Genomic DNA, 141669 nt, shown 5'->3' with positions numbered 1-141669 from the left:
GATTGGTCCGCTGTCTCAAATACTGTCCCACCCTGAAGGGGCACTCAGTGTAGGCTGTTACACTAATAACCAATAGTGTTTTTTTATTTATAGCCTAATGAAATAAGCTACAAACCCAAGTCAGCATTGTTTTAACAAAACAATCTTAATCTCGTGGTCTCAGAACTGCCATCTTTCAGTTAAAGCGCCTTTGCTGAGGGAGCTTGTGTACGAGCTTGGGAAGAACAAACTGAGTGAGTTCAGGGTTGGCGCAGCTCCAGTGTTTGTATCGTCTCTGCATCTTGGCTAGTTTAACGGTGTCTTTGTCTGATTGGCGCTAGCGGCGCTGGTCTGTGTCTGCGTCCAGGCTGAGCGGGTCTGCTGAGCTCTGGCTGTGCTGCTGCGTGTGTTTCAGGCTGAGAGGAGCGCGTTCTTCGTGGCGGACCTCGGGGTCCTGATGCGGCAGCACGCGCTGTGGCAGACCCACGTGCCCCGGGTGCGGCCCTTCTACACGCTCAAGTGCAACAGCAGCCCCGCGGTGGTCCAGGTCCTGGCTGCCCTCGGCACCGGCTTCGTCTGTGCCAACAAGGTAACACACACGCACACACGCACACACGCACACACGCACACACGCACACACGCACACACGCACACACACGCACACACGCACACGTACACACACACACACACGCACACATGCACACATACACACATGCACGCATGCACACACACACACACACACACACACACGCACACGTACACACATGCACACATGCACGCATGCACACACACACACATGCACGCATGCACACACACGCACACACACATGCACACGTACACACATGCACGCATGCACACACACACACACACACACACAGACATTCCTACACTCTTTTACACATACACACACTCTGCAGCGCATACACCGCATAGAGAAGTGCTTCCATATCAAGAGAAATAAAATGAGAGTTTTTGACAACTGTGCTGTACAGACAGACCTATTTTTGAAAATATGGTACATGACTAATATGCAGAATGTCAATGTCTTGTGACCTCTGCAAAGCACTTCCCCTTTGAGAAATGTAAGCAATGCCATCTGCTGGAGAAGGGCATAATTGCTTCTGACCTGAAGTCAAAAGCAGTGCCACACAGTTTATAAACAGACTTTATTTTGATGGAAAGTGCTGTTGATAGGATTCATATGAGCATTCCCACAGTCCTAAAAAAATCATTGGAAGTACTTAACTTTTGAAAAAATTAATCAAAGTTTTGAAAGGTCTTTAAAATAGCACTAAAATGTTATTTTTTGGGTTGAGATAGTATACTGCCATCTACTGCATCTTCCAGTTAGGTAGCTTGTAATATATTTTCACTTGTAGCCATTAAGGTTACAGGCAAGATTAATTTGTCCTTAATGTGACATGAATAGGATAAATGCCAAAAGTCACAATATCTTTCAGAAATCGGAATTTTCAGTCTGACATTATTAAGTTATTTATTAATAAGTCAGACATGTTAATCTGTTCAGTCTGTTAAGTTTATCATGTGGAATAAATTAAAGCAGACAACAGTCTTTACTTTGACATCTTTGAATGAGCCATCTCAAAGCTGTCACACATTTTCATTGTATTTCATGATGGCACAACAAATGCCATGTTTACAGAATGTAATTGTTAGCAGTCAGTAAATGCTTGTGTGGCTCTAATGTTTGTCTTGTGTGCCCCCGTGTCAGAGCGAGGTAGCCCTGGTGCAGAGCTTTGGGGTTGACCCCGAGAACGTGATCTACGCCGGTGCCTACAAGCAGCTCTCCCACATCAAGCACGCCGCCAAGGCCGGCGTCCACCTGCTGGCGTGCGACAGCGAGATGGAGCTGCGCAAGATCGCCCGCTGCCACCCTGGCGCCAGGTGAGCGCCCGCGTTAGCGCCTTTCCGGAATACTCCGCAGCGGCGCATTCAGCCAAAGCGCTGGTCTCTGGCGCAGGGAATCGCTGCCTTATCCCACGCCTGTCATCCCCTCGCTCTGTGGGATGGCCGCAGCCTGCTTGTGATGTATCAGCCTGGTGGTCCTCCAGTACGGCACCTGTACAGCTCAGCTAGTAGACTGTCGAATGAAAAGAAAATAATCAACTGGAGGAGTTTTGCTAATATTGTTAGTTGTTTGAGACTCACACACTTTTATATTGACAGAGTATGACTCAACAAAGCCACACTTATGGGGGTTTCCCAACTGGGGGATAAAAGAAAATGGGGGATTGAAGTCGTTTTTTTATATAAAAGGGAGGTGTTGGTGTGTATTCCTTCCTTATACTAGTGCTGTTTGGCGATATCAGTAATGGATTCATCCAGAAAGTCTGACACAGGCTCTTGCCCTTTCTGCCGCTCCATTGGCTAAGGAGGCCTGTGTCTCTCGTCTGCAGGCTGCTGCTGCAGGTGGCCACAGCCGGCTGCCAGGAGGAGATGAGCATGAGCTTCGGCTGCTCGCTCAAGAGCTGCAGACACCTGCTACAGTGCGCCAAGCTGCTGGGCCTGCAGGTGGTGGGAGCCAAGTGAGTCCTGCGTCCTCCTCCAGGGGGTGGTGAAGAGCACCCGGAGCGCTTTCTCTGAAAAACTGTTAGGGGTCCCACCGGTTCTTCAAATCTTAATATAAAAAAACCATATGGTCTCTCTGACCATTAAGATAGTTGGATTTTCAAACATTGCATTTTTACTAAGGTTTAGTGAACGTTGTAATGTACACTAGAAAGTACATTACTTGACTTGAAGTTCTTTACAGACCCTGTACAGTCAATTTTTTTTCATTTAAAATGTCCATTCAGCCATATTACAGTTAAGCTTGATAAAGGGATCCCTTTTAAAGAGATATTTCACTTTCGTATAACCTTTTGACATTAGTTTTTACAAGGTCATGAAAATAAATGGGAGTGAATTGAGAGCTGACAATTGGGAGGAACAACAGTGCTGTTAACGATCAGCTGATGTTGCTAGCATTTACGCTATGCAAATACAATGGGGTAAGCTCCTCAAAACTACTTGTGCTATACCAAAGTGAAATAAACTCTTCTGGAAGGTAATCCATACCTGTGGAATCACAGATATAATAAGTGGGCCAGATGGTCTAGATGGTCTAGGTGTATAAATGTTCTGTGAGAACAACCTTGGGTTTCACTTTCTTTGGGTTTCATTTTCTCCGTGAGAACTTGTTTATTGTTTGTTCCCGTGGCTTCCTTCACCTGTTGCTCTTTTGTTTCTCCAACCAGGTTTCACGTCCCCGTTGCCTGTAGCAACCCGCTAGCCTACTGTCACGCAGTGTCTGATGCCCGCTGCGTATTTGATATGGGGGTAAGTGGATGTTCAAGGCTACTCTGCCAGCTAAACTGACTAGATTTTATATATACGTTTATATTACAATGTAAGGATTTTGGTAGTTATACATAAAGTATATTTGTTTTTTAAACAGCTTTTCTTGAAATGGCACCTTGGTTTAACAACAAATAGGTTTAACGCCAATAAGCGGTGTGTCCTACCTCTGGAAATGTAATTATTTGTCTGTTCGGTCCTACAGGAGGAGCTGGGCTTTAACATGACGGTCCTGGACATCAGCATTGGGTTGAATGGCTCAGAGGCTCAGCTGGAACAGGTGCTATGGGCTTTTTCAACTTTTAACTTTTTAACCATGGCTTAGAAAGGATTTATGGCGAGAGTACTGTTCACCAGTTGATTGGTCCACAGTACAGATATTGGTTGAGTTAACCTGCCATAATTAAATCAATGTTGCCATATATGATGAATATCATTTCTATCCAATAAGGCCACCCTCCTCACATTCATTCTCCAGTTACATTGTGAGAGGATGTGGCCCATCTAGTCATGATTTGATTTCTACTCGTCTGATTCATATTTATCTGTTTAACCTGTTCCGTTTCTTTACTTCCTTTCCCGCAGGTTGTAGCTGCCGTCCAGCCGCTTTTGGACGTCTACTTCCCCCCCCTGTCTGGAGTGGACGTCGTGGCCGAGCTCGGGAGCTACTACGTCTCCTCCTCCTTCACCCTGGCGGTCAACATCATTGGCAAGGAAGTGCTGCACCAGCATCCAGGTCAGTCTCTCTTCTTTTCAGAGGTGGAACCTGTAGTTTTTCTGTGAAAATGTCTTATTTTAATTCTGACATGACATACTACATTTCCCAGGTGAACTGTCTCCAAACAGCGAGCCCGAGTTCCTCTACTACATGAATGACGGGGTGTACGGGTCTTTTGCCAGCAAGCTGTTGGAAGACACAATCCCAGAGCCTTTGGTGCACAAGGTGAGCGACGCAGGAGAGAAGAGAGTGGCCAATCAGACAGCAGCAGAATAGGTTTGGACAGGGTGACAGCATGATGAGGTCAGCAGGTGAAAACTAACTAGGTTGTATGCAGCCAAAACGGTCTGGGTTGTGAAGCGGCGTGTTTGGGTCTCTCTTTCCCAGAAGTCTTTGAGGTCGGAGGAGGCGGTGTTTCCCAGCAGCCTCTGGGGCCCGTCGTGTGACGGTCTGGACCAGGTGGTGGAGCACTGCTTGCTGCCAGAGCTGAGCACGGGAGACTGGGTCATCTTCAGCAACATGGGAGCCAACAGCCTGGGAGAGGCGTGCACTGCTGCACAGAGAGCTCTCGTCTACTATGTCATAAGTCCCGATGACTGGTAAGGGCTCTGTGCCTGTGTGTGTGTGTGTGTGTGTGTGTGTGCACGTGTGTGTGTCTTGTGTGTGCCGTTTGTGTGTGTGTGTGTGTGTGTCTGTGTCTATGCATGTGTCTGTGCATGTGTGGGTGAAATTGTGCCTCTGCAGTTCTATTTTTACATCCTTGTGGAGGGGAGATGGATCTTATGTTACACCTTAGTCATAGTCCTATTAGTCCTTGAACCAAAGTATTCATAAAAATAAAAAAAGGTTCAGAGCCTTATTGGGTTAATAAAACTATCCCTGTGTTTCACAGTTTACCGAATAATGCAGTCATAAGTAATAGTGTACTTTGTAAGTGTGCTAGGGGGCAGTCCCTAAAGCATGTTAGAAGAAACTAGTTTCCTTTTTACAGAAAGCACGAGGTAACATGGAGGACTGTGCAGGAAATAGGTAGTGTCACTTTGTGCTTCTTTCTCAGGCATGCGGTTGGCATTTCATGGCTGAGGTCCCATGTTTGTGTTGTGCTGCAGGTACGAGATGCAGGAGGCTGGAATCTCTCTGGACACCAACATGAAGGACCTGTTATTGGTCCCATATTACCACTAGCTGGCCCCGTAGGGCAGTCACTCCACCCCACAGCCCCGTCCGAAATCCCGTTCCCTCGTCCTCGATGTCCACGGAACCGCTGGCTCAGTGCTCCAGTGCTCCACAACGGAATTACCTCGAGCGAAGCCTTTTCCGGCTTTTCAACCTTCCTGAAGATCTGAGGCATGTTTCTGGTGAGAACAGACATCGCCATCGACACCGGACTTGACGTCGCTGGATTTCAGCCAGAAAATTCCCGCCCATATTTCCATGATTTTAAAAAATGAGGAAAAAATGGTTTCTTCTGAATTAGTTTGCACACGTGCCGTATATATTCATCATGAACCACACACATTACCATTTAACAGCCTTTTAAAGTCATTTGTCCATTCCAACACATACCGTCATCTAGACATTGTTGTGATTTCAGCACATAATTATTATTAAAATTAAAATTAATTTTTTGCTTTGAACTTGCATAGTAAGTAAATTCAAACTGATTATTTGTCATTCTATGACAGCCCAACCTATTCACAATTATGACTAACAGTTGATTCAGATTGGTTATCTGAAGTTAAAAAGCTAGATTATACAAAATCATAAATTCAATTTGTACTCCCCCCCCCACCCCCCACTAAGATATTGTATCAGTAGTACCAATTGTTTCTCCACTCAGTATTACGGAAGGTATTGATGTCTGTTATGAATGGTGCTCTTTAACCAGTTTTTGTCATAAACTCGTAAAGTACAGAATGGCAGTACATTACCGTGACCTATTAATTTAAAGAAAAAGTGGATGTCAGGCTGTCATGACCATGGAGTTGATGGGAAATGGAGTTTAGGAAAGTACAGAGGGCTGTTTTTTCCTGTTCATGTTGCACTGAGGGCACTTATGAAAGCTGGTTCGGAGATCCAGAAGGTAGAGTTATTCCACGACTATTGTTTCCGGAACGTGTTCCAAGTTGGCACAGGGTAAGTGTTGCGGGCAACATCCTGGCGGTCAGCGTCATCCAGTGAGATTGCATTATCTGCAAGAAGGGAATCTGTGAGAGGGTGGCCTGTGAGCGATGATGAGTTCCTCGATTCAGGTGCACAGACTGCTGTGAACTTCTGCCCCTTTAAGTCATGTACAGTTGAAGGTTTAATATGATGAGATAATTTAATTGTCTGCTGCAGTTTTTTTTTGCAAACAAAAATCCATCCTTGAGGGGATAAAAAGGCAAGCTGTAATTTAAATCAGACATTTTGTCTATTGCACTAATGGACCACAGCATTTCTTTGTAAAAATTGTACTTGTTAAATAATTAAAGTGATTAATTTAATACACCTCCTTGACTGAATTGGTGTGCTGAATTTTTATTTTTTATTTTTTGGGTGGGGTGGGGGGAGGGGGTGGCAGGGTTTTCACCAAAAAAAAGCCTAGAACTATTCTTTAATGGTACACAATACACAACCGAGTGCTAACAAACAGGTGGATCTTAGGTTTGGATCTACTAAAAGTACAGCGAGATGCATTTGATAGGTGTAATTTCAGGATTCTGCTGATGTGGAATTCTCCAAAACTACCAAGTCATCTGTCCCAGGTTAGATATACATTCCAATATCAAAACATCAAGAGCCTTGTATGATTACTGTAATAATTCAATCATTTCAGCGTTGCTCTGGAGCACTGTGTTTTTGGATGACGTGTGTGGACACTTATTTGAACTCCACCATCTGACAAGGTAGCTGATTATATGATTGATATCACTTCATCAGTCTTGCCAACAAAAACCACTGCTCATTTTGCAAAACTGCTTTATTAATATATTAAAGGTTAAATCCTAAGCATTATGAACGGAGAGTCAATGCTGGCTAAGATTTTTGTCAATGTGATGATGCAGCATACATATGCTAGAGCCAATACATTTGATGTCCCACTGATTCTGTAAATTAAGTAATGCTAATTAATCAAGTCATGCTCAAAAAGTCACCTTACCATAGTCAATTTATTATTATTTTTATTTATTTATATATATATATTTATTATTACTTCATTTATTTATTATTTTATTATTATTTCATAAGAATTATTTATTTGTAATTCCTAATTCCTACCAGCCAAACTCACAAGCAAAGTGACAGAGCTTTCTAGACTTAAATAATAAAGTAAAAATAAACCATGTTAGTTTTCCCTAACATGTAATCTACATCCAAACATTTGGTCACTTGGTTTCAGTTTGCATTTGTGCTAAAATACCTCAGACCTCAGAATTTCCATATTGTACATCTATACCTATAACCCAATGTTTGTTTCGTCACATCACGGAAACTGAGACATGCCTTCAAAAGCATTTTCAAAATCAATTTTTGAGCAAAATAAAACACCAATGAGTCTTACCCCGGAGATTAAGAATGTTAAGAAAGCAGTAATGGCTTTGAAAAATTTGTACCCTCTCAGGCATATGACACAATGGAATTATCGGATTTGGTCATAGTTTATCTACAGAATGCAAAAAGACTTTCCATTGGAAACACAGTACATCAATGTAACAACAGAAACACAAATCCTTAATGGAAAACGGAAACTGCATCACAAAACCATATGCATTTGTGGTGCATCCCAGAATGTGACGTTAAAATCTATAGGCTGCACTGATTGCTTTTGCTTCTGGGCTTTTAACTTCACTGACATTTCTGTTGCCTCTTTATTCATTAGCAAGTACACGACCTCTAGTTTCAGATTTGAACACTTTTGTATAAACTGTTCTCCCAACTACAAAACTGCAACATCTGTTGATCGGACAGGCTGAGATACTGCAATGCACCAGTGCTGCAGAAAAACATACCTAATCACCGTTACCATGGGAGACTTCTGCAGGAGAGCGTGATGAGGTCATCGTAACCAGGACTTCTGCAGCCCCTACCCTTGAGCTAGTATGAAATAAAATGGTCAGACCACCTCTGTAGTACTTTCGATAGTAGTGCCAACAGTCAAGGCAACTTTGGCATAAAACAAAGCCAGTCTAGCAACAGGCAATAGTATTTATGAGGTAGGCAGTTTTTTGGGAAACAGTTGAAATTTTGGTAATTGGGCACAAAAAAAACAAAAAGTCTGAGTGCGATTTGCATGGATTTAAATTTGATTTGTCATTTGAGCTCTTTTTTTACAAGGTAAAAGAGTTCTGCAGCCTTCCAGGCCAAACGTACAGGCGCAGGACAAGTGGCGCCAGCATGTGGCCGGTCACTGTGGCGGCTGGCCGCTGTACCCGCCAGCTGGACGGCTTTCTGGTGGACAGGTGGCGACGGACGCGCTTGGCCAGGCGGTCGCCGCACACGATGCGTCCGCGGCACGCGGGGCAGGTGAAGCACTTCTCGCCCGTGCGCCCCTGGCGGGACAGCTCGTGGGAGCGGGCGAATCGTCTCTTGCACCCCTCCCAACCGCAGACAAACAGCTTCTCACCTGCAGGGGAATTATGTATGTCCCCACACATGGGGGTCGTGGGTTGTTCCAGAAGGACTTTGGTTGTACATTGGCAGTTAATTAACATGAGCGCCTCCACCACCTCAAAGTCCCTGTCCTCAGTGTGGCAGCTCCATGGACCTTTGTTGCATTTTACCCTGTTCTTAGCACAAACTGTTCCTACCCAAAGAGGAAACGTGCTTAATAGCTGTTGACACTTGACTGTTCAGGTGAACACCCCCATCCAAGATCCACCTTCATCCAATACACATGAATACCACAAGCTATCCACAGGATTCTATCTTGTACTTACTTATTCCAAGCAGCTGATTACATGGAAACTTGAATCGCGTGGACTGGGCATGAATCAACTGTGGCTTGCAATTAATCTCTCAGTCCTTCAGGACTGTCGGTCTCCTGGCCCTGGAGTTAATTTAATTAGCACTGTCGAAGGAAGAACATTGCTCTTTCTTCAGTGTGTTAGCGTACGTGCTCACTAAATAAAATGGTCTTGACTACCAGGAAACACTTAATTATTTACTTGGTTCAGAGATATATTAGGCATTCACCTGTAACTCGATTAATTAAAAATCTATTGATGCAGAATACTGAAAAATTAAGGCACATAATGACATTTATTTACCTTTATATATACAGGGTAGGTTGACTGAGTATGCATGGTCTTTTACAACAACGTCATGTCAGCACCCCTCCCAATTAGTGTAACCTGCAGGCCTTTCAGTTGGGGAAACCGGAGTACTTGGAGAAAACCCGCATGGAGATGGGGAGAACATTCAAACTCCACACAGAAAGGCCTTGGCTTCAAATCCAGGACATATGTTGCTGTGAGGCAAAAGTGCTACCCACAGCACTATTGCCCCAGCCCCAAAATACACGACTCACACAAATATACATTTCAGATGCGTTCGTGTAGCTTTTTTAATCATGTTTCTTCTTTTTCAGGATACCCAGCACTTTAGTCACTGCAAATACTCTGGACCACTGGCGAATAACCCAATAAAGGAACACGCCCCTTGAAACAAAAATAACCACTTGGCCAGGGTGTCCCCTTGGGTCATTGCATTACTGAAAAGTGTCTATCAATGGATACCATCCAGCATTTTCAGGTCCCAGAAGCTAAATGACATGCCTGTACCAGCCTTTCAAATTAACACTTGGTAAATTGGTGGTAATCCAACAGATGCATGTCCAGCTGTTGTTTTTCAGCGCAAGGAGAATATAAACCCAAGGGCCCTACATTTTGTTACCTCTACTGTATTTATATCATTTTGTACATGTTCTTCAAAATGCAGCCTTAGACACATTCTAACCTGAGTACAAAAACTGCCACATGTGTGAAATTCAATTAGACAAGTAGTCTGGATGTATTATTGGACATTGATGAACTGGTTATCGTAATATACAACAACTTTCAACCCTCGATTACATCCAGACATAATTTGAAGAAAATTGTTACAATTATCAATTAGTCAGATATACTTTCATTTCTGATGTGAAAAAAATGTGAATTGTTAACTCAAGGTTTATACTGTAAATATGTCATGCGAGTGAGAAGCAGGGGAGGACAGCCTCTTTGGTACCAATATATAAAACTGTATCAGACAGTATAAACATTTGTCAGGGACTGTAGCAGCAGTGCTGTAGCAAAATGTGACCAAGTAAAATCTCAGACTCTATTCAAACCATCTGTCAGCAATGTTGATTGGAAAGAAGCAGGGTTAAAGTCCAAACCAATGCAAAGTGAGGGTGTGGGAAGCATTAGCCAATAAGAAAGTACACGTGATCGGGGTTTGAGCAGAGGCGTGGAATCTCCAAAAAATCCGGAGCGGTACACATCTGTTTTCATCCAGTCCTGGTATGCCTCATGCCTCTCATGTGTCCCTAAGTTACTGTAATGCAGACCAGTGAACAATATATTTAACATCTTTAGTGCTTTGGATTCAGAAAAAAGTAATAGGTACATTTTTACATATTTGTGGTGTTTTAAATTGGTATATAAATATCATCACTCTATTAAATTTATCCAACTAGCCAGAGTAATGGCTTTAATGGAAATAAGGATTCGCTATCATAATGTTTCAGATTCCTCACCATAATCTTCAAATTAAATTAAGTTGTTCTGATTTGTATCAGTGTCATTAACCAATGATATGGGTAGAATATTGCATGGTGCTTTTTGCAGTGTGATGTGTCAATTATATACAGTATACTCAAAATGCATTTACCGATAAGGTACATAGAAAACCTTGCATAACAAAACAAAAAATGTTAAATATTTAATTAAAAAAAAAACATTTGCAACATTAAATGTGCAATTGGAGCCAAAGAAATGAACCAACAATCATATACTTTCACTTAAATGTTTTTGTTTTTGTTGCAGTTGTCATGGGCTTTCATATTTGACCTTGCGTCATTAAATCGGGCTTGAAGCTGTGGCTGTGAGCAGGACCTGAATGCAAATGTATCGTTGCTCTGTGTCTTTGGCAGAGCCAGGCTGAGGCCTCCTAGGAGACAGAGCTGTTTGCCAGTCCACTTCAGCATGCCAACCATTACTCTGGACATGAATTATGTAAGTATCATTTGGCAAGACACCTCACAGTTTTCTGGAGTTTGGGACTAATGTGTATTTACAAAAGAATGGCAAAATAAATCAAGAACTGGGCAGAATGTTGGTTAAATTAATGCGGCATGAGTATTAGACATGGTGTCTGATACTTTCATAGATGTACAGTGAGCTATTTTGAAGCTTACTTACTGACACATTCATCTATTTCTGTGTCACTGAGGCTCTTTATGAAACCCAGACTACAGCAGATCGTCCATATAAACTGGGTCAAAGGTAAGGAGGGCATGATGTCACTGGAATCGCAGCACTGCAGAGAACCGCAGGGACCTTTTTGTTAAGCCAAAGTCGAGGTTCAGCTGAGGTGCCCACACAGTTAAGGACACGTGATGCTTGACATCACATGAAACAGATGCATTTGGGGCAATGCTAAAAACTCTTAAGGCTTCTCATTTGATGTGGAGAACTGTTCATATACATAGTTTCTGTGGCAATGACCAAGCAGACAGCAATGATAAGTGAGAGTCAGAAAATATAGATGAGTATCTGTAATTTCTGCAAACAGCCACTTACTGTGGATTTCATGATTACATAGTTTCACATAGGTTACATAGATTTATTTTTAATTTACAATTGAATAATTATTATGTTTATATGTCCCATGACACACATGAAAACCTGATTTTTCAAAATAAGAGAGATATGTGCACATTTCTTAGTTGTAGTTAGTCCCCTGGCTCTAGCTGCAGTTTATTATTTGGCTTGTCAGGAAGGCCAGTGAATAAAGCATCGCAATAATCCAGACAACTTGATACAAATGCATGATCTTGATCGTAACACCAGTTACCGTGACCTCTGTTTTATCTTTGTTCAATTGTATAAGCTTATGAGCCATCCACAAATGTATTTCTGAGATTCAATTTAAAAGAATGTTAGTAGTATGAAGAAACAGCAAGCATCACAATTTACAGAATTGAACGGAAAAGGCTAATCTGTGAATTTCAACATTCTATCAAATCTTTTCTTTGGAAAAAAGCAGGAAATTCATCACATTTGGCTGCGGAGAGTAATTCAGTATTTTAGGAGACCAATTTAATATTCTGTCAACTGTTGAAAATAAAATATTGGGCTTGTCTTTGTTATTAGAGACCAGATTGGAAAAATATGCTTGCCTGCAATTTTGATTAATTGGTTGTTAAGATTTTCCTTTAAAATATTAAAATGAATTTGTAGTTTTGTTTTCTGCCATTTATGTTCTGCCCTTCAAAACATTGTTTTAAGAATGGCTGTCTTCACATTTTTCCAGGAGGACCAGAGATTTTTTTTTAAGTTGGAGAAGTTTGATAAGTTTAAATTTTTTTTAAGTTTAACATTTAAAAGTTTGAGAGCAAGAAGGAAGCCAGCTACCCAAGACCATCAAATTCTGGCAGCCAGGTGATTGCTATGGTAACATTTAGTAATTAGTTGGTAAGGAGCAGAATGTTCCAGTCAGGGGAATGCAGTATAGCACATTCTGGAGTTTAAGGTTGCTAATAGAGATTAGTGTGTTGCACGTCAAATACAGAAAAAAACCGTTTATGCTTGCTAACACAAACAATCCTATAGACCGTTTTCTTAAATTCATTTTAGATATAGACTTCTTCTTTTTTTAAACCCTGACATGCATGTTGGTATCTCTCAGTCCTCTTCTTTGTAGCTGGATGTGAACAAACCAAACTTCCAATTTAGCAAGATTAACACGTTGGATATGTGCTGACCTATATTTCAAACAGCAAAGGGGTACAGTATTACGGTTAACACCAGTATGTAGGTTAATACCAGTATGTAGGTTAATACCACAGTCTTATTAGCTGTTTGTCTCCTTTAATACAAAGTTTTATCACATCAGCGTAGTGCCAGTTAGAGGCCAGTTTAACTCAATAATTTCCACATACCAAAGGTCATTAACAAACACAGGGACTAAAAGGCTAGTAGTTGTGGGCTAGATATAGCTAGATATAGTGACTACATTTGACTTAACCCTCCTGTTCTGTTCATTTGTCAGGTACAGCAAAAATGTTTCCGGGTCAATGTGACCCGGTGCATGTTTAAACATCCAAAAGTCGTCAGAAACCAAAAAATCCTAATGAACATTGTTTGGGTACCTCATTACTAACAATCCAATCAAAATGTAGTGCAATAGTGTTATTCACCTCTCACAGATCATGGTTTCATTAGGATAATTCACTTGTTTTTCATAAAAAATACATGTTAATACTCTTTTTTCTGTATATTGGAAAAACCTAGATATAAAATACACTAGTTTTACATAACATTTAATTTTTTAAAATTTGTTTTACTTTTTAAACTTTTTTTTTCATGGGGTGATGTTGATAAATAGAGATGAGACACCTCTTCTGTTCAGGGTCAAATTGACCCGTTCACTTAAATCAAGCCAAATGAGTCATAAGGATTTTTATTGAAAGTAAACTTTATTTAGGCAATGTTTAGAATGTTTAGAACCAGAAATGAACAAAAATGAACAAGAGATGAGCAATATGAACGAGGCGTGTGTGTATGTGTGTGTGTGTGTGTGTGTGTGTGTATCTGTGTGTCTACACAGCACACAAGTGACATGTCGTCACGGTGTGCTTTGTGCAAATGAATTGTGCACGTCGCACATGTCGTGCTCATCTTGACGTCATGCAGACCTGGCACCTCTTCCACTTCCTTCTTCCCTCAGCAGCAACCTGGAAAGATGAGGAAGATGATTACTTTACTATGTCTTTTTGCTGATCCCGATCCCGACACGCACGCATGCGCGCGCGCACACACACGCACACACACACACACACACACTTACTTACCTCAGGTACTGGTGTACTAGGTGCAGCCCTCTCCTGGATCTCCCTCACTGTGGCTGCAGCGGCTGGGGTTCTTGGCATGTGCTGCCTCCGTTGTATATGCGGTACCACGAGTGCCTTCCCCAGCTCCTCGTGGAAGATGCGCCTCTTGTACAGCTTTGACTAGTTCCACTCAGGAAAAATCTCCGTCCAGATGATGAATGCATCGTAGGTCGATATATCAATTATGTTATAAAAGATGACTGAAGGCCAGCGCGCAGTCATTCGCTTGGTGCTGTAGGACCCCGTTACTTTGTCCAAGTTGTTCCACCCCCCCTTTGGTGGGATTGTAATCTAGGATCATGCTTGGTTTCTGGTCCTCTCTGGTGCTGATTTCGGCATTTTTATGGAGAGTGCTCATGAGACACTAGGGCTGTGGTATCTGTGAAGACGAACTTGGACAATTGACGGGCCCTATACTTGATCACCAACAGTTCGGCATATCTGCACTCTCGCACTTCACAGGTGAGGTAGGGATAATAAGGAGAAAGAGTGTTTGTATGTATGTGTGTATGTGTGTGTGTTAGATTGGGGTGAAATACGGTGGGCATGTTTTACTATCTTTGTGAGAACCAAATGTCCCCACAAGGATAGAAAGATGGGGAAAACTACACAAGGTGGTCCCCACAAGTTCAAGAGGCTGTTTTTGTCATGGTTCTGTGTTCCGGTCTGTGTTTCCCTTGTTGGGCCGCCAGAAATATGGTGAAATATGGTGGGAGGGAATAGAAAATACCTCATGTCTCACATTTGCAAAGAAAGAAATGGTCTAAATTTGACACTTCTAACTCCTTTTATCCTCCACTTTCACTGCCGGGTCAAATGGACCCGAATAGTGATATAAACATGCGGGGGGGGGGGGGGGGGTTGCAAATACATGAAATTAACCATTTTCATTTAAAATGTTGATTACACTAATTAAGGCCAGTAGAAGACGTTTCATACTGAAAAAATACTATTAATATTTTTCCTAAATTTTTAAACTTTTAAAAGGGTTCATTTGACCCGCAACATAACAGGAGGGTTAAGTGTGACAATAGAGCTTGGAAGAAGTATTTATATATAACATTGATCCAGACCAAAGAAAAGATTTTGAAAGAAAAAGCTAATCGTAAATTCACAGATTATCTTTTTCCTTTCAATCAATCAATCAATCAATCAATCAATTTTTATTTGTATAGCACTTTTAACAAAGGAGTTTTGTCACAAAGCAGCTTTACAGAGAACTGGCCCCCAAAGAGTAAGCCTAGGGCAACAGTGGCAAGGAAGAACTCTCTGACTGATAGCAGGAAGAAACCTTGAGCAGAACCGGACTCAGAGGGGGAACCTATCTGCTGCAGGCAGGCACCGGTTTGTCATGGAAAATCAACAGTGGCAGGAGGCGGGGGTGCCCAGCAAACTTGGGCTAGAGTTCCGGGCAGGTGCCCAGAGCCGAGGAAGACCAGAAAAAAAACATTGTTAGGGGGTTCAAATTGTATATTAGCAAGCAGAGCAGAAGAGACAGAGGTGCCTGTGTGCGATAAGGAAAACCCCGGCAGAATAAGGCTATGGCAGCATAGCTAAGGGAAACAGAGGCAGGGGCCAACGCAGCCATGAGGGCAGGCTTGAAACAGTCATCACCAGACCATGACTGGTTCAGCTTAACACAGCACTACCAATGATGATCCAGTGACAGCACTAACCGCTCAGTCCACCAGAGGCCCTATGCCCGCCACCCACTCCTGCCCCTCAAATATAGGAGAGACTAAAAAGATATGTTCTGAGCCTAGCTTTAAATAAGGTGAGTGTCTGTGCCCCGAACATGGGCAGGCTACTTGTTCCACTTTCAATTCTTTACATTTTGATGCCTGCTGTACCTTTTCTCATTCCTCTGACCAGTTAGAATAAAACATTTCAACAATTATTTTCTTTCCTTCTGACATGAAATACCCTGCTGCCCCTCACTGGCCTCACTGATCTGTAATACAATGTTTGCTAGATATGTCATAGGTCTTTAGCTTATGGGCAGAATTATTGCACATTTTGCAGATATTAGTTAGGTTAGGTAGTGAAGATGCCACAGCAGTGATTTAAGCCTATTCCACCACTAGTATGAGAAAAAAAAAAATTTTCTTCATCAGTAAGTTATATGACATAATGGAAGCTTAAACCTGTGGTGTCAAGGCTATTACCCATGAGCTCAGCCTGTACTCATAGGTAGCATTTTAATGTACAGAGCTAGTGGGGCCGGGTTTGTTATATTTCTTTCTTTATAATGGTGGATGAAATAAAAATATAATAGCGGGAAGAATTATGTCACACATAAAACAACCTTTAAAGATTGATTATACAACCTAAAAAGATAGAGAGTTAATATTGCTGTTGGCCTCAGTAAAATGGTGAATTGTGGGGTGAATACTAGCGGCAAACCCTTGATCCGGCAAAGATAAATGACTGGCATTTTAAGCAACGTCAGGCAGTAGATGGTGTCCGATTCCGGAACAGAGCTAAATAAAAGATAAATCTGCCTTGTTTTGATGAGAGCAGTATGTGTTTACATTGCAGTATCTCCAAAGCCTGTGTTCTGTGAATCAGATTAAAGTATTTTCCCTCCTGTGGTATTTCCTGAATGTTGGCAGGGACAGCGCTTCCTTATCCTCCATCCCGTTTTCCGCTTGAGCCGTCCGGTGTTTCCCGCCTCCGCTCTGGCGGACACAAATGCGCTAGCTTTACCGTCCCCAGACCTTCTCTGTAACCTGATGCTTGTGAAATCAAATATGACTATCTCCCTCTTGAGGCCTTTGCTTATTGTTTTCTTCAGGCATGAGAAAAGTATTCTTGAAAAGGGCTTTGTTACAGTGGAGGGGGGAGGCAGAGGCATACTAACACAGCACTGTGGGACTTCCAAATCAGTAAGCCTATTAACTGCGAGAATGTTTGATCTTGGCTGATTTTGTTCGGCTTTGCATCGAAGGTACTTTCATAACAATGACAGGATTCTAGAAATGAAATTCAAGACTGCCACCTGCTGGCAATAGAGTGTAACAGGTACGTTTTTGGATTGACGTTTTTTGAGGCTTTTGTTTAAATCCCACCACCCAAGCATTGTATATCAGGGCTTCACAATTAATAGTTCTTTGTTACAGTAGGAACTCCTTTCAAATATAAATGGAATTTCACATATTACCGTATGTTTCTTTTCAATGTTTTATTAAGTGCCCTTGTGAGATGAGTACTTGTTAATCGGTATACAAAGGCAACTGTGGCCATTTTCCAGCCTGATCAATCTGGAGAACATTGATTTATTAACAGTAGTGTTTATATCATAGAACAGAAGACACGGTTGAAAACCCAAAGCCTCAGCGGAGCTCACTGTGCCCCCTGTTATTACATTTAACACCAGTGATCTCAAAGGCACTGAGGAGATGTCGATAATTAAACTGGGAAATGTAGTCAATAGCCCCTGTGTTAAAAAGCACTGCAGCACCACGGGCGCTTGTGAAACCATGAGAATTAATTGGCCTGAGTCTGACAAATGGCCTATTATCTTTTGCAATGCTACTGACCAGGAGGCTAATTATATTGCATTGGAAGGAGGCCTATCCACCCACATATAATCACTGGGCCAGAGATGTCATGCACTTGCACTTAGAAATGAATAAACACTCCAAAGGCAGTTCAGTCTCAAAGCTCTACTCCATATGCCACCCACCCACAGGTTTGGATGATACTACAATGTCTGTCGTCTAGCTGTTAGGTTTCTTTTGGATTATTTCTCTTCTTGTGTTTTTTGTGATTTTTTAAAGTTTTATTTCCACCTTTACTATGTCTACCTAATATAAATGTTTAATATGCAACTCTGCTGGTGTGGAGGGAAAGGTATAAGGACAGTTCTGTTGGAGCCGTGGGGTGGGGGTGACTGTTATTCAAGTAATCAAGGGGTGGGGGATCAAATACTGCACCATTATCCCAATAATGCATAACTATGTAAAATAGCTAGTAAAAAAGTAAAAACTAAAAATAAAATGCCTCCATCCTGTACTACCAGGTTCAGCACCATCTCCAGACTGGGAAAGAGATCACCCACATTTGAAAGAGGACCTTTTCAAGCACAATGTTTATCATACGGGGGCAATTTCTACACAAGGGCCCCTCACATAATAAAACAACCTCTGTTTTTATCTTTCCATTATTTATGTCTGAATCAAATGACATAAAAGGTACAACCGCTGCCATTCTTCAAAAGCCGTCATGTTGCAGACATTGTAATTGCCTGCACACAGATCCCATGTGTCTGAGGAAGGTGTCCTTGTTCCAGATGAAGACAGCAGGGGGTTGTTTATGCAGATGGCGCAGAATGTGGTCTTTTTAAAAGACTGTGAGATCAGCTACTCCAAGGCTTCAAGAAGGAATTTTCAAAAGGAAACATTTCTGAAGAACAACAAAATACATTCTAAACTGGCACATAACTGACATAAAAATCTGTATATCAGTACTTTATCTGATGTTAAAATGTGGGCTTAACTTGGAGAAAGCTCCCTCAAAGAGCAGCAAACGTCAGATTGTATTTACGAGGGAAACCCATGTTATAAACCAGTTCTTTGGACATATTTAAAGATTTTATGTTTGTGTCTCAACATATTTTATGAACACGTCTCAACATATATACATGAAAAGTTGACTCCAATACTTTTGCCGTCGAATAATAAACTGCCTCCTTTGAAAATAGCAAACAAAAGCAAAGACTGCTTTCAGCTCCACTGACCTAGATTTGGTGCTGTCAGAACTGTCGGTTGTCAGAGATAAATCCCTATAGAATTTGGCGCTTATGGCAGCTCATCTCTCAGATCACCTGGGACTCGTTGACAGACAGAGCTCTTTCATGCGTCTGCGTTTTGCACCTAAAAGCATGTTTCACTTCTCACCGAACTGCATGAACTAACATTCCTTTTGTGCTGAGAAATCAAATATGAATAAGTGTGAGCGATGAGCTGTAGTTTCTCTTCCAGTGCCTAATTTTGTTGAATGCGTTTGCCTAAATTCAACACAAAGCAGTACGATAAGGACCCCAAATACGATTCAGGTATATCTGACGGTAAAATGAAAGACTCCAACCACTAAACTAAATCATTTTCCTCCAAGGACACATGAACACATAGCAGCGCACATTTTTGAAAATGATTCATCCTGGGCGTATTCAATGAATAAAAATGATTCTTCCGAAATAGCTAGCCTTTCAGCGAGTTGTCCTGTCATGTTTATAAATGGTAGCGGTGAATTGTTGGGGCAGAGCATATATTGTATTTCGATTTCTGATCAGAGGAACGGTGGGCCATGGGAACATGGAATATCGGTGCGTTCAGTGGAATATCTATGCGTTCAGAAAAGGCCAATTCCTTTTTGCAAAGGCACCAAGACCAGATACAGTGCCTTGACATTATCTTAAAAGGCCTGTCGAATTGAAATTGACAGTCTTTGTTCCTGTGAAACGTGGGGCGCCTTCACCCTTCCCCCTGCTCAAAGACTGAAGCTAAACAACAAGCCATTTCCAATAAGCCTCATTACCATATTCTCCAGCTGCGATGCCTTCCACGACCCACAGGTACTCACACACACCAAAGATGTTCCAGCAGGAGAAAGCCATTATGTGCACAAATCAGGAATCTAGCCCACATAAACACTATCATGAGCAGGTGTTTGCTCCTGTAATTCAATCATTGCTGAAAGGTTGCCATCATTGACAAAAAGGAAACCATCAAACTTCAGTGTTGCCACAAGGCGAGCAAGAAGTGCATTTTTAAAGAAAGGGTGACTTAAGCACATACCAGCAATTTTTCACAAAGAAAATTATGACAGGTCATTATAAGAGCTTGTGAAAACTTAGTAGCGTTCAAATTTAGGTCTGAATGACAGAGAGGTCAAGTACACTGTTAAATGAATATATACAATTACAGACCTGGTAGCAGGAATCATTTGATCATAAACTATTAAATGGAAAAGTCTACCTGATATCTTTTTGTTGGTGATGTTATGGGAGAGCTGTTAGTGATGCAATGAAAACTGACACACTTTATCTAGTGATATAATAAGCAAAAATGAAATGCAGGTTTACTCATTTTCCAGGGATGCCCCTTGTGATATTTAGCTCAAAATAATTGCACAAAATAATGACTAAATTAAATTCCTGGCCTTTCAAAGGTGTATGAGCTTTGAATTATTCAAAATAACTGTGAAATCGTCAATGTTTTGGGCCTGTCGTGGGACGTCTTTCACCAAGGACAGCTGGGTTCTGACTTCGCTCAAATAAACTGTGCCAGCATGCACAGAACGACAGAAGCATACAAATCTAAAGGCCATTATTTTTAATGAGGCTCAGTGCAACTCTTCTGCAGCTCCCAGGTCAAGTATGGGTGAACCCAAGCATGACACAGGCATCCCAGGGACACACAAAAATGCGATTTCATTCCATTATGAAGGAGCAGCAGAACTAATGTGATTGCCACGAAACAAATTATGGGCTGGGAAGACTGAAATGTTAAACTTAATGTTCCATGTATGGCTGGGATGACTTGAAACCAACATTATACTATCCACTTTGGGCGTGATTTCAATAACATTTCTGGTAGAAAGCTGACTAACGATGAGTCTATTCATTTTTGAAATCACCACAGTGGGTCAGGGTTTTGATTACATACCGCCTCATCTGAGAAACAGCGCCATCTAGTGTCTCCTCACTACACTGTGGCATTTGGATTCAACTTGGGCCAGAGGGCATAGTGCCCTCTACTGGCCCACCAACGCCACTTTCAACAGCTAGCTGGTTTTCTCTTGAGATCTCCCATCCAAGAGCTAATAAAAATCTATTATAATTTACAGATAAAAAGCTACGGTGGTAAGGTAATTGCTAGTGATATCACTAACTATATACCAACTATGTGTATTAAATATATAACGTTAAATTATGTTTATCCCTTAAGCTCTCGTTAAAGTAGCGAGTTAGTCCTCAGAAACTAACCGGCTATTTCAAATACTGAGGAAAGTATCATTTAGGCCTACAACAACAGGTTTAGGTCTGAATGCCATTCATACAATGCAACAAGCGATACAAAATGTCCACAAATTAGCGGTAGCGTCATGATAGCAAAGCTTTAAAAGAACAAAAGAGATCACAAAATGCCACGTATAGGCCACCTCAAATAAACCACATAAATGCTACATTACTTAACAAACCATGATACAATCTTCCGAAGCCAAGGTATGAGCACATTGCATATGGTGGCACATGGTCTCGAAAAGCCACCCCCGAGATTATTTTTCCTTTGATTGCCTTAATTTTATGATCCAATCAAATTAGCGATTGCATCTTTTCCTGTAACATTTTCCTGACCAACCAACATCGAGCTTGTATCGGCGCAAATGAACACAGCGAAGAAACTGGTAGAACTAAGATGGCGGAGTGTGGGTGAGGAGGTAGCAGATCATTGCTCTGGTGTTCTTCGTTTCAGTGAAAATATATGTAATCACGCCATTACAGTGCACACGAAAATATTAATTTCCCAATAATTCATACATATTCGTGTTATTTGGGATTGAACTTATGACGTCCATCCACTTCGTGGTACATCCATTGCCTGGGACCGAAGACCAGCTCAATGACAGGTAATGTTAGCTGGCTAGCTAGCTTGTTAGCTGTTTTGTTGAGGGCAAGGGTAGCTAGCCAGCCAGCTATCTAGCTAGCTAACTTGCGAATATGGGTAACATCGGTAAGAAGAATGAGGTGCAATACAGTTTGTTTATGGTTTTACGCGTGGGTTTGGGTTTAAGTAGATAAATATCGAAGCAAGTATTTTCGGCGAAAGATTGCTTGCTAATGCGGCCCAATGTAGAATGATTGGTGGAGGTATCCATTAGTCAAAGTTGAACTGAGACGGACAATGCGGGTTGGGGGATGGGGGAAAAGAGAGGGAACCTAAATGAAAACAGGATTGCTTGCGATTTAGTTTTGTTCACTTGTGAACGTCCAGCAATTCTGAACGTTATTATAGCTACTTGTTTAATGTTGGCATTTTTAACGCAATTTTTTGGTTCAATTCTAAAGAACGTGAGCGACCAGAAAAGCCGACAGTAGCTGAGATAAGGCTAACACGCAGCTAGCGTTAGCGACACAGCTAAAAAAAAAAAAAAGTAGCTAACGCTAGGAGCTAGATAGCTGGTTGGGGGCAGGCTCTTCTCTAACATGAGAATTTCTGCGATGGCTGTAAAGAAGCAACGAATACATTCTGTGGCCACTCATTGAAATATTATCGCTTACTAACGATTGTGAAAGCACTTGGGTTGAATTGGATGTCTGCATGTGCTATTATTAACTGACGTTAACTGTTGTTAGACCAGTTCCTCATAACGTTAAACGTTATGCCTGTTTAATTCCTACTGTAGTGTCGGGTACCCCAGCAATGTTGCTAGCTAATGAGTTGCCTGAACTGCATGGTCTTGCAATTTGTCGTAGACAATGTTAACGTTAGTTCGTCTCAAGTAACGACGTTGTTAGTTATATTTCGCAAATTACAATTGTTTTTAAGTCTATTTTGTCATATTTTGGTTTTATCCAATTGCACAGCGAGAGAGTTCATTTCTTATTTGTAATAAATATTGCATGTTAGCTTGTTTGGCAGCTAGCTCGATCTAAATAACGTTAGCTAGCTATTTTCTAGAGGTTGCTGTGAACAATGGTAGATTGTTGAAGCCTATTTTGCCGACATTAGGTAGCTGTTGGGCCATGATGACATCAGCCTTGTAGCTAATGACTTGTATGTAGATATTTAATAAGCTATCTTTTCTAACATGGATAGTCAACTAACTCAGTTTTAGAAGTTTTTTTTTTCAGCGTCAGCTTGTTGACCTGAAATTAACCTGGCGTGTTAATTCAACATTTTTCAGAAAGCCATTGCGTCTTCACTGAAGGGACAACATTTTATTTGTAGGAAATATTTTAAATTAGTAAGCTGTTCAATAATAAGATAAGCCGTTCCAAGACAGCTTAGAAAGGGCACAATTTCATGTGTCTCATTTAAGGTTTACGTTTAAGTAATACAGGAAGAGGAATTGTTTCATTTTTGCTGTTCTTTAAAAAGTCTCTATTGCACAACGTACTCCGATTTTAAAATGCATCTGCAGCGTTACTTGAATAGTACTGTTGCGGGACCAGAATGCAGGTCTGCCTATATTTTAAATGCAGAGAATAGCCTACTCAGTTGTGTGATTTGTATTGATTATGTTGCAGAATCATGGACAGCTGCGAAGTCGCCACAACAGAGGCTGTTCATCACTACTTTAAGCCATTTTGGATTTATAGTTATCAGCTAAGTAGTTACGGTACGCTCAAAGGGATAGCAGTTGCTGTCAGCAAAGGGGAAATACTCTTACAATGCGGAAAAATGCAGGCAAGATTAGTGGTTACTTGGAGCAGCCCTCAAATATAGCCCCATAATGCTGTTGCTGAAGGCTAGAGCCCTTCATCTTTTGGTCTCAGGAATTTGACCACGGTTATTACAGCGCCAGAAAAGATGACAAAGTACTAGCGCAGAGAAAGAGTCAGTAGATTTCGCAGAGGATGCACAGGACTGAAACAAAGGCGAAAGTTGTCGATAGGAACTTCCCATGTCCCGACACCTTCACTGCCTTTTACCCCACTGGCTGTTGGGCTGGTGAGGCAATTGGCTTCGTTCCTTCGTTTTTCCAGAGACCGTAATTGAACCTGGGAGTGTTCCAGTCTGAGGAGGTTAAGCTTCAGTAAACTTGGTTTCTGTCAGCAAATGTCAAATTTCATGAGTAATGAAGAAATTCGCATTTTTGTCCTACTGTGCCAATACTGGTAGTCATGTTACCTACTTGCTAGTCTTCCACTCCCAACAGTTTTGCGTTTCTTTTTTTTTCCCCCTCTGTCGACCAATAGCCAACTTTTTTTGCTGGCTGAAAATGGCTCTCTCTTACACAGTAAAGTTTATTTGCCTGCCAGGTGACTAGGTAACAGTGTTGGTTTGTTGCATTTTTCACTTTATGCGCTTCATACTCCTTAAAGAAGGGGTATTGCCTGAAGTGGCATGAGGTGTCGGTGCACTTTTTTGTAGCAGAGATGGCGCTCCCGTGTATTTGTCGTCTGATAGTATCCGGAGGACAAACACTGTTGCAGTCCTCAGTGGCGGTTTGTGATATTAGCACGCGGGCCATCACTCCTGGCTCAGTGCCGCTTTGTCTGGGGGTGAGCGGGGGCAGGGACCAGCCGGCATGTGTAATATTCCCCGAGATCTCGCCGGCGTCTTCAGGAAATGAGAAATTCGGACCGTATCCTGCTCTGTGCGGAGCGGCTGTCGGGACAGGCCCCTCCCCTCGCCGGAGCCGCGCCTGGGAGCCGCAGTCTGAGGCTGTGCAGATGGTTGATGTGGGGTGAGACGGGGTGGTTCCGGGCATTGCGCCGGGGCGGGCATACAGCTGCTGGCAAAGGGAAGGCCGGCTCCCTCTGTGCCCGTTGCCCACCTTCAGGGTCGGATTCGGCCTCTCCTCAGTACAGACAGAGGACTGGCTTTGCAGGCGTATGATTTCATATAGACATTCAGCTTATAGTCACTCATCTATCTCTCCACAACAAACTGTCTATAATGCTTCATTTCCTCAGTACGCAGCAGAATTACTGTACCATCAGAGAAATGGAATATATTTGAGAATAAATTGGAAATAAATATAGCATACATATATTGTAAATACACAAATCATTGCTGCCTTATGGTATTGCAATATATTACACTGCTGTGAAGTATATTAATCATTGTGTTTTCCAAAAAGTCCACATATTTACAATATATTGCACATTTGTACAGTGTGTTGCAGCATATTCAGTTATTTCCTATAGGGAAAATGCACATTTAGACTCTAGCTGGCCCAAAGGCTTTGTTCGCTCGGCAGGCCTTGGTAGCCTGTGTTTTACTGCCAGGTCCGCCGTTAGTTTCCGTTTGCTGTGTGCTCGTTCTCATTACCGCCACAGCTGCTCTCGGTAATGTCCTCCCTCAGAGCGCCCGGTGAGCCCGAGCCCCTCGGGGCCGCCGTCTTCGCTTTTCCGCGAGCGCTTTCCCCCCCCGATGACGTGTCGACGGGAGCCCTTTTACGGCTCGTCCTGCGCCTCCGGTGCCTCCCTTTATTGCTTCCTGTGGAAGCCGAGTGGACCAGGAGCAGAAGTCAGAATGCAGATGAGCGTAGCGTCGCTGTGTGCTTTAGGCGGACTCCAGCGGAATGCTAACACATCACATTGGTTGGTTAAGCCCGTGTCACTGCTGAAGTTTGTTTGTCCATTGGCTCCTTGATTGGCTAATTACCAGATTGGCTTCTTTGTCTTGAAATGGCACTTTTTTTTCAACATCTGGAAAGCACTGTCGAAGGTCATACGTGACTGACACGTCTGCTTACTATCTTTTTGTTTTTTTTGGCTTGCACCGGTGCTCCTGAGCATGATGTCCGCAAAATAAATGTGTGCATATGTCTTGCCATTTGTTTCTTTTTTGCAGGGCGTTCCCCTTTTGCATCTAGTCTTGTGCGAGTCCCTTTAGCCTTGCATTAAATTTTCGTTTCTTGGGGTGATTATGCACCCATGATTGCCACATTTTAGAGTTGGGACTTGTCCACAAGGCAGAGTTTCAGTGTTCTCTTTCCCTGCTCCTGCAATGAGATACTGCTTTGTGGGGAAAAATAGACCAGCTCCTTTCTTGTTCTCTGAACAATAGCATGTGTGAACTGGGTACCAGGTACTGTGTTTTAATAATGACTGGAGTTAAGTATAATGATTACATGACATATGAAACATTGAATGTATTCCCGCAGTGGCACCAGAAAAGGAAGAGTCGCCATTAATGGTGCTGCTCTTAAGTGCTGTGTTCGTACTGTTCTGAGATGCTAACGGGGCTTTCAGGCCACATGAACATTTTGTGGTGTTTAAACAAAAAAGGAAAAAAAGTGAAAGTGGCATCTCATTATAGTCGGCCGTGGTTTTCCTGTTGGCGCCCTGCTGCGTGATCTCTCCTCGCCCGCTGGCTGGCACATTCTGCCCTGCCAGTACCCAAGGGCCAATTCTCCGGCCCGCCCCGAAATAGCTTTTCAGTTACACGATGCTGGTACGGGCGCGCAGTCTGGAAGCTGAGGATATCTAAACGAATCTTATGCTTTGGATTGGGGGCCATGTAATTGCTGTTGATGTCTTGGAGTGGGTTGTCTTTGCGCCTTGTTTCCATGACTCTGTTGCCATGAGAATAACACCCCTTCCCCAGTACAAAAAAAAAAAGAAAACGGGAATAATGCATTAGGTGGATGTCACATGCAGTGCTAAGTACTAGCTGTTAATGTTACTGTCGAGTGAGTCGACTGTGCCGACATTAACAGCACTTAATATATTTGTCGTTTACTGACATCAAGCTGGAATTTTCACAAACGCACAGGTGCACCAATTACCGTTCCACTAACAGTGCTTTAGAAGTGAGAGTCGATAAGTGTGTCAAGGCCGCCAGTACAATGGGAGACTCCACTCAGAGTATTTACTCAGTCTCCCGAGAGCGAATTCTCCTCAGGGGCGAGTCCCCTGTGCAAACTGCGGCAGTATTTCGGGCGATTATCTTCCGTTCTTGGAAGACCAGCGGCCGCGCGACCTTGAGAATTTCTCTCAATACGCCGTGAAAGAATGCGAGGTGGCCTTTGCGCGGACGGCGTGAGGAACGCGGGGGGCGGCGGACCTGTCAGTGCGTATCTGTCATGAGGGGCGGCCGCGGGGCTGGGGGGGGGGGGGGACCGTGCGAAGGCCTGCCGCTTCTGCGGTGCAAGCGAAACCGGACATATTTGGGTGGCGTCGTTTGCTCATGAGCTTTCAGAGAGAGGACAGTTGGCCACATGAAAATAGAAGTAATTTATGGGGCTCAATAAGACCTGAGTTGTGTCAGCAGAGGCCTCCATTTTGTGAAAGCAAATACTGAGGTATAGGCAGGGCTGGAAATGAAATTTTGTAGTACTATGTAGCAATGGAGGTATGAATTAAACAGCCACTGACAGTATTTTTCCTGTGGTTATTTTGTTTTATTAGTTTTTCTGAAAACAAACGCCTGGTTCATCAGCAGGTGTTTGCAAAGGGTGATAATGCAGTGAAATTAAAAGAAACCTCTACACTGTGTTTCTTGTAAAATTCTATATTTTTGAGGTCATGAACAGGTAATAATCAGGATGCGTGGTTTTATTTTTAAAAAATTGTCCTCCTGTTTTCGGGAAGCAAACCGTAATTTGATAAATGAACATAATCATTGAGATTACCTAATAATAATGAACATAAAGTAATCATATGTAGTACTTGGTTGCTGATCCTTTGCATTTCCTTTCAATGACTGCCTGAAGTCTACGACCCGTAGACATCAGGGTAGGTTGTGACGCTTTGCCTGGCCTGTACTGCAGCTGTCTTCAGTTCCTGTTTGTTTTGGGGGCGTTTTTGCCTTCAGCCTTGTCCTTAAACACATGAAACACATGTTCAGTTGGGTTCAGGTCGGGTTATTGACTTGGCCAGTCAAGGAAAAATTCCTTGGTCGCTTTAGCAGTATGTTTGTGGTCATTGTCCTGCTGCGAGGTGAAGTGCCGTCCAATGAGTTTTGAGGCATTTGGTTGAATCTGTGCCAATAGGGTGTTGCTGTACAACATAATTCATCCTGCTGCTGGCGTCAGCAGTCACATCATCAGTGAAGACGAGTGAGCCAGTCCCAGTGGCACTCATACATGCCTAAGCCATAACACTACCCCTACCATTTCACAGATGAGGGGGGTGCTTTGGATCATGAGCAGTTCTTTTCTTTCTCATCACTTTTCTCTTTCCATCACTTTGATACAGGTTCTTACTTGTGTCATCTGTCCATTAGTCTTCGTTCTCGGATTCTGCAGTTTTTTAAAAATACTTTTTTGCACATTAACCAAGATGGTTGCATCTTGCGGTGAACCCTCTGAGGATATGCTGACGTAGTCTTATTTAGGGTAGTCTTTGACACATCAATGCCTACATCCTGGAGATTATTCTTGATCTGTTCAACAGCTGAAAAGGGGGTTTTCTTCACTATTCTTTGATCGTCCAGTACGCTTATCTCCCGTGGTCTACCAGTCTACCAGGTTTTGTATTGCTGAACTCACCAATGGATTCCTGCTTCCTAACAGTGTATCAAACAGTTGATTTTGACACACTTAATGTTTTGGCTATTTGGCTCACGATGGCCTGATTTGCTGCCATTGACATTTATTAGGTCCTGTTGAGAGATGCTAGCAACAGAGTCCAAATGCAAATTCCACACCTAGAATCAACTGTAGACCTTTTTTGGCTTTTTTTGACTGTACTGGCCAAGAAACAGATGGGTAGCCAATTGTCCAGTTACTTTTGCTTCCCTAAAACCGAGGACTATGTATAAAAATTGTTGTATTTCCTAAATTAATCCTCCAAAAGGGATGCAAATTCCCTCAAATGAAGGGTGACGGTCTGCACATTGACCTCACCTTGTTTGTTTCATTTAAAATCCAGTGTTTTGGAGTACAAAGCCAAAACAACAGAAATTGTGTCACTGTCCCAATACTTTTGCAGTTAGCTATATTTCTTTCTATTAAATGTGAACTTGACCACTAAATTTGTTGGTATATCATTTCTAGTAACAGTATGAAAATAATGTTAAATCTCAAAAGTCGTAGTACACTACATACTTAGATTTTCACTTTAAATCCACACATCCAGTCGTGTTAATGTCTGTTTGTTCACGCTGTAGCTTCAACAGTGTGTGGTAATGTTTGTTATTTTCTCAGATTTTAGCAGTTATGCAGCTGATGAATTATAATCTGCTGATGCCATGGTTACAGAATGAACAGAATATTTCAGCATGATGAAATCCGGGCTAACAAGCAGGCTGGCCCAGAAATACTTCAGCGCTGCCAGTCAGCTAACAGCCACATCCCTAGAATTAGCTTATTTAAATGTGTCCTTGTGTTAAATATGACCGTATTATGCCAAAGCAGCCTGCTTGTGGTATTGAGGGAATTGTATGTTCTGGCATTGGTTATTACAAAGTATTGCAGAGTATTTGGAAATCTGCAGTTTTGACTAAATGCTTGCAGGAGTCAGTTTTAAGGCATGAAAAATGTATTAAGATTTGTGTGAGGCCAGGGCTTTAAAATATATGATAATGACGATAACTATTTTGATTTTGATTCTTTATTTTGGTAAATTGATGTTTAATTATAGTCAGTAGTGTGTTCTACACCAGCTCTGATGATGCCACACAGCTGTCTGCCTTCTGCATAAGTGGCCATCTTGGCTTGAGTTCCAACTTCCTGTGGAGTCTTTTTCGAGCTATTAGAGGCCGGCCCTCCCCAATTGGGTACTGTAGGATCCCCTTGTGTCAGGAAACGAGTCAGTTTGAGAAGCGGCAGATGGAGCATCTTGACATTGGGCTGCCGTTCCGCATCGGCACACTGCCGATGGCGGGTCAAGCGTCTGCACCGCGGATTGACAGGAGCGCAACTTTTAGCCGGTCGAGACTGCGTGCGGCCCGCTCACAAACACCCCCGAGTCTGTGTGGCTGAGACTGACCGTTAGCCTGGGCCCCAGCTGGGAGAAAGCCACACCTGCTGGGCCAGGGAAACGCACCACTCAGCTGGCTCTACTTTTTGACCTTGTCACTACCCCCTAACTGCACGTCCTTCCCTGTGTGAATATAGACCTGTAGGGGAGGGGCTACCCTAGGGTGGCTGTGACCCCTTTCAGCGTGCTAACTTTAGCTCTGTTCAGGTTTATGGTGTGTTGCATAACTAAGCTGCATGGAAATATGTATATGTGTTGATTGCACCGACATTTTACTCTTCTCTCCTGGGAGAACTGTGTCTCCGCCCTCCAACGCTGATTGGCTCCTTCCATTGGAGTCAGTGGAGGACTATTGCTAAACTGTAAATAGCGTTCATGTTTGAGTAATTGCATTTGTGCACCGATGTTAATGAGCCCCATTAAAGAGGGGCTGTTTTCCAGGCTGAGTTCTGGCCTCGGCCGTGCCAGCCAGCAGAATGCAGACGAGCCGCTGCCTCTCTCTCTCCCGTATCTAGGCCACGAGCCTCCAGTTTCACAAGCTGCGCTAGCACTGCGCTGTTGGGTCAGCGGTCTGCAGGCCCAACTGCCGAAAGGCGCGTTTAAGACGGCCCCTCTCCCCGGCGCAGTCTCACACTCTCCCTGCGCTTTCTTCCCACAGGTTACGGGAGGTCTCGGAAAAACTCAACAAATACAACTACAACAGGTGAGACACGCCGATCGGTCCTCTCCCCCCTGGATATTACTGCAACACTTTATTTTCTTTATCAGTGTACTCCATTTTTCAATCAGGTCCAATTTATGAGTGAGACTCCTTTCTTACCGGGGGTCCTCCACATGAGGTTATGTTTCATAATGCCATGCCATATAACATAAAAAGGTTCACGTAGGCAGATCATACCCCTACAGCCCGATTCTCAGGCCCACGTCTTGTGGAAATGTATTTGGCATCAAGTCTTATAGACACACATAACACCATACTGTCCCCGGTTCACAAGACTTACTGTTTGTACATGTAAGATGGTCTCTAATAGCCTGTATTTGCAGGCTATCTTGTGTCATTAGCTATAGAAGGCAAGCAGACAGTGTATGAGATATGCGGAGGTGAATGACACTAATTATGACTGAAAATAATTTGCGGAAAGTGGAATCCTCTGTTGAGTAAACCCAAGTATGTGACTTGTGACGGTGGAATAAATTGCTTCATGAACTGCACCCGTGAGAGAATAAAACAAAAGCTAGATGTTTTTTTTTCCTGCTGTTACATTTGATGATGATTTAATTATGCACATTTTTTGTTTAACCAAGAATGTTTGCAGTTTAGCGGACTGCTATTATCCAACGCAACATGTCAAATGTCACACATTCTTTGATAATACCACTATTTCCTCAAGTCTGGTAAATCATTGGAAGGGATCAAATGAATTGCATTTTTTTTTTAAATATTTTTTTTAGAAATGCATTTTTCAAAAGCAGATTCTTGATTTGGCAAGGGCTATTTTTTGTAGGATGTAGCCAACACTGAGTTTTTGAACTTGCTTTGGAATCTGAAGAATTATTTTGCCACCTTGATGCTGCCTGTAAATGGCTGAGAAATAATGAAGCCGCTAATGAGCTGTCATCCAGTAATTATCCAAGCCCTCATATAGCCCGCGTGTCTGTCTGTGTGTGTGTGTGTGTGTGCGCCATTCAGAGCAAATTGCACATAGAGACCCCACACAGTTCAGTTACAAGCGAATGTAATGGGCAAAATGCAAGTTAGTATGCATTTGTGTCTTGGGGCATTCATTTTCATCAATGACTTTGTTTACATGCACAGTATTCCGGATAATTCTCTTTATTCTGCTTACAGTTATATACTGAATGGGCCGTTTGCATGCACCATGAAATATGATTGCTGTTGGTATTCCTGTATAAATGGTCTTAAGAGTATACCAAATGAGCCCTGCAAAGGACATGCATTACATTTTCTGTTTACTCTGTTGTTTGGGAGAGATGCTTACTCTTAGATTTTACACACACACACACACACACACTTATTACTTCAACAAACTAGTTTATTGTGAACAATCATTCACGTTATTATCAGAAACTTTGTTTCAAGATGTTGCTGTGGCAGAGATTTAGTCTCTCCAGGAAACCCATTATATAAATTACTTGCATAACCAATGGACAAAAATGGGTCTCTCTTTTTGGTTCACGACAGCAACAAGCAATCATGACCCAGGACATAATTACAGCATACAGAAGTATGCTCTGTATAACTATATTTATATTATCTATTTATGGGATGTATGTATATTCCAGATAAGTTGTTGGCAGGCTATTGGAATAAGGTAATGAGGTGTTTTCATGATGCATGTCATTGGTGGAACACTTGGAATATTCAGATATAACATTGGAATGTTAGTGTGCATAGTCATCGTGGTCATGATAATATAAAAATGTTAAGATGTTCTTTTTTCCCCTCCAGTCACCCCCCACTCAACGTGTTGGAACAGGCCACTATTAAACAATGTGTGGTGGGACCAAACCATGCTGCTTTTCTCCTGGAGGTAATCTCAATGTTTTAATTACTCTGGAGTCATCCTTAACCCAAGATTCATTACAGCTTTGAAATCTATGAAAAGAGTAAGCCGCACCAGAGGGTTCTGCTTTTGATTTCCAAGTTTCAAATTTCAAGAGTTTTTTTTCCCAAGAGTGTAAAAATGTGCAAGTTATAATAGAGAGAGGCTCCAGATTGGAAAAAAAAAAACTCTTTAAAGGAGAGAATTAGGTTCTGTTTTCAAACTAAATCGCACGGCACATTCGCTGATCCATCTCAGTCTATCCTTACCCTAGTGAAATGCATGCAGTCCCTACTAGGGACTAAAGGCTGTGGCAGAATTGCTTTTTCGACTCCTGTTTTCTGCTCTGTAGGATAAAGGGCCTTCTGCGTTGAGGCGGTACTGAGAGACTGTTCTTTTGTTTCAGGACGGTCGCGCCTGCAGGATCGGGTTTGCCGTGCAGCCCGACAGGCTGGAGCTGGGCAAACCAGATGGCGGTGACGGGTGAGAGACGGACTTTTTACGCTTAAGCACATATTGCGGGCGCGCGATGGCACGCAGCGTACCCGCCGGTCTCTGTGGTCCCGCCGTTCGCACGCAGCTTGGCCTCGCTCCATGTGTGGATTCACACACAGTCTGCTCGCGTGGTGTTGCGTCTGTGGAGGTTTCTGAGGTCATTTTTGCACGCTGACACACAGGGTGTTTAAGCTCGAGAAATTCACACTTTCGGGGAGTTTTGATAAGACCTGCTGGATTTGCTCACTTCATCCATATCCCGTAACAACATTTTTTTTTTTTTTTTTTACCCTGGAATTTTTGCTAGAATAGGAAGGAATTTACATGGAGAATTGATTAATTCTTCTGAATGCCATGATCCTCTTGCCAAGATTATGCCATGTATTATGGTTTCAGCCTGTATTTGACACATCTGAATTTCGTTCAAGTGGAAGAATTGTGTCCTTGATTTTTTTCCTTGTTAAATGGGTGCGCATAGAACTATCCACCTCCCATGCCATGTATTTGAGTTTCATTCAGATTTGCCCATCACAGCATCCATACAGATATATTTCCAAATACTGAAAAATTCTGGCCTTATCAGCAGGCACCTATAGAAGACCTTTAACTCTGGCACTGAAGCTAACCTCATCATATGCATCGTTCTGCTGATTTTCCTGTACAGTGTCATTACAGCATATTTAATATGAGTGTATGCCAAACAATGTAGCATTAAAGGGTGTTTAATTTTCCTAAATGGGGGACAGTTCTGTGTTTAAGTCACAGTCATGTAGAAATGGAGGTAGATTTTATGAATCCTTTAAAGGTGTTTCATGAGGCTTCATTTAAAATATATCTCACTAGGCAAAGGGATGTTCTCTGTATTATTGAAAATAGTTTGTTTTCATTTGACATTGTTAGTGAAAATGTGTCTTTTGTTTATTATACGGCAGACGGATAAAGTAATGGAACATTATTGGTTTAATTTGCTTTGTGTATTCGTGTTACTACAGCAGATGATTTATACAGTCTATAGATCTTAGCACTGTCTTTGACACAACCATTTCAGGAAACAGCAAAACTAGCCTACTGTATTGTGCAGTGCTGTGAAAAATTATTTTCCCCCTTCCTGATTTCCTCTATTGCATATTTGTCTCTCTTAATGATTTCAGATCTTTAGACAAAATGTTGTATCAGACAAAGGGAACCTGTGTAAACACAAAACACATGTTTAAATTATTATTTAATGGAAAAAGTTATGAAACACCCATATCACCCATGTGAAAAAGTAATTGCCTCCTTAGTTACTTAATCAACCAATTAAGCTATTTTAATTGCTTATTAGATTCAGCTGACTGAACGCAGAACTGCACCCAACCAGTTGTTCCAAGTGCAACAACTGCAACATCTCGTCCAGGACGTTACAAAAGATCCCAGAAGTACATCCAAAGAACCGCAGGCCTCTCTAGCCTGGGAAAGAGACCGGGAAAAAATGGGATTTGTGGGAGAGTTGCAGGAAGGAAACCACTGTTAACCCAGATAAACCTCAAAGCTTGTCTCACATTTGGAAAAAAACAATGATGATCATTTGGATGATCTCCAAGCCTTTTGGGATAGTGTTCTATGTGCAAATGAGTCAAAAGTATAACTTATTGGATGAAACAGGTCCTATTAGGTCTGATATAAAGCAATTTGACAGTAAGAACATCATACCAGCAGTCAAACATGGTGGTGGTAGTGTGATGGTGTGGGGATGCTTTGCTGCCTCGAAACTTCGGCGAATTGCCATTATTGAAGGAGCCATGAATCTCTGTACCAGAAGATTCTTAAGGAGAAGGTCTGGTTATCTGTCCATGAGTTGCAGCTGAAGCATAATTGGGTTATGCAGCAAGACAATGATCCAAAACGCAAGTCCACATTTGACTTGCTGAAAAGAAATACATTTTATGTTTTGGAGTGGCCTAGTCAAAGTCCTGACTTGAACCCAATAAAAATGCTGGGGCAGGACCAGAAACAAGCAGTTCATGCTCAAAAACCTACCAGTTTGTCTGAATTAGTCAGTTAATTTTCCTCCACAGTGATGTGAAAGACTGATCGAATTATAGGAAGTGTTTGGTTGCAGTTATTGCTGCTGCAGACGGTGAAACCTGTTATTAAGTTTAAGGGGGCAATTACCTTTTCAGATGGGTTGTGTGGGTGATTTAATAACTTTGTTCATTAAATAAATTAAATAATCATTTTAAAATGTGTTTTGTGATTACTTTGGTTCCCTTTATCTAATATTGCATTTTGTCCATAGACCTGCAACAATTCAGGAAAACAGGAAGGGGGCAAATAATTTTTTGTGGCACTATGTCACAAGCTGTCCCTGCGTTTATTAACATTGATCACTACTGATATAGGCATATTCATATTGATCACAGTGCCCTTTATTGTGCAGCTGACTGGCACTGAACTAGGCTTGACGTTAGCATAGCAGCACGTTCAGAGCTTCTGAATGTTGTACACATCGCAAGAGGATGATACATTTGCACACATCTCATTACCTCGTCACCCAGGAAAGACGTGCTCGCGCCGTCTGAAAACTGACAACCGTGTTTCGTTTCCTAACATAACGGCAACTGGTTTTCGTCTTTGTCGTCAACCCTGATGAAAGGCACTACGGCTTCTTCGGAGAGTAAATGGCGGTTTTAGATAGTGAAAGCTCTGAAGAATCAGCGGCATTGCGCGGAGATCGGTAGCCTCGAGTAGCTTTAGATTGCTGCGGCTTCTCAAATGCCACCCGCATAGTCGACTGAAGCAGTCAGAACGCGCGCTAAATTTTTAATGACTTCGTTCTGTGCGCACGCGTGTGTAATAAAAGTACCGGTAAACTACAGAAAGTTGTAGAGAGCCCTGTCTAGTCTCTAGCTTGTACTGATTGAATGTGCCTTTCAGAGTGACTAACAGCTTGGGTCATTTTGAACCATGCAGAGCAGTGCTGTGCCATTTTAATTTAATGGCCAGAGAGGTCCAAACAGCCAGGAAGTTGGCTAGCCCCGTAGAAAGAGGTCAAGCTGACCTGCAAATATGTGAATTTTACCGTTTTTCCGTGTATTGAAAAACCAGCAGTTGTTTTAACGGTTAAAAGCCAACAGTGATTAAAAATCACTTCTGTTTATGGAGCTGAATAGATGACTGAATATATTAAATGGAAATATTTATCCTAGAGACTTCAAGCTTTACCTTGATATATAAATCTCACTGTATGTTTTTGAAACTGACACCTTTCACTTTGTTGTGTTCACTAGGAGCAGAACATTATTTTGCCTATTTAACTTATGATTTTTTAATATAACGAGTCTGAGCGATCAGCTGCTATGTGAACATAGTTTTCTTGTGTATTACTGTGGTACTGTGAATGGGGGAAATCAGCGGTGGCATTTTATCACATCACGTCATTTGCATGCATGTGTTTAATTAGTAAAAAAGCAGTTTTACTGTTTAGTGAATCACGTATTAGATGTTTATATATTAGATATTCATTTGGTTTGCGGGGCGGTTAAATGGGATTCCATGTGTCCAACTTTTAGTTTTGGTCATCAATTTGGTCATTATTTTTTTTGTCAACCCTCACATTATATTTGGACGAAAGATGTAGTCTTCAGTCACATTTTGGCATAATAAACTGCATTCTCAGGCGTTTCCTCAAGTACTCACTCGTTTTCCTTGGCTGGTGGCTTTTAACAGAATAATTTTTTGTGTGATGTGCTTTTCAATGCATTTTTGTGTTCAGCTTTTGAGCTTAAATGGATTTTAAAAATTCACTGTCGCAGCATTAACAGAACCTTCACATTTGCATTAAGTAGAGTGTGTATAAAATGTCTGCTTTGGAAAGACTGGAATTGTGCCTCAAGTTGCTGCTTACCTCAATCCCAAGGGTGTTGCCTAAAGCTAGTCTCCACCCCCCACTCCTCCCCCCCAGTGACTGAGAAGCCCAAGGGCTTTAAGACCTGGGAACCTCCAGGTTGTTCTCAATCATCTAATTGGGACACTGTAGGTTTGTAACTGATTTCCCATCTTTTTGTTTCCAGTTCAAAGTTGAGCAGTGGTTCAGGGACAGGAAGGACCCCCAGGCCAGGCAGGACTAATGATCCGCCCTGGTTCCTGTCTGGTTCTGACACACTGGGCAGACTGGCAGGCAACACCCTTGGGTAAGTTTTGGCAGGGTCATGTCTGCGGATGCAGACAATCAAGGTGAAGGTCACAGCCTAAAGTATCACCTATCCAGGTTTTACCACAAAGCTCCTTTTTGCCCAGGGGGGGATGTTGACTCTTATTTTGAAATTATTCTCTAGGATGACATGACTAAGATGGAGCTTGTAGTTTGACTCTGAGCCGAACAGGAGAGTCCTCTGGCATTGATTTATGAGGCTGGTTGCTCCAATGTGTGATGGGATCAGTGAAGCTGGGATATTGAATAAATTGTACATTCACTGTTAAAATATGATTTCTTTTTCGGTTCGGATAAAACAACCTTTCATCATGTCCAGCTTTTGTTGTATTCATTCGTTTTGTTGTTACGAGAAAATCATATCCTGTAACCAAGGTACCTCTGAGACCACGCAGCTGGCTAAAATTGTATTTGTTGCAGCTATCTTGAAATGTTGAAAACATTTTGTGAACATCTTATAAATGAATATGAAAATATTGTAAGGGGTTTGAAATGTTTGACTTGTTAATACAGGTATTTATGTACATCTGCCAGGTTATATTTTCCTCTAAAACACCAAAAGGTCAAGGGACATACTTACGTAAAGGAAGTGATGGAGTTTTTTTTTCTGTCCTGCTGGTGCATTCTTTCTTCTACTCTGTGGCAGATTAATTACCGTTAGCTTCCTCCTTCAGAACTCCTGCCTTAGGGAATTTCTTCAAAAGAGTTTAACATTTCCAGGGGTCAGGATATTAACCTTAGGCTGGCCAGACCTAGCTTCAGAGTTAATGAACATGTCTGAAGCTGTGTCTCTGTCGATGGTTTGGAGACCCACTGAACCTCGGGAACAAAGGCTGTCCCAGACCAGGGTCGACTACGCCCTCAGCAGCCCTCAGAAAATGGCTGCCTTTGGAGCGCCCGGCCAGCCCTCCTGACCCCGGGCCTCGTTCTGTTCCAGGAGCCGCTGGAGCTCGGCGGTGAACGGCGGAGCGGCGGGGGGCGGCGGGGGCGGGGGCAGCGGCGGAGGGGGCGGAGGAGGAGGAGGCGGGGGAGGAGGTGGAGGAGGCGGGAGCGGGGGCGGCGGCTCCTCCGGCAGGTCGTCGGCGGCGGCGCGGGACTCCAGGAGGCAGACGCGGGTGATCCGCACGGGGAGGGAGCGCGGCTCGGGGCTCCTGGGGAGCCAGCCCCAGCCCGTCATCCCCGCCTCCGTCATCCCCGAGGAGCTCATCTCTCAGGTCAGCCTCGCCCAGGCAGCTTCCTCTCAGTGCTCCGGAACCTCACCACAACGTCTCTGCACAGCCCCCACATGCATCATCCCAGTAGTATAACCTGCACACAACCTCCATGGAACCATTACATAACCATCCCACTCAACCCACGTCCAACCTCCACTCAGAACTCAAGCTCCTTACGGCTGTGTTCTGTTCCTAGCGCTTAGCACTCGTACATTATTTTGGGCTCCACATTCTCCGAAGATCAGCAAGGCCCTTCATGTGGTCGGAGTGGGTGAAGAGTGGCCACGGGTTTGCCGTGATTGTTGACTTGGCTTTGGCTCTCTCCCCAGGCCCAGGTGGTTCTTCAGGGCAAATCCAGGAGCGTCATCATTCGCGAGCTCCAGCGCACAAACCTGGACGTGAACTTGGCCGTCAACAACCTGCTGAGCAGGGACGACGAGGACGGCGACGACGGAGACGACACAGCCAGCGAGTCTTACTTACCCGGAGGTAAACGCAGGCTCGGGCGCCTAGGTCTCTTACCCATTACTCACACTGGCAGGTCTGAGTAATGCATTATTCCGGTTTTGCTGCTTGATTTCCTTTTTAACCCTTTGAAGAGTAGGTTTTCTGGAATGTTTTTTCAAAATTCTGTGTTCTAGAGCTCCCATTGCTTTCCCTTACAAGTGGTGACTGTTACATCCGCATTAGCATGTTCCACTAAGAACATTCTAATCGCATATTTGTGATCCCATGCCTTAACCTTTTGAAAAGTAGGTTTTTTGGGGGAAAAAATTGTCCTCTGTTTTAGAACTTCATTGTGTTACCAGTAGTGTTACATCAACATTAGGATGTTATAATCACATATTCGTGATCTCACATTTTTAAGGTTTAACAGTGTTGTCAACCTCAACCCCCAGCTACTGTTTTACTCACTAGGTTTTACTCACTTATTGGAATAACTTTTTAAAAGACTTATGGGCCATTTTTGGGGTCTGTGCTCTAAAGTCCTGGCTGGTTCTGCTGTATGTGTGTGGTGGCCCACCCCCGTGACCAGTGTTGGGTTTCCGTTTACCCCGTTCAGAGGACCTGATGTCCCTGCTGGACGCCGACATCCACTCGGCCCACCCCAGCGTCATCATCGACGCGGACGCCATGTTCTCCGAAGACATCAGCTACTTCGGATACCCCTCGTTCCGACGCTCCTCGCTGTCCCGGCTCGGATCCTCACGAGGTGACTCCCCGCACCTGCAGCACTGTGGCGGGGCGGCTGTGTCATTTACAGCATCTTTGACTGCAGTGTTAAAATAATGCTGTGCCCCTTGTGTTGTTACTGTGTGTGAAACAGTGAAGAATGACTAAGCATTTTTAATACATTACTTTAAGGCTGTAATGTAAAAAGGCATGCTAGGTATCCTCTTAGTCCTCCTTGATGCACTAAATGCTGCAGTCCACCTTTCTGTACATTCAAACAGAACTGTGCGTAGCTGCATGGTAGGTGCTGGTTTTATTAACAAATGGTTTAGCTTGTGTGAAAATGCATGGGCAGGGAACACAGCAGTGAGCCCTCTGAGAAAGCCCCACCCCTCCCTCCCACGCCCCACCCCCTCCTCCCTGCCACACCCACTCCCAGATTCTGCATGCCATAGCCCTTCTCATCCGTATCCTCGCCGTTTATTTGTGGTTCACATGGACAACACAGACTTATTTGAATTTGAATTCCTCTGCTGCCATTATATATATATATATATATATTTATACTTACTTTTTTTCTATTCTGCAAAGGGTCTTTCCCAGAGAGTGGCTTACTTTTATCCCACTGGTGTGACCCCATTGCATACCAGTTCTCCTTCTTCCCCTAGAGCGTGACTCGGAGCTGTTGCGTGAGCGTGAGTCTGTGTTGAGGTTGCGCGAGCGGCGCTGGCTCGACGGGGCCTCTTTTGACACGGAGCGCGGCTCCACCAGCAGGGACGGCGAGCCCGGCCTGGACCGGAAGAGCCCCCCCACGCAGAGCCCCGTCTCCCTGGCCGAGGACCTCCAGTGGTGGCCCGATAAGGTTTGCCCCCCCCCGCTCCCATTCGTCTCCTTCACGCGCCGCTGCAAAATGCCCCCCCTCGGTTTTAACGGGCTGAAGGACAATAGAGGGCTGTCCCTGAAAGTTTACATATGCCATAATCCATCTTAAGTTTAGTATTTTAACATTGAACATGAATATATGACTGGGCTTGGCTCCTGATAAGCAAATTCAGGGGAAGTGTTTGGTTGGCCACCCTGAAGCACACCCGTTATAATGAGAAAGGTGTTTTGATAAGTGCTTGGAATGTCCTACCGGGTGTTTTACCTGAGTTCTTATGAGAGAATCGTTCAGGCAGTTTCTTGTCGGCCTGTTTTGAAAGAACGCCTTTTCAGCTGAATGCCCACACAGGCAATGTGCCAGGCTGCACATTATACGGCATCGCTCAGCGTGTGTGCAAACCTCAGTATTCACTCACTCCCTGCTGCAGCTGCAAGAGCCTGCAGTTATTAATAAGGCCCTCCAGCCTCCCCTCCTGTTAGCAATCATTTCTGAAGGCTTTCCGGATGTGATGCATATGAGCTCTGTTCAAAGAACAGGGAATCGGGAGAAAGAAAGGAATATGGAGAGAGAGGGACCAGGAGGTACAGAGAGAGAGACATTCAGACAGATAGGCAGACAGAGAGAGACAGAGACAGACATTCAGAGAGACAGACACAGAGAGAGAGACATTCAAACAGACAGAGAGACGATGAGGGACAGAGAGAGAGACAGACAAACAGACACACAGAGAGAGATATTCAGACAGACAGACAGAGAGAGAGAGAGATACAGAGAGAGAGAGAGGTAAAGCCATTGCTCAGAGTTGTGTTTGCAGGGCTGCGGGTGACAGCTGCCCAGCCTGGCTGCCAGGGCCGGGGCGGTTCCCCCTCCAGAGAACCCCTCCTCTATTTCCGTACGGGCCGGCACAAGGCCGCCTTGTCCTGCTGAATCACCGCGGCCAGCCGCAGCGATCCAGTCACCAGGGACGCGCCGATTCTGTTACACATGCCCCGCGTGCTGGCTGCGCTTCAGAGCGCCCGCAGGTGTCCAAATTCAGCGCCCTGTCCGCGGGCCAGGGTCGCCTGAGGACAAGCCTGTTTCTGGACGTGTGTGAGCGTAGCCGTTTCCATGTCCCCTGTGTCTAATGCAAACTGTAATTAAACGGAGGAAAAGTATCGTACATATATTGTTAAATGACTGGCTTCCCCTCTTTAGATTCATTGGGTTTTTGTACTGTTTTCATGAAGTTTTCGTATTTAATTGCCCTCTGCTGTTGTTCTGTAGGATGGCACTAAGTTTGTGAGCATTGGGGCGCTGTACTCTGAGCTGGTGGCTGTCAGTACCAAAGGAGAGCTTTACCAATGGAAATGGAGCGAACCAGAACCCTACAGGAACACGCAGGTAACGGTCTTCTCTGAGTGCTGCCAGCTTGGACACACTGGTTTAATACTGCCCATGTTGACTGACTGTAATTGACTGGATAGTTAAGTTTAGCACATCTTGATGCACTGGCCAAATAATATTTAGAGTCCTTTTCTGTAATCAGTCCTATTCTTATAAACCTATGGAAAACACCAAGTCTTGTAAATGAAACATATTGTAAAACATATTGGCAGGTCCTGTAGCTTGACCAGTGGTGTTTTTAACATGAGACCTCTCCACCGTCTTCACCCTGCAGAACCCTTCTGTTCACCACCCACGGGCCTCCTTCCTGGGCCTCACCAATGAGAAGATCACCCTCCTTTCAGCCAACTGCATCAGAGCCACTGTCGCCACGGAGAGCAACAAGGTTAGAGCGTGGCTCCACCCCCCGTCCGGCCCTAAGGGTTAAAGCTATCTGTAGAAAAGGCTTCTTTATGCATTATTATTTGAGCTACTTATCTAATGGAGCTCTGTCCTCTTAATAACCTTTTCAGAGAAATTACCATCTATTCGTATTTGTATTATCATAAAATCGTTTAACATGATAATTGAGTAATGATGATTGACCAGAGATCAGAGGTGGGACTGGGCATGCATACTTTTTACAGAAATACAAGATGTCTGCACTGCTAAGTGACTAGTTGGCCTTTCCTTTGGATTTCTAATCTCATTCCGGTGCTAGATCCATGGCAAATGGTATTGGGGAAAATGACAGAGGGATTGGATTTAGATTCAGTGCACATGATCATGAATAATATGAATATTAAGTATTTTAATGTAGAAATGTAAGTGGTAGGTCTAGGTGTCTACGCCCTGTGCAAGGCCCGGTGGACGACCGCTAGCACGTGGCTCCATCTTGGGCACCGGCGCAGGCCTTCAGCGAGCTGCAGGGCGAGCGCATCGTCTCGCTGCACTGCTGCGCGCTCTACACCTGCGCCCAGCTGGAGAGCTGCCTCTGCTGGTGGTGAGTGAGGCGCTCGGCGGGCTCCGGAAGCTTCCGCTCTCACTCGGGCTCCGGAAGCTTCCGCTCTCACTCCGGCTCCGGAAGCTTGCCTCTCTCGGCTCGGAAGCTGTCGCCTCATCCGGCTCCGGAAGCTTCCGCTCTCACTCGGCTCCGGAAGCTTCCGCTCTCACTCGGCTCCGGAAGCTTCCGCTCTCACTCAGGCTCCGGAAGCTTCCGCTCTCACTCAGGCTCGGAACTTCCGCTCTCACATCGGCTCCGGAAGCTTCCGCTCTCACTCGGGCTCCGGAAGCTTCCGCTCTCACTCCGGCTCCGGAAGCTTCCGCTCTCACTCCGGCTCCGGAAGCTTCCGCTCTCACTCCGGCTCCGGAAGCTTCCGCTCTCACTCCGGCTCCGGAAGCTTCCGCTCTCACTCGAGCTTCCGCTCTCACTCCGGCTCCGGAAGCTTCCCCTCTCACTCGGGCTCCGGAAGCTTCCGCTCTCACTCGGGCTCCGGAAGCTTCCGCTCTCACTCGGGCTCCGGAAGCTTCCGCTCTCACTCGGCTCCGAAGCTTCCGCTCTCACTCTGGCTCTGGAAGCTTCCGCTCTCACTCGGCTCCGGAAGCTTCCGCTATCACTCCGGCTCCGGAAGCTTCCGCTCTCACTCAGGCTCCGGAAGCTTCCGCTCTCACTCAGACTCCGGAAGCTTCCGCTCTCACTCAGACTCCGGAAGCTTCCACTCTCACTCAGGCTCCGGAAGCTTCCGCTATCACTCCGGCTCCGAGTTTCTCTCATCAGCTCGGAGCTTCTGCCTCACCCCGTCTCTTTTTCTACTGGTTTTGTTAATTTTATTATTTTTGGGAGAGGTTTGGTGTTAAATTGTACCCTCTTCTTTTTTCTTCAGGGGCGTTGTGCCTTTCAGCCAACGTAAGAAGATGCTGGAGAAGGCCAGAGCCAAGAACAAGAAGCCAAAGTCCAGCGCTGGCATCTCCTCCATCCCTAACATTACTGTGGGAACACAGGTGAGACAAATTTTTAAAAAACATTTTTTTTTTGAACTTATATTTAATGATTTTTTTGCAACTTAACAAAACTGGTCAACACACTGGTCAAAATTCCCATTGAGGACAATAAAGACAACATTAATGGGTGTACATTTGATGTGGGGGTTACAGGATGGAAAGCCTGTACAAATTGAGTACCTGTCCTGGTTTTGGGCCTGTGATAGTTTGGGTTGCTCCCAAAGTAACACGTGTCTGTGAACCCCCAGGTGTGCCTGAGAAACAACCCGCTGTACCACGCGGGCGCGGTGGCCTTCTCCGTCAGCACGGGCGTGCCCAAGGTGGGCGTGCTGCTGGAGTCGGTGTGGAACATGAACGACAGCTGCCGCTTCCAGCTGCGCTCGCCAGAGAGCCTCAAGAACCTGGAGAAGACCAGCAAAACCCAGGAGGCCAAGTAAGGGCAGGACAGCGACACGCAGTACCAGCGGCCTCACATGGTCCAAAGGGCGCCCCAGACTGACCGACCCCTCTGTCTGTCCGCAGGACGGAGAGCAAACCGGAGGCGGTGAAGACGGAGATGGGCCCTCCGCCCTCGCCGGCGTCCACCTGCAGTGACACCTCGTCCATCGCCAGCAGCGCCTCGCTGCCCTATAGTACGTTAGCATTGTTAGCATAGCGCCTCGCTGCTCTACAGTACGTTAGCCGCGTTAGCATAGCGCCTTGCTGCCCTACAGTACGTTAGCCTTGTTAGCATAGCACAACGCTGCCCGACAGTACGTTAGCCGCATTAGCACAGCATCTCGCTGCCCTACAGTACGTTAGCCGCGTTAGCATAGCGCAACGCTGCCCTACTACGTTACAGTTAGCATAGTTCGCGCCTTACAGACGTTAGCCGTTAGCATGCGCACGCTGCCTACAGTACGTTAGCCACGTTAGCATAGCGCAACGCTGCCCTACAGTACGTTAGCCTGTTAGCAATGAAGCGCCTAAGTACGTAGCCTTGTTAGTCAGCAACCCGCCTCAGACAGACGTAGCGCATTGCAGCATCTCGCTGCCTAAGACGTGCGTTATATAGGCACCTGCCACAGTAGTTAACAGCTTGATAGCCTGCACTGCTTGAATCAGGACTGCTAGCCGAATAATTAGCATTTTCATGCTTTTTAATGGTTTTAGCTGTAAAGTAAACTGTCTTTTAGTTGTTTGTGTATGTATGTCCCAAAATATGTTGCATAGATTGTGTGTATCTTGTGTTGTATATATTGTCTGCTTTGTGTATGGGTACTACTATATAAGTATTATATAGCTGAATTTGTGTGCGATTGGCGTGTGTTTGGGCGTGTCTGTTTGTGTGTGTGTGCGCGTGCGTTGCGTGTGTGTGTGTGTGTGTGTGCGTATGCGTGTGCATGCTGGTGTTTGTTGTGAAGATGATACCCTGCTGGCGCAGTGCTGTCCTAACCCTGTGCCTGTGTTATAGAGCGACGGCGCTCTACTCCCGCCCCCAAAGAGGAGGAGAAAGTCAACGAAGAGCAGTGGCCTCTTCGGGAAGTGGTTTTTGTGGAGGATGTAAAAAATGTCCCTGTAGGAAAGGTGTGTGTGGCCACAGTGACCAAACCCAGCTGACTTAAGAGTGGATGAATATCAACATTTGTGTTGTCCTGCTTCATTGTGCGATTATGTAATAATGAATAATGTAATCTTCATGTAAATTAAAATGTAAATGCGATATTTTCTGTAATGCTAAATCTGTTTTGTTAAATATACATTGTTTGAAATGTACATAGCCTATTTTGCAATGAATTGTCTTAAATTTCTGTATACACTTATATTTAATTACAAAGTTTTTGTAAAATAGCACTTTTTTGTTTTGAGTTTGTAATTTTAATCTTATGAAGCTCTGTAATTTATATAAAATGTTAACATGCTATGTAATGCCCAGCTGTAAATGTACTGTGCTCTTTCTCTCTCTCTCTCTCTCTCTCTCTCTGATTCTCTGTTGTTGTGATGCTCCTTTGGTGGTACAACATTTGCAACAACGTCTCTCTTTTGAACTCAAGGTGCTAAAAGTCGATGGTGCGTATGTTGCTGTGAAATTTCCAGGGACGTCGAGCAGCGTGAGCAGCCAGAGCGCAGCTCCCTCTGACTCTGACCCGTCCTCACTGCTGCAGGACTGCAGGCTGCTCAGAATAGATGAGCTGCAGGTAGGGCCCCTCGCGCGCGACGCTCGTGTTCAATGCGACCGCACCGCCGGCGTCTGTCTCTGAGGGAAACTTCCGGACTGCTGTCGCTAACCCCCGCTTTCCTGTTCTCTTTGTCTCTTTCGACAGGTTGTAAAAACTGGTGGAACTCCAAAAGTTCCCGATTGCTTCCAGCGCACTCCTAAAAAACTATGTATACCCGAAAAGGCTGAAATATTGGCTGTGAATGTTGACTCCAAAGGTACGCGTTTGTTTTGTGTGGTGAAAGGCTGCCATCATTCAGAATTTGGCTTAAGCTCCCAGGTGTGTTATTTCGAAGGTGTTGACAGGATGCTGTTGTCTGCCCCCCCCAGGAGTCCACGCTGTCCTGAAGACAGGCAGCTGGGTGAGATATTGTATCTTTGATCTGGCCTCTGGGAAGGCCGAGCAGGAGAATAACTTCCCCACCAGCAGCCTGGCCTTTCTGGGCCAGAATGAGCGCAATGTGGCCATCTTCACTGCAGGGCAGGTGAGCTGCGACTACATGCTAGCATCTTTAACACGCCGCTCATGCTGGCTTTACCCAGGGACGTGAGGGTTTCAGTTGGCTGGGATTACAGCCTGTGTAGGGAACACTCTGTGCTCTGTCAGTAGTGGAGTTTGCAGCAGTCAGCAATGTATATATACACCTAAATATATGCATTTGCATTACGAAATTGGATGAGAAAAAAAGAAAAATGTATATTTTATTATGTTTTATTAAAACATATATATTAATTTTTTCTTTTGGAGGAAAAAATAAAATGTTTTGTGAAACCCGCTTCTGACACTTCCATTGCTCTGTTCCTGTGGTGTGAACTGATCGGCGTGTGCTGATGTGCATGCTGCGTGCTCCTGACCCAAACCCATTGCTTTTGTTGAAGGAATCCCCAATAGTCCTGAGGGACGGAAATGGAACTATTTACCCCCTGGCGAAAGACTGTATGGGTGGAATACGAGACCCCGACTGGCTGGATCTGCCCCCCATATCCAGCCTGGGTTTGGGGGTTCACTCTCTGGCCAACCTTCCCGCCAACTCGACCGTCAAGAAGAAAGCCGCCATTATCATCATGGCTGTGGAAGTATGTGTCTCGCTACTCAAATATAACCGTCTCCTACATCTGCCATTAAAATGTCCTCAAAGTGCTACGTTTCTGGTGAATTAACTGAGGGTATATTTGATTTCAGCATTTTTCTGTTGAAGGCAGGTATAAGTTTGTCACTTTTGGGTCCATCCAATGTCAAATCGGCCACCTTCTGATGACACATCAAGTTCCCCAGCCTTGACACCATGACTGTTCCAGCAAAACCAATGCTGGTACCAGCCATTGATCTCAGTGTTTTGATTCTTGATCCGTGTGTGTTAATGGGTGAAACTGGCCACACAGTCCCTCATTGACAATCCTGTGCTTGGTAAAGCTGTCACATAGTCCTCAGACCCACAGTCCTTGGTCAGCAGTCACTCCCATATTTGACCGTACGGTACACACAATCCTCAGAAACCACATCACTCCCATAGTCCTTTGGCAGCCGTAACTCCTGTATTTGACCATACGGTCCACACAATCCTCAGTAACCAAACCACATCACTCCTATAATCCTGGGTCAGCAGTCCCTCCTGTATTTGACCGTACGGTGCATGCAGTCCCCCGTATTGCCCGCGGTCCCGCGCTCCCGCGTTTCGAGCGTGCGGTTCCCAGGGCGCTCAGCGACCGCGTGTGTGCCTTGCAGAAGCAGACGCTGATGCAGCAGGTGCTGCGCTGCGACTACGAGGCGTGCCGCCAGTACCTGGCCAACCTGGAGCAGGCCGTCCTGCTAGAGCAGAGCCCCCACGCCCTCAGCGCCCTGCTGGGCCACCGCTGCGACGGCAACCGCAACATCCTGCACGCCGCCGTCTCCGTCTGCTTCCCCGTCAGCAACAAGGAGACCAAGGAGGAGGAAGGTACGTCCGGGTCAGGGGTCGCGGGAAAGCCGGTCTTTCAGAATACGGGGCCTGAGAGGTGCGGGTAGGCGTTTCAGATGCGGGTTAGATCCAGACCCTTTTCAGTGGCGCTTTGCTACATTTATTGGACTTTTATCTGCACTTCCTTATTGATGAAGCAGCAAATACCGTGCAGCTTTCTTGCTGATGCTGTACAAAGCAGTCACTATATTACGGTTACATTTTTAAGACCAAAATGAACGATTTTACCTTTTTTCCCCTTTTTTGAACTCAAAATGCTATGCGGGTTGTTCAGTTTTATTTATAGGGCAAGGTTATTGGAACAGAGTCCAGAGAGAAAATGTGAGCGTTTATGGGGCGCAGCATTAGCGCCGTAAATGGAAAAGCTGCGTTAGCGTTGGCCTTCAGGGTAACAAGCCGGGCTCCTTACTAAAGCAGCCCAGTACGGCCTGTTCCTGGAGACCTACTGTCCTTTCACACCTCATTCAAAAGCTAGAGATGTCATTAAGCTGCTTATTCAGGTGTGCCAAATTAGGGTAGAAATGAAAACCGACAGGACGGTACATCTCCAGGAGCAGGGTTGGGGTCACTGACGTAGAGGGATCACGTTTTTCCACCCGTGCGTTCCAGAAGCTGAGCGGTCCGAGAGGAACACGTTCGCGGAGAGGCTGTCCGCGGTGGAGGCCATCGCCAACGCCATCTCCGTGGTCTCCAGCAACAGCTCGGGGAACAGGACGGGCTCGTCCAGCAGCCGGGGGTACGTGCGCGCGCAGAGCAGGGCCACCCCGAAGGCCTCGCACAGAAACACACCCTGAAACAAGGAAGGGATATTTTTACAACCACTGAAACCGAAAGACATGTAATTGTGTAATAATCATGCAAACATGGCTACAGTACTGATTGCAGCAGGTGGGTAGTCATGGACTTTCCTATGATGCGTGCGATGCGTGTAATGACTCCAGTGAAGAGCCTGAGTGTGGCCCCTGGCAGCCCTGCGGGGTGTGAGTGTGGCCCCTGGCAGCCCTGCGGGGTGTGTGTGTGGCCCCTGGCAGCCCTGCGGGGTGTGAGTGTGGCCCCTGGCAGCCCTGCGGGGTGTGAGTGTGGCCCCTGGCAGCCCTGCGGGGTGTGAGTGTGGCCCTGGCAGCCCTGCGGGTGTGAGTGTGGCCCCTGGCAGCCCTGCGGGGTGAGTGTGGCCCCTGGCAGCCCTGCGGGGTGTGAGTGTGGCCCCTGGCAGCCCTGCGGGGTGTGAGTGTGGCCCCTAGCAGCCCTGCGGGGTGTGAGTGTGGCCCCCGCAGCGCTGGGCCCCGGGACACACCCGTCTTCGGCGGTTAACTGAAGCTGCGTGTGGCAACGTTGCTCTGCTCTCCCTAGCCTGCGGCTGCGCGAGATGATGAGGCGGTCCCTGAGAGCCGCCGGATTGGGCCGCCACGAGTCGGGCCCCTCCTCCAGCGAGCACCAGGACCCCGTGTCCCCGCCCATCGCCCCGCCCAGCTGGGTGCCAGACCCCCCGCCCATGGATCCAGGTCAGCTCTTCCCGGTGTCGCTCGAAATTGCAGTCGAGCGTTGGGCTCTTACTAACCAGTTTTTCAACAATTGTGGCTCCCTTTAGACGGCGATATCGACTTCATCCTGGCCCCCGCCGTGGGCTCCCTCACCACGGCTTCATCCGGCACGGGCCAGGGGCCCAGCACCTCCACCATACCAGGTGAGAGGAGCTCGCTCGCCCGCACCATACTAGGGATGTAACCGAATCCGAATACTGTATTCGGGAAAGCACGAATAATGCGATGGAAACAGATATTTCTTCTACCCAAAGTTGCTCGTTATTATTCGGATTCGGGGGGGGCGAAAGTCAGCTCCATGTCGAGTTCTCATAGCCTCTATCTAACGTTACACGGGCAGAGAGAGAGAGAGTATCTGGAACTCTGTCCCGTTATTGGAAAATAATGTGCACGAGGGAACACAAAAGTAGCTCCAAAAAAAAAATCCCCACCTGTCCAGTTTTTTTTCTTCCAGTCCATTTTTTTTTTTCTTCGAGGCCAGGTTTTTTTTTTCTCATCCAGTCCAGTTTTTATCTTCCAGTCCAGGTTTTTTTCTTCCAGTCCAGTTTTTTTTTTCTTCCAGTCCAGGTTTTTTTTCTTCCAGTCCAGTTTTTTTTCTTCCAGTCCAGGTTTTTTTTTCTTCCAGTCCAGTTTTTTTTTTCTTCCAGTCCAGTTTTTTCCTCTTCCAGTCCAGGTTATTTTTTTCCTTCCTGTCCAGTTTTTTTTTTCTTCCAGTCCAGTTTTTTAAATCCTCCAGTCCAGGTTTTTTTTTTCTTCCAGTCCAGTTTTTTTAATCTTCCAGTCCAGGTTTTTTTTTTTCTTCCAGTCCAGTTTTTTTATCTTCCAGTCCAGGTTTTTTTTTTTTTTTTTTTTTTTTTTATTACCTCGCAACAAGTTATTTCTCAGTAAAGCGACACCTTGTCCTTTGAACAGTTCTAAAATCAATGCGCTACAAAATCCAGCATTTTAAAGCAGTTTAAGGGGAGGCACCACCGTCAAAAACGATTATTTTGGTTCTATATACCAATTTTGATATATTTTTATACTTTGCTTCTATAACTTTCTATAGTTTCATAAAATGAAAAACTAAAGGTAAATAATTGTTATAAATTGTTAATTTAGATGATAATATAACACCATCGTCAAGTGCACAAAGTATAAAATGAGTTTAGCATCTTTTATGATTAAATGCCACTGTGGTTTTAAAACTGACCTGGTTGAATCATATATGGTTAAAAAGCTTGTTTCCTGGAGCGTACTGCTAGAATGACCATATGTGGCTATTTCCTTTGCTGTCACTGTGAGGATGGACAAAAGACAAGGAGAACTCTTCGAGTTCATTGGCTACTAGCATTTAAAGGTCCCTTTAACAGCCATTTTCTCAAAACTGTATATTGTCCATAGGTTATTCAGTTTATCTCAACTTTAACAATAGATACAGCTACATAATTTTACATACTGCTTCTTAAATGTTATAGCTAGGCTTTTTTAAAATATGTTTTGTCATTTTTATTTTATGTGGCATTTTATCTGTAAAAATAGGTTAAAAAAAAAAACTTTTGATTTTTTTTTAAAAAATCAGTTCAGATTGTATCTGTTCAGCTTAAATATTGAATAGCCTACGCTTATATGCAAATTAGCGCATATTTAATGAGCTAATAGCTCATTTGTATATTTTTAAAATAAAAAAATGAAAAGCCATAATACTTTAATAATTTAGTTAAAAATAAAAAGAGAGAGAGTGATGAAAAGTACAGTATGAGGATGTGGAAATATATTTCATAATTAATTATATGCCAATATTAAATCAATTTGATGCTTTGAAGGCACAACAATTGCATTGCCAATGAATATTAGGTTAAAAGAAAATACAACATTTGCCCGATTTAACGTGACTTCCGGTATAAACCACGCCCACGTCCGGTCTTCTGTCCGAATACAGATACACAGACAGATGATTTTGTTGGTTGAACAGACACAGACACAGATACAGATAATGGCGTCTCTGCACACCCCTACACCACACAGCCTCCTGTGCGTTCACAGCGTCGACGGTGGGCCGCGGCAGCCAGTCAGTGCGAGCCTTTCCCCGTCCGCCGTGGACGGTCGGTCGATTGACGCGTAGCGTGGCGGCTGACTTTCCCGCTCTGCGTCCCTGACAGGGCCTTCCTCTGAGCCCTCGCTGGTGGAGTCCAAAGACCGGAAGGCCAACGCCCACCTGATCCTGAAGCTGATGTGCGACAGCGTCCTGCTCCGCCCCTACCTCCGCGAGCTGCTGTCCGCTAAGTATGACCACTCTGACGAGGGCGGGAGGTCTGAAGCTTTTCGTTTGCGAGCGCTCGGGGTTAACGCCCCTGTCTGTGTGCTGCTCCACAGGGACGCCCGCGGGATGACCCCCTTCATGCTGGCCGTCAGCGGCAGGGCCTACCCGGCAGCCATCACCATTCTGGAAGCGGCTCAGAAAATAGCCAAAGGTACGGAGTCCTCTGACACCTGCTGCTAGCACAGCACATTTCACTAGAACCTGAATTTACCTGTGTTGCATTGTTATGATCAGGCTGAACTTTTAGCAGTTTTGTTTAGTCTGGTTTTTCAGTTTTATTGTGAACACATTCTCTCTCTGTTTTATCAATAATATGGTCTAACATGATATATATTGTCTCTTGCCTTAGTCTAGTCAGTCCTTTATTGCAGGGGTGTCCTGTCCTGTCTGAAAAGGGCCGGTGTGGGAGAGGGTTTCTGTTTTAGCCCAACACTACTACACCTTATTTACCGAATTATAGTCTTCAATCAAGATCATGTTTGGTAGAAACAGTTTTCTGGGTTAAAACAAAAACTTGCACCCACACCAGCCCTTTTTGAATGAGATTGGACACCCCAGCTGTATTGCATGATAATACTCTCTCTTGGATTGGTCGTTCCTCTCTCATATCGGCATGCTGCTCTCTCATTGGCTGTGTGCTGCAGGGGACTCTGGCCCGGGGGAGAAGGAGGACACAGACTCTGTGTTCATGGAAATGATCTGTCCCGCCGGGACCAACCCGGACGACTCGCCCCTCTACGTGCTCTGCTGCAACGACACCTGCAGCTTCACCTGGACCGGGGCGGAGCACATCAACCAGGTGAGCTTCCTCAATCAACCACTAGGGGGCGACGTGGGAGAAGCAATCATGTGAGCTGCTGTTAGAAGCTGATGAGGGTAGGGGGTTTGGGAGTGTTGTGTTAGAAGCTGATGTGTGAGGGGAGGGGGTTTGGGAGTGTTGTGTTAGAAGCTGATGTGTGAGGGGAGGGGGTTTGAGTGCTATGTTAGAGAGTGATATGCAGTAGGACTCTCTGAGACTGAATAGACTTGTGGGGTAGAATAAATCTCTGAGCTGACAGACTTGTGGGGTTTCAGGACATCTTTGAGTGCCGGACCTGCGGTTTGCTGGAGTCTCTCTGCTGCTGTACCGAATGTGCCAGGGTTTGCCACAAGGGCCACGACTGCAAGTAAGAGCATTTCGCTGACACATTCATGATGACCTCATTCTGCATAATGTGTTCTGCTCTAGTCTAGTGTTAAATTCATGCTATTGCCTGTTACCGTCTACCATGTAAACTCACTGGATCCTGTTTGGCTCGCAGGCTGAAGAGAACCTCTCCCACTGCGTACTGTGACTGCTGGGAGAAGTGCAAGTGCAAGACGCTGATCGCAGGGCAGAAGTCTGCTCGCCTGGACCTGCTGTACCGACTGCTGACCACCACCAGCCTGGTGACCACGCCTAACAGCAGGCGAGTGCGGACAGAGCCGGCCGGAGGGCCCGCGCTCCTCCCTCTCTCCCCTAGGCCCCGAGTCTAATCGCTGTTCTCCGTCTCGCCACAGGGGGGAGCACATCCTCCTCTTCCTGGTCCAGACTGTCGCCAGGCAGAGCGTGGAGCACTGCCAGTACCGGCCCCCGCGGATCAGAGAGGACCGGAACCGCAAAGCTGCTAACGCCGAGGGTGCGTGTGCGTGTCTGTGTGTGTGTGTGTGTGTGTGTGTGTGTGTGTGTGTGCGCGCGTGTGTGTGTGTGTGTCCTGTGTGTGAGTGCGTATGTGTGTGTGCGCGTGCGTGCGTGCGTGTGCGCGCGCGCCTGTATCTGTGTGTGTGTGCGCGTGCGTGTGTGTATCTGTCTGTCTGTCTGTCTCACTGTGTGTGTGTGTGTGTGTGTGGTGAACTGGGTGTTTTTGAGCAGAACACTTCTTGACAGGCGAGTAAGAGAACTCAGTCCCTTGTGTTCCGTGGCAGTGTCATTACCGCCCAGCCGAAAGGCCAGGCCTCTCGAGGCAGACGGTGTCCTGCTGTGGAGCATTTCCTGTCAGAAACGGGCCCGCTATATGGAGACCTGAGGCTCTGTGAGGGACCTGGAGGAATTCCCACAGCACAGGGAATGCTGTCTCACCGAGAATCACTGTAATTACAGAAACTCCAGAAATGTGAAGACATGGGCCTTCCCAGTTAATGTGCACATTTCACTGAGAAGATTGTGTAAAGCTGTGGTTCCCAACCCGGTTCCAGGAGATCTACGGTCCTGTTGGTTTTCACATTGGGTTGCTCATAGTAGCAGGTGTGTCGAATTAGGGTTGAAATGAAAACCTGCAGGACGGTAGATCTGCAGGAGCAGGGTTGGGAGTCCCTGGTGTGTTGGATGGTTGAGAGCTGTGGTGGTTAACGGCCTTCTCCCCGCTCCTCAGACTCCGACATGCCGGACCACGACCTGGAGCCTCCGCGCTTCGCCCAGCTGGCTCTGGAGCGCGTGCTGCAGGACTGGAACGCCCTCAGGTCCATGGTCCTCTTCGGCTCCCGCGAGAACAAAGACCCGTGAGTAGGGCCTGTCCCTCCCCCTTTCCAATCAGAGTGCGGTCTGTGTGGGAGCTCCTCCCCCTTCACGCCTCCTCCTATCCGAGTGCCATCTATGTGAGAGCTCCTCCCCCTATCAGAGGGCTGTCTGTGTGAGAGCTCCTCCCCCTTCATCCATTCCTCTAGTCAGTGTGGTCTGTGAGCTCTCCTCCAACTCTGACCTCTGCCCCTATCAGTGTTGCCTGTGTGAGTACTCATCCCCATTCATCCCCTCTTCTAGTCAGAGTACGATCTATAAAAGCTCCACCGACTCCACCCTCTCTCTTCATCTGAGTGGTGTCAGTGTGAAAGCTCCTCCCCCTCCATCCCGACCTCCAGTCAGAGTGCTGTCTGTGTGAGAGCTCCTCCCCCTTCATCCCCACCTCCAGTCAGAGTGCTGTCTGTGTGACAACTCCTCCCCCTGACCTAGGCTTAGCACTCACTCACCCCGCCCCTCTTGTCCCCTCCCCAGCCTGAGCGCCAGCAGCCGAATCGGGCACCTCCTCCCTGAGGAGCAGGTGTACCTGAACCAGCAGAGCGCCACCATCAGGCTGGACTGCTTCACACACTGCCTCATCGTCAAGTGCGCCCCCGACATCACGGTAAGGCCTTTCGGCTTTCACAGAGCCCCCCAACCCCCCCCACGCGGTCCCTCCGCACGTGGGCCCCGCCCGCTGAACCCCGCCCTCTCCCTGCCGCAGTTCATCGACACGCTGCTGGGCACGCTGGTGAAGGAGCTGCAGAACAAGTACACGCCCGGGCGCAGGGAGGAGGCCGTGGACGTCACCATGCGCTTCCTGCGCTCGGTCGCCCGCGTCTTCGTCATCCTCAGCGTGGAGATGGCCTCGTCCAAGAAGAAGAAGTACGTGTGCCTCAGCGACTCGGGGCTCGCTGTGTCCTCCTTCACTCAGAGCTGGCTTTTACATGTCTATACTGTCTTTATAAGGAAATCAGCAAATGATCTAATGAGAACCCTTGCAATACATGCATACTTACATACTGTTCTTACATAAATACATACTGTACATACATACGTGCATACATATCAACATTGTCCTCCTAAAGTAGAGAGGAAGTGAAGGGAGCACAACTTCTGAATACATTACATAGCCAACAAATTTTAATAGTTCTATAAATGCAATAAAATAATTGGCTTGAATTATAGTAGTTATTATGAAATGATTATGTTTTCATGCTGTGGTGTGTCATGTCCAGATAGTAGTTTTTCTCCCCACACCATTACAGTGAGAATGTGTGTCACATATTGCCACAGCGTCTTTCGAGGGTGCTGATTGGCTGCTCTCGCGTGTCAGTAACTTCATCCCCCAGCCCATCGGGAAGTGCCGGCGGGTGTTCCAGGCGCTGCTGCCGTACGCGGTGGAGGAGCTGTGCAACGTGGCCGAGTCGCTCATCGTGCCCGTGCGCATGGGCGTGGCCCGCCCCACCGCGCCCTTCACCCTGGCCAGCACCAGCATCGACGCCGTGCAGGGCAGCGAGGAGCTCTTCTCCGTCGAGCCGCTGCCGCCCCGGCCCTCGCCCGACCAGTCCAGCAGGTACCCAGCCCCGCACCCCCCCCCCCCCGAGCTCTGCTCTGAGCCTGCACCACTGCTCTTACAGACAGAGCTGCTGACTGTGTCAGTGTTCAGGCTGGGGTTAAGGGTGGTGTCCACAGTCTGTGGTTTGCAAATGCACTCCTCCCCCCTCCACCCTGAGTGAAACCACACATGGACAGCATGCTTGAGTATGCTGATGTTTTATCCATCCGGTGGCCCAAACCCTTTTGAAGTGTACTCAAAGCTTTAAAAAAATATAAGCACTATTTCACCAGAACTATTGCTCCCCATTCAAATCAGCCTCGACATGACATCGGGGCATTAGTGTACATTAAAGCTGAGAAACATTTGCCTTTGAGGTGGTCCCTTTTGAACCATTGGGGTGATGCTTTTGCAACTCACATTTTCTGGTTACGTAAATTTAATATAAATCACACAAATGTGTTCCTTTGATCTAATGGAATAGAGGACTTTGAGTACACTTAATCCCAAATGCATTGTGAAGTCTTTTTGTGTGATTGTGAAATGTGCAGAGGGGGTGAATGGTTTGACAGTGCGCTGTACACTCTGCTTAGACCCTGTGTGGTGAGGCTTTATTCAGGGCTGAGCCCTCAGGCTCAGAGGGGTGGAGTGGAGGCTGAGTGAGGCCTGAATGCAGAGGGCCTGCTGGGCCTGTCTGGGCCTGGTAGAGGCGCTGCTTAAACGCCCCTCTCCAGTGTGGACGGTGCCGTCTGCTTTGAGCCGGAAGCTTCCGCGGCGCTCACTCTGCTCTGCTCGTGTGTGCAGCTCCAGCCAGTCGGCCTCCTCCTACATCATGAGGAACCCGCAGCCCCGCCGCAGCAGCCAATCGCAGCCCGCCCGCGGCCGGGACGAGGAGCAGGACGAGATCGTGTCCGCCGACGTCGAGGAGGTCAGCGGCCGCGTCGCGGTATTTAAAAGCCTTTTTTTGTCTCTGCCGCGGGGGGGTGCGACCGCTCTCGTCTCCCTGTGGGCCGCGGTCGGAGCGCTCAAACGGAACCGTGTCTGTGCCCTCAGGTGGAGGTGGTGGAGGGCGTGGCCGGGGAGGAGGATCACCACGACGACCAGGAGGAGCAGGGGGAGGAGAACGCCGAGGTGGAGGGGCAGCACGACGAACACGACGAGGATGGTGAGAGATGTTTGTGCAAACTACAACACCCACAAACCCCAGGGGCTTGTGCAAACTTCAACACCCACAAACCCCAGGGGCTTGTGATTCAGCTGTCAGAGCCTGCCACCCAAGAGGCATTCACTTGCATACACTCAGAACTTACTATATGACTAAGGATACGTTTGTGATGAACGTTTAACTAAAATGAACTTATCCGTTCTTGTATGGCGTATATCCATTATTGTTATTCTGTAAAGCGTTTTAAAGTGGTTGCTGTGGTAAATTTATTGTAATTAAAAGTGTGTAGTGAGTTCAGAAGGCCTCAGTGTAGGTGGGTATTCTGTCTCTAGGCAGCGACATGGAGCTGGATTTGCTGGCTGCAGCAGAGACGGAGAGTGACAGTGAGAGTAACCATAGTAACCAAGATAATGCCAGTGGCCGGAGGAGTGTTGTCACCGCAGCAACTGCTGGCTCCGAAGCAGGTACTTGCAATATAATTTTGATTTTATTTTCTTTTTTAAAAATTTTTATTTATTTATTTTTTGTAAATTAAGATTATGGTTTTGCCTTATAGATACACTTATACGTTACAAATGTGACTTTTGAAATTGGAATTTTCCAAACATGTCACATATACAGATTCAATCAAGGAAAGTTTCTCTTTTAATGAAATTACCTAAGTTTTTTCTGCTATTTGAGAAACCCATTTTTATTCCCGCTTAAATATTTTTCAAATTAGGTTCCAAGATCACATTCGACTGCTTTGCTACAATATATTCACGAGGCAATTTTTTATAATGGCTCTGCCAAAAACGGAAACATTTCAGCTTTGTAGTGAATTAATGTAGTCAGAAGCAGTAGAAGTAGCTTGTGGTTCAAAAGTGGCATGTATTTCATTTGCAGGAAGTAGGGTGTCCCTGGGATACCCTTTCTTTGGTATGGGCCTTTCTTTGTTTCCATGGGTTTTCATCAAGGACAGCGTGAACTCTGTACACCCAAGTTTATAAAGAGCTTTCCCAACATTGTCCCTGCCCCCCTTTCCCACCCCCCTGTAACACCCATCCGTATTATTAACACAAGTTCTCCCTGTTTAAAGTTTTAACCACAAATGTTTTTGGTTTTGCTATCAGGTTTATTCAATAACTGACTAATGAAAGTTTTTTTGTTCATCTTTATGTAGTGTGCTGGTGTTTGAGAAGTTACATCCATTTTGTAGATAAGCTTTCTCCTTTAAAGGAAGTTTCAAATGACTCTTATTGTGCGGACTGTATTACAGTTCATTTTGAATACAAAAAGCATATCAGACCTCCCTCCATTTTAAGTGTATGTGATTGGTGCTTTTGAGTTTTCATGCGTGACTGTTGTTTCAACTGTTAAATCGGTGAGCAGTGTGTAGACTTGTAACTGGTGGCCTGTGTCTTGTGGTGTCGTGGAACACTAACCCAAGAGCGTCTCAGGCCACGCCCTTCCCCGGCCCCCGGCCCCGCCCCCCACACTGAACTGTCTCTTGTTTTGAATCCCTCCTCCCTCCCGAAGGTGCCAGCAGTGTCCCTGCCTTCTTTTCAGAGGACGACTCCCAGTCCAACGACTCGAGCGACTCGGACAGCAGCAGCAGCCAGAGCGACGACGTGGACCAGGAGACCTACCTGGTGGACGAGCCGCTGGAGCGGGCGTCGGGCGCCTCGCACGCCAACGGCGCCGCCCAGGCCCCGCGCTCCATGCAGTGGGCCGTGCGCAGCACCCCCAGCCAGAGGGCCGCCAGCAGCGCCCCCTCCAGCTCCTCCACCCCCGCCGGTCAGTCTGACTCCGCCCCCCCCCCCCTCCCCTCCCGCTTTACAGACAGCCTGGGGCTGGACGCTGCTTTTACATTACAAGCATTTAGCAGACTCTCTTATCCAGATTGACTTAGCACAACTTTTTACATAGCATGTACACTGCAACCATTTATACAGCTGGATATATACTGCAGCGATGCAAGTGAAATACCTTGCTCAAGGGTACCACGACCTTTAGGTTGCCAGACCAGCTCCTTACCCATTATGCTACACTGTCGCCACTGGAAGGCCTTTAAATCTGATTGGTCATCTCTTTTAGTGGTTTAGTGGTGATTTCAAGAGGGTAAATGCCGTCTGTTGTGCTCTTTGAGGCTGTGCTTAGGGTTTCTAAGTCCTTAAGAATAAAAGTTCTCTGTGTGATACTGAAGTGGTGTGCTCCTGGTCTCTCTGCAGCGAGCTCCACCGGGCTGATCTACATCGACCCGTCCAACCTGCGGCGGAGCGGGGCCATCAGCACCAGCGCGGCCGCGGCGGCCGCCGCCCTGGAGGCCAGCAACTCCAGCAGCTACCTGACCTCCGCCAGCAGCCTGGCGCGCGCCTACAGCATCGTCATCCGCCAGATCTCCGACCTCATGGGCCTCATCCCCAAATACAACCACCTGGTGTACTCCCAGTACCCCGCCGCCGTCAAGCTCACCTACCAGGACGCTGTCAACCTGCAGGTGGGGCTGCCAGGACCTCAACCGTCCCCCAAGGGCCTGACCGAGGTCACCTTAAATTTACGCGTGTGTAATGTAGTTCACTGACACTGCTATGAAGGCTTCCATTCATTTACACATTTATAAGATTTAACTGATGGCTCTAGGGAGGGCTTGCATTTCTGAATGTATAACAGCCTGCTCCTGTTTATACATTTGTAAGACCTATCCTACATCACCATGAAGGGCTTGCATTAAACATTTATAAAAGCTGACTCACACCTCTATGCCAGCATTACCTTCATGCATATATAAGAGCTGATTCGCACCACTATGAAGGCCTTAGATTTATAAGAGCTGACTCACGCCATTATGAAGGCCTTAGATTTGTGTCCTCCGTGTTCTCAGAACTACGTGGAGGAGAAGCTGATCCCCACCTGGAACTGGATGGTGTCCATCATGGACTCCACGGAGGCTCAGCTGCGCTACGGCTCGGCCCTGTCCTCCGCCGGCGACCCGGGGCACCCCAGCCACCCGCTGCACGCCTCGCAGCACTCCACCCGCCGCGACCGCATGACCGCCCGCGAAGAGGCCAGCCTGAGGACGCTGGAGGGGCGCAGGTAAGGGGCTGCACCGACAGACACAGCTCAGGCACATTCTTATATAAATTCATATGGGTCACTAGGGCCTGCTGCGACAGATACTGACACAGCTCAGGCACGTTCTTATATAAACTCATATGGGTCACTAGGGCCTGCTGCGACAGATACTGACACAGCTCAGGCACGTTCTTATATAAACTCATATGGGTCACTAGGGCCTGCTGCGACAGATACTGACACAGCTCAGGCACGTTCTTATATAAACTCATATGGATCACTAGGGCCTGCTGCGACAGATACTGACACAGCTCAGGGACGTTCTTATATAAACTCATATGGGTCACAGGTAAGGGGTTGCTGTGACAGATTCTGACACAGCTCAGGCACATTTTATTTAAATGCATAAGCGTTGCAGGTAAGGGCCTGCTTCAGCACTGACACAGCTCAGGCACATTCGTATATAAAAAGGTCATAGGTGAGGACCCATCCAATGACCCACCTGACCCTGCTAGACTGGTGGCATGTACCATTAAGCAAGAGACTCTTGAGTGCACAGTATTTATATCTAAACATAATAGAACTAGGAAATGACTGATATTCTTAGCAGAAACTAGGGGACTCTTCTACAGAACCTGTAATCTTCCAAACAGTAATAAAATGCGTCCCTGTTTGTGTTTGTTTGTGTGTGTGTGCGTACGTGTGTGTCACAGGCGTGCGGCCACGCTGCTCAGCGCGCGGCAGGGCATGCTGTCGGCCCGCGGGGACTTCCTGAACTATGCGCTCTCGCTGATGCGCTCCCACAACGACGAGCACTCGGACGTGCTGCCCGTGCTGGACGTGTGCTCGCTCAAGCACGTGGCCTACGTCTTCCAGGCCCTCATCTACTGGATCAAGGCCATGAACCAGCAGACCACGCTGGACACGCCCCAGCTGGACAGGAAGAGGTACGACGGCCCGTGAGCCGGAATCTTCCGCAGGCCCAGTGTGTGTCTGGGTATCGCAGTGAACGTAGCCTAGCCTTCTCATATTTACTAATGCACGTGTGTAAATGAGGGATACTGATAAACTGGTGGGGGACAAGCTCCAACTCTGAGAATCTCCTAAATCAGTTCACTTTTGTACAGGACTTGGCTTTCTGTTTAAATGAAGTCCTGTACTTCATGTCCAAATGTAACCAGATCAGTGAAGTAGTGTTTTTTGATCTGTGATGTGTTAGAACCCGTGAGATTCTGGAGCTGGGTCTGGACAACGAGGACTCGGAACACGAGAACGATGAAGACACCAATCAGAGTGAGTATCATGAGGGCGATGTCACTGAGGGGAGGGGATCAGTGTCACTGACTTACAAAATGTGTGCCCTCATCACACAGCACAACATAGCCGACTACTTTAGCCATTGTCACACTTGCTCTGGAGGTGATTTTGCAGCGATACTAGTCTCTGCATGTATATAATGTTTATAGAAGCCACATGCCCTGGTGGGTTGGTTTTGCTGTGCAGACTGTAATGGCTGACATGTGCAGACATGTGCTGTAGTGGGAATATGAGCCCTCCCCCCCCCCCTCCTGCCTCAAAGTCACACGCCTCCCCCCCCAGGCTCCACTCTCCACGACAAGGAAGAGGACCCGGTGCCGGCCGAAACAGGCCAGAACCACCCCTTCTTCCGCCGCTCCGACTCCATGACCTTCCTGGGCTGCATCCCGCCCAACCCGTTTGAGGTGCCCCTGGCCGAGGCCATCCCCCTGGCCGACCAGCCGCACCTGCTGCAGGTGAGGGCCCCGGTCCCCGCCCACTCGCGGCCCTCCTTAGCTCAGGCAGCTAATTTTGCTCACGCCCACACAAGCCTGATGTGAGCCCCTGTGGCCTGAGGGCTCGCATCTAAGGATTCGCATGTCATCTGGCTCATTTAGGGATTAGTGCTGCGGGCTTTCATTCCTCTCTCAGATCGCCTGGGAGGGTTTTGTGGTGAAGCACTGAGGCGGACTGAATTTTAAAAGTTTAAAGCTGTTGCATTTCTTGCAGCCGAACGCGAGGAAGGAGGACCTGTTTGGCCGGCCGAGTCAGGGCCTGTACTCGTCCACGTTCAGTGCCAGTAAGGGCCTATCCGAGCTGTCTCTGGACAGGAACTGCCTGGAGGTAATCACCCAGCCACACGCAGAAACAGCAGTACTGGTTGCTGTGGAGACTCAGAGCAAGCATGTAGGCATATGGTACCATCTCCTGTAGGTCCTAACCTGCTGACATATTTTGGTAGCGACATCCCATCAGGACGCTGTTTAACTTCCCCGCCCCCCCGTGGTCGTCCTCCGCAGGTCCTGCCCACTAAGATGTCGTACTCGGCCAACATGAAGAACGTGATGAGCATGCAGGCGCGGCAGAAGGCCGGGGAGGAGCAGGCGGCGGCGGCCGAGGAGGAGATGGAGGTGCCCAAGCCCGGCCCCTCCGCCCACGACCTGGCCGCCCAGCTCAAGAGCAGCCTGCTGGCCGAGATCGGGCTGACCGAGAGCGAGGGTCCGCCCCTGCCCTCCTTCAGGTGAGGCCCCGCCCCCAGCCCCCCCTTGCGAAGCTCCACCTCAGGCCATTCAGTTGCTTGTTTATTGGTGTTTATGGCCACATGGGTTAGTGTGTATTGAGCTCTGATGAAGAATGTTCTGTCCATAAAATTTTATATCACTTCTGATTAAGTACTTACATTTACAATGACAAAATTTCAATAAACCTAAGAGAGTAGCTGTCGAAATATCTTTGTTGTTCTTTTATTTGGCCGTCCAATGCAGCTGCACAATACAGACTGATAGGGTTATTTCCTGCTGATGGTTATTAAAGCATATATCAATCTCGTCTCTTATTATGTAGCTGCATTGGACTTCAGCGTGTAAATATCAGTTGCTGTGGACTTGCCCATTTGTGCGAATGCCTTGTTGGGATAGGTCTGCATATGTGTCCATCATGTGTCACATGGCAGCGTGTCTCCCTTATGACAGGCCTCACTGCAGTTTCATGGGCATGGTGATCTCCCACGACATGCTGCTGGGGCGCTGGCGGCTCTCCCTCGAGCTCTTCGGCCGCGTCTTCATGGAGGACGTGGGGGCGGAGCCCGGATCGGTAAGCCTGACCCCGCCGGCCGCCGAGGCTCGGACTCGTCCCGCCGTCCCGTCCCGTCCCTAACCCAACCTCCTCCAGTCTGACTCCATCCCTAACCCAGCCCCCCCCGTGCCCCGCAGATCCTGACGGAGCTGGGCGGCTTCGAGGTGAAGGAGTCCAAGTTCCGGCGGGAGATGGAGAAGCTGCGCAACCAGCAGTCGCGGGACCTGGCGCTGGAGGTGGAGCGCGACCGCGAGCAGCTCATCCAGCAGACCATGCGGCAGCTCAACGCCCACTTCGGCCGCCGCTGCGCCACCACGCCCATGGCCGTGCACCGCGTCAAGGTCACCTTCAAGGACGAGCCGGGCGAGGGCAGCGGCGTGGCGCGCAGCTTCTACACCGCCATCGCCCAGGCCTTCCTCTCTGGCGACAAGCTGCCCAACCTGGACTGTGTGCAGAGCGCCAGCAAGGGCATGCAGGCCAGCAGTACGTACCGCCCGGCCTACTGCTCAGCCCTCCACATGCGTCGTAATTCACTGTCTGTAGACCTGTCACCCAATTACAAGCATTTTCCCTAGAATGTGTTATAAGTGTGACTAAGAATAATTTTGCTTTTTCTGCAAGGTTTAATTTGATAGTTTACATATTTGTATATTGACATTTTTTGTCCATGTGAACTTTTTGTGGTCTTCTCGTTAGCAGGCTTGTTACAGTAGCCTGGTAATGTGCCTTTAGTAGTATAGTTGTTTGGCGTAGTCGTGTAGCTGTTTTGTATTTTAAACATGAGCCTGTGATGTAAGTGAGTCTCAGTGTGTTCCCTCCTGTCCTCTGCAGACCTGATGCAGCGCCTGAGGAACCGCGACCGGGAGAGGGAGCGGCGGAGCGGCGGGCTGAGGGCGGGGTCCCGCAGGGACAGGGACAGGTGAGCCGTTAGCGCACTTCCTGCAGGGCTGCCGTGCAGGCCGGTTTAGGGCCAGTTTATATACCGTGCTCAGTCAGTCCAGCTAGCTTGCACTCGTTTGTAGCGAGACATAATAATTCATCGTGCCTTTTACCTCAGAACTAACTCAATATGCTAGCAGTGACACACTCAATCCTTTTATCTCAGAACTGACTGACTGTGCTAACACTGACACACTCAGGCTAACCTGGGATTAGCCGCTTGACTCTGCTTATGGATTATGGACGTCCTCGCTAACAGACCACAAAATGTCAGAATGGGCAACCGCACATCCTCGACCCTCATCCTGAACACAGATTCACCGCAGGGCCGTGTGCTTCGTCCAGCCGTCTTCACACTCCTCACCCATGACTGCACCCCCATCCACTCCTCTAACACTATGGTGAAGTTTGCTGACGACACCGATATAGCGGGACTTATATCCGACAATGAGGAGACACTACTACATCTAGTCGAGTGGTGTTCGGACAATACTCTGGTCCTGAACACCCCAAAGACCAAGGAGATCACTGTGGACTTTAGGAGGTCCAGGAAGACCGCACATCCCCCTCTCCACATAAATGGTGAGGAGGTGGAGAGTGTCAATGACATTGAATATGGCAATCCATATAACAAAAGATCTCTTGTGGTCCCTTAACATCTCCCACCTGGTGAAGAAAGCTCAACAGAGGCTTTTCTTCCTAAGAAAACTCAAAACAGGCCAAACTTCCCTCTCAGCTCCTAGTAAACTTTTACAGAAGCACCATAGAGAATATCCTCTGCTACTGTGCCACGGTGTGATATTCCAGCTGCACTGCGGAGAACCGGAAGGACTTGGCCCGGGTGGTAAAAACGGCACAGGATTGTGGGAACTGAGCTCCCAAACCTGGACACAGTGTATGCTAGCCATCTACACAAGAAGGCTAGCAACGTCAGTAAGGACCCAACCCACCCAGGTCTCAGTCTGTTTGTCCCCTTGCCATCGGGGAAGAGATACAGAGCCATCAAAGCCCGAACTAACAGACTGAAGAACAGCTTCTTCCCCAGAGCTGTAGCCTCCATCACCCCCCACCCTCCCATAGCTGTTGAGGACTGAGGACTGAAGACTGTAAATATTGCTAAGTTAGCCTCTCCCATCCACCCACCCCCCAACTGCTGCTAATGCACTCCAACACTTCACTATATAGAATACATATTACATCTGCAATATAAAATCTTCATACTACATACTTATTATTACTACTATTATTATCATCATCATTCAATTGATTGATTGTTTATTGCATAGAGATGAGAGAGTAACAAACAGGAACAAAGAATCTCACTGCCATGTGAATGTGTATGTGATCAATAAACTTGACTTGACTACTACATTGTATCAATGTTGTAATAACAAGTGCCTCATTCATCGTGCAGTCTCTGTTATACTGCACTGTTACGGTTTACCTGCTGCGCATAAGTGCCATTTATGTATTATATACGGATACACTACTTGTATTCTCATATGTCTCTGTATTTTTAAACTATGTGCAATACTTTTTATACTGCACCTGTTTACCTGCCTCATCAAAGTGCCTTGATTTAGTATATATAGATAGAGGACACTACCTAATTTTACCTTGTTTTTATCTTATCTTGTTTTTATCTTGTTTTCTGTTGCTGCTGGCCTCTGAGGGTTACCGAACATAATTTTGTTGTATGCCTACAAAGACTAATAAAGTGTCTTATCTTATCAGTCCTTTTTACCTCAGAACTGACTCACTGTGATAACGCTCACACTCCAACCTGCTCTTTCCTACCGTTTACCTCGGAACGAACTCGCCATTCTCACTGCCGCCCTGACGCTCTCCCTGTCTCCCTGCGTTAGGGATTCCAGGAGACAGCTGTCCATCGACACCAGGCCCTTCAGGCCGGCGTCCGAGGGGAACCCCAGCGACGAGCCGGACCCCCTGCCGGCGCACAGACAGGCCCTGGGAGAGAGGCTGTACCCCCGAGTGCACGCCATGCAGCCGGTACGACCAATCGCAGCCTCCCATCGACTCTGTTCTAACAGTCACTTACTCTTACACTGGGCGGGGAATGATAGCTGCGAATGACCAGTGCTGAGAAAATAGCCGCTCGCTGAGGTCACTGAGGCTGTCCTGTGCTTCCTATTGGTCCAGGCCTTCGCCAGTAAGATCACGGGGATGCTGCTGGAGCTCTCCCCCGCCCAGCTGCTGCTGCTCCTGGCCAGCGAGGACTCGCTGAGGGCCCGAGTGGAGGAGGCCATGGAGCTCATCATCGCACATGGAAGGTACCGCCCCCGGGCTCCTCTCTCAGTATACTCACACTCCTCTCTCACTCCTCTCTCAGTATACTCACACTCCTCTCTCACTCCTCTCTCAGTATACTCACACTCCTCTCTCAGTATACTCACACTCCTCTCTCACTCTTCTCTCAGTATACTCACACTCCTCTCTCACTCCTCTCTCAGTATACTCACACTCCTCTCTCAGTATACTCACACTCCTCTCTCACTCTTCTCACTCACTCCTCTCTCAGTATACTCACACTCCTCTCTCTCACTCTTCTCACTCACTCCTCTCTCAGTATACTCACACTCCTCTCTCACTCTTCTCACTCACTCCTCTCTCAGTATACTCACACTCCTCTCTCACTCCTCTCACTCACTCCTCTCTCAGTATACTCACACTCCTCTCTCACTCCTCTCACTCACTCCTCTCTCAGTATACTCACACTCCTCTCTCACTCCTCTCACTCACTCCTCTCTCAGTATACTCACACCTCTCTCACTCTTCTCACTCACTCCTCTCTCAGTATACTCACACTCCTCTCTCACTCTTCTCACTCACTCCTCTCTCAGTATACTCACACTCCAACTCTCACTCTTCTCACTCACTCCTCTCTCGGTATACTCACACTCCTCTTTCACTCTTCTCACTCTCCTCTCTCACCCTTCATACTCCTCTCTCTCTCCTCTCATTCCTCTCACACTCCTCACACTGTCCTCTCTCACACTCCTCTCTCTCTCTCCTCTCTGCTGCAGGGAGAACGGTGCTGACAGCATCCTGACTGGGCTTGGCACTCCTAAGCGCAGTAATTTACTCTCCTGCACGACAGGCTCGTAAAACCAAGGTTTCGCTCTAACTCACTTCCACGGTGCCATGCTGAGCGTCGCTGCAGAAGGACAGCCGATGGAGTGCTCACAGTACTGTGATGCTGGTAACTGGGTACACCGGACTGAGGGCCTAGTAACTGGGTACGGGTTAACTGAGGCCGAGGTACTGGGGTACAGGTCCTGAGTGCTTAGACTGGGGGTACAGGTACTCGGTCTTGGTACTGGGTACAGGTTAACTGGTGCGATGTAACTGGGTACGGTACTACGTGCTTAGTACATGGGGGTAACGTTACTGAGGTGCCGTAGTACTGGTACGTACTGTGTCTAGGACCTGGGTACGTACTGAGTCAGGTAACCGGGTACGTCTCGGTGCTGTAGGTAACTGGGTCAGTTACTGTGTGCCGTAGGGTACTGGGAATACGAGTGCTGGTACTGGGTAACAGGTCGGTCTGTAGGTACCGGTAACAGGGGCTGCATGGAGTACGGGTCAACGGTAACGTGGCGCAGGTAACTTTGGTAACGGTAACTGGTGCCATAGGGTAACGGGTACAGTTATGGTGCCGTAGGTAACCTGGGGTAACAGGTACGTGGTGCCATGGTACTGGGGTGACGTTACTGAGTGCTGAGGTAACGGGTACAGGTCTGCGTGGAGTGGTAACTGGGTAACAGGTTAACTGTGGTGCGTAGGGTACTGGGGTACAGGTTAACTGAGGTGCCGTAGGTAATGGGGTAACAGGTAGCTGAGGTGCTGTAGGTACGGGGTAACGGCGGCAGGGTAACTGGGCTAACGACTGCGTGCTGTAGGGTAACTGGGGGTAACAGGTTAACTGAGGTGCTGTAGGGTAACGGGGTAACAGGTTAACTGAGGTGCCGTAGGGTAACTGGGGGTAACGGGTAACTGAGGTGCTGTAGGTAACGGGGGTAACAGGGTAGCTGCAGTGCTGTAGGGTAACTGGGGGTAACCGGGTAACTGAGGTGCCGTAGGGTAACTGGGGGTAACAGGTTAACTGAGGTGCCGTAGGGTAACTGGGGGTAACAGGGTAGCTGAGGTGCTGTAGGGTAACTGGGGGTAACAGGGTAGCTGCGGTGCTGTAGGGTAACTGGGGGTAACAGGTTAGCTGAGGTGCTGTAGGGTAACTGGGGGTAACAGGTTAACTGAGGTGCTGTAGGGTAACTGGGGGTAACAGGTTAACTGAGGTGCTGTAGGGTAACTGGGGGTAACAGGTTAACTGAGGTGCCGTAGGGTAACTGGGGGTAACAGGTTAACTGAGGTGCTGTAGGGTAACCGGGGGTAACAGGGTAGCTGCAGTGCTGTAGGGTAACTGGGGGTAACAGGTTAACTGAGGTGCCATAGGGTAACTGGGGTAACAGGGTAACTGAGGTGCCGTAGGGTAACCGGGGGTAACAGGTACGCAGGCTGTAGGGTAACTGGTAACAGGTACTGGTGCGTAGGTATGGGGTAACAGTAACTGAGGTGCGTAGTAACTGGGACAGGGTAGCTGAGGTGCTGTAGGGTAACCGGGGGTAACAGGTAGCTGCGTGCTGTAGGGTAACTGGGCTAACGGGTACTGCGTGCTGTAGGGTAACTGGGGGTAACAGGTAGCTAACGGTGCTGTAGGGTAACTGGGGGTAACAGGTTTAACTGAGGTGCTGTAGGGTAACTGGGGTAACAGGTTAACTGAGTGCTGTAGGGTAAAGGGGGTAACAGGTTAACTGGGTGCTGTAGGGTAACCGGGGGTAACAGGGTAGCTGCGGTGCTGTAGGGTAACTGGGTGTAAGAGGGTAGCTGCAGTGCTGTAGGGTAACCGGGGGTAACAGGGTAGCTGCGGTGCTGTAGGGTAACTGGGGGTAACAGGTTAACTGAGGTGCCGTAGGGTAACTGGGGGTAACAGGGTAGCTGCGGTGCTGTAGGGTAACCGGGGGTAACAGGGTAGCTGCGGTGCTGTAGGGTAACTGGGCTAACAGGGTAACTGTGTGTGACGTCTGGCTCCATCTCAGCAGCAGGAGAACCGCAAGCGGCACGGCTCCAGCCGCAGCGTGGTGGACATGGAGCTGGACGACCCCGACGACGGAGACGACAACGCCCCCCTCTTCTACCAGCCGGGCAAGAGGGGCTTCTACTCGCCCCGGCCCGGCAAGAACACGGAGGCCCGGCTCAACTGCTTCCGCAACATCGGCCGGTACGGACGCGCTGGGGTCCCCCCTTCAGTCAGCCCTCCCATGAGGCTTAGGGGCCTTCGAAAGAGCTCCATTTTGAATGAAAGATTTAGGGTGGTGAAAACAGAGAACTCAAATGGTGCTTCATTTTCTACTGGCTTATCCGTCCTACAAAGTTCTTCCTTGGCTATATGTATCCACAGCAACAAAATCCAAAATGACATTAAGTTACAGTAGCTCAGTTACCATTTCTCAAAGCAGTCTCCTGTAAATAAACTAGTTACAGTGTCAGAGCAGAACTCTGTTTTAAAAGCGTGAACATTTTTAAACCCTATTCATTTACAGTTAGTCCTGCATTAATTAGTCCCTGAAGGCACTCTGTCCAGTACTCACTGCTAAACTGCGTGGGGGTGGACAGGCGATACTAAAAGGAAAAATGTGTTTTCTTTTCTTCCCAGAATACTGGGTTTGTGCCTGCTGCAGAACGAGCTCTGCCCGATCACCTTGAACAGGCACGTGATCAAGGTGCTGCTCGGGAGGAAGGTAAGAGTTCCGAACCCAGTTTGTGTTCTCCCGAGGACGCCCGTGTTCCCCTGCGTCGGGTTCCTCAACGCTCGTTTGTTTTTGTTTTGCGCGCAGGTTAACTGGCACGACTTCGCCTTCTTCGACCCGGTGATGTACGAGAGCCTGCGGCAGCTGATCCGCCACGCCCAGACCGGCGAGGCGGAGACGGTGTTCGCCGAGATGGAGCTGGCCTTCGCCATCGACCTCTGCAAGGAGGAGGGCGCCGGGCAGGTAAGGAAGGCTCTGACCCCACGAATGGGGGCGAGCGAAGACGCTCTTTTTTTTATTAGTCCTTTATTTAAGTAGGTGATCACATTGAGATTGGAATTTCTTTTTCAAGTGAGACCCATGTACATAGGTAAGAAACGCACGCAGGCATAGAAACAGACAGATACAGTTCAGGCACACGTTACGATTAACGAACAGACCGCATGCAATCAATCAAAAATTTACATAAGAAGGTTTTAAAGGTCAGGTCTATCTGCGAAAGCGGACGAGGTGTGAAACCCCAGCGAATGCGTTGCAGGTGGAGCTGCTGTCCGGCGGCGTGAACATGCCCGTCACTCACCTGAACGTGTACGAGTACGTGAGGAAGTACGCCGAGCACCGCATGCTGGTGGTGGCCGAGCAGCCCCTTCACGTGAGTGCACCGCCCTGTCCACGGTCCACGCCTCGGTTCGGCTCTGCTTAGGGGGCTTCTGAGTGGCATGTCCGGCTAGCGCACTGGAGCACAGCGCCTCATGGTTAGGAATGGAGTCCAGAGCAGGTCTGCTTCCGCCGTGGGCAGGAGCCCCAGGGGCAGCGGTGGCCTGAGTGTAGGGTTTCCCCTGCTTGCCTGTCCAAGAGCAGGTTTTTTTTTACCTGGTGCCGTTGGCAACATGAAATTAAAGTCAGTTTTGTTCTATTATATATTTGAACAATGGCCACTAAGATTGCTGCAGTGTGTTGCATTTCCCTACTTATGAGAAGGCCGCTTGCATAAAGTGGTTGTAGGATCACGGTTGGAATGGTGTGTAAGGTTTGTTCAGAGTGGTAAAGCGTCTCTCTGCGCAGGCCATGAGGAAGGGTCTGTTGGACGTGCTTCCCAAAAACTCGCTGGAGGACCTGACGGCCGAGGACTTCAGGCTGCTGGTGAACGGCTGCGGAGAGGTCAACGTGCAGATGCTCATCAGCTTCACCTCCTTCAACGACGAATCGGGTACGAGAAGAAGAAGTGGCGTCGGCCTTTATCTGCTCTGTCATTGGTTCAGCCACACGGCCTGAGTCACTGGAGTCTTTTGGGTTGACCTTAGTCTTGACACAGCGATATGTTTGTTATACTTGGTCCAAACTTTGATTAGGTATTACACACGTCTATGCAAATTAAATAGTATGCAGTCTTTTTTATTAAAAGTCTTGTAGTGCAAAGCGTTCCTAACGCACTGATCTGATCGCCGCAGGAGAGAACGCAGAGAAGCTGTTGCAGTTCAAACGCTGGTTCTGGTCCATCGTCGAGAAAATGAGCATGACCGAGCGACAGGACCTGGTAAGGGATCGTTATTACGACACAGAACAGTCTCCACAAGCAATGCAGATTCTCCGACTGATCCCTGAAACAACCTCAAGCCAAAAGCTCCTGCACCACAATCACTTGTTAAGCCTGATTTATACTTTGCTGTACAACCCTTTTGAGAAGTGTCATGCCACAAAAATGAAAATGTCGCACAATGTTTTGCATTTATAGTTTGGCAAAGGGCTGTGGAGAGGGTTCTGTTGTCTGTGGTAACAAGACACAACACTGATTATGTTTACATCTGTGAAAACATTGAGACACCCGGTGAAATTAGAGAGAAATACTGGAGGAATAAATTTGATATCTACTTTTGTTTTAAAAAATGATGCAAATGGAAAAAATGAGGTGGTCTGTCATTCAAATAAACCAAAAATAATGACGTATCCATGACAGTGAATTTCGGTGTTCCATTTGGCTGTCCAGTCAACACTGCTATAAAGTATAAAGATCTGCGACATGACAAATTTCTAGAGGTACATTGAAAAAAAGTGTCATGTGACACTTTTTTCTGTTGAACGTACGTCATTTTTGTCATGCGACACTTGCCGAAAAGGGTCGTGCGACGCAGTATAAACCAGGCATTAGTTGTACAGAATGCGAATAGCGAGCGAGTCTCGCGTGCTGTGCGCTAGCTAAGCGGTGCTGTGCTGCGCTTCCCCAGGTCTACTTCTGGACGTCCAGCCCGTCTCTCCCAGCCAGCGAGGAGGGCTTCCAGCCCATGCCCTCCATCACCATCCGGCCCCCAGATGACCAGCACCTCCCCACCGCCAACACCTGCATCTCCCGCCTCTACGTGCCGCTCTACTCCTCCAAACAGATACTCAAACAGAAACTCTTACTAGCCATCAAGACCAAGAACTTTGGTTTTGTGTAGAGGTTGACAAACAAGGTGTTTACTGTTGTGTAATATTACTAGTTCCATTTTTGTAGTTTTTTTTTTTTTTTTTTTTTAATTTGTCTATACTATTTTATGAAATTAAAAGCGCTGTCACATCCCTGGCGGTAAATCTTATTTTATTTTTTTTTGTATTATTATTATTTCTGATGATATATACATTCCTGCATTTGGGTTTGTAAAGTTGGAGGAGCCCAAGGCTCTTGGATCAGCTCGAGACCATAACTTCCATTGCATTTAGCCAGACGGTAATCTGTTAGCTGAACCCCGGCCAAAGATGACAGCAAAAATATAAAATAAGGTTTCACTGTGATTTTTTTTTCCCCCCGCCCTGAGAAGAATGCTTAATATTATTGAAAGTTCACTGCTGCCTTTGTGAAGTCTCATTTTTTTCTTGTATAGGGGGAGTAGGGTATTTCAAAATAAACTTGAGGATGCAAAATATAAAATTCATTAATGTCTCACATTCTTGCCTTGATGAGAAGGGTAGAAACATGTTCAGGTCACAAGTCGGGCCAGAGCAGATCTAGTGCTCCCCACGATCTGCCTTAAAAACACATTTAGCAGCTTAATGTTTCAGTGTTTTGCCTGGTATATATTCATTCGGAAATGGTAAGCTGTGTGGAAATGCTGTCATGCAGTTAGTAGTTTCTGACAAGAGCTTTGTCATCATGGATCAATGGATCTTCCGATCAGATCTCTACTGTCTGTAGAAGATTTTCCTGATTAGATGCAGTAATACTCCTGAACATAATTTTGTTAAAGCACATTTAATGTATAATACAACTGAATTGGAATCCTGAATATATGAAATTACAGCATGTGCCTCAAGTTCATTAAGCAGTATTAAGTTTTAATGATATTTAAAGGAATTGATGTGGAAATCATAAATTTGTTTAGCAATGTTCTGAACATTATGTACATTGTGCAAAGTCTTCTGTAAACCAGAACTTGTCTTTATTGGCCAACAGTGATGCCAGGTGAGTGATGTGTAATTTGCCTTTTTGAGATTTTGAGGTTGGGTTGTATATTACCCAGTTATTCTTAGTGAATCTTATTTTCTTTGGAGTTACTTCAAGTTGTGTTTCCTTGCTTTAGGCCACGGGCCCTGGAATGCCCCGATACCAGCCGTTGTAAAACCAGCTTGTCAATCAGAAACTTGGGCATGTGTCCAAAATATCTTTCATCGAACGCAAATTGTCTGGGCCAATCATAACATCACACGAAAACTTAAATGCAATCAAAAAACCATTTTTTAAAGATATCCCTTTAATTCATGTTTTTACAGCAAAAAAAACTCCCAACGTCCTCATATGAAGGGGGTGGCTTCATCATATGATACTTTGAATATCTGAATATTGTTTTTGCGTCGCTATTTTTCCAAATAGACTGAACCATATATACAGATAAAAAAGCAGCTGTGGGGTGTATTTTCTTGTTGCTTTATTCCACGAATCCCCGAATGCCCAGGTTGAATCATACGTGAACTTGAAATACAATTCAGTGCATAGAAAATTCCGCGAGAGGCGCTGGAGTAATTTCTGGGTTTTAGCTTGAGTTGGGTAATGTCGGTGCTCGACAGATCAAGGCACTCATGAGGCAGCAGCCGCAAACCTGCTGCGACGGAGAGACTCTTCGTAATGGATTATGAAAATCGACTAAATATGCCACCAGAGATCAAGGAAAAAGAAGTGGTAAGGTCTTTTTGTATTGTTTTTCAACGTTTGTTTTGCGGTCAAATAATATATTCTGGGTAGCGTCAATTCACGGATGGCTATCGATAGAAACGTTCGAAGCACAAAGACTGATTTGCTAGCTAAGAAGATTGGTAGTTGAGTACGTTGCTTCTGTTAAATCAAAGTTAATGCACCCATTATTCATTAAGTTATTTGAAAACTCAATAGACCTCTCGTTCTTGCTTTTAATTTTAGCTAAGTAGTTGGCAACCGATATTTGCTGTATTGGTTACCAGTTCAGTTAGCTACAACGCTCTGCTTTAAGGTTAACTGGCTAACTAATGTTAGCCAGATAGAAAGCTAGAAATCAGTATGGCTTTCAGCTTAAATGCTATCGCTAGTACGTGTACAGCCAGTTTGTGCAACGCTTGAAATTATAATTGTTTTATAGCTCAGTTAAGGTCAGATGGCTAGGTTTACACTTAGGGTTTACATGACGTAGATTGACTGTCCATTGTTTTGAGAGTAATCGGACGTCATCATCAGCGAGCCCAGATGGTCGTCTGCAAAAAAGTACTGCAGTGTTATCCAACTAAGCTGTTTTTTAATGGATTGAAGAATGATACCGATTCAAAACTGCTCCTTCTGTAACCTACAACCTGAAGATGTGAATCATTTGTTTTGGTACTGTAACTAAAGTAATGAGAGATTCTAGAGACAGGTTATGGACACCATAGCTATCTTATATATACCAAATCTTTTTTTAAAGTTGTGCATGTGATTCTTGTTTTTACAAATTGCAAAGAAAGAGGATGCTGATCATTTCTATTTGATTAAGATAGTTTTTTCTTTTAGCAAAATATTACATACACAAATCAAAGTTTAATAAGAATAAACATCTTTTTACTATTCTTGCGAATGAAACTTTAGTTAGGCTAGTTTTATATTGAAACCATCTCCTCCTCTTTTAACAGAAAGGCTTTTTAAACGATCAAACTTTGTGTTAAGTTGTGCACATTACCATGAGTGCGTGTTGTATTTAAATCACTGCAAAATAAGACTCATATTTACATTGTTTTTGTCATTCTGCATGAATTCATTGAGTGGTTGAGAGAATTTTCAAACTAAAATATAGCCTATCAAAGAGGTATTTCATCCAGGTCTACATGTGGTAATTTGAAGGCTCATTGAGAGTTTGGGAAATACTGAACATATTAAAATGTATCCTGAGTATTTTAAATGATGTATATTTCTGGTAGGATCAATATTGGAATTCGGAGGAAAAAAAATAGCTTTAGTTGAGTACATTTATTTGAATGCTTGAATGTTTGGAAGCATTGGGATTCAGACTCATTCCTGAGCACCCCATGATCTCCTATGTATGCTGGTTTCTGTTTACTATAAATAAATGACTGAATAAAATGTTATTTATACCCAAATAACAAGACTGTTTGCGTGTATTTCAGCTGTAAATAGAAAAGTATACCCCAGGGAACTGAAACGCCAGTCCTGGAGAGCCACAGTGTCTGCTGGGTTTCAGTGTGTTTCCACACTTAAGTGCCTTCTAAAGAGTCTGTGCACCTTGTTTTCTAAGCCTAATTTGGCAGTTGATGGAAGGGAAACCACAAAACCTATAGAGACTGTGGCCTTCTAGGACTGGAGTTTAAGATCTCTGACGTAGCCCGTTTGAGAAGGTTGGCCATAACTGACATTTTTGGTAGTTATTTGAATATATTGTATATTTTATTAAAATTTAATTAGCGGCACATTCTTATTACTTCTTTAACACCTAATAACTTGAAAACATATTTTACATTGCATGTACTGAACTCACTTCACAAAAAGTAGCTCAGAAGCAGTTTAATTCAGCTTAATCTAGACACATCCGTTTACCTGAGAAATAAATGGCATGTTTTTGTCTAATGTGATAGTATCATAGATGTTTCTAAAGCACTGCAGGTAGCCTAATTCTGTCAATTCCTAATTGGAACTGGTGTAAGACTATAGTTTCCAAACTCAGTGCCAAATACATCCATGCCATCTTTTGCTGACTTTGGTTCAAAGCATAATTGCAATTTGTGAATAGTAACCTAATGAGTTGTTAATTGTTCTTATTTAGGCACTTCCGATGTCTAATCAGGGTTATGGCCATACATCAGAAATACTCTTGCAACAGAGGTCAATTCAGATGCCTCCTGGCAATTTATTTTGTATGGGAAACAAAAACACTTCATAAGCACAGGCACTGCAAAGCCGGGGTGTAGTCCTGCGAGTTTGGTGTACGTCGTGTCGTTAACAAGATTTTGTTGCATTTTGTGTTCTAGAACGGTCACAGAAGCACAGACGAAGATGAACCGCTGCTTAAAGAGAACCCAAGGCGCTTCGTCATCTTCCCAATCCAGTACCCTGACATGTGGAAGATGTACAAACAAGCACAGGCCTCCTTCTGGACCGTAGAGGAGGTCAGTTCTTCATTTTTACTCTTGGCGCAATGGGTCAGAAGTGGATCCGATCTTGTTGCTTTTACTACACTGTACTATCGGTGTGTGGTGCCCACCTCAGTTCCTGAAGACCCTGAGGGGTTAAGAGATTCGTCTCAACCTGCCATCGCTTAATTACAGCAGTAGAATAGCCTGTACTGCGGTAATGAAGCTGTTTTTGTGAATGGACCTTTGAGTGGTGTGGTCAGCGCTGTGCTGTTCCTTCAGGTGGATTTATCCAAAGACCTGGCTCACTGGGACAGACTGAAGCCCGAGGAGAAGCACTTCATCTCCCACGTCCTGGCTTTCTTTGCAGCGAGCGACGGTATCGTCAACGAAAACCTCGTAAGCCTCCTGTCCGATTTTACGCCCGATTCCGCTGCAGTCACGTAACTCCCCCGCAAACAGAGAGTGATGCTTCTCCTGTCTATTAAATAACAGATGTGATTTCTTTAGCGGAGAAGCCCATAGCTGTATAAGTTCCACACATAAGTGCAGAATTGTTCTGTTGGATTTTTTTTCCAGGTCCAGCGGTTCAGTCAAGAAGTGCAGGTCCCAGAGGCACGGTCCTTTTACGGGTTCCAGATCCTCATGGAGAACGTCCACTCTGAGATGTACGGCATGCTCATCAACACCTACATCAGAGATCTGAAAGAGAGGTGAGTGCCAATGCCAGAGTCCCAATGTAATAACGTCCATATGTGCTAATTATGGGTATTCCCCATTCACCAATGTGTTCTGATACATTCAAATGGGATTATTGTAAGTGGGCAAAAAGAAAACAGAAAAAGTGTTAATGAAAATTAAAATGAGTTTCATCTTTTTTTTTTTGACGTTTTTGTTTTGAAAAAATAAATTGTAAAGTTGCACATGGCCAGGTGGGCTACTTTAAATAGTTGGGTGGGTGCTCTGCACTTTATCATCAATCTTACTGTGATTTGTAGTTTAATAGCAGTTTTGTAGTCTTTTACTTATTAATTTTTCATCCTTCCTCACAACCCCCAAGGCTTAGATATCAGGCACAGAGGAAATTGAGTGATTATTAATTAATTAATTGAGTTAAATTGAGTTATAAATACACAAATGAACTGTCTGGCAAGCAATAAAGGGGCAAAATGCCAGATGAATTTAAAACATTGAAGTAATAATCTCATATTATTGTATATAATATTACTATGATATAATTATTGTTACAATAGCGTAAAGTTTTGCCTAATTATTGCACAGGTAAAAAAAAGTGGTATTGTATTTCTGCAGTTGAGGAAACCGAAATAAACCAACCGTTGTTCTCAACAGTTTTGTGTAGCAGGTGCAGCTCTTATTCAAAGAAGGCCCAGTTGTGGTTAGTGTATCATGCCTGTATCAGTGTTATAACTTTGTGGAACTTTGAAAACTCATTGAGGTTGAAAACTGTGAGCTTTTGGAATGAGCCCTAGTTATGCATTCAAATTCAAATTCAGCTGCAGTTGCTTGAGTGAAACGAGACACATTTGCTTTCTCTAGGAGAATTGAAGTGTGTCTGCATGTGTTGCCTTCCTGAGATCCTTAATTGAACTGTTGCACATTGCTTCTAGCACGAATCATTGCATTCAATTATTTTACAAAACAAAGGTCCTTATTTCAGTCTTGCAGGCCTTTATTAGACCGTCCCGAGAAACAAAGATGAAGTTGAGTAATGTCACTCTTCCCTCCACAGGGATTACCTGTTTAACGCCATCCAGACCCTGCCCTGTGTGAAGAGAAAGGCCGACTGGGCGCTCCAGTGGATCAATGACACCAAATCTTCATTCGGTAACGAGAGAGTCCTGCATTTGTCATCATTTATAAAAATTAAAAAAGAACAACCCGCACTAAAAATGTCATTATGGATTATGTTATTTTGAATATAGATTTGTTACTTTTTATTTCTGTGTTATACTTTTGAGAAATCCTGGGTAGTATGCTTTATGTAATTCCTCCATGCAGTAGGAATGTGTGTGGGTACACTGACTTCATCCTTTCCAATGGAGATCTGTACCAAAAATCCCGTCTGTTTTGTAGGAGAGAGAATTGTGGCCTTTGCTGCGGTGGAGGGGATTTTCTTCTCTGGGTCCTTTGCAGCCATCTACTGGTTAAAGAAGAGAGGCCTCATGCCTGGACTCACCTACTCCAATGAGCTCATCAGCAGAGATGAGGTGGGGAGCTTTACCCAGCATGCCTGCACAGGGACCTCTTACACCTTTAGATTATTAGTAGTCAGTTATTGCAGCACTGTCGATAACCTTGCCAATACTAACCTGACAGTAATCTCACAGAAATAACTGAATTTCTTTTTATTCTCGTTTCTGTTCCTGTGCAGTCTTATGTGTTTTCTGATTTATGAGACCGTGTCTGTATTTTTCCAGGGTCTGCACTGTAACTTTGCCTGCCTGCTGTACAGATACTTGGTTAAGAAGCCTTCAGAAGACAGAGTGAAGGATATCGTCACCAAAGCTGTCACCATTGAGCAGGTGCCAGTGTTTGCCGTTCGACACACAGCACAAAAGCGTTAAACCACACACACCATGAGAGGGAACGCAACAACAACAGGAAATTTATCCAGCCTCTTTCAAGAGGAATCGCATGCTACTGTGAATGAGTGAATAAAGAGCAGGCAAAGTAGGCATATATCAAACCCTACATGCCAGCCAGATCCCTCCGTTCTGCTACCTCAGGACGCCTAGCACCTCCCCCTCTTCGCACCTGCACTTCCAGAACACGTCTCCTGTCTGTTCTGGCCCCACGATGGTGGAATGACCTCCCTGTGGAGGTCAGAACAGCTGAGACACTGACCCATTTCAAACGACGACTGAAGACTCACCTCTTCAGGCTGCACCTCTCCCCATCCCTCCCTACCCCCCTGTAAATGACTGTAAGCTTAGGGTTGTAACTAGGCAGCTGTTTCGTAGGTGACTTAGGTGCATTAACTGTCTTAACTACTGCTTGTATTTTTTCCATAGACTGCGTTGTTGCCGTTCTCGTTGTTTAGTGTTAATCAGTTTAACCTTCAGGGTCCAAGTTGAACTATGCGGTTGTTCCCTGCACTTGGACCGGTACTTCTCTCTAGGGGTTTCGTCATACTTGTTCCTGGTTATGGTTATACACTTTGTTGTACGTCGCTCTGGATAAGAGCGTCTGCCAAATGCCTGTAATGTAATGTAATGTAATATTATCCAAATGAGAATCGCCTCCTGATCTGTTCTATTTCCGACATGTCGATCTGTCCCTGTGTCTGCAGGAGTTTCTTACTGACTCTTTACCTGTCGACCTAATTGGGATGAACAGTACTCTGATGAAGCAGTACATTGAATTTGTGGCTGACCGCTTGCTGACAGACCTGGGATTGTCCAAGGTGAATTTCTTTTGTTGGGGTGAAAAGTCTGTTGTTTGCTTTGACCAGATGCAAGTGGCGCCTTTTTCCTTCTAAACCCATGTTTCGCTCTCGGTTCCGTCCTCTGATGCGATGAACTGTGTCCAAGTTCACTTTTCAGTGTTTGCTGGTGTGGAACTGCACTGACGTTGTACAAGGCTGAACTGAATCGCTTTAGAAATAGGCTTCTGAGCTGTGTTTACAATATAAAAATGTACATTGAGGTGTTTCCTAAGTCACCAAAAGAAACTGCAAAAATTGTTTGCTGTATTTGAGATTTTCTGCTCCAGTTCAGACATGACGTGCCTCTTTTCTGCCTTCTAGGCGTATCAGGCAGAAAACCCCTTTGACTTCATGGAGTCCATTTCTCTGGAAGGGAAGACCAACTTCTTTGAGAAGAGAGTCGCAGAGTACCAGCGACTGGGTGTGATGTCAAATATGATGGACTGTGAATTCACGCTGGACGCAGACTTTTAGCGTTAGACCACACCAGTTTTTATATAATTTATTATTTATTTATGAAGTGGAAACTGCTTCAGTTTGCTTTTAGGTACTTTTGGAAATGGCCCTGGCCTGCAAACATGTGTTTTCACAAATAGTGCAAATACGAAAAAGACTGTTACTGGGAACTGAATATGGTCGCATTACAGCATTTATGTGCGTAGTGAATATCATTGTTACATAACTGATGCAACTTACTTTATGAGCATCAGTGTTTTACTTTTTACATTTTCTTCATGACTGGCCTATGTTCAAATGTGGTATGCATGAATAGTAAACATCTTCAGATTACGAAAGTAAAATGCCAGTTGGTGTCCTGACATTTCCATGGTTCCTAGTGCTTCTACTACAGTTGGACAGTTGTCAATTCAGGAGGCTTTGGGTACCCTGTGCCTTAATTTGAGGTCAGGGAAAATGTGAAGAAGGTTTTATTACCCCGGTCACAATTGGCCCATTGAGGTACTAATATATTCACTTTGCAAATGACATTTATCTTTGGCGTAACTTAACGAGACAACATTGATGAAATGTGTAGACTTAAGTATCGAGAACGCCAATACATCTCAGCGCCTGTTGGTTGCTTTAGGTTTGCGCTAAAACGTTGCTCTGTTTATCAGGTCAACAGTATTTCAGCTTTATAAATAAACGAGTAGCTGCAGCTAATCAGTCACGATCAATGGATTTTGAAACTCATTTTGAGATGTTTTGTTTTTGTTTTTTAATAAAAGTGTGGCATTAAACAACTGAATATGCAAATTTGTCAGTAGTGCTGCGGGGCAAGTTGAAACGATGGGTTAGGTGGCGAGCATTGCGACATTCAATCATCATGATCTACATACATTTCTGTATGATTTATCCACTTTTCCCAGGATTCCCTAAATTTCACCCTTCCATTTTAATTGTGACGTCGCATTAATTCTGCTTGTATTATACGCCGTAGTAGTTCGGTAGCACTAGAAGCTGGCGAGCAGCTTTAGGCACTGAGGAAGCACCTTAAGTGCTCGTAGTTTAAGCTATAGAAACCGCCACTTCCAGTTTGTTTGGACTTTGTATTAATATTGTTCTCATATATCAGTTTTCCGTCGTCAGCTAACGAGGTAATTGGGAATACGAACAGAGAAAAACTATATTACTTAAACGTAACGTGCCAGCACGCTAGCCCGAGACCTAGCTACCTAGCTAGAAGGTAGCAAGCTCGGTTGTTTGCTAACGTAACATTAGCGGTATCTGTTCCCTTGTTGGAGGCGATGCTGTCAAATTGATCCCCCTGGTGGTAGATTTTCCCAAGCGTGCTCTCTGGCTTGATGGTGTCGGAGGCGAAGATGGCTAAGAGCTGGCAGGACGTAGTGATTCAGCAGGCCGAGTTGATATCGAGTCGCCTGAGAGAGCTACTGTCCTCCGGCCTAGGCCTACTCCGCTCCGAGCTCGGGGTAGATTTGGGTCTGAAGCCGGAGCTTTATCCGTCTTGGGTTATTCTCTTAACGGCGGTCATTGGGTTGCTTCTGATCGTGTTCTCTTGGGCCGCGGCCTGCAACGGACTGTTCGGTGGAAGGAAACGTGGAGCACGGGCAAATGAAGATATCAGCGACAGCACAAATGACTTGGTGACAAAGATTGTCAAAACCGAGGATCAGAAGAAAAGGAACAAAAAGAAACCAAATGAAAAGGTAACTGATTATCAAGCCAACTCACGCTAGTGCTCTGAAGTTATATAGCTTGCCAGTTAGCAAGATGGCTAACCAGGTAACGTTATATCGGTTGCACTGCCAAAATATATTATTGACACAGTCAGGTACTGTCTGCTTAAATGGTGAATAAGCAAAAACCGCTTCGAATAGGTTCATGATTATTGGTTTATTGTGGTGTTCTTAAGGGGAAGAAAATCACTTGCTGCGGTTAGATACGTGAACACACTGGCTAGCAGCATGGACGATCGCTAAATCTCGGGCAGTTGCCTGACTTGACTCAGTTTCTTGATAGCACCGGTAACAAGGCAACGGATTTTGAGTGCACTTAAACTAAAGCCAGCTAACGTTGGCTAGCTAACAATTTATGCTAATCTTTTCCCCAACTTGAGCTAACGTTAATATGATTTTACTGTGTTTTTCGTTGCGGCTCCTGGTTTTTACAAACCAGCTGACCGCACGACGAATTTGTTTCGAACATAATGTTTTTAGATGGCTTTTAAGCAAAGACTTGAGTTTATAACCAAGCCACTATCTCCGGTAAGAATATACTGGTGTATTTGCCAAATTATGTTGTTTTCTCTCAATACAAGGATCTTGTACCTATCAGTGCTCTTTGTACGTAGCACAGTCACCCAAACGACAGCTAACTTATTTAAATGTCCCCAGTTAGGACTAGGAATTATTATTTTCCATTACCTTCCCATCACTTCGGTTTTCAAGTTTGCTGCTTAGTACTTGAATTTATAATTTCTCTTTGTCTCATTATGCAAGTATTTGAGTGAAGTGCTTTGGTAGATCCAGAGTAAACTGTAAAGGGTCTGTATGCAAGTTAATTAAACCGGTTCCCAATACTGTGAGAATAATGTTTATTTTGACATTTTTTGCATGCACCAGTATTGACATGCAGAAATGGATGCTCTCTAACAAAATGGTTTTGTGCTGTAACATTTTTCTGCCTACAGAAAACTCAGTCAAACGGCGGTACGCCACCAGAGCTTCAGGAGGCTGATCAAGTTACTGAAGAAATCCCGAAACCATCCCCAGATATCAAAGCTGAAAAGGTATGTTGCATTTACGCTGCGTAAGATATGCAACTGTTGTCACCTCTTCAGTATACTATTCAGTATACTATTTTAGTATACTTAATGCCATGCTTCTGTCCACCTGTGAATGTGTAAATGAGGATGTCCTGAATAAACCGCTCTCACGGTGATGGTGTCGGAATGAAAGCGGAAGTGTATTAAACTTGTAGTGAAGTGGCGCTTCTCCCAAAAAGCTTTAATGCAGTGAAGTTAAGCGGTTTTTTCACTTTCTCCCTCATGTTTGCTGTAGTAGAGAGCACTTCCTGTTTCACTCTGCTCTGCAAATTGGGGAGCTGGGACTAAAGACTCTTTTTTTGTGAGCTGGATTAGCTCCAAATAAGCATCTCATGAGTGTAAGAGATGGCTTACACATGCAAACCACAGCCACTGCATGTGATAATTTAATTATAAGTTAGTTAACATTACATTTTCTGTTGACAATAAATAAAATGAAAGGTTTGTGGTGCTAGCCTGGTGGTGGTATTACTGTTGCCCATGGCTCTCTGAAAGGGCAATGATTTGGGGGGCCAGGTGGCAATGCTGGGCTGTCATCTCAGTATGCAGATGCAGCAAGTCTGAGCAAGTGGGGTAGAACCCTCATGGCTGGGAAATACCACACGCTTTCCCTGTCCTTGACTACACAGAGCAGCGGTGTAGCATAGTGCTTAGGAGCTACGCTTTTAACTGAAAGGGTACGGGTTAGATTCCCAGCTTGGATGCTGCCATCGTTCCCTTAAGGAAGGTGCACAACCTGAATTGCTTCAGTAAAAATATGTGGTGGCATAAATCGAATGTGTGTATTTAAAAAAAAAAATTTTTAATAAAAAAAAAAAAAAAAAATGCAACGCTTTGAAGTTGCCCTGGATACAAGCTTCTGCTAAATGCTGAAATGTAATGTGTGAAAAATATGCTACACTCTCAGTCTGTTAAATTGTACATCCATCCCGTTGTTATGCCTGCTGTGCAGCTACAATCCTGATGAGATTCAGAGCTGCATTTGAAAGGCACGCTGTGGGTTTCTATGAAAATGAAAGAAAGGAACTCCATGTTCCGTTCTTGCACTTGCATTTAATTTAATTTTGCATGCATATAGGACAGCTTTTTGCAAGCTGCAGCTACCTCTGTTTGGATGTGAATGTAACTCTTCAGTATGGTCTCTGAATATAAAATTTGTATTGCGGAGGCGGTTTAGTCATACATATATATATATAATACCACAAAACAGTGTCAAGCCCCATTTTCCTGTAGACTGCAGTACATGTTAAATGACCAATTCCAGTCATTTTTGTTGGAACAGCCAAAGGGTCCCATTAAACCTACACTAACATACAGGACCACAGTTAAACTGTAATGATCACAGTCAACTTGATATTTATTTGAATGATTAGAGAGAAAGATTGTCTTTTTTTTTTTAGGCAAAGAAAAACAAGAAGAAACCAAAAACCGAGGCCAAGTCAGTAGTGAACGCATCCTCTCCTGATGGGAAGGAGCCAGATGAAGGTAAAACTACATGAATGATCTTATTGATTTACAGAGAGTTCACTGTCTGGAGTTCTATATTTCAGGTTTAAGAGTATCTTTTAACTGGCCTAGACAGTTTGCATGAGATGGAAGATATTGGGCATTTACAGACGTTTCTGACGACCGGTCAGAATGGCTGCTGAGGTTCACAGTTTTGGGTTGTACTGCAGCATTATGCAGATTTGAATATCATCAGATGCAGAAACAGGCCCACCCCTGCTGAAAATACGGTGGGAGGAAAAGAGTCTTAAGTTTTTGTATTTATTTCTCTTTCCCCTTTTAATCACTGTGTGGCAGGCGCCTGGGAGACCAAGGTCAGCAACCGGGAGAAGCGGCAGCAGCGGCGGAAGGACAAGGCGCCCGGCGACGAGTCTGGCAGCCCCGGAGGAGCGGACCCCCCCCTCAGAGCGCCTGCAGAGCAGCCCGCTGTCCCTGCCCCCGCCCCCGCCCCCACGGGCCTGAGGAAGAGCAGAGGTACGGCGTCCAGGAGGAGCCCCCGCCCCCCTCTGCGCGTGTAAACCCTTCACCCGCTTCACTCACACGGGCTACCACGCGCCCTCTGTGAGGCCACTAATGAGGTCACATTGTCAGGACGTACGGTCAGTCATTTTGTAATTACTTGCGGTGTGCAGTACATATGCCCCCGAAAAGACCGTCTTCCGCGCTCCAGCGATGTCTCTTCCGCTCTCGTAGGTGAGCCGCCGCACGTGAAGCATGGGAAAGGAGAAGCCGTCCTATCACAGGGTGAGTTTCTGCTGTCGCTAAGTGCTCTCCGTGATGTGTGTGTTCTGCCCGGTCTTCGGTGAATGTTTAGCATGGTGGTTCTCTACCACATTGCCCTGGAGATCTACCGTCCTGTTGGTTTTTGCTCCAACCCTAACAAAACGCACCTCATTCAACAGCTAGACATCAGATCGCACTGCTACTTAAAATCAGGTGTGCTAAATTATGGCTGAAAATGAAAACCTACAGGATGGTAGGATGATCTCCAGGGAGCCACTGGTTTTGCAAGAGCGCGTCATTGGCTCAGCGGCCCACGTGACCTTGGTCGGCGGGGAAACATTGCCGTCTCTCTTCCAGTGACAGCCAATTGGAGCGAGCCGCTGGCGGTGAATGGCGGGGGGTGGAACGACATGGCCATGAAGCTCCCCAGTCAGATGAGCTCCTTGGACGGGGAAAAGTGGCCCAACATCCCAAAGGAGCCCCCGCATGCCTGGGGGCCGGAGGCTGCAGGTACTAGCAGTGCATGATTTACCGGCTCCCCGCAGTAGACATTTTAATGTGGACTTTCTTAGAAAGCATGCTACTTTATGGCCCTGTCAGAGTCACTCTGAATAATGTCTATCAAATGTCTGCCTCTGCCAGGTTCTTGGAGTGGCTTAGATGGGAGGTTGAAGAAGGACCTGAATCCAGTCTCCTTGCCTGTCATTGGATTGAACACTACTGGTAATCATTGTCGTAACACACAGTCTACACTCCAGTTATGTCACTGACTGCCCAGAGATTACACACACCTGGCTTAAATCAGTCCCTGATTAGAGTCGAATAAAACTAGCAGTACTACAGGGCCCAAGGGCCAGATGTGTGTATCCCTTATTCAGACCACTGGTCTCAATCTTCAGGGCCACAGTTTCTGCTCATTGATTGTTGCCAGGTGTAAACTGGGCAATTATTGACAGGAAACCTGTGCATTTAGACCAGTGATCTCTAACCCTGGTCCTGGAGAGCTGGTTTTCATAGTGACTATGCACTTCATGAATCAATTAGAGCAGTTGATTACACAGTTAACTCAACTCACCTGGTGTCTTGGGTCTCAATTGGGTGCTGATTTTAAGGTGAAAACAAAAACCAGCAGACCCTGTAGCTCTCCAGGACCAGGGTTGGAGACCACTGATTTAGACCATTGATGTATGAAAGTTGATTTTCCTGATATTAAAGGTTCTTGAGCCATAGAGACAATATGTGCTGTGTTTTTTGCTCTCAGGAGAAGAGCCAGTGTCCCAGCCTGCTGCTGTCCTTCAGTGCTACTCTCAGCCTCCTGTGGATGATCAGTGGTCTGGCCTTAGTAAGTCTGCCCTGTTTTTCAACACTTGCCCATGCTAGGCACTACTTACAGAAGCAGTTCTAGCTCTAGTTTTCAGCAGATTAACTCTAGAAGTGGCAATGCATCTATTGAAAAGTAAGCATACTTGGGACCACAGGATTTCACTTTGTATTTGTCATTGCGGAGTGTGAGGGCTTGAGCCCTGTGGTTCTGTGTTACTGAGAGTGTTTTTTTCTGTGTATGCGCGTGTGCGCACACTTCCAGATGGGATGGGCGACGTGGACCCCAGCTCGGACTGGAACCCTCCCTCTGAGCTGTGGGGGAATTATGAGGAACCCCAACCAGAGATCTCCGCCCCACCAAAGGACTCCGCCCCTGAGGCTGTGAAGGTCAGTCATCCTTGGTGTGCGTGCAGGCAGGCGTGTGTTCGAAGCTCAGAACGCCTCAGTGCTGTACTTATTGTTACACTTATCGTAGTGTTATAGTGAACCTGCAAGGTCTTCTCAGTCATTGTTTGACAGCCTTACTGTGCTGCAGTGTCTGCTAAACCCGAGTAATATTTACCCCTCATGAGATGTGGCAGGGGTGGACTGTTTCTTTTTTTTTGCAGGTTTTTATTTCCACCAATTAGCCTGCCTAAAACAGTTAACTGGCTGGACACCAGCACTGGGTATCTCTCGGATATGATCGCAGTAAAACGTGTCATGCAGGGACAGAGTCTTTGGGTGTCATTAATGTGCTTATTAAAAAATGTAGCGTAAATGTTCGATGGCTTAAATGTTAGAGCTAGTTAAGTAATTAAATACAGTAGTTGACTAGAAAACCAGAAACGGATACGGCCTTTGTTGCCCACGTCTGAGATATGGACTTGCACGTGGACTCCCTATCCTTCTCTCCCTTGAACTCTAGCGCTCTTCCTTTTTCCTTCAGTAAGAAGTAAGATTTCAAACGTATCGAGTTTTTGTGTTGTGACCGTGCTGCGTTTTTGCCCGTCAGGCGTCTGACGATGAAAAGGAGAAGGGCGACGCCTCCAAGGGCGACGGCAAGTCCAAGAAGAAGAAGAAAAAGAAGAAGAAACAGGAGGATGCTGGCGCCGCCCTCCAGGTGAGATGGAGAAGGGTGGAGACACACCGCTGCTAAGCCTTTTACTGAAGCGGGGCGGCCCCCAGAGCGATGCAGACCGTGTGCTTGGGCCTGCTGGCGGGGCTCTGTAGGAGCGCGCTGTTGAGCCGCGCGCGGCGTGTCCTCGCTTGGCTGCGCAGCTGCAGCTGGCGCAGTGGGTCTAACGCTGGGTTCTGCGTGGCTTTGTTGAAAGGAGTCTGAAGAGCCGGAGAAGGAGGCTGCGGAGGAGCTGAGGCCCCCGGTCCAGGAGACGCTGCGCTATGGGACTCCCGCTTTAGTCGACGTCAGTGCTGGCAGCTCGGCGCGCCCGTGCTTTCCCCCTCCCACGCCCAGCCTGCGTGGCATTAGGGTTTATGCTGCTAGCGTTAGTGCTGCTAGTGCTGCTAGCGTTAGTGCTGCTAGCGATAGTGCTATTAGTGCTGCTAGCGTTAGTGCTGCAAGTGCTGCTAGCGTTAGTGCTGCTAGTGCTGCTAGCGTTAGTGCTGCTAGCAATAGTGCTATTAGTGCTGCTAGCGTTAGTGCTGCTAGCGATAGTGCTATTAGTGCTGCTAGTGTTAGTGCTGCTAGCGATAGAGCTGTTAGTGCTGCTAGCAATAGTGCTGCTAGCATTAGTGCAGCTGGCGTTAGTGCTGCTAGCATTAGTGCTGCAGCAGTGTGGCACAATGGTTGGGAACCTGGGCTTGTGGCTCCAAGGTTGCAGGTTTGATTCCCAGGTGGGCCGTTGCCTTATACACTAGCATGATGCATAACCTGATCTGCTTCGGAAAATGTCCAGCTGTGTAAATTGCATGTAAAGAATGTGCAATTCACTCTGGATAAAAGTTTCTGCTAAATGCCTAAATGTAATGGAACCTAACCCGTTCATGGATAGCCCCAGACAGAAGTGCAGTTTTTGATGTTTCAGACTGTATAGTGCTTTGCTGACTTCTACGGAGTGACGCTTGTGACCGTTTTCTGTGCAGGAGAGCCTGTCCCAGAAGCCCTCTTCACAAGTGCCACACAGGCTCCCTGAGCCGGAGACCCTGCTGCCCACTGCCAAGCAGAACAGCACCCCTCCCTCCTCACAGAGTGAGTTCCATCGGACAGACACCTGCACCTCTACATTTCACACTGGCTCCTGGGCGACTTTCACAGAGGAATATCCCAGCTAAAGTTTATTCGGAGTAGTATAGCACCTCAGCCCTGGTACTTACAGTGCATTAATTGGAGGACTGTAATTAAAGGACTTTGTCAGTGTACAGTGGCATGGTTGCATATAAAGGAATAGCGTTGAAAATCTTCCTGCCATTTTTTTGTATGTCAGTGTGCTTCTAACAACCAGCATATGAGAAATCATATTTATGAAGAAATCACATTATGAATGAAGAGGACTGGCTAGTTGTTAAAAAAATTCTGCTGCTAATATTTAACATATTAGCTGGCTTGGCCGGCTGGCAGGTTAGATCTCCACCTGTGTGTGTGATGTTTGGCCTGATTCTTACATTGTTTTTGTCCCGGTTCCCTTCTAGAAAAATCTGAAGAGAACTGGGAGCCTCCAAAGCAAGTCCAAAAGAAAAAGAAGGCAAGAAGAGAAACATGAGTTTGACCTGGAGTCCTGATGATGATTTATATGCAAAACCAGTTCTGAATTATTCATGCAATAATTGGAGTGTACAGTGTTTTTTAAGTCAAAAAAATTTACTGTACTTTTTTTATGCTAAAAAAAAAAAAAATTAAAAAAACTTTGGAGCCGAACCAGCTCCGACATCCCAGTACAGCTCCTGGGGTCCTGAGAGCTCGGCTGGCTCTCTGCACTCTCTGACCCGCTGCTCGATTTGAAGGAGGAATTAGCATTTCTGATTGACATGCAGTTGGGCACACGAATAGAAATCTTTTTCTCAATTCTGATGTAAATCGGTTTGTAAGATGTACGTTTACCTGATTTAGATACGCCTATTTGCCTGTTTTAAATATGTGGCCGGTATTTGCTTTGAACTGAAAAGTATCATGAAACAAGTCCTCGACTCTTACAGTAGACCTGCTCTTGAATGCTTTTCGCGTATTGCACGTGACAGTGTTGCTGCCGTTTACTGCAAGTGGCAGCTGATCCAGGCCGTAGAAATGAATAGCATATGAAGTACTCCAAAGACAACACTAGGGGCAGTAGCGCGCTGAAGCTGACAGTATCTGGTTAATTCTCAAAATCGGCCTGTGAAAACTAAACATTTCTTTTGAGACTTTTCTGTGTAACTTACTCTGAGATGTTTCCCTTAGTGACATTTTTCCCTTGATTTAGATTTGTTACTGAAATACCACTTCTTTGAGGACACTTTCTGACTCTGTCCTTGCACTCCTGATGGTTAGTTCTGAACCTTCTGGTGACCTCCTTGAAATAGAAAAAAAGCCATGCTGTCTGTGAAGGATCAAAGGGCCTTGTCTGTGGACGGTTGTCTGTTCTGTCAGTGCACTGTGCTCCTGGCTCGAAGCTCCTGAACATTTTCTTACATTACAGTATTTAGAAGACTGTGGTAGAATGTAAAGATGTCATTCCTGAATGTTTTTTTTTTTTTTGTTTTGTTTTTTTTTTGTTTTTCACTCGTGAAGTGCACTATGTCATGTGACCAGGAAAGGGTTGGACATTTTGAACAGCTTTAATCCACGTGGATCCGATTTATTCAAATGGTTTTCAGGAATGAAATTCTATTGCCTTAACCTGTAAGTATATATGATGTGCTTTTTTAGACGTGTTGACTGCTAGTTTTTCCGCATCCTCTCAAGTTGTCAGTGGCAAGGGCAGTGACTAGAGAGGGGCTCCACTAGGCTGATCTTAAGTTTCACTTCAGAAATAGGTTTACTTGTGCATGAAACCCATAAACACGCTTGGACACTGCAACTAAACACAAAAGATAGGGGGGGGGGTTTCTTAACGACTAGTAATGCTGTGAGGAGTACCACTCACTGTACATAGCCTTTTGTGTGTTTAAAAAGTGGACCATGCACATGGAGCTGATGCTTTACTCTGCAGGGCCTTGTTCGGTGAGGCCTTTGAGTGAGAGAAGTGTCCCACAATGCATCAGTACTCAGACCTGCGGCTCTTTAGTGCAGTCCATTTGTGGATCGGTCTGTCGACGCTAATGGAGGTACTTGGAGAGTAGCTTCAGGAGACCCCTGCCTTACTAGTGATGGTCTGTTGGGTTGTTGTTTTTTTTTTTTTCTAAACAAATAATGACTACATTTTAAATCTGTGTATTTCTACCTGTTTCTGGCCTGTAGAAACCAGTACGATTACATATGTATTAAGGTGTTTGTTAATTGAAATGATATTTCGAAAATGGATTTGTTTGAATAAATTGAAACTTGATCTGCTGAACACGCTTTTTGATTGTTGGCTTGATAGCAGCGCTGTCAGAGGAAGGAGTACTCGCACATAAGCGTGCTTCAGCCCAGTCTCAATACTTATCAGTTATGTGTTTCAACACCTACTTTCTCCCTGATGAGAGATTGCATGTAAAGCTACTCTTTATAGAAAATGGCATGTCCCTTGATCCCTGTGCAAGTGCTATTTAATCTCTGGAGGTCATGTGTGATTATGGTCAATACAGATTTCTATTAAAACTGTAGTAATCCTGTATTATCCTAGTATTGCCAATAGCTGGCTGCATGTTGTTGAACAAATTATTTTTCACATGAAAGAAAAAACCAATGTAATTGATTGTGTTTAAACAGTGAAACTACACTGCCTTTTCTACATCTTGCAGTGAATTCCCTTGAGTAGATGGGTTGTTCACACCCTTCAAAAATAGAAATATCACTGGTTGGATCCTTCATTTTAAAGTGTCAGCTGTATTGGGCGATTATTTTGTGAATGGGATGATGCTCATAAAATTTTACGTTCCTTGGGATAGGGCTCGTCGTCATCGCCACAGCTATACCGCCTGAGAAAATGAGTATTTATGGTACAGTACAGCGTTTGTGCTCCGCTCTTGGAGTACTCCCGTCAAACGTATAATGGGTCCTATCGTGATTATGAACATGAGGCTAATGCGATTCGGATGAATCTGTGTCATTCGCTGAAGCCTGGACAGAAGGATTTCCCGGCACAAATACCGATCCAGCAGTTCCAGTCAATGTGCTAGCTCTGTCTCGTGGCACGAGAAGGTTGCCCTCGTTTTCCTTTTTTTCTCATTTCATTTAGGCTTTGAGTAATCTGACATTCAAGCCAATGTCAGCACGTTTCTGCTCCTGCAGGTTATTACATTCCCCCCTCTTCCTCCCTGCAATAGCGTTATGAATGATTCCCCATTTTGAAGCAATCATCTAGGGGATTACCATGTTTATCTCTGCTGGTGAAGTAAAAGAGGACACCGTTCAATGCGTACACTTGTTTTTGCTGCAATTATGACTGATAGAGCAACTCCAATGTCTTTTTGTAGAAATAAGGAGATTTATAGACTTTCCAAGAAGGCAAGACCATGCCTATTAATTGCCTTGATTAAGCAATTTTGCCTCTTTTTAAAAAAACCTCTTTATACGCACATTTTGCATTGGCCATAAGTGCTCTCCATTAAGTATTTCCATACAAAATGAAAAGCAATTTGTAGAAAAAGTTGAGAGGTAATTTGGACATTCAACTGAAGGCTGGAAAGCTAGGATCTAGGTATTGTAAAGAGAATGCCATATTGTCAATCATCAGACTAAACTGTCTAAAATGTTTCCCTTTTAAACCATTTTCCAGTTCGCTAAATCTGAGAGATTCCATGCAGAGGGTGGGTTGCGGCAAATTGGTTGTGAATAACAGAATGTTCCTGAAGTGTCACGCGAGGAAGGTCATCGAAAATAACTCAGGCTGAGCTTCGCCCTTAGATTCTTCTAATGTTGATAATTTCTTGATCTGTTTAAAATAGATTCCATTTAAGTCCATTTTTAGAATATTTTATGTTTGCATAAGTGGATTGGAGTTGTGCGTGTAGTACCTGCTTTCTGTGGGGTAACCGAGAACACAATAGGGCTGCAATAATTATTTGGTTAACGTTAGACTGCATGTCCTTATTGTAGCCTATTGTTCGAACGTTCACTGATGAGCAATACGATACTAAATAACGCTTTTCTCACTCGTGATTTTCCCAGACATCAATTTAGACCCTTTGTCAAACGAGGAAGTGCATCACAAGCTTTGGCATCCCAGTGTAAATCCTGCTTGGGTCACGTGTTGTGGAGATGAGCTAGAATAATGTTGTGCTGCGGAGAGGGAAAGTAGACTACGGAAGCAACAAAGGATTTCGGACAGTTCCGATTGAATGTAGCTACACTGAGGACGAGAATCCAGATAGTCGATTTGTTGAACAAAATACAAAACCATTAATACTCATTGCATTCATGAAATAGCTTTCTCCAACACCGAAAGATGATTTCCCCGTGGGACCGATGGTACTCGACCAGCTGCTGTCTCTGCTGTCATGTCCGAACGGGAACCATTATTTTGGGGATATGGTATATGGTGAGTTGAATTTGATTAATTGTTTGCATGCTAAATAATCAGACTATTAGAATGTAGTTAAGGCAATTTCAATTTATAACGAGAAATTAACGTGGTAATTACGCCATGTTGCTTGGTCATTCTCATCTTCCTCTTCTACACCACGGGTGCTCCTATCTCATTCTTCTTTTATTGTAGTACTATTAGAATACCTAGATGTAGCCGGAGTTGAAACAGTGGCATCGAAATGGTCTGTTTACCTGCGACATTCTCTTTTTTAACAAATACCAACTATTATGAAGTTGAAATACCAATCACAAGTGCCTTCCCGAAGGTAATTACAGTTCATAAAGGACTTCGACCCCAACGATATTTTTGACAACGTGATGATGTGACAGTGGGTATAACATGGTTTCAAGTTCATGTTCGTTTTAATTAGCAAAGGAGATCTTGTGGAATAGGCTATAAATAGAAGTATTAGGGTGATAATTCCTTGACCTCTAGCTAAAAACGTCCGCCCTCTCGTATGTAACAAAACATTTTAACTGGCATTCGGTAGCGGTCAGGAGGGGCAAAACAAACTCAAAAATGTAAATGTGGACAGAATAGATCCTGGAAGTGAGGAAATCATTGTGGCAATAGGCTTTTAATATTCCTGAATTTCTGGCCTGATGCTTACCATAAGGAATGCGAACATTGAAAGTTTACCACTTTATTTCTTTGGAAAGATTTGTCATTGGTTGTATGAAACAAAGATTATTGTAGTCCTTAAATCATGTCCGTGTACCTGCTCAGATTTACATATGCATTTTTCCCTTTTACTGAGAGAGCAAATATGAAAGTGTTATTTTACATCCTGCTGTGTTACCAGGGCAAAGGTATAGGTTATTCTACAACTGCCAGGTCCTGTTCAACTCGTCATGTTCGGCTTTTACAAGACGTGATGTTTCCAGCACTTTTGGATTGTAAATTGTGGGAATGTGAGCACCCTTTGCTGTAATCGGCGCTAATGGTGCGGTCCAAGTGCTCTGTAACCCAAAGCGTTGCTGCTGTCGTATTGATGGTAGCAGATACCACGTTTAACATGATATTCTCTCACAAAGCCATTCATTTGCTTATCGCACAAAACGAACAACATAAATAAATAAATAAATAAATAAATAAATAAATAAATAAATAAATAAATAAATAAATAAATAAATGATAAATAAATAAATAAATAAACGATTCACCTGCTTTGAATAGCGTAAACATCTATATTCTGTATTTTGTTTTAAATCGAACGGAAGGGCAACACTGGATTGCTTTGGAGCACGGAGCAGTTGCACACAATGGGCGGTCTACACACTACTGTGAATTCGTAATGTTCTTGGCAGCATTCCAGGGTAGGCACACAGCCTAGAGGGTCCTGTGAAAAATTACGCGCTATGGAGTATAATGGAGCAATTAATTTATATATTTTAGTAATTTACAGGGTTGGGTTGTATTATAAAACTAGACTACTTTTTTTAATTAAAGATTTATTTGCCAGGGAAAGCAAGGTTATTTAATCACAAAACGGCCTATTTGAGCAGTGAGTATTATACTTTGTGTGTATATCTTTATGATAACATATGAATGAAAGAAAATGATACCATACATGTAAGTTTGGTCTTTCTCTCAGCAATAATCTGCAGTGTTGTGAGTGTTTTATGTCTTATTGATTCAATGTGTAATTTATATGCATCAAATGTAAATGTAGCCTATGTCGTCCCCTTCACAAAGCAACTGTTGAGAACAAAGGGATTTTCTAATATTTCACTGGTACAGAGGTAAAAGGCTCAGACACTTAAGGCACCCTTTCCAGAATCCCATTCAGCTTGCTCTGCTTTTGCAGCTCATCAATGCGGTAGTGCTGCTCATCCTCCTGACGGCCCTCAGCGACCCTGACCAGTACCACTACCACCTGACCAGGGCCGAGCTGGCCAACAGCTTCCACGTCATGGACGATGCCAGTAAGTGTTGGAACATTACTATGATGAACCAGAATCAATACCTGTATAAAATAATACTAGTGCCGCCAATTCAATTTCCAAGGCTGAATACCAAGACACTGCAAACTCGCCTTAGTATCAGTCATCTATTGCACAAACTGTGCATTGACTTGCCCTAACTGACATAAATTTATGATGTGACAAACTTTGACTGTTATGGCATGTTGTAACGTTAACCCACCGGGGCACATAGCTATAACATCCGCGTCAACAGTCTCTGATGTATGTGACAGTATCATCAGTACTGAGATCTGCAACTCTGAGAATCACGTGAACTAGTTCAAAGCTTTTATCAGGATCAATAAAGCACAAGCGGTGGGTCATATCCACAAATTAAGTAGCACACTGGTCTCTCATCAATGAACTGCCGCCCACCAAATCATTATATTTGACATTTCGCTTTTTGGATCCGTAAGGCATTGTGCCCAATGTCTCATCTTGAACACAACTCAGAGAACGGTAAACCTGGTCTTCTTAAAACAAAACTGCTGCATTCCAGCTGTGTTAATAAAGCTCAGAAACCTTCTGAGCACCCCAATGCACACACAGACACACACACACACACATACACACAGACATACACACACACACACATACACACAGACATACACACACACACACACACACAGACACACATACACACACACACACACAGACACACACTCACACACAGACACACACACACACACACGCTCGTAGGGGAATCGGCAGCCTGCACTCCCGCCGTGGGCGGCAGTGGCTCTGATTAAGCCTGACTGTCCCAGTTGTGCGGGATTAGGCGCTCCTGCCGTTCCCTGGCTGCTGCCCCTGGCTGCTCGCGCCAGGGCCCGGAACGGGCACGCAGAAACGACGGCTCTGTTCTGTAACAGACACCACAGTGCTCCCTGGGCATCCGACGGGCACTTCACAGATGGGCCGGATTAAATCTCATTCCGCTGACACGACTGTACCCAGGATTATTCTGAGCGTGCTGGCGCGGTACATACAGTACGGCAGGGCAGCCCTTTTGTGAGCCACATGTTTATGCATCTGTAATAGCCGGCAGAACGCTTTGGGCCTTGATGTGCGTGGCATTACGTAAGTTACATCAGTGCGGTCGGGTTGAGCTCTTCCTTTGTCTGTGGGGTGTCTGCCAGCAGAGGATTTCCTGGATCTCTCACACCCCCAGAATTAACTGTGCTGAGTTCAGACCTGTCACATTATTGGGTTTCGCTAACTGCGCTAACTGGCTATGCTGGCATCAGGTTCTGGTCTATATCGAGACAGTAGGACTGAGAGTACTACACGCTCACCTGTTCATGTGGGATGCCAGTTTGTATAGGTTACATTAAAATGTTACAATTATTCCTGATGATTCAGTACAAATCAGAAAACGATGCAATTGGACAGGGTGAAAGAGTTTTTTTATTTTATTTTAAAAGATCTTTGCTAATTTAAAAACACAAGCAGTAGTGAGAAAGGGGGAAACAAAGAGAGACAGTCACTCTCACCCCCCTGCGTCTACCCCAGTGTTCTCCTCTATGCTCAGGAACTATGGGATAGTGTCAAAGGTCAGGATGACAGCGGGACCCCGAGATTGGCAAGCGTTTCCGCAGTCACTTGCGCTGCAGTGCTCACCACACAGTGGACACAATGAAGACTTTATTAAAATTCAGTGCAGCACTCCTCTGTTACAGAAACCATGAGTTTGAGGAGCTGAGTGAATGCTCAAGTGGCATTAGTCAAACCGATTGAACTGGTGGGGAAAAAAAGCCCTCAGCAGTTACTATGCTGTTGCTAGCTCTGTGAAGCCCTTTGTGATGATGTAATCATTTGTGTGCTAATAAGATGTTTTTGTTTTGTTTCTTATTAGATATTTGCATTGCCGCAGCCATCTCCCTGCTTATGATCCTAATATGTGGGATGGCAACATATGGTGCATATAAGGTAGCCCTGCGTTCCGTGCAAGGTGACAAAACGCACACACACACACACACACGCGCGCGCGTGCAAAACACATTTTCAGCAGTCATTTATTATTTGTAGAAGTAATTATAATAAGTTCAAAAGTCAAATTGAGTAAATGTTGGGTCTAAAATTTTTGTTAGAGAGTAAAAAACCATTATAATAGCAGACACATTGTTTCCCAGCAGATTGAGTTCCTCTGCATGTGTCTAAACCTGGCGTGTGAAAACAAGACAAATATAGACCTGCTCAGAATAGCCACACGTAGTACGGTATTAAAGCCAAGAGCAGACGTGGGGCTGATTATGTGGCTGGATCTGAGTAAAACTCAAAAGCCCTGAGCAAATATAAACTATAAGACCAGCTGGCTAAGCACCGGAAAAAAACAGGCCAATCATTTAGTATAGCTGCGTTTGTCAAAGTATTGATTTTGCTGTGAGGCTGACATTACATATATAAACATCAGAAGACATTCAATTTGTGTCAAATGGTGAAATGACTTGTTGATGAATGTGTTTCTGTTCTAACTTCAGTATACATTTCTCTTCACCGTTACAGCAACATGCTGCTTGGATCATTCCGTTTTTCTGTTACCAAATCTTCGACTTTGTCCTTAACACCCTGGTTGCAGTTAGTGTTGTGGTCTACCCCAGCACCATCCAGGACTATCTTCTGCAGCTGGTAAGTAATCCAGGCTCTCAGATTCCTCAAATTTTTTCAAATAATCAGGGGGGTGGGGCTCTCAAGTGGCCTATGTAGCTAAAGCACACAGAGCAGTGCTGTGATTGGCCATTTTAGATTGGAGGAAGGAAATTGCACAAAACATGCGCAGGTGTCTCTGATGCATATGCCTTCCTTCTCCCGGCAGCCTGGGAACTTCCCGTACAAAGAGGAGATCATGTCCACGAACAACACGTGCCTACTCTTCATGGTGCTCCTCTTCGTCGGTTGCATCCTGACCTTCAAGGTAAGCGCTGTCATGCCCCCCCATCCTCAGATCAGCCTGAAGCCAATATCTGTACAGCTCTACCCTACTGCCAGGGCCTTCACTAGCGGGGTGGAAAGTGGTGGCAATCCTATGGGCCCACAGCTTTGGGGAGGGGGGTACACAGAAAAAAAAAATCTGTTTGTTTTATTAAAAATGGGGGCCCAGAGCAATATTCTTTCCGAAGGCCACCTCCTAGCTACTGCCCTGCCTACTGCTAACACTAACAGTCTGGGTCTGGGTCAGCTGTGGAAGGGCAGCATGCACGTTAATCAGTGAGGCGGCGATGTCTGATGGCCAATTCCGTGTCACCCTGTGGGAACCAGCCCCGCCCACATTCATTACACGAGCAGATCTGGACCCGAGGCTGCATCACTGTGTCACGCATGAGTGCCTTAACCAGATGTGTCAGTTCACAGCAGTGCTTCAGCGCACGCCAGTGCTTCTCAGGTTTGAGTTATTCTTGGTAGGCCGTGGGTTTGAGTTCTCTGTCATATTGATAGATGTATCTCCTTAGGAGATATGGGAGGGCAGTTGTCTCCCTAGCATTGTGCTTAAGGTGTGTCAGTGGTGTTGTTGGAGGCTCGGTTTTTGGGAGGGAATCAGTGCTGTACATTTGGCTTGAGGCCACTGTCATTGGTTGTAAAGTTGGCCCAGGACCGCCCTGGCATGTGCCTGTTTTCTTTGGTAGAGAGACAGAGTTACTGCAGCCAGCTGCTCTCTTTTTAATTATGACATTTATTCAGGTGTTAAAACTCATCTTCGTCTTAACTGAGTTTGAACTTGGAATTCATTTTGAATTAAATATGAAATCAGTTGGTGATCGAATAAGAGAGGGTACTTCCATTGTGTTTAGAATTATTTTGAACCATGTGTCAGATGTGGTTGGAAGTGTTTGGGCACTCATAAGATAGATCATATGAACTCCTGTATTATGTTTGAATTCCATTTGTCTTAAGGAAATATGCCAATATATTGAGCCATTATTACATTTAATTCATACACATACGCACACATATGCAAACACACACACACACCCACACACACACACACACACACACACAAATTATACACATTGATGCAAACATACATACGTACATACATACATATATACGTACATATGTACCTTTATATATAATATAGCAAATACATTTAGTGATATAAATAGCTGTTCATTAATACTAGATATACTTTCTCTCTACAGGCTTACCTGATTGGCTGTGTATGGAACTGCTACAGATATGTGAGCAGAAGAGGTGCCACTGAGGTCTTGGTGTATGTCACCACAAATGACACCACAGTAAGTGACTGTCATAGGGCTGTCCTGCTCTGCTCTGCTCCCTTGATTAGCCATGACTGGCTGAATCTGCCAACTTTGATCTGTCTTTCCTTGAAGTCTGCCATCTTAACAGCAATACTATTTAAAATTATTCAACTCCTTTGTTGGAAGGGATTTTGTTGCTTGCAGGTGGATGTTCTAGGTTTTCTAGACAGTGTGAGAAATATGTTTACCAATTACCGTATATTTTTTACATTGTCGGTTTATTTTCACTGTCTTGAAGTCAATATTCAATATTTTATTCAATTTTTCCAACAAACTACTTCAGTAAAAGCTGTTAGCTTGTTGGTTACTCTGAAATATAATTGGTATAATTTGGCAGTGTAGTAAATTGTGAAAACTAGATTACATTGCTATTCTAAAGGTTGATAACCCTCTTTTAAACTAGTGCAGTAGATTCCTCTCACCTGTGGCACTCCTGGATTACTGTTATACCTGCCATTGTGCATTGTGCAATGACTATGAGTCATTGTTCAACTAGGGCATTGGGACACTACCCCAGATTCACTGTCTGCCTTCACTAATCCCCTGCTGATCACATATGCCCATTTACTGCCCCAGGAACCGCCCTCATACCAACCCAAATCTCTTATCCCATCCCATCCCATCCCAAATTACTCAAAAAATGGAACAAGTCAACAATAAAAATGAGGGATGATTTTTTTTTAGATTAAGGTTACATTATTTGTTTCCCCTGAGACAATGCATCCTGATTGATATTGCCCCTTTGTCCAAACCAAAAAGTAGGAAAGCTTGCTTTATGCACATGTTTAGAGACTATATTCAGGGTGTGTGAACTTATGAGGCCTTGTCCTGGCTTTAAGAAATGGAATTTAAAAATGAGCGACCAGTGGTGCAAGAAACGGTTGTGGAGGCTGAAGAGACGTCACTGCTAAAGTTTTACACAGATTGAGAACCAAACTGCTGTATAAGTCTCTCGCAGCACACTGCACACATGTAGAGCACGGTGCCTGACATGGTTTTTTTTTTTGCAGGTGCTGCTACCCTCATATGATGAAGTTGTGGCCGTCCCACCAAAGGAGCCTCCCCCCGAGTACGTTTCCGCGTGACAGAGGGCCCCACCTCCGCCTCCACCGACACCCCACTAACAGGAACCCCACCTTTTCATCCACTGTTACGGCAAACTCAAAAAGGCTGTTACGTTCTCTTCCATTCTCTGGAAACATCAGTGCATCTTTGAGGTGTCTTCCATCCACGCGATTTTCCCGATAATTTGTTCCTGTTTCAAGTCCTATTGCACTTTAAGCAACGTCGTGTGCTCCTATGTTTGTCTCTCTCTGTACCTTTTAATGAGTCCATCTGAGGGGAAAAAAAACTCTAAATCGAGTGCAGAACATGAGGCAAGGTAATAATAAAATAATAGTAATAATAACCTTTTTTAAAATGGAAAGTTCCCTGGTACTCACTGAATGTAAGGATTTTTAAAATTGTTTCTTTCCTATGGCTGTATGTACTGTATGAAGACAGATTTTGAGTACCACAATTCAAAAACCCTCAATGGTGTAAAATAAATCACTTTTTACTCTGCTTGTATCATCAGTAGGTCCATGGATGTTAATTTCATTCATACGATAATATACCCTTTGTTTTTCGATTTGCCCCTCTCATTCACTGCCCATGTTCAGTCTCAGATTTCCGAAACTTGATTATTGGGTGTTTTATATACTTAAAAACAGTGTACATAATATTTCAGAGAATGGGAGGGTTCCAAAGAATTACACCCACCTGAAATCTGAAGTGATCATTATAATGATCTGTGATATTTATCAGATGTTCTGTACATACAGATGGTAAATATTATGAAAATATTTCCATGTAAAAGGCCAGTAAGTCTTGACTGCACGCGTCAGTGTCAGCAGTTTGTGTTTTTCACTATTTGTACTGTAAATTTGTACTGTGGAGCTGTTTCTTTTTTTCTTTTTTTACCTGCTAGGTGCAGATTTTGTGCGCTAGTCCTAAATCATCGGAGGCCTTTAGCAACACTAGAAATCTGATATTCTTATATGAATGCAGAAGTCAACATAACTTACAACTAATATGGTTTGGACCCAAGGCAGCAAACCGTAGCGTACCAGACTTTAACGTGTGACCCCTGTAGTATGTTCAATACCTCTCAACCGCTAGTCTGTTTTGAGATGATTGTGAAGGATTATATGGTTTAAGGAACCTTACTGTGAATTTTATATGCAGCTAGTACCATGCAATGTCTAATGACAGTATACGACTCTTCCAAGACTTTGTTGAGCTTTGGCCCAATATGAAATTAGTTTTTCATGCCCAGCTATGCAAGAGTATGTCTAGTTTACTGTTTAATTAAGAAGGATAAAGGACGTCTTGCCATTTTTATTAGTACTGACTACTGTAGACAGCGCCAAGCATCTTAGAAAATGACATCACTCAACAAACTGTTTTTATTCTATTCAAATAAAAAAGACCTTACAATTGACCTTGTATGTGTTTTTCCTCTTTGCTTTATTTAGTAATTGGATTATGCTGGTATTACAGTGTCTGGCACTAGTGCTTCCCAATCTCAGAATTGGGGAGACACTATGCATGTTGGGTAAAGAATTTGAAGGTGATCACTAACTGACCAGAACTCTGTATGAATAATACCTTCATGCTATCAAAGGCACTACTGAAAATTAGGTAAAGGAGGTGGCTGATAAATAAAATTATTAAATGCTAATAAAGTTAATCTCTGTCTTAGACAAGGCATTATCAGTGCCAGAAATGGGAACCTCAGTATTGTAGTGAATTCTTTTCACCTTAGGTTTTCCACGTTGTTACACAAAACATTTCATTTTTTGATTGTGGCATCAAATTATACCCATCCATTATGAACAGAAGGGGCAGAAGTATTAGCATGTTATACATGTTGCACTTGGACCAAGCATCTCTCTGTCTCTAGAATTGCAAAACACAGTTTCAGAAACAAACACCTTCACATAAATATGCTTACACACAGGTAGAGACAAACAGAAAGCTACAGAATATACTTATAACAAGACCAGGTCCAAACCTAGTATATGGCTGGACCAAACCGGCCAACCAATGGTGTAACTTCATCAATCAGTCACTCAGTCACAGACATGCGCGGTGTAACTTCATCACTCACTCAGTCACTCAGTCACAGACATTCACGTTTATAGGGCTGTTGCGGTCCAGCCAAAAATATACACAAGCATAGATATGAGCAGCTCCCCCTCCCCCTCTCTCTCTCTCTCCCTCCCTCCTGTGATGAGGGATCAGAGCAGATTAAACTGAAGGATGTCCACCGTAGGATGTTGGGGAGAAAGTGGCATTACCTGCTTGGATTAGGGAAGGAGATTAATTCACCTATTTTCTGTTCAAATGTGCCAACATTTCATTTAATGTCAATGCCAGCATTGTAAAAATATTGATCCACTATCTTCACAAGGTGCTTTCACAGTTAAAATACTGGTTCACTTTCTGGGCTTCTTATAATATTATTTCAGTTTTACTGTATATTTTCAACTGTCCCAGACAGTTTATGTGTGCTCTGAAGGACATCTTCCCCCCATACGTGCCAATGAAAACCTGACTGGTCAAAAATAAAAAATATCCTTCACTTTAAACCATGAAAAGTACTCTATTTCCCATGAGGCAAATGTGCTTTAAGTTGGTCCATGGCCTGCAAACTTTTAAACTTTCCCTCTGAGGCATTCTGCCTTAGTCACTTTATATGCCTTTATACGTCTCAGAATATGTTTGCTGAAATATCCGGTTTCCTTTAGAAAGCTCCTTTTTCTGGCTATTTTCCAGTGACAGGAAGAGCCGGAAACCCCCTTCCTGTTTGCGTCCGGAAACCTGTTAGTCACAGCATTCGTTGCTTAGTTTCTTCTAATTGTAATTCAACAACAGTCAGCTTACCGAGACCACAAAGAAGAGACTTCACAATGAGATGTCCAGCCATTTGAACACAGAGGCTCTTACATTGTATTACATAATTAGACTTAGCACATTCTTCCATGCACAAAAACATGACATTGCTTAAAATTTAACATCTTATACATTGTAGTAATATGCATACGTTGCTGTAGGAACAGACCAACCAATGATTCAAACACACTACCCCTCAGATTGAGCCAAGTGAACTTTTACCATTACTGAAGACACAGATGCAATGCCAATTAATGATGACAGAGAGGTGCAGGAAACTCCTCCCATTGTTGTCTGTATGTAACAGACAAGAAATGACAAGCTTTCTGATGCAGTACTATGTCACCAGTGTCTTACTGAGTTACTAAGTTGTTTCTGTTTTGTGAGTAAACAAGGTCACCCAAAGGGAGCCTGAGATTCTGTTATCTCTTCCCTCTACAGATCCATAGGTCCCCCATAAGGGGAGCCATCCTGGGGGTTCTAGGCCCACTGACCACTGCCCTTCCACAGCCCCCTCCCCTGAAGGTCTGAGATGAATCGTTCCAACTTTGAACGCCACAAATCTGCCAGCACCATGACGGACCCAACCATTCTTCACTTTAGGGTATGATCCTTTCTATAATTACAGACCCTCAGACAAGGAATGGGGTTCTTCCTTGACATCTGTTGGCTCACTTTTACATTGTATTCTACTATTTTTTAAAAATCTTTCTTCTTTCAACGTATGCTAAAATACTGAGAGAAAACCCTCTGCAGAGGGGACACAGTATGTGGGCATTCTTGGATCCAAATATATTTCTCCTTATTCAGAATGAATCAGCAGTCAGTGGCAGTAGTGACTGTGGCCAGGAGTGCCATATGGTGATACATAAATTGATTACCCATAGTGTCACCCAGGGAGGGAAGCTTCCCAGCTAGCAGTGTTTTTTCATCCAATCACATGAGAGTGACTCCACTGGTCAATCAGGGGCCAATAAGGAATCCAATGACTACACAGCCGATGGAGAGGCAATCTGGAGTCTGCATCACCAATCCACATGCACCTGGGACTTGGTCTGTTTTATTAGCTTCCTGAAAGGTAGAAAGGCCAGCCAGTAATATAACATTCACAATTTGTAGAATAATGGGGAAAAAAATGATGTGTCTTTAAATGACAGATATGTCAACAACTGATAGTATGCACTTGTTAGATTCCAAGAGCACAGAAACTGTGTAGTATTGTTTAGTATTGAAAGTAGGGCTCAGAGCTGATTTGGAAAATCATTTATGAAAGCAGAAAGAATGACATGATGTCCTGCAACTGTGCTGGGTTCATGCATACTGCACGTGCTCAGTGATGCTAGATGATTCGATATATATAGACAAGACGGAATTAGGCTTAGTAAGCCTGCGCTGAAATTGGGACAAAGGGCTGAAGACAGAGATGCACTTGATTCATCCAGGCTTGCCTTTTCGTTGAAGCTGCGGTATAAAGGTCTGCCAGGGATTGTTTTCTATTATATTTGGTCCATTGAACCCATTTTGGAGAGAAGCCTGAAATTCCTCAAATACAAAAAATAAATTGTTTTGTTCAGATTGATTTGTTTTGAATGTTTCTTTCTTTGCGCACTTGTCAGTGAGTGTCAAACAGACACTGTTAACTTTGGGTCTTTTGACCCTCCTAAAACATTTTCATCACTGTGCTCACCATTTCAGCGCTGCTTCAATTTAAATGTTATTTCAGTATTTGCTGTGTATCTCAGCATGTGTGAGCATCAACTCTTCACCCTCTGCTCTCCATGCTATGTGTCTGGTACTCCGTTTCTGGAAATCTGGATGGGAATATTGCCTCCTCCCTCCCCCCCTACACACACCACACACATACACACATGCACAAGCACACATACACATACACACATGCGCGCACACACACATATGCACATTCAAACACACACACACACACACACACACACACACACACGCACATTCACACTCGCACACATGCACATATGCACATTCAAACACGCGCGCACACACACACACACACGCACATTCACACTCGCACACATGCACACACACATACACACACAAACCCACACTCACACATGCACGCACACACACACACACACACTCCTTGATGTGCCAGATACTCTGTTTACCACAGGGCTGGCACGTAATCTCAGAAGCACGGTTGAGAACTAACTAGAGCACCAGACTGTGGGAAGAACATCCTGTAATTACTGCAGGCGTGTAGCTACAACTTACATTCACCGTCCATTGAGAGAGATTAAACTTAAAAACGTTTCTTACACAAACCAAAACAATTACTGTGGCACTAGACATGTTATTGCTGCATGTTTACTGTCTGTGAGCTTTTACAGGATGCTTGCTATCAGTCTGTTAAGCCATGACTGCCTCAAAGCAATCCAGGCTCGTTGTTTTATCATGGCAGCCCATGACAGTTCCCTAGTCCTGAGCCCCTCCCATCACTGCAAACTGCTGTGTACAGCACAGCGGCTGCATGCTTCTACACCTAGGTCACTTTCTGGGATTGATTATCTCATAAAATCCCATTCAAGTGGTACGTGCAGATATTGTATATCAAACTAAAATACATTACCCAAGGTTCATTTTTACTTGCTGTTAAAACACTCAATAAGGGATGCATGTTGCTCTGCATCTTGCATATTATACAGGGTCCAGCACATTCATGTGAAGAGTCCAGTGGTCTGGTATTGAATTTGTTGACTGTGGCCAAAAGCTCCGCGAGGTGGTGCATCATTAGCTGTAGCTCCGCCCAGGGATGGAGGACTTGTTTACATGCTGGTACTCATCTAATTTTATACCAGCTACTCTGAAAATATCGTGGCTGGCAGCCTGTGCTTCCTAGGAGAGCGTGAGCCAGACTGTTAGATGTGCACACAGACTGTAGGTATTACGGCTGAACAGAAAGTCACTATGTGCTTGCACACTTTAATACAAATGAAATTGGAACGCAGCAATTTCTGTTTACAGCAAACATATTGTCACACTGATTCATTCTTCGATGTTCAAAGCCTTTCTGCTCAAGTGAAGTTATTTACACGCAACTGCATAGTGACGCCAGCCTCTGCTGGTGTACGTAAACCTTTACTCGTGAAGGAATGCTGTTCATTTCAGTTCTGTGACTGCTGAAATCCATCTGAAACCTTGCATTTAATTTATCTGAAGTGAGTGCACTGTAAGAGTGTAGCATGAGAATGAAATTATCTTCCAATGTTGCTGATGCAATGTAAAAAGAGTGTTAACGACCATTTCTTAGAATTCTCTCTTGCTGCGTTGTACAAGTTCAGTGCCCTGTGGCGCATAATTATGAGCTATGAAATTTACACACAGTTATCAGGAATCAGGAATCAGGAATCAGGTTTTATTGCCAAGTAGGTTTACACATACGAGGAATGTTTTGGTCAACACACCAAGGCAGCCATCCCCGGGGCCAAATTATTAGATGAGAAATGAGAGAACAGGAGGAAGGAGGAGGGAAAAAACAGTCCTTTCAATGAAACGAGAGGGCACTCGTTTCATTAAAACGAAGAAACACCTCAGCACATAGCAACATCATAAAAACATTACAAACATTACAACAAAACTCGAAGACTTGCACATGTGGTAGGGGGTAGGGTGTCGGGGAGGGAAGTGTCGCAGCACAGACACTGGGGGAGGCGCCGCGCTCAGGGCATCGCATCAACCCTCAGCAGACTGCACTGTAACGGGGAGGGAGGGGGGTGGGAGCCAAGAAGGCGTTGAGTAGGAGGTGGTGTGTGTGTTATGTATCTTCGTGTGCGTGTGTGTGTAAGTCCATGGACTTCATCTCCACCACAGTCTCAACATTGTCTCTTCCCTCTGATAATGATGACAAGGACACGGCCGTTGCCGTGGAGACGACCTTGAAGAGTCCTGATCCAGAGACAAAGTTCATAGGAGCAGGGAGGTGGGGGTAGGGCCGAGCATCTGTCTGCATAACAATCCAGGAGAGTGGAGAGATATCAGCCTTCCAAGGCCGATGTGGGGGAGCCAATGAAGATAAGGATTGTTTTGGGTTCAGGCAGACTTCTGCATTTTGCATCTACCTTTAGCCCTGTGGTGCTCTCAGCGTTGTTCCAATCATCCGATTTGATGGCCCATTTCAGTGAGCCGAACCAACAACTTCTCCAAGTTGGTATCCATCATGCGAATTTGCGATCCAATCGCATCCAGTTTGCGATTGAGCTCGCAAATCGCTTGAGTCTGAGTGTTGACAGCCCTGCCCATTTCCTCAATGGCGGGCAGCTTCCCAATTAGTGCTGCCAACGCCTTCTGAACATTGCGATAAATCAGGATGCTGCCAGCTCCAAACAGCAGAAAGCCTGTTATCATAATTCCAATCAAGTAAACGTTTTTAACATCCTCAACGGAAAGGATCGACAGGCGCACGACCCTCCACTCCTTCCAGAAGTCCATCGTGTATCCGGCTGCAAACGTTCCGTCAGGGCAAGAGGGCTCTCCCTGACCCATTCTTCTCGTCGAGAAAATACTATCAATTGCGTTGAGAGACCCGTTGATCAGATCCATGATTTTAGGTTTCGGAGAGAAATGCAGAGAGAGGCTCCGGATAGTTCAGACAGAGACAGCACAAGACAAGAGAGCAGCAAGCAGGGGCAGATAAGGGCAGGGAGGGAGCAGAGGAAAAAGCGTCCGCCTTCGTTGAGAGCAGGAAGAGAAGAATTTGGCACATAACTGGAATCATGCTGGTCCTCACTCATTATGCTGTAATGGTGCATTTCTGCTAGTAATACAATCATTGCCATATGACTGTGTATGTCTGTGTAAACCTATGAGTACATAAAGGATTTTGCCATTCAAGGGTAAAGGATGCAAAAGCCAGATGAAGTTTGATCCATGGCGCAAAGCTAATTATGGTTGAACTATGTAGCTGAACTTGTGAACTTTTGCTTGTGAAGAAAACAAAATTCACTCGCATCTGACTGAAATCCTAGATCAGGACAACCATGGATTAAATCCTTGCATCACACACATTAAAACATGTTGTAAACTTGGCTGGCATTGTTCACATGGCCATGTGTCAAACCTCTGCACCTACTGTAATGCCACAGGGACTGGGACAAGTGCAAGGATTGTGCTCAGTCTTCAGGTTCATCCTGAATTATACTAACACTATCAATAATGCAGTACGCCCTGGCCCTAAACACCTGCATGTAATCACTTGTCTGGATCAATGCAATGTCATCAGCGTCAATTAATTTGTCTTAAAGCCAAATTTAATTTGTCTGTGTGCTCTGAATGACAGGGCTGCCTGCTCTGGTTTTGTCATTGCATGCATGCTGTTCAAATGTGAATCCTTCACATTCATTCACATCAAGAAGACACCTTTTAGTTGAAACAAGGGTGTGCATTTTCAAACCCAAGGAAAAAATGAATGTAGTTACTGAAAACCTGGGGAATTGATATATTACTTATGCTTCTTCATGATGCTACTACTGTTACAATGCTATTTCATGGCAGTTGTAAAGACTCTGTGAGAAACATTTATTCAATTGCAAAGGAGCTTTACTTCCCTCCACAGGCGTCCATGAGACTACAAACAGCTGAAGATTATTCCTCTGAGTTCCCTAGTCCTGAGCCCCTCCCATCACTGCAAACTGCTGTGTACAGCACAGCGGCTGCGTGCTTCTACACCTAGGTCACTTTCTGGGATTGATTATCTCATAAAATCCCATTCAAGTGGTACGTGCAGATATTGTATATCAAACTAAAATACATTACCCAAGGTTAATTTTTACTTGCTGTTAAAACACTCAATAAGGGATGCATGTTGATTGCACGCTGCTCTGCATCTTGCATATTATACAGGGTCCAGCACATTAATGTGAAGAGTCCAGTGGTCTGGTATTGAATTTGAATTGACAGTGTTGACCGTGGCCAAAAGCTCCGCGAGGTGGTGCATCATTAGCTGTAGCTCCGCCCAGGGATGGAGGACTTGTTTACATGCTGGTACTCATCTAATTTTATACCAGCTACTCTGAAAGTATTGTGGCTGGCAGCTTGTGCTTCCTAGGAGAGCGTGAGCCAGACTGTTAGATGTGCACACAGACTGTAGGTATTACGGCTGAACAGAAAGTCACTATGTGCTTGCACACTTTAATACAAATGAAATTGGAATGCAGCAATTTCTGTTTACAGCAAACATATTGTCACACATTGTTATGGTGATCTTCAGCTTCGATGTTCAAAGCCTTTCTGCTCAAGTGAAGTTATTTACACGCAACTGCATAGTGACGCCAGCCTCTGCTGGTGTACGTAAACCTTTACTTGTGAAGGAATGCTGTTCATTTCAGTTCTGTGACTGCTGAAATCCGTCTGAAGCCTTGCATTTAATTTATCTGAAGTGAGTGCACTGTAAGAGTGTAGCATGAGAATGAAATTATTTTCCAATGTTGCTGATGCAATGTAAAAAGAGTGTTAACGACCATTTCTTAGAATTCTCTCTTGCTGTGTTGTACAAGTTCAGTGCCCTGTGGCGCATAATTATGAGCTATGAAATTTACACACAGTTATCAGGAATCAGGAATCAGGAATCAGGTTTTATTGCCAAGTAGGTTTACACATACGAGGAATGTTTTGGTCAACACACCAAGGCAGCCATCCGCGGCGTCAACTTATTAGATGAGAAATGAGAGAACAGGAGGAAGGAGGAGGGAAAAAACAGTCCTTTCAATGAAACGAGAGGGCACTCGTTTCATTAAAACGAAGAAAAACCTCAGCACATAGCAACATCATAAAAACATTACAAACATTACAACAAAACTCGAAGACTTGCACATGTGGTAGGGGGTAGGGTGTCGGGGAGGGGAAGTGTCGCAGCACAGACACTGGGGGGAGCGCGCCGCCGCTCAGGCGCATCGCATCAACCCTCAGCAGACTGCACTGTAACGGGGGAGGGAGGGGGGGTGGGAGCCAAGAAGGCGTTGAGTAGGAGGTGGTGTGTGTGTTATGTATCTTCGTGTGCGTGTGTGTGTAAGTCCATGGACTTCATCTCCACCACAGTCTCAACATTGTCTCTGCCCTCTGATAATGATGACGAGGACACGGCCGTTGCCGTGGAGACGACCTCGAAGAGTCCTGATCCAGAGACAAAGTTCATAGGAGCGGGGAGGTGGGGGTAGGGCCGAGCATCTGTCTGCATAACAATCCAGGAGAGTGGAGAGATATCAGCCTTCCAAGGCCGATGTGGGGGAGCCAATGAAGATAAGGATTGTTTTGGGTTCAGGCAGACTTCTGCATTTTGCGTCTACCTTTAGCCCTGTGGTGCTCTCAGCGTTGTTCCAATCATCCGATTTGATGGCCCATTTCAGTGAGCCGAACCAACAACTTCTCCAAGTTGGTATCCATCATGCGAATTTGCGATCCAATCGCATCCAGTTTGCGATTGAGCTCGCAAATCTCTTGAGTCTGAGTGTTGACAGCCCTGCCCATTTCCTCAATGGCGGGCAGCTTCCCAATTAGTGCTGCCAACGCCTTCTGAACATTGCGATAAATCAGGATGCTGCCAGCTCCAAACAGCAGAAAGCCTGTTATCATAATTCCAATCAAGTAAACGTTTTTAACATCCTCAACGGAAAGGATCGACAGGCGCACGACCCTCCACTCCTTCCAGGAGTCCATCGTGTATCCGGCTGCAAACGTTCCGTCAGGGCAAGAGGGCTCTCCCTGGCCCATTCTTCTCGTCGAGAAATTACTATCAATTGCATTGAGAGACCCGTTGATCAGATCCATGATTTTAGGTTTCGGAGAGAAATGTAGAGAGACGCTCCGGATAGTTCAGACAGAGACAGCACAAGACAAGAGAGCAGCAAGCAGGGGCAGATAAGGGCAGGGAGGGAGCAGAGGAAAAAGCGTCCGCCTTCGTTGAGAGCAGGAAGAGAAGAATTTGGCACATAACTGGAATCATGCTGGTCCTCACTCATTATGCTGTAATGGTGCATTTCTGCTAGTAATACAATCATTGCCATATGACTGTGTATGTCTGTGTAAACCTATGAGTACATAAAGGATTTTGCCATTCAAGGGTAAAGGATGCAAAAGCCAGATGAAGTTTGATCCATGGCGCAAAGCTAATTATGGTTGAACTATGTAGCTGAACTTTTGCTTGTGAAGAAAACAAAATTCACTCGCATCTGACTGAAATCCTAGATCAGGACAACCATGGATTAAATCCTTGCATCACACACATTAAAACATGTTGTAAACTTGGCTGGCATTGTTCACATGGCCATGTGTCAAACCTCTGCACCTACTGCAATGCCACAGGGACTGGGACAAGTGCAAGGATTGTGCTCAGTCTTCAGGTTCATCCTGAATTATACTAACGCTCCATCAATAATGCAGTACGCCCTGGCCCTAAACACCTGCATGTAATCACTTGTCTGGATCAATACAATGTCATCAGCGTCAATTAATTTGTCTTAAAGCCAAATTTAATTTGTCTGTGTGCTCTGACTGACAGGGCTGCCTGCTCTGGTTTTGTCATTGCATGCATGCTGTTCAAATGTGAATCCTTCACATTCATTCACATCAAGAAGACGCCTTTTAGTTGAAACAAGGGTGTGCATTTTCAAACCCAAGGAAAAAATGAATGTAGTTACTGAATACCTGGGGAATTGATATATTACTTATGCTTCTTCATGATGCTACTACTGTTACAATGCTATTTCATGGCAGTTGTAAGGACTCTGTGAGAAACATATATTCAATTGCAAAGGAGCTTTACTTCCCTCCACAGGCGTCCATGAGACTACAAGCAGCTGAAGATTATTCCTCTGAGCCATCCTGAGGGCCTAGGCCCACAGATCGCTGCTCTTTGACAGGTACTTCTGTTGAAGATCAAAGATCAGCCCACACTGAGCATCCCCTGAGCAACTACGCGGACCATTTTTTCCTAAATACATCTTATTTTTATTGCTGAAGAAGTGCATTTCTCGTGAAATTGTACCCACGGAACTGTTTTTAAACTACAACTCACTCACAGATATAAATATCCCATAACCACTAAGATATTTTGGTGGCGAGCACGTCAAATGAACCTAGACTATTTCATTACGCAGCCGAATGTGAAACGTTCGTAAATAGTATCTGAAGAATTATCTCCATCCCTGTTGAGTTGGTTACAATTGAAATGAACCAGTGGCTTCATCAACACCAAGACAGCTTTCGGTTTGGGAATTGCAGATGTAAAGCCTTTCTAATTAAGAGGTACTTTTTCATGAAGCTCTGCAAGTCATCCTTTATGAAGAAATGTTGGTTTTAATTTCAGTGCGATGCCTGGAAATGTAGCCTTCTTGTTTCATCTTAGCACACACGGCTGTTTTTCCTTTTCTTTTCCACGGGTGATGTCCTGCTTTCAGAAGGCCCTCAGCACAGCGCAACAACAAAAGAATAAGGACTGATCTGTGATAGTCTGCATTGAGACAGCCCTGAGGCCAAAAACTGCTGGCCTACGGAAATGGAATACACTGCACTTCTGGGCACTTACATTAACTACAGAAAGTCACTGTTACAGTACAACGATACAGCGATCCTCACCCAAAACCAGAAACGTTCTACGTCAGCTTTTACACACATCTGGAGCTACTGTTATTCATTCAGGAATTTTTATTTGAGCTTCTTAGACATGCTGTTCTAGACATTTTAATCCCCATCTGTGTGTTAAACCTGGATTAGTCCGTCACGGTCCATATTTAGGCAAATTAAAGTACCCTCAGGGAATACATGAATTTGGGCTTAAAAACACATCTGAAGAGGGTAAACAGTTTCCCAGAAAGACTTTGTGTACAAGAGTCAAGTCAAGTTGCAGCCAAGTCAGGAGGTTCTGTCTATTCACATGTAGGTTTGACGATCAACCCTACATGTGAATAGAACCTCCTGATTTATGGCTGCCTATCAAATATAAATCTGTTGAACCAAGCCAATGTTATTTAACATCTTCACATTGACTTTTTCCCAGATATCCAATATAAACAGTCATTTTCTTAATCTCTGAACACCATAAATATACATGGAGAGTAGAATCTAGGCAAGTTATACTTGATCATGATCATAACATGCACAATATGTACCAGGCCAGAGTTTTTTCTGATTTGCAACCATCCATTTGATGATCGGTATCTTGGCTCTGGGGGACTGCAATTCCTTTGCGTTTAATCAAAAGCACAATCACATTACACTGTGCACAAGTCCATGGGACACCTCTCACAATATCAGAGAAGGTAGATTGCATGTCTTCAGAAGAAAAGCTAATCCAAGGAAATAACCACCGGTTTGAACTCTGCAACCCATTTATTTCCAGTGCTGCATTTCTACAGGAGAAACTAAAGCAAAAAGCTCTGCTATGATGTCACAGCACTACCCGGAAACTGAACCGGTAGCCTGATCACATCACTCCACTGACAGGACTTCACTAAATAAGCTGCCAAATCATATAGCAGCACACAAAATAACACAAACGCCACAATCACCATTTCAGCACGTTTATTTATAACAACTTGGGGGGAAAAAAGGACTTCTACTTTTCGCCCTGCTGCTGGTCTGGCATGCTTCTGATGATGTCAGAATCGCCTGTGGATGAGGAAGACAGTACGTCAGCACCGTAAACATCCCCAACATTACACCACCCTTTCAGAGGTAGGAAGAAAATAGGTGCCATTTTCTAAAGGTCATCAACTCGGTACGCCTCTGTTTTACATCGACACATCCCAGGGAAAAGATTTGTTTTAAACAGGAGGAATTGTACCCAACAAAGCAGGGGTGAGAACAGAAAAGACACTGAGTCCAATCCGATAGCTCTCGAGCTGGGTATTTATCTAGCGAATTTCTAGCCCTGCTCAGATCACCAATAGACCCAACAGGCGAGAATGATTCGCATCAACTTGATTAAAACACTTCAGTGTCTAAAGGGAGAAACTGGGATGATCCTGACATCCAGCACCAAATCAGATTTTTAAAAAAACATTACAAGATAAATTAAATACTGAACAAGCTCAGCGTGAAATTGTTCGATATGACCAATAACAACATGCCGGATGAACAGTCGCTGCTGAAGAGATTTAAATACCTGACAGGCTTTTTAATGGACTACGCGAAGCCTTGTTGAACAGAAATCAAAACTCTACATGTATCACATGCACGAGGAGCAGCCCAGGACTGTGCTGAAGCTTACCAGGGTCGATGATGGCCAGCGTGCATACCCTGTAGTATTTACCGCAGGCTGTGCCAAGTTCAATGTTGTTCCCACTGTAGTGATGGACACCGGTCTTGGCCAACATGGCGTAATACTCAATTTCAGATTTCCTGCAAAAGAATACACTCCGGTCATAAGGCATGTCAATCCAGTGTACAGGGTAGCTCAAGATAAACAGGACCTTGTATAAAACTGCGAGACTCGTTTGGCTGTTGTAATCCCTCGCATATCTTGCTTTCCCCCCCTTTATTATCTACCCCTATCTCCATCTCTGTGGAAGGTCAGTAATAATGCCTTTAACCTGGTGCAAAATAAAAAACAATGGCCTGATTTACTAAGACCTTCAGCAAGCGCAAAATCTTTCAGCACAAGCAAAACCAGTAACATGACCAATGATTGGTCATGGTATTTGTTTTGCACCAGTCATTGGTTGTGCTATTAGTTTCACATGCACCAAAAGATTTTTCACATGCTAAAAGTCTTCATGCACTAAATGTGTTAAGCTCAGTCAAGAAAAAACAAACAAATGATTTCTTAAAATGGGACTCAAGGAGATGCCAACAATCTAATTTCTGCACAGAAAAAGCACAGAGCGACATCGAGGTACCAGTGAGCAACATCAGAAAACCAGCAAGTGGACTAAAGGTAGATCTTGCACGAGCATATAAAGTACTACGTGGAACACAGCATGGAATGTTGGTGCAATGTTCACTTATATCGTGCCAGTACAAGAGCTGAACATAACAATTTCTGGAGAAATTTTGCACAAGGCAGCCAGATTGTCAGATCATTCCCTAATTTATGCCGCTTAAATGATTCACTGAAACTTCAAATCAATACAAGTAACATTTCTACACTTAGATGTGTTAACATCTTGCTTTAACTCTGTTCTGCATAACATTACTAAGGCCAATGATACAACTTTCCCATTTTGCTACATTTTCTCCGGTCATGATGTCAACTGTAGTGAGAGACAGCTGTACTGAAATGTCAAATGAAGGGCTAACTCAGTTCCTAACTAATCCAGATCTCAAATTACGTACATACATTTGGATAATGTGGTCAACTGAATCAGACTTGATGCAAGATTCTGTGAGAAACCAAGTTATGCCATTTTTGACAATCAGCATATGATCTGTGAATACAAAACTACCACTTAAGTGGCAGGCCTAACCTTCAGCAAGTGTCATTTCACTGAGCCTGACCAGAGTGACTGGTTAGTTTTGACCTAGATCAGGGCTGTGGAGACCAACCCAACAGGCTTTCAACATTTATTTCAACTTTCATACTAACATTCGCATTCCTAAACTGCTACACAAGGCGGCTCTAGTGACATAGCTAGAATGTCCTGCTTACCTGAGGGCCGGGCAGTTGTTGGCCAGAATAACCAGCTTAGCTTTGCCCTGACGGATCATCTTCAGGGTCTGTTTGTATCCCAGGACGTATTTACCGCTCTTCATCACCAGCTGGAGCCGAGAGTTGATCGACTCCAAGGACTTTTTCTGTTTATGAAAAAAGAAAATTTTCATTAGCTAATATTCCGCTAGCGCAATGCACGACATGCAATATATTGCACCAGTCGTCCAAGTTTGTTAACTGAACACTAACCAAGCGCATATCAGTCCACAGTTTGCTTAACTGTTAAATACTGAGTGTTGCTGTCAGACCATGAAAGTGAAGAATATACAGTGACGGCTTCTGTACTGTAACTAGCTTTCAGCTTAACTGTCAGAAACCTAACGTTAGTTACAACAAAATATCTTCCTAAAGTAACCAGTGGTTGGGCGGGGGATACAATTAAATATGGTTAGCTGACTTTGTTATGATACATACCAAGCTATCCACATTTAATAAACGTGCAGGCTAGTTAAATTACCTCAGCAAAGCAACTAGCTAGTAAACAGGCTCCGACAACATGATCGTATTAGCCTAGCTAACTGCCTACGCGTCATTGACAATCATGTGCAACATGCTTAATTCATATTTTAAACGAATATTCAAATTCATATAAACTGTTGTCGTAACATATTCAGATTATGGTCGCTAAAACGGCAATACGTACTGCCATTAAATTCACGAGAAAAATAAGCGAATGGAGCACAAGGCCTAACATATCCACACTCCACGTGAAGTTCCCCACATGCATCACTTCGCTCAGCGTTGAACTCACCGTTTTCTTTGCGGCCACCATTGTTGCGGTTTAGTCTCTTCTGGCCAACCTGAACACAAAATTGGACAAGTGAGCACCTTAGGTTTTCTAAGACGTATACTTGCGAGCTGAATGTGACAAATTCTGCCATTATTACTTAAAAAACACAGAGCCCACTCACCCACTAGCAGCTCAAAAATGGCCTCAGAGAGAAAGGAAGGATATCCCAGCATGCATCAGGATTCCACAGCAGAAGTTCAGCATCGCGAGAGGAACCTGCAAAGTAGCGATACAGGAGCGAAGCGCCTAATTTAAATGACTGATTTCGTAGGTGCTGACTAGTTTAGTTCCACTATTTAACCCTTTGAAGAATGGGTTTTTTTAGAATGTTTTTAAAAAAATTCAAAGTCAGTGTTCTAGAACTCCACTGCTTTTAATTACCAGCGGTGATTGTGAGCATTAGAACATTATGTTAAGAATATTTAATTTCCCCCAAAAAAATCGATACGCATGGTGTATAGGGTAGTTGTGATTTTGAGGACTGCCACTGAGATAGTCATCATGAAAAGTATTTTAATTTCCTTGAAAAAAAGAGACTCGACAAGAAGACATCTTAAACCCAATATATAGGCCTATTTTTTCTGCAATAACGAATGCACAGGTCTTGTTTTTAGCAGATACATTTTCTAAATTTTATTTTTAATTTTATAAGCAACATAAAGAGATTGCAATGGACGCATTTTGGTTCCGCAGGTGGCGCAATTGGAGCCTTATGCAACAGGCCTGCGATTGGTACGGCAGGTATTCGCTAAGTTACGGCTTGTTGGTGGGGCCTGCCCCATATACCTATACAGCTACGAGTTGGGAACTTTTCAGCGCATCTTAAAGAAATAAACACAATGACCACAGACTCTCAGTCCTTAAGAACATTAACTTCTGTACCTTCTGACCCTATGGAAACGCACAGAGTTAACATACAGCTTCACACATCCGCACAATAAAACCTCAAACTTCATGGGTTATTTTGAGTTTTCTCCTTCTTTTCCATGCCGATTTCATCATGACAAATGCTCCAGTCCCACACGATCAATAATTCTACCCAATGGACATTTACCAACATCTTCTGCCAAAAAGAACATCTGATCAAATTAGTCTGATCAAAGTAGCTATAATTGCAGGATGAAATTACAGGTAGCCTATTGAGTTTAACGTTTGATAACTTGCTAACGCTACCTGCTGTCCCTGCTGTGACTGACATAGAAGACGGAACCGAAAAGCATCACTGAAATCTGCTTTGTGATTTGGTCTGGTAGTTGCCGGTCGTATGGGAACCAGGTCGTAATAGTGCTAACAGGTTTCGGTACAAAAACCCGATTCACGATTCAAGCAGCTACGTGACTACAAGGCCCTAAACCTCGAACTACTATTGGAGGCTTTGAATAAATGAATTACAGATAACGCTGCTAATATTTAGGCCTATTAAATAAATATTGAATCTTACAAAACCATCCAGACATATGTTTACCCCATTAATGTACTGTATGTTTGTGGGTAACATAAACTCTAGCCAAATAAGTTGAATAGCATAATTTATTTCACAATGTAACATGAAATAAAAAACTTATCCGTGAACACAATGTTCAGAACATACTACTACTACTAGTAGTAATAATAATAATAATAATTATTATTATTCATTTTATTAATTATTTGCTTTTCATATACCCAAAGCACTGGATGCAGACAATTTTTTCATGCATATGGTTTTACCATTTTTAAGTGTAACACTGTTGAATTGCAGATTATTTCCACAATACAAGATTGACATTTCACACTTAGATGTGACAGATGGTAAAATGAATCAGATGAAAAAATGGTAGATGAAAACACACAGGGCCAAGTTACATGAAATAATTTAGGAATCATTGGGTAGCATTGGAATGCTTTGGAATATAGCTTGTTTTATTTGTGTGAGCCTATATTGTTCATTGTAACTTGGTTTCATTTTTATATCAATACTTCTAACGACAGGCCTAGATTAAGCAAGTTTTAATTATGGATTTATAGCTTTGTATGCATGAGTAAGCTGGAATATTTCTACGTTCATAAAGTTTTCGTTGAGATTGAATGTATTTTGTGATATCAATCTGATTTAATATCTCATTTTAAAAAACTTTGTCTTTATTTTAACTGAATGTTGCTGTATGGTAGGTCCACTAAGTTTAGAGAGAGAACTCCCAAGAGAATTACTTTTGGGAGAAGTAGGCTGTGCCTTTACAAAACATATTGATGCACAACGTGTTGCACGTGAGTTAAGGGAATATTTTCCTAGCTGCTCAGAAATGGGCATGGTAAATCCACTACACTAACATTGTTATTTGGACCAGGAGGATTGCACAGACAGGCTCCCCTAACTCGCCGTGAGGCAAGAACAACTTCAGGAACTGCCCACGCATGCTCTCAAACCAGCCATAATCACGCCCAGAATAATGTAGTGTCTGCGAGTTGAAGAACATCTTCGCTTGTTCTCGTTCACATTTGTATATGGTAACCGATCGCAACATATAGCAACCGTGGCGCTGTTTTTCTGGAACAGAACTGGGGATGTTGATATGAAGATGTTATATTGCTGTTAAAACAGCATACTGTGTGTTTTATAGAAAGAGGAGCTGACAACGTCTATGCAAGCTATAAGAGCAACAGGCCTCGCAGTTTAGCATATATATTCGTGTTACTTTTTTATCATTAATGTTCTGTAGTCAGAATGGGGTGTTCTTCTAGTACCCAAACTACAGCGCAAGGAAACAGACCGAACAGTAAACCAGAGGAAAGCAATGGAGCCGGTGCTATGGGTAAGCCGAATGTAGTTCCTTTGCTGAATACGTCCACAAAGTTGCGCCGGTTTACTTTACGTTACTCTTGAAAATTCAATTTCGCTGTCAGAAATTTCTTATAAAATTCTAAAATTCCCTTTTCTGTATAATGAGTTATATTCTGCCTTTTGTAGTATTTGTCCCGGCTTTCGTTTTTCTTGTTCCTCTGTTTGTGGATCGTCTAGTTAGTTCTGCATGCTGATATATTGCGCTTATATTTATGTTTTAACCATCTCAGCTGTCCGTCTGATTGAATCAATATGATTTAATATCTCATTTTTATTGTCTACATTTTAACTGAATGATGCTCTATGGCTGCCGACTGCATCGGATCTATGTTATGACTGAGACATCTAATACTTTAATTCCCTTGCAATTTAAAACAATCCGGCCGATTGTTCGAATGAATTATTTAGTATCTAGCTATCTGGTTTGACTGCTTAAGCTACGGAGGTTTCATTGCCTTTAAACTGGGGTTGCCACCATACTTTGTTGACAAAGTGGATCTTGATTGTACAGATGATATTAAACGTGTAGAATGTAAATTACTGCAATAATTACAGTGCCCTGGAATAAAAAATGCGTTCAGATCACACAGGTGATACGTTTATAATTCATGGGTAAGCATAACATCATATTATCGTCATATTTCCCTGGCTTTCTTGGGCAAGACGCGGATAGGCGACATACTGTACACATTTAAAATAAATCTTAATGCTTCCCAAAATAAATAATTTGTCTTTTATTTTACAATTTACAAAAAAAAAAAAAAAAAAAAAACCCAAACCTTTAATTCGTAAAATCCAAAAATACAATCTAAATGGGGAGAACACAGGGGGAATAAAATCGTTACATAATCAACAGTGGGGAATCAAAATCACAGAATCAAACGTGTAAATTAAAACACAGGGAAATGATAAACTACTCTGGCAGTACATCGAATGAATAAAATGAGCTAAATAACTGGAACGTAATAAAATAAAATTAAAACCTGGAACGTAATATAATCAACGCAAACACCAAGAAAGTGTCGGTTTCAATATCTTGATTGAAAACCGGAAAATAAATGAATAGATTTTATATATGATAATCTTTTCATCATTCTGTCAAGTGAAGTCAGGGGTTGCTCAGTTTCTTGAGTTAAACTAAGATGTGAAATATTCCAGCCTGTTCTCCTGTAAAAAAAGTGCAGTTCATTGTTGTTTCTTCTTGTTTAGTCAGCCTCTCCCTCAGCTAGCAAACAGACCAAGTTACTATAGATGCTACATAGACAAGGTGTTAACTCTACAATTATGTCAGAATGCTATGCTATTACAGTGAACTTGAGTGAAGTTGATTATAGTGTCAGGTGAATGTACTTGCATCACCCTGGAGGTTATCCCCCAGCACTGTACAGTGAGGGTACATGCAGTCCCTTATCTTAAAGTGCACGGTCTCACTTCAAAACATCCGCTTCCCCACCCAGCCTGTGTACTGCCTGGGCCTGCATGCTGCAGCCATGGGTATCACCATAGCTGTTTTATTTGGACACTTCCTGCTTTGTCCTCCTTTGATTCTCCTTGATTCTCTCTGGGGAATCTGGCATGCAGGATGGAGTGGCCTCTTCGGTTACGACAGGTAAAAGAAAACCCACTTTGGTGACTTTACTTTCCTGCTTCTACTCAGGGGTTCCTGTGCTTTCAGAGTGTCTGAGCGTTCCCGTGTGTAGTTGAAAAAAAGATAAGACTGTCAATTTGACTTCCATGTTTTTTGCTTGACTTCATTGTGAAGTTTGACTAACATATTCATCCCAGTGTTACTTTTTCATTTTCACATAACTCACTTTTTATAAACTGAGGCATCACTCAACTCACAGGGTTGTCTCAGTATTGCAAAAAATGCAATGCTTGCTGACATTCTTAAAGTTAAGGACTAAGTGCACTGCTGCTGGCTCTTTGCTTTGTATTCCTACTTCATTTTACAGATTTTAGTGAGATGGATTCTTTGCAGCCCGTGTTTCTGGAGGCCTCTATATCTACAAACGCTTTTTGAATGTCAGTGCGAGAGAACGATTGGAATAGAGCGTTTCCAGAAATAACGGCTCAAAATCGCTCATCTGCAGTCGGCCATTTCACCCCACAGACACCAAGCGCTGTGCGTCTTTATCTGTGGCCGACCAAACAGCCCGTCTTTTCAGTTAGCTGAGTGGCAGATGTAAATTTGGAAAGGCCACTTTGCTTAGCTTTGCATGCGGTTCCCCATTCAAGGTGTACAGTACATGCTTGCATGAGAACATGCTTGCATCACATTGTTCAGTCAGGTGACTGTGTTTCTCACACATTATGTACACAGCTGAAAGTCAGGGGAGTAGCTCTTTGTGGAGCTGGTGTGAATCTGTCACAATTGCATGGTGCCACTTCTCAGCAGACCTGTATTGCTGTGTTCATTTGGACCGGGTGAATACCTGATTGGTCACAGCAGGGCTGTGTTTGCTTTGAGAGAGGCTTCCCTCAAACCATGTGCTCAGTGTTCCTAGTTTTCCATCAGTGACAGTCAGGTCTCCCATGGAAGTTGTGCATCTTTTTCAGCTCTGCTGTATTTCTAAGTTTTGCCCTATAGATCTTGAGACCTGGAAGCGATGAGAGATCTTTGTGAAGTAGAACCATACTGGAGCCAATCTGCTGTGTCATCTCTGTCAGTCTCCTTGTCAGAGAGACTTTTACACCCATGTACAGTATACAGTACACAGTAGAGACGGGGGACCTCTGTGTTCTCTGTTTTGAATGGACACTGTTGCAGGCGTCCTCACAGAGCTGTCCTAATACTGTAGCATTGAGATGCAGCGATTCATTGCTCCCCATTTCAATGGTTCATGTGTAAAACAGCGAACGCCTCACCACAAGGTATTTTAGTGGGTACGTCCTGTACCTTCCTGACTCGCTCCTGTGGGACCTCTTAAGCACAGGTTCAGTACACTCTACTCATTAATGTCTATCCCAGCTTTAAACAGGATACGGCACATATGTGGCCAGTGTCATCACAGTTTGCTTTGTACTGGAGTTGTGTTTTTGTAGAAGCCATGAGGACTGTTGGTTTTGCCCCCTCACCTAAGTTCGATAGCCCAACAAACCTGTATAGGCTAGCACAAGTGCGGGAAATTGCTCCATAAGGGACCCTATAGGCATGACAAATGAATTATTTACCATGTCATGAACAAGCAGCTTGGAAATAAAAGCTGAGTTTGAGAGACTTGCAGAAATGCACTCATGGTCTTGAGGGCCTTGTGGACATAAAAACAGCAGAACCTTGTTGACTGTGGAGGCTGCAGCCCGGTAGCATTGTGGAGAAATAGACAGGGCATCTATATAGTTATGGATATTCATAGATCAGAAAGTGATCTGGTAATGATGCATACACTCACCGCATTGCTGCAGTTTGTGTGGTGTTGGTGCCATAACCACATGATTTTTTTAAAAACAGCAGGTGTCAAATATGATTGATGCCAAAGTGTGGCATTGAAAGAGGTTTCCTTTCAATTTGTGTTATTGGTTTTTATTTTCACAATGTCCTCATTTCAAAAGTCAATGCTGTTAGCTGCAATACGGTGAGAAGTCCGATCCATTACATTACAGGCATTTAGCAGACGCTCTTATCCAGAGCGACTTACACAACTTTTACATAGCATTTACATTGTATCCATTTATACAGCTGGATATATACTGAAGCAATTCCGGTTAAGTACCTTGCTCAAGGGTACAACGGCAGTGTCCTTACCCGAGAATCGAACCTGCGACCTTTCGGTTACAAGCCCAGTTCCTTACCCACTGTGCTACACTCCGTCCTACATTACATATGTTTTTATTCATGGAAACGTTTAGTACTTGTGTGTACATTTGTTTGTTTGTTCTCCTGCTGTTGCTTAGTTTACATGCATTATGCAGATATATCACATTTCATCCAGTCTGGGATATTCCAGCCTCTCATGACTTAATCGAGAAACAGAGTTAATGTGTCAGCTGGTGACTTGCATTTCACTTTATCATTAACATATTCCTAACTGCAGGTGGCATGTTTCTCAAACTGTAATTCAGGGAGCTGTTGGGTGCATTTGAATGCAGACTGCACACCCTGCAAAGTAGTTTTCCTATTAAAGTATGGACCATGGACGAAAAGGTCTGTTTAACCTCAATTTCATTCAGACATAGCCACCACAGGGAATAAAACCCATTAAGCTCAACATGATCATCTATATCTGGGAACATTGTGTTTCTTGTCTGTCAGTTTTTGCCCTCATACCCTTTCCAGTAATGTAGTTACCTGGCAGTGATACATTTGATTAATGCAAACAAAATAAATAGCTTGTGATATGAGTCAATGTACTTACCCAAGATGCTCTAATATTGTGATGGTAAGCTTTGCTGAAGTGCCATTGGGGACTTTGTCCCAATAAGTAATGAACCTGGGCACTGTGCTCTTATTTTGGCACTGTGCTCTTATTTTCACTGCTTTATATGTCACTGTAGGTTAGTTTATGGAGAGAAGTGATGCATAGTTGTTATGCGATTAATTATTATCTTGGTCATTTCTTATCTTATCATCACCCTGATCGTGTGCATATTTGGTGAGATATGATTTTTTTAAAAACCGTATTTGGGGCAGCTGTAGGATGGTGTGCGTGATTAATCTCCTGCATTGTGTTCAGAGAACAAGGGAAGCTGAAGGTTTCTGTCTCAGGCAGGGAAGAGTCCAAAAGGCACAAGCGCTGGTGTCTGCCTCATAAAACAAGAGGAATGCTACTGCAAAAAGTAATATAGGTGAATGGCAGAGAGTTATTAAAACCCACTTTCTTTTTGAAACGGCAGCAAACTGCTGTCCGGCTCAAATTGGAGAGTCCTCTTTGTAGTGAAGAAAGCACCACAACGAGTGTGCTGGAGATACTTTAAATAATGAATACATAATAATGCGCTCGGTCTCATTATCAACATTTATGTTGCCGTGGACATGTCTGATCTGGCCAGTAACTAAAAACTAAATTTTAAGGAGGGGTGAAGGTGATTTTTTCTGGCTTGAATTTGAAGATGGACTCTTGAGTAGGCCTATAATTAGACTGTGAATTCCATAAGGTTTAAGACAAAGACATAAAATACAGAGAAATATGGTGCTCAACTGACAGCGATAGAAAGATAGGAAGGCCTAAGATAGGAAGGTCCATACTTTTAAAAAATGTTTATCTGTCTGTGCTCCACAATTTTAGATTTGTAATTGTAAGCAAACCATTCACAGGTGGTTAAAGTGCACATTCTCAGGTTTTATTTAGGGGTATTATAAACTTTGGTTCCACCATGTAGAAATTACAGCACTTTTTTATAAATAGTCCCCCTCTCCATGTCAGCGTACCAGAACTGTGTTTGGGACATGACAATGTTACGTAAATGAAAGTTGTGTTTAGTACTTTGTTGAATATCCTTTGGATGCAATTACTGCTTGAAGTCTGTTACCCTTCGACATTACCGTGTGCTGAGTATGTTCTCTGGTGATGTTCTGCCAGGCCTGTACTGCGGCCATCTTCAGCTCCTGCTTGTTTCAGGTTGCCTTAAGTTTTCTATTCAGCATTTGAAATGCATATTCAATTGGATTCACATCAGGTCAGTGATTTGGCCAGACAAGAATGTTCTAGTTTTTGGCTTTAAAAAACTCCTTTGTTGCTTTAGCAGTCTATTTGGGATCATTGGGCCTCAATCACAAAACCTTTCTTAAATTATTCTTACTTTTGTTCTTAAAAAATGCTCCTATGAAAAGCCAATATGGGATTCATGACAGACCGTTGTTTTTCTGTGGTGATGAATGCTGACTGTTTGTACAATTTATTCACAATCCTGTTCATGTCATTAGCATAAGGAAACAGCCACAAACAAATGTAGATAAGAAAAAAAGATGATGAATGCCGAAATGTTTGTACACAGAGTTTATGATGTAATAGGACCGTACGCATGTTTCGTGAATGAGGCTCATTGTCTTGCTGTTGGATGAAGCATCATCCAATGGGTTTGGAGGCATTTAGTTGAACTTCAGCGGATAAGATGCTTCTGTACACTTCAGAATTCATTCTGCTGTTGTTATCAGCAGTTACATCACATGAAATACAAGTGAGCCAGTACCTGTGGTAGCCATACATTCCCAAACCATAACAGCCCCACTATGTTTCACAGATTACGTCTTGCCATCATTCTGTTACAAGTGCATCTGTCCACAAGACCTCTCGTAGGTCATAACTTGGCGGATGGCTTACCTGCCATCCCAATGAAGCCTTCTGCCGACAGTAGTCACTGACACGTCCATGCCCACCTCCTGAAGAGTGTTTCTGATCTGTCGGACAGGTGTTTGAAAGTTATTCTTAATTATGGTTGGGATTCCTTTGTAATCAACTGTAGCGTTCTTCCTTGGCCTACCAGGCCCTTTGTGATTTCCGAGCTCATCAGTGCCCTCATTCTTCTTAATGGTGTTCCAAACAGTTGATTTTGGTAAACCGAAGATTTGGCCTATGTCTCAGTTTTTTCTTATTTCTCAACTTCATAACGGCTTCCTTGTCCTTCATTGGCACAACTCTGGTCCACATGTTGACATGTGCTAATGAGAATGAGAATGTGCATTTCAACCACATGTGGATTGTTTGATTACAAATCTAAAATTGTAGAGTACAGAGCCAAAATCAAGAAAATAAAAATACATTAATCCCAAACATTATGGAGCTGACTACCTTTCTATCTTGGGAAAATGACTCTGTCAGTTAGGCACCACATTTTTCTCTGTATTGTACGTTATGTCTGCATTTAATTTCTATAAAATCAGTTCATGTAATATTTTAGTTCTATGGTTACCTAGAGTGAATATGAGTGAATACTGTATCGTTTGTGTTGTTGACTGTCAAGTCTTACATTTCTTTGTGCGTGTCTGTTGTAAGACAGGTTATGTGATAAAATCAGGATAAATGTTGACTCATCCTAATTCAAAGGAAAATAAAACTCCAGTTGCACCAGCAGGACACCAGAGTCTTGGTGCTTACTCAGATCAGTAACCTGAGGGCTGCATTAATCTTCTGTTCTCCTTCCAGCACAGGACATTTGCGTTTTCTCAGTGTTAATCAAAGTTGGACTTGTTTTCTTTGATCACGTCAATGTTCTCAAGTCTGTTTTAGTTCCAGTATAGTAATGGAGTGAATGGACAGTCCTGGAATTCATCTCTATGAACATGACTCCAGGTTTCAGTCATATTCTCCAGATCTTCAATGACTTGTAAATTGTAATACTATCAAAATAGAAGAAGTCAGAGTTGGTGTATATAGTGGTTCTCTCATATATTTCTGGTATTACATTTTTAAAAAATGTATATATTAGCACAGGGGCAGCACATCAAATACAGTGAATACATTGATGGAATAAATGTGGGGTTGCTCTTGAAAGCATGGATTCTGTATGATTTCAGTTATCGTCTGTGTGCTCCACATCTGTAATGTGTCTCTGCGTGTTTCTGTCAGGTAATGTCTGTATGTTTTGTTTCCTCCTCACTGGCATGTGGTCGTGACAGCGAAGCGGACTGAGAATGGCGCTGGGGCGGAGGACAGCGAGACCATTCCAGACCCGGTCCAGCTGCCCGTTCAGAACGCCGGCCCCGAGGCCCAGGCCGCCGCGGCCGGGGAGACCGCCCAGGTTGCCGCGGAGACCAAGCCCCCGGCAGAGGATGCTGCCGCCGCCCCTGCGCCTGCAGAGGAGGTTAAAGGTGCACCTGCTCCGGACTCTGCAGCGGCCGTAGAAGGGGCTAAGGGAGAGTCTGAGGCAGGGGCGAAGACTGCGGACCAGGCCAAAGCCACAGAGGAGGCACCTGCCAGCGCCTCTGAGCCGGCCCCTGAACCTGCACCTGAATCTGCCTCTGAGCCGGCCCCTGAATCTAAACCTGCACCTGAGCCTTCACCTGAATCTGCATCTAAACCTGCCGCTGAATCTGCCCCTGAATCTGCATCTAAACCTGCACCTGAGCCTGCTCCTGAATCTGCACCTGAACCTCCCTCTGATCCTGCCCCTGAGTCTGCCCCCAAGGCCCAGGAGAAAGGTACACAAAGGAAGTCATCAGCTCTCCTCGCCTATCTTGCTCTGCAATGCAAATTAAACTCCTTCTGCAACCGTTATCTCTTCATTTAAATAGTCTATACTGAGAATAGATAGACCAGGCTGTGCAAACTGAAGGACTATGAGTGGCTTGTTCCACTTTGTACATCATTCCTCAACCACTGACAATGCAAGTAGTCGCTCCATCTTAGACAGCATTACTGTACACTGTAGCAGCGTGTGTGTAGTACAGGGCCCTGTTTCACGAAGCATGATTGCTGAGTTAGCTGGATAACTGCACTGAGTAAAACCTGGAACATGGACTGAAGTAAAAAAGAGCTGTTCTAGGTTTTACTCAGTGCAGTTATCCAGCTAACTCAGTAATCCTGCTTGGTGAAAACCCACCCAGGTCTCCCAGTTCCACCAAAAAGGAATTCTTGTGCCATAAATGATGTATTTTGCAGACTTGCATCTGAAAGGAAACACTGTGAGATATAACTTGTAAGTGTCCAAGCCAGCGACAAGCCTTGGTGAGTAGTCTAGGGGTTACAACAGGAAGGCAGTGCATCTGCCCGTTAAAAACATTTACCTGTGCAACACTAACCTTACTATGGTTACAGGATTTGTACCGCTCGGTCTCCTGCTCAGTCGACGGCAGCCCTGGTGGATTGCCCTTTGCCACGGTCCCTAGGCCATCGCTACCTCGTTACAGCATTTGTTACCAAGGGTATCCAGTACACAAGTTGTTCTCCATTATAATGAACACGCCAGGGGTAGAAAATGAATTATAAACAGCGTTAATGTGCCATGTGGTCGCACAGGTGGCATTAATCATTTTCAACAACAGCGTTCTCTCGATTGTAAGTCTGATTTTGCGCTTTTTCCGTTAAGAGAAACGCTCGAGTTGTCAGAACTAAAGCCGTTTCTGAGATCCCCGGCCCGTACAGTGAGGGAGTCACGTTCTGCCTGAGGGACTGGTCACATCTTTTACACAGCTGCCCCAGTCACACGTGCCCAAATCGCATTGATATCACCTTTTATTGCGGCAGATTACAGTGAAAGTGTGGATGTGTCTATCTTCAGGTGAGCGCTGATGCAAATTGACTGCGGTAGTCAGGTGAGCTGTTCAGCTTGGGCTTTCTCACGGCAGCGGATCGAGATCCATCACCCTGGCGGTTTTATGGGTGTCATCGAGCAGTTTAAAAAAAAAAAAATGTTTTTACTGTTCTTGTGATGTCAGTCAGTGCAGTTAGATAGCCACCTAGACTGTGGGGGCGCTGGTACAGCAGAATCAACAGCCCATTCATTTTCCTGCCCATCCCGTCGTCAGCTAAGAGGCGATCATTTAAAAGTGGCAGAACATCTTGCATGAATAATTAACGAGAGGTAAGTGCAGCATTCCTCAGAGATGCCGCGGCTGTCTCCGTTCTCGCATAAGCGGGCTGAGCTCGAAGTGGTTTGCTTAATTACAGGTTCCCAATTACTGTGACTGCCCTGTGAGCGTTACTGAATCGCATGCACTCTTAATTGCACAAATAGGAGGCTGATGATCTGATTATGAAGTAGAAACATCCTGGCGGATGTTTGGCAGTTCTGTTCATGGAGGGCTGTAGTCAGCCAGGCTCCTTTCCACTTGTACACTGAAAACTTGATGTTGTAATTTAGCCACTCCATTTGAATTAATTTTTGTTCAATTACTTTATACTTATATATATTTATATATAACATATTTCGGAGCGTGGGGTGAGGTGAGGGGATGAAAGGACATTTTTTTCGAACAAAAAAGTTCTCTGGCCGCAAATTGCCGGTCATTTAAAATAAAATAAAACATATCAAATGTATAATTATTAATGGGGCAGACACGAAATTGTCTTTAATTGTAATGGACTCAAAGGGCACTTCGTGAGATGGCTAGCTCTGTGGGGACAAATCTGAATCTGCTTTGTGGGCAAAATTAATAATGTTTTAATTGTGCGTGAAAATTGAATTATTGACCAAATGGAGCTAGAAATATTCCTCTCTCAATTAGCCTCCATTAAGTTTAATTTATGGAGAAAAACATCTGCTTCCCTTTATCATGAGAAAGATTCGCACAAATGCCAATGTTCCAAAAATATGAACTTCAAATTGTGAAATTGTCTAACAGTGAAAATTTTCGTTTGAAAGTGCTTATACAGTGTATTAGACACATAGCTGACCCACTATCTAGCTATCTGTAACTGCAGTTATGTAGCTAGCTCGGGGCAAGTATAGAGTTACTTCATTAAAAGTAACTTTCCCCTACATGTAAATGTAATTCCATGTCTACCATACCCTGACTGGAAGGGAACCTGTTCTTTTTTAATAAATGCTACTTGGGTATTTTATATTCAAGAGCATAGCGTTTACTCATTTACAGCTCGGTTTGATTGAATGCTCTGCTTGGCCTGGTTTACATGGTCTGTAAAATAGGCAATTAGAACACACTCGCATTGATGCTCTCTCTGTCTTTCACAGAAATATTAACTATTCGGTTGTTTCACTACAGTGATTACATTCAACACTCCATTCGCAAGTGCTCATTCTTCAGTATTCAGAGGAGGACATTTTATGGTGATTGTGATCTGTGAAGATGTTCAGGGCACTTCAGCGCTAGTGCTGGTGTGTCGTTAACACAAGTATTACGGGACTGCAGTATGAGTTAATCATTTTCTCTTCTCTCTTCTCTTTCCCCACTCTGTTTTCCATGAAAAGCTGTGGAAGAATCGGAGACAAAGGAAGCAGGAGGTGCCGAGGCAGCAGCTGACCAATCGGAATCCGCAAAGGCGGAATAAGCACCTGGTGAGGGACCCTGGCATCACCCCAAACAAGCTTCTGGTGCTGGGCAGGAGGGATAAAAATAATTGGGGTTTATTTAAAAAAGATTTTTATGATCATGAACTGTGGCTCATTTCCATGAAGGACGTGAGTGACTGAAAACTGCTGAGCTGAACTGAAACCATGTGAACCTGCGACGAAAACTGATCTCGCCTCTCCTTTCTCCAGCCCTGACGCGTTTGGTCGAGAGAACAGGAGTGAATGGATGCAAAGATGTTACAGAAAGTCAAGTGAGAGGACGAGGGACATCGTGAAGAGCAACCACTCTGAAAAGCACCAGAGAAATACTTCCGTTTGCCTGTTGCCACGATGCAGACCAGCGGAGTGCTCCACCACTGTGCCTTTCTTTCCTGTGAATCTGTGTGAGGGGTTGGGAATGGGTGCTTCTAATTTTGTAAAAAATTTCCTGTTAATCAATATACCCTAGTTTCATGGTTTGCAAAAAACAAAAATGATCAGGATTGTTTCTGGACCCCTCTGCTTTTGAATGATACTTTACATTTGAGACGGTTAAATTCAGGCAAATTATTACTTGTGGGAGAATACATTAAATACCAGGTTCCTGTGAACTGAAATCTTGTTGCCACATTCCACATAACATTGTGGAACCAACCCTGAGCTTTCAGAGTTTATTCACTTTCTTATATAAATCCTTAACTACTCCACCAATGTTCTCGCATGTGGAGTGTAAGCCAAGCATGCTACTGCTTTAAATGAAGAGCTGTTTTTAATCTCTCCAGTGGTGTCCTGTTCAGGATTGAGTCTGATTGGTCAAGCTAATTAGGTGCATAAATAATAGATTCAATACAAAAATGCTATTTTAGATAACTTTATAATCCACTTAGACCTATACAACTGTTCATTTGTAAAGCACTCTCACATAGGGACATAATTACATATGTGCCTGTGAAATTCAGTGTAACATTCTGCTTGAATGTTTGATTGCCACATTTAGTTAGTCGTCCACTGATTGGAACAGAGAGCAGAGGGTCCTTGAAGTTTTTAATGGGTAGCTACTGCAGCGACGGATATCACCCAGGCAACTGAACCGCCTAACCTTGCAGAAGGCACTTCAGGAGCGGGACGCGTCACACTGTAGAAAGCAATCCACCAATCAGAGCGTGTGGAGTGCTAAGGCCTTAAAGCAAGGCTGTTCCCAAGTGAGGAACCCACTGCTAGATCACCTTCCAGCAAAGTGCTGGACTGCTTCAGAAAATACTCAGCTGTATAAATTGATACCGTGTGTGGGTGGAATGACATGTGAATGCTTGGTAGGTTGGATAAGGATGTCTGCCAAATAAATGAGTGGAGGTGACTGTGTACAAGGCAGTCAGTGCTGCTTAGAGAGAACTCTAAAATCTCCAAATTTGTGGGGCTGTAGTACTGGGTCACCTGGCTTAGCATAACATATGGATATACAACGAACTAGTACACTGTACAGTGATAGATAATATACTAGTTTACAGCACTGCAGATAATGTAAAACACTGATTACTGTACAGTTGTGTAGATAACACTTAGATAATACATTTTACAATGCTACAGGTAATGTGAAATTGACCATAGACGGTCTGCTCATGAGCCGACTGAAATGGACCAGGTCAGCGGCTTCACACAAAGCTCCTAACTGTACCAGGGACTGAGACCAAGGACTTCACCTCCTCAGTGTTCAACAGAACAAAGGCCCTTCAGAAAAACATCACCCGTCTAATCTATGTGGATCCGACTTCTGTACATCGACTACTTTCATACAGCTGATTAAAGTACAAAATTTGAACAAGACATTTGCTGTGCAATATCTCAACAAATGTTTGAAACTGGCAAGAAAATTTTTGTATACATTTCTTCCACTGATGTCTTTAATGGACTTTCGAGATAATGTTAAATAAAAGATATATATGTTAAGTTACTGATTGGGAGGTGTGGGTTAAAACCAAAACACTTGTTTATGTTGCTTTAATTCACCAGCAATGTGTGCAGCCAGGCTTTGACTTCATAAATGTGTAATTCGACGCACCAGGTACTCTGTACAGTACAAATAAAAACATTCCATTAAGATTCGTACAGGCTGGTCTGTGCTCAGAGAGAAGGATGTGTGGAATTATGGATTGTGCATCTTTGAGCAAGGTGGTTTTTTTTTGTAGTAATTCCATTATGAAAGAACAAGAAGAAGCCTCTCTCTTAGAAACTGGTTGTTTTGTTTATTAGTAATGTAAAACAACAGCAAAAGCCAGATAACTGTGTTGTAATTGGTCAAACGTGAGATGCAGTCGAAAAGATATGTTGCTGAAAATGGTAGCAGGGAGAAAATATCGAGCGCGTCTGTTTCTCTGCATCAGGTGGACAGAGGGTGGGGCCTCGGTGCCTACAGGTACCGTGGAGCAGCCATCTGGTGTTAATGAATGTAGGGTAACCACACCTCCTGTGCAGGACTGAAATATAAACCGCAGCAGGGTGGAAGCCGACGCTACAAAATGGTGAACGCTTACATCCCTCTCAGCTGCTTATGAAACATGATACAGGCGTGTGCGTTAGAAAGTTAAAGGGCACTGGATCATGTAAACGGGAGCTTAGGAACAAAATCACTTCCTGTTTCCATGGCAACAGAGCACCATCTGATATTTATGGAATGCCGCTGCACCTGGATATTCAGGACAATCTGTGTACTTACTGGGGTGGTGGTTGGGTGGGGTGGGGAGAGGGGGTTGAGAGGAAGGCCTTCCTAAAAGGTGTGAGGATGACTATAATGTTGGCGTCATGACAACGTTTCAGCTGCAAGTTAGAGCTTGTGCATATTCTGGGCGGCTAGTCAGGACGCATCGGAGATGGGACCCAACACTGCAACGGCTTCAATTTCAACAAGCCCACCCTGACACAGAGAGGGAGAGGAGTGAGAGAGAGAAAGCCGTTAAATTTGAGACGTCTATGTTGTGAACCCCATTCAAATAACTACTCACAAAAGACAAAGAACTATACATATTATAATGATGTCACACATTCCATCACACAATAAGAAAAGGAGAATCACTAGTAATCAAGTCCATCACTCTCCTACTTGGTGTCCACTGCCGTCTTATTAGTGCTATCATTATTTGCCTAAAACTACACCCAAAGAGGAGTGAAACTTACTCTGGGCAGGGCAGCCACCTGGTAAGCAGCCCTGGCGGGGAAGTTGCTGGTGAAAACTGTCAGGAGAAAAAGCAGAGGATGACACAATGCTAATGTGCCACCCTGGACAGAGGACAGAGGGCAGAACAGCCCCTTATTTGAAGTAGGGAAGAGGTAGCAGTGTGGCACAGTCGGTAAGGACCAGGGATCGTAACACAAAGTTGTCAGCGTCAGTTCTCACCAGGGTCACTCTCACTGTATGTCCTGTGTGTCCGAGCAAGGCAGTTAGCTTCGGTGCACCCCCAGCTTGTGCAATTAGAAAAGCTTTGTGAGTCACCCTACATAAGGACCTCTGCTAAGCTAACAAATACTGTATAGTGAGGATTTATGTGATGATGTAATACGGTCATATTGTCACCCATTGATGAGGCCTGATGACACAGAAGGGGAATGTTTTTTTCCTCGAATCAGAAGGAGAGAACCTGGTATCCTGAACCAGAAAGGCCACTTGTAATTGACTGTCCAATTTCCTTCAGCTGTTCTGCAGGCGTGGTTTGGGCGTACTCATCTTATTAGGTTTTCACCCACTGTTCTAGTACGTGTTCCCTCACTTATCTGTGTGAGGTCGGTTAAAAGGACTCCACAGCGGGGTCCCGCGGATTCTTGGAGAGGAGGACCCGGCGTGGGCGTGCGCTGCTCCTTCAGACGCTGCGAGGGGGCTGGAGACCGCGAGCGCTAACGAGGACCGCAGGGCAGCGGAACACCGCGACCGAGCTGGCACGTCTCCGTCTCCATCTCCGTCGCCATCGCTAGCTAACGGGCTCAACCCGCGCCGTGCCGGCTGCTCTTCAGCAAGCGCACAAGGGCTGGCGGCCGAACAGATTTTGGAGGGAAAACGTGTAAGATAGTTGCGTACTGTCCTTCAGTCAGCACGTGGGTATCTCCAGTGCTCCCCTTTGTGGGCAAAAAGGCACGAGACTTCTCTGCCTGTGCGCTCCCCGTTTGCCTCTTCAGCCGTGAGACCCGCCGCCCTCTCTTCAGAAAGCGGGCGGTCTGACATGCAGACCGTGACACGCGCCGTCGCGTGACCGTTAGCCTTAGCCGGTCTGGTGCAGCGGCCATCGCCCCCGCATGCCATGACGACACCGCCCTGCGGCTGCGCATTGTCCCGCTGCGCCGGGGCCGCTCCGCGCATGGCGGGTCATGGAAAGAGGCCGCGCAGACGGCCGCTCTCACGGGAGCTCAGGTTCCGTGCCCGTTCACAGTGTCCGTTTTCACTGAGATGGGTACGGTTGCACCCGTCATTATATTCAGGAGGAAATGCCACGCTGGCCCAGATCACAAGTCCTCCGAACAAACAGGAGTTCACCAGAGCTACAGGTTACAGGGGACGTATAAATATTTTTGAGGCCTCATAGTCAGATTACAGGTCCTGGGCAATTTATTTGGGCATTAAAAGTGTTCATTGAGCCTGCAAATAAAAGTGTGCACTTACTTTTTACTAAATAGCTAAATAAACAGAAAAAGAAGAAAATTTTATTTTGATGTACAGTATGAAATTTTTAAACAGGTAACCTGGACAAGTCAGACATGGTGTTGGAAATTCACTTCTGATTGCCAGCCTACTAAATGGGTGTGTATCATATTATGTGAGCAACAATGTCCCACAGAGATCAATACCAAGTCCTCCATTTGAGGGCAATAAAAAAAATGTTTCTTTCAGGACTAAAAAAAAAACTCATTTAAAATCTATTCTCTACTGAATCTTTTGAGTCTTTGTACAGAACTATGACAGACGTTACTATAATGTTGCCTGCTTATTCATACAGTGCAAGTAGGACACCCATATTTCTAAACTCTGTACACAATATAAATACATGCCACAAAGCACAGTTCCATGTTCACTCTTATGGATGAATGCCAGGCCACTCTGAAGGGTCATTCAGGATTTACACGCTTCAGTTCCAGCCAAACACTTCCTGCCAACTGGTTCGGCTAATCATAAACTAAGCCGGTTTTAGCGTACCCTCCAAGACCTCAGAGTTTCAGGGGTTTTAAAAAGAAAGTAAAATCAGATGTACGTAGGTGTGCAGACCAGCACTTGCATTAATTTCCAAAGCTCACGGTTATCTTGCAGTTCTAATTATATTAAAAGGTGACATCTTGTGGACGCTTAAGGAATCACAGGCACATGTCTGAAAAAACGGTGTAATAACAGCACTGACTGTGGATCATATCAGTTGAAATCAAAATAATGGTAAGTGACTTATTTAGGGTTTGGAATTTATCCCGGGTCACCTATTGGGTGCCAACTATAAGCTGGGGGGAATAATTTGATTAATTTTAACTTATTTTTTCCACCTGAAATTCCTCCACATGCAAGCAATCCAAAAGAAATAGTAATTCAAGATTAAATTGTGAGGCGTTGCTTCACTGTACTTACACTGCTTGTAAACATCATTTACATTCGTGAAGTCATTCATATCAGCCAACAGGACTGTGGTTTTAACAACTGAAAAAGGCAAGCAGATATCAGAAACTCATTTCATATTCCAGTGCAGTGTATAACTGTAGGCTGTAATTCACAGTAATTAACAGCCAGTCATTCATTGCATTACTCAGACTGCATTACAAGTTACCATCTAAACTACTTTTGTACATTTAAATCTTAAAAGTTTGGGAAAAGTTATGTGGACACCTTGCCTTTCTGTATTTAACATGGTATAATTAAATACAATGTGTAATTTTCTATATTTTATTCTAATTATCATGTAAGTCTTATGTATATATTTTATATATATTTCTAGAATTTATATCATTGACTCACCATTTTCATATCCACACCCTGCAGCCTTCAGAATCTCACCCATATTAACAAGAGCCTAATGGGAAGGGATGAAAATTTGATTAAGGTGTCATTCTAATAGGGAAACGCCAATCACAAGTCACAAACATTTCTGTAAAAGCCACACCGTCTATAATTTATACTGTACTGGCTAATATCCTTATTAATCCTGCCTTTCTGATGTTTACTTCTGAAGCTGTGTGAGGGTGAGCTTTACTTCTGAAGCTGTGTGAGGCTGAACTTTACTTCTGAAACTGTGTGAGGGTGAGGTTTACTTCTGAAGCTGTGTGAGGGTGAACTTTACTTTCTGAAATTGTGTGAGGCTGAACTTTACTTCTGAAACTGTGTGAGGGTGAGCTTTACTTCTGAAGCTGTGTGAGGGTGAGCTTTACTTCTGAAGCTGTGGAAGGGTGGGCTTCTGAAGCTGTGGGACAGTGGGCTTGAGACTCCTCACCTGTTTGGCCTGTGCCTGCACCCCTCCACTCACAAGCTGTCCAGACGCAGTGTCCATTCCCAGCTGCCCAGAGATGTACATGGTGCGGTCAGCCACCACCGCCTGACTGGACAAAGAGTACATACACTGTATTTACATGTGGATTTGTGTGTGTGTGTGTGTCAGTATCAACTCAAGGACTGTGCACAATGAGGCTAATGTTATCAATCTCTGACCTGTGGCGCAAGCTGAAGGTTGTTTAAAAAGTACAAGCCCTGCATGCTGTCGCACAATGGCTGTCATAAAATGGCAAGGTAGATATGGATAACCAATAAAATCACCAATGGTTTGACAAACCAGGGGAAAACCTTTACATTTATTCTACCCACAAAATTGAAATAAGTAATCATACTAGTAGGCCTATACTACATCTGAACAAAAAAGAAACATGCAGTCAACACATACACAAACGTTATTTAGATAAACGTTATTTAGATAGCACATTGTATGAAGAATGCCAAAATACAAATGACCTTCTTTTGGCCACCACAAGCCACATTGCACGTGCTTAAGATAATAGCGGAGGATTTTGCCCTCTGTCCTGCACACTAGCCTGATCTGCCTACCATCTGCAGGCCTCCTATTGGCTGAGACTGCAACACCCCTTACTTGACCTTATATCAAACGGAATAGATCAGTACGTCTTCGCACAAAACTGGGACAATAGTATATCAAATGTTATGTCTGTGAGTTCCTGGAACCATCCCACAAGAAATGCATGTACATTGTAGGCCTTTGAATATCTGGTGTAATTTTAGAAAGTTAGTATTCGCATATCATTTCTTATTTCTCCGATAAGAAGTGAAGGCAATTGTAAAAGACTTGACGAAGAGACACGTTTACCTGGAGTATAACTAATAGGAGATCATCATGTACATCATGATCATCATGAGGTGTTTCCATACAATAAATTATTACAGAAAAAATAAAATAAAAAGAACATTAACTTTTTAAAAGAATGTCATGTAGCATATGCCATTCACTCCTACCTGTAAATACCCTGTCTTATTGGAGCTTTTGCAGTATATGGGATTTTCCTTTGAATCGAAGCCATGGTGCGCACGGGTCAGGATCCGAACAGAAAGATTTTTTCGCACACCAACTCTGGAGAGTAGGTGCAGCCTACTCGCCGCATAAAGGCACGCCCCTGATCAAACACTACAATCAGGTATATTTACATGTTGATCAACTACCAAACGATCGTTTTGCTGTGCACACAGTCAAGTGCCATGAACAAACCAAAATATAGAGCAACCTGAATATTAGGTAATGAATGTTATACTCTAGATGTCGAAAGAGAAAAGTTTTGAGAAATAAAAAACACGGACTTTGCTCAACTTTAGGATGAAAAAAAAATTCAGTACTTAGAAGACGCTCTCTTACCTGTATGGACCAATAGCCGCAGGGGCTGAAGAAGTGTTGATTACCTTTCTAACAATGGCAGACATGTCTGACCACAATGAGAGAGAAACATACAGCAAGCCTTCCTCTGTATCTTTATATAGGCATTCTACCCTCCGTAGGTTGCAGTTAAAGTTCACGATTACTTCTTTCCCCGGTTGGTTTTTTACCGTAAACCTTCTTCAACTTGCGCAGATAGCGTTTCATTCACTACCGAAATTATTTTATAAGCCTATATAACAATTTGTATGAATTAGTTAAACGGATGTGTGCTATTAATTGAAGAATTATTTAAATAAATTAATTCATAAATCTGTCGATTTATGTCCTTGAATACTAGGAGTGATGGAATGCACTAAACTGGACTTTTAAAATTATATTTACAGGTAGGTCTACAGTTTTTTGGTCAATTGAAATTATTATATATGTTGTTCATGTAGCCTAGGCTACAGAGTTTTCCCATTCATTGCATTACAGGCATTTAATAAACACACTTATCCAGAGCATTTACATTGCATCCAGTTATGCAGCTGGATATATACTGAAGCAATGCAGGTTAAGTACTTTTGCTCAAGGGTCCAACGGCAGTGTCCTACCCCGGAATCAAACATATGACCTTTCCGTTACAAACCCAGTTCCTTACCCACTGTGCTACACTACGTCTGCATTGCTGCAATGCTACATTGCCTCACTTAGTATCAGCAGTACATTCAGGGTTTTGTTTTGTCTTTCACTAATTATTCACTCTTTTTCACATCATTGTCTATGAATTCTGGATTAGCCAATGAATTGATATAAAATGAAAAATTTTATTTTGCAGTTGCTTCAAAAATATTTTGTACAAGTCACTTATCCGCTTGTGTAAATTAATACCACATGAACAGTCATTTCAATATCAGGTTGGATATGACTATGGATGTTTCTATGGGTGAAATATGAGCTGACATAATAAACGAAAGCATTGTATGCTAGTTTTTTTCAATACTTTGTTGAAGCTTAAATCAACATAGGACAGGTTTATAAACCTACATACATACATACCTACATACGCGTGTGTCTGCGTCTGCGCATGTGCTTGCGTGCATACGTGTGTGTGTGTGTGCATACGTGTGTGAGCGTGTGTGTATATTACCTTGCAGTCTTCTATCTCTGGTGACAAAATTACAAAATTGGCAACATGTGCTTGCAGAAGAATCCTGTTGCTTGGCAACCAAGGAACAGAGGGCGCTGCGCTCTGCAGTGTCAGAGCCTTTCCTGTTGGCAGTGCTCAAGGTTGGCAGTGCTGTGTCAGAAATGACCATTGTTCCGACTTTTCAGTAGCTCTTTTTTGTGCCAAGTGAAACAAATGATGTCTTCACATATTTTCCTTCATCTACCGTATATTTGCTTTGCAAGAATACCAGTGGTGTTATAACAAATAAATCGATGCAACTGAACAGAATTCAATAGAGGTCTTTACAAATACATTTCTCATACCCTTCAGTCTACCCTTTTCTCATAAGCAATTCAACCTGGGGATTTTGTTGCAGCTCTGCTCAAACATTTATGACATATTTCTGTGATTCTGTCAAAACACTTGTAAACAATGTCAGGAAATTAATCCTTTATGCTTTGTGTGCTGTTGACAGGAGTCCTGCGAGTAGATGGAGCACTGATATGTGTGTTCCTGTAAAATTAGTGCTTGCACGCTTTCAAGCACCCTATTTACTGACCCCAGACATTAGAGAAACTCCCAAGTGTGCCTTTCAACGATTCATTCTCAACAACTCATGGCCGCAAAGCCAGCACATCTCCAAGAGTGACTTATTTTTGCAAACAGAAGGAACAACTCTCACACAAATTTGTAGCTGCACAGTTCATTACAATGCCCTTTATGTTTTAGGAATAAAATATCCAACAAACAATTTTTTCTTTGAAATGCTATTCTGTGGTTGTGTGATACAGAGTGAGCCGCTGCTCTTCCAGATGCTTTGAAGAAATGCACCCCTGCCCTGGCAGAAAGAGCAATCATTGTATCATTCCGAGAACTACACTTTTTAAACTCAAAATGATTTTAAGAAATTCTCTGGCCTATCCCATTCGACGCAGTGTTTTCTGCCGCAGCTTTTTTTCACTCAGCAGTTCAGCCCAGGGCCTGTCCTTTTGTCCTGGAACACAGTGAGGAGAAATGCCCAGCGGGGAAAATATGTGCTGCTGTTTTGCCACCCCGGGCCTTACTCAGTGCAGCCACCGTGACAGTGTTCTTCACATCCCTCATCTTGTGCAAGACAGGGCAAGATAAAAAATACTGTTACTCTTATGCCGTATGGTGTGGTGCAAAAAAAAAAGAAAGAGCAAAGTGCATGATGGGTAAGAGATTATGTCTCGCTGCACTAATGAGTGCAGCTGGGAAGAACTCTTATGAGTCTTCCCATAATCAAGCTCCAGCCCTGCGATAAGGCTCTCACACCCTTTTCCCATTTTGACATAGCTGCAGCTACACCATGCTTAATCAGGTCATAACGGCAGTTCAGGAGTCTGCAGAAAATCATTTTACATTCATTACATGTGCTATTAGAAATAGACAAACAGATTTGAGGATAAAATGAGAGGCAAATAATGTGTAAAAAAAACATTGCTAACAGTAAGGAATTAAAGAAACTGACTGCAAATTTTTAGATGGTTATTTTAGGAAAATAAACATTCTGAATATGATATATTTAAGGTTTAATCTTTGTTGCAAAAATTCAGGTTGCCTTCCTCAATGGAGCAACAGCTGTGACCCGCTTACAAACACCTGGTGAACATCCATAATGCTGCCATCGTAACGCACATATAATCCCGTCACTTTCGAGAAGCGTCCGACACATTTCGATGGTGATTCTTGTGCTGACAATATTGGCAATAACTCATTTAAATCATCCCTCATTCATTCTGCCAGTGAGCGAGATGGATTCAGTGCTCAGTGAAACGCTTCAATCGCCCCAGCATTTGCCTGTATAAGCAGGATCATCCATCTCACTTAATCCCAAAAAAGTGCCTTAATTGCGAGGAGTGTGCAGACTGTGGAAGCCATTTTGGAGGCTCAGTAGGTAAACCTGTCTCCTCTCCCCCAGCAGAAAGTCAGGCCATCCTTTATTTTGCCCAACGGGCAGACCAAACCTGGTTCTAGATCAGTCGCAATACTTCCAAGTTTCTGTTTAATTGGAATTGAGCAAGTATTGAATCAAAAATCATTCA

The 141669-nt window shown here is 44.5% G+C and overlaps 8 protein-coding genes across 11 annotated transcripts in view; 6 read left to right on the top strand and 2 right to left on the bottom strand.

Annotated features, from left to right (window-relative positions):
• Positions 1 to 6545, top strand: part of azin1b (antizyme inhibitor 1b) — a 10859-nt gene extending 4314 nt beyond the window's left edge. For both annotated transcript variants that reach the window (XM_064348114.1, XM_064348113.1), the window contains 9 exons: positions 395 to 568; positions 1712 to 1884; positions 2397 to 2525; positions 3237 to 3318; positions 3542 to 3616; positions 3922 to 4072; positions 4164 to 4279; positions 4442 to 4653; positions 5164 to 6545. In XM_064348114.1, coding sequence (XP_064204184.1) covers positions 395 to 568; positions 1712 to 1884; positions 2397 to 2525; positions 3237 to 3318; positions 3542 to 3616; positions 3922 to 4072; positions 4164 to 4279; positions 4442 to 4653; positions 5164 to 5239 — 1188 coding nt within the window. In that variant the 3' untranslated portion in view covers positions 5240 to 6545. The remainder of the gene's footprint in view (positions 1 to 394; positions 569 to 1711; positions 1885 to 2396; positions 2526 to 3236; positions 3319 to 3541; positions 3617 to 3921; positions 4073 to 4163; positions 4280 to 4441; positions 4654 to 5163) is intronic.
• Positions 6546 to 21520: 14975 nt separating this feature from the next.
• On the top strand, positions 21521 to 72667 carry LOC135260350 (E3 ubiquitin-protein ligase UBR5). Its single transcript, XM_064345584.1, has 60 exons — positions 21521 to 21761; positions 30389 to 30433; positions 32201 to 32282; positions 32701 to 32777; positions 36842 to 36961; positions 37919 to 38195; positions 38525 to 38684; positions 39259 to 39408; positions 40019 to 40230; positions 41515 to 41631; positions 41909 to 42056; positions 42335 to 42348; positions 42495 to 42616; positions 43497 to 43614; positions 43863 to 44047; positions 44137 to 44246; positions 45068 to 45180; positions 45648 to 45791; positions 45918 to 46029; positions 46142 to 46296; positions 46691 to 46888; positions 47538 to 47748; positions 48379 to 48505; positions 49120 to 49271; positions 49358 to 49453; positions 51452 to 51575; positions 51666 to 51763; positions 52257 to 52411; positions 52687 to 52778; positions 52914 to 53060; positions 53152 to 53270; positions 54003 to 54129; positions 54620 to 54749; positions 54849 to 55009; positions 55461 to 55700; positions 56487 to 56610; positions 56736 to 56847; positions 57180 to 57311; positions 58366 to 58623; positions 59058 to 59326; positions 59711 to 59922; positions 60615 to 60848; positions 61121 to 61194; positions 61501 to 61673; positions 61927 to 62040; positions 62217 to 62437; positions 62889 to 63009; positions 63129 to 63474; positions 63823 to 63910; positions 65796 to 65940; positions 66091 to 66221; positions 66975 to 67024; positions 67210 to 67223; positions 69048 to 69226; positions 69662 to 69746; positions 69843 to 69998; positions 70294 to 70407; positions 70821 to 70965; positions 71207 to 71292; positions 71981 to 72667. The coding sequence occupies exons 1-60, from the start codon at positions 21700 to 21702 to the stop codon at positions 72191 to 72193; spliced, it is 8496 nt and encodes a 2831-aa protein (XP_064201654.1). The 5' UTR covers positions 21521 to 21699; the 3' UTR covers positions 72194 to 72667.
• Positions 72668 to 73731: 1064 nt separating this feature from the next.
• On the top strand, positions 73732 to 81007 carry rrm2b (ribonucleotide reductase M2 b). Its single transcript, XM_064348111.1, has 9 exons — positions 73732 to 73908; positions 76215 to 76352; positions 76599 to 76715; positions 76896 to 77029; positions 78067 to 78161; positions 78411 to 78544; positions 78755 to 78859; positions 79627 to 79740; positions 80083 to 81007. The coding sequence occupies exons 1-9, from the start codon at positions 73855 to 73857 to the stop codon at positions 80233 to 80235; spliced, it is 1044 nt and encodes a 347-aa protein (XP_064204181.1). The 5' UTR covers positions 73732 to 73854; the 3' UTR covers positions 80236 to 81007.
• A 131-nt stretch (positions 81008 to 81138) lies between these two features.
• Positions 81139 to 91065, top strand: mtdha (metadherin a). Of its 2 annotated transcripts, XM_064348109.1 has the most exons (13): positions 81139 to 81926; positions 82910 to 83008; positions 84445 to 84529; positions 84848 to 85024; positions 85244 to 85294; positions 85631 to 85783; positions 85916 to 85996; positions 86535 to 86615; positions 86859 to 86983; positions 87591 to 87698; positions 87910 to 87999; positions 88679 to 88784; positions 89225 to 91065. In XM_064348109.1, the coding sequence occupies exons 1-13, from the start codon at positions 81564 to 81566 to the stop codon at positions 89293 to 89295; spliced, it is 1590 nt and encodes a 529-aa protein (XP_064204179.1). In that variant the 5' UTR covers positions 81139 to 81563; the 3' UTR covers positions 89296 to 91065. The 2 variants fall into 2 exon arrangements, with proteins under 2 accessions (XP_064204179.1, XP_064204180.1); XM_064348110.1 differs by lacking the exon at positions 87910 to 87999.
• Positions 91066 to 92902: 1837 nt separating this feature from the next.
• On the top strand, positions 92903 to 101939 carry laptm4b (lysosomal protein transmembrane 4 beta). The gene is made up of 7 exons (XM_064348112.1): positions 92903 to 93192; positions 95048 to 95165; positions 97057 to 97130; positions 97707 to 97829; positions 98017 to 98115; positions 99338 to 99433; positions 100468 to 101939. Exons 1-7 carry the CDS (start codon positions 93100 to 93102, stop codon positions 100540 to 100542), a joined length of 678 nt encoding a protein of 225 aa, XP_064204182.1. The 5' UTR covers positions 92903 to 93099; the 3' UTR covers positions 100543 to 101939.
• Positions 101940 to 113918: 11979 nt separating this feature from the next.
• Positions 113919 to 117084, bottom strand: rpl30 (ribosomal protein L30). Its single transcript, XM_064348108.1, has 5 exons — positions 116975 to 117084; positions 116815 to 116863; positions 116001 to 116146; positions 114624 to 114754; positions 113919 to 114022 (listed from the first exon to the last, which is right to left on the bottom strand). The coding sequence occupies exons 2-5, from the start codon at positions 116833 to 116835 to the stop codon at positions 113970 to 113972; spliced, it is 351 nt and encodes a 116-aa protein (XP_064204178.1). The 5' UTR covers positions 116836 to 116863; positions 116975 to 117084; the 3' UTR covers positions 113919 to 113969.
• Positions 117085 to 119172: 2088 nt separating this feature from the next.
• LOC135261630 (skin secretory protein xP2-like) lies at positions 119173 to 132664 on the top strand. The gene is made up of 4 exons (XM_064348104.1): positions 119173 to 119645; positions 127230 to 127751; positions 130481 to 130567; positions 130772 to 132664. Exons 1-3 carry the CDS (start codon positions 119558 to 119560, stop codon positions 130558 to 130560), a joined length of 690 nt encoding a protein of 229 aa, XP_064204174.1. The 5' UTR covers positions 119173 to 119557; the 3' UTR covers positions 130561 to 130567; positions 130772 to 132664.
• Positions 132665 to 132782: 118 nt separating this feature from the next.
• rida (reactive intermediate imine deaminase A homolog) lies at positions 132783 to 138606 on the bottom strand. 2 transcript variants are annotated; one of them, XM_064348107.1, is made up of 6 exons: positions 138433 to 138606; positions 137011 to 137116; positions 136539 to 136593; positions 136155 to 136223; positions 133733 to 133788; positions 132783 to 133472 (listed from the first exon to the last, which is right to left on the bottom strand). In XM_064348107.1, exons 1-6 carry the CDS (start codon positions 138495 to 138497, stop codon positions 133413 to 133415), a joined length of 411 nt encoding a protein of 136 aa, XP_064204177.1. In that variant the 5' UTR covers positions 138498 to 138606; the 3' UTR covers positions 132783 to 133412. The 2 variants fall into 2 exon arrangements, with proteins under 2 accessions (XP_064204177.1, XP_064204175.1); XM_064348105.1 differs by lacking the exon at positions 138433 to 138606 and adding an exon at positions 138039 to 138207.
• Between the last annotated feature and the right edge of the window lie 3063 nt (positions 138607 to 141669).

This window comes from Anguilla rostrata, chromosome 8 (genome assembly GCF_018555375.3).
Source record: "Anguilla rostrata isolate EN2019 chromosome 8, ASM1855537v3, whole genome shotgun sequence".
Classification (NCBI taxonomy): Eukaryota; Metazoa; Chordata; class Actinopteri; order Anguilliformes; family Anguillidae; genus Anguilla; species Anguilla rostrata.
Note: the sequence above shows the minus strand (reverse complement) of the source record. Positions and strands in the feature narration are given on the sequence as shown.

Coding starts and splice junctions, on each gene's coding strand:
- mtdha (XM_064348109.1), top strand. CDS start 81,564: ATGGTGTCGGAGGCGAAGATGGCTAAGAGCTGGCAGGACGTAGTGATT. Junction 83,009..84,444: donor CAGATATCAAAGCTGAAAAG/GTATGTTGCATT, acceptor TTTTTTTTTTAG/GCAAAGAAAAACAAGAAGAA. Junction 85,997..86,534: donor CATTGGATTGAACACTACTG/GTAATCATTGTC, acceptor TTTTGCTCTCAG/GAGAAGAGCCAGTGTCCCAG.
- rida (XM_064348107.1), bottom strand. CDS start 138,497: ATGTCTGCCATTGTTAGAAAGGTAATCAACACTTCTTCAGCCCCTGCG. Junction 136,224..136,538: donor AGGGTGTGGATATGAAAATG/GTGAGTCAATGA, acceptor TGCCTTTTTCAG/TTGTTAAAACCACAGTCCTG. Junction 133,789..136,154: donor AAATGATGTTTACAAGCAGT/GTAAGTACAGTG, acceptor TTCTCCTGACAG/TTTTCACCAGCAACTTCCCC.
- rpl30 (XM_064348108.1), bottom strand. CDS start 116,835: ATGGTGGCCGCAAAGAAAACG. Junction 116,147..116,814: donor TGGTGGCCGCAAAGAAAACG/GTGAGTTCAACG, acceptor TTTCATAAACAG/AAAAAGTCCTTGGAGTCGAT. Junction 114,755..116,000: donor AACAACTGCCCGGCCCTCAG/GTAAGCAGGACA, acceptor ATTCTTTTGCAG/GAAATCTGAAATTGAGTATT.
- LOC135261630 (XM_064348104.1), top strand. CDS start 119,558: ATGGGGTGTTCTTCTAGTACCCAAACTACAGCGCAAGGAAACAGACCG. Junction 119,646..127,229: donor CAATGGAGCCGGTGCTATGG/GTAAGCCGAATG, acceptor TGGTCGTGACAG/CGAAGCGGACTGAGAATGGC. Junction 127,752..130,480: donor CCCCAAGGCCCAGGAGAAAG/GTACACAAAGGA, acceptor TTCCATGAAAAG/CTGTGGAAGAATCGGAGACA.
- laptm4b (XM_064348112.1), top strand. CDS start 93,100: ATGATTTCCCCGTGGGACCGATGGTACTCGACCAGCTGCTGTCTCTGC. Junction 98,116..99,337: donor GTTGCATCCTGACCTTCAAG/GTAAGCGCTGTC, acceptor TTCTCTCTACAG/GCTTACCTGATTGGCTGTGT. Junction 99,434..100,467: donor TCACCACAAATGACACCACA/GTAAGTGACTGT, acceptor TTTTTTTTGCAG/GTGCTGCTACCCTCATATGA.
- rrm2b (XM_064348111.1), top strand. CDS start 73,855: ATGGATTATGAAAATCGACTAAATATGCCACCAGAGATCAAGGAAAAA. Junction 76,353..76,598: donor CCTTCTGGACCGTAGAGGAG/GTCAGTTCTTCA, acceptor CTGTTCCTTCAG/GTGGATTTATCCAAAGACCT. Junction 79,741..80,082: donor CAGACCTGGGATTGTCCAAG/GTGAATTTCTTT, acceptor TCTGCCTTCTAG/GCGTATCAGGCAGAAAACCC.
- LOC135260350 (XM_064345584.1), top strand. CDS start 21,700: ATGACGTCCATCCACTTCGTGGTACATCCATTGCCTGGGACCGAAGAC. Junction 43,615..43,862: donor ACATTACTGTGGGAACACAG/GTGAGACAAATT, acceptor GTGAACCCCCAG/GTGTGCCTGAGAAACAACCC. Junction 70,966..71,206: donor CTCCTTCAACGACGAATCGG/GTACGAGAAGAA, acceptor TGATCGCCGCAG/GAGAGAACGCAGAGAAGCTG.